The following is a 144,179-nucleotide window of genomic DNA, read 5'->3' as shown; positions in this document are numbered from 1 at the left end:
CAGACCCTATCTGCTCAGGAGACTGAGGTCTTTGGAGTGCAGGGGGCTCTATAAGAAAGGTCAGAGCAGACCCTATCTGCTCAGGAGACTGAGGTCTTTGCAGTGCAGGGGGCTCTATAAGAAAGGTCAGAGCAGACCCTATCTGCTCAGGAGACCGAGGTCTTTGGGGTGCAGGGGGCTCTATAAGAAAGGCCAGAGCAGACCCTATCTGCTCAGGAGACTGAGGTCTTTGGAGTGCAGGGGGCTCTATAAGAAAGGTCAGAGCAGACCCTATCTGCTCAGGAGACCGAGGTCTTTGGAGTGCAGGGGGCTCTATAAGAAAGGTCAGAGCAGACCCTATCTGCTAAGGAGACCGAGGTCTTTGCAGTGCAGGGGGCTCTATAAGAAAGGCCAGAGCAGACCCTATCTGCTCAGGAGACTGAGGTCTTTGCAGTGCAGGGGGCTATCTAAGAAAGGCCAGAGCAGACCCTATCTGCTCAGGAGACTGAGGTCTTTGGAGTGCAGGGGGCTCTATAAGAAAGGTCAGAGCAGACCCTATCTGCTCAGGAGACTGAGGTCTTTGCAGTGCAGGGGGCTCTATAAGAAAGGTCAGAGCAGACCCTATCTGCTCAGGAGACTGAGGTCTTTGGGGTGCAGGGGGCTCTATAAGAAAGGCCAGAGCAGACCCTATCTGCTCAGGAGACTGAGGTCTTTGCAGTGCAGGGGGCTATCTAAGAAAGGCCAGAGCAGACCCTATCTGCTCAGGAGACTGAGGTCTTTGGAGTGCAGGGGGCTCTATAAGAAAGGCCAGAGCAGACCCTATCTGCTCAGGAGACTGAGGTCTTTGCAGTGCAGGGGGCTCTATAAGAAAGGCCAGAGCAGACCCTATCTGCTAAGGAGACTGAGGTCTTTGGAGTGCAGGGGGCTCTATAAGAAAGGTCAGAGCAGACCCTATCTGCTCAGGAGACTGAGGTCTTTGGAGTGCAGGGGGCTCTATAAGAAAGGCCAGAGCAGACCCTATCTGCTCAGGAGACTGAGGTCTTTGCAGTGCAGGGGGCTCTATAAGAAAGGCCAGAGCAGACCCTATCTGCTAAGGAGACTGAGGTCTTTGCAGTGCAGGGGGCTCTATAAGAAAGGTCAGAGCAGACCCTATCTGCTCAGGAGACTGAGGTCTTTGCAGTGCAGGGGGCTCTATAAGAAAGGCCAGAGCAGACCCTATCTGCTAAGGAGACTGAGGTCTTTGGAGTGCAGGGGGCTCTATAAGAAAGGTCAGAGCAGACCCTATCTGCTCAGGAGACTGAGGTCTTTGCAGTGCAGGGGGCTCTATAAGAAAGGTCAGAGCAGACCCTATCTGCTCAGGAGACCGAGGTCTTTGGGGTGCAGGGGGCTCTATAAGAAAGGCCAGAGCAGACCCTATCTGCTAAGGAGACCGAGGTCTTTGCAGTGCAGGGGGCTCTATAAGAAAGGCCAGAGCAGACCCTATCTGCTCAGGAGACTGAGGTCTTTGCAGTGCAGGGGGCTCTATAAGAAAGGCCAGAGCAGACCCTATCTGCTCAGGAAACTGAGGTCTTTGCAGTGCAGGGGGCTCTATAAGAAAGGCCAGAGCAGACCCTATCTGCTCAGGAGACCGAGGTCTTTGCAGTGCAGGGGGCTCTATAAGAAAGGCCAGAGCAGACCCTATCTGCTCAGGAGACTGAGGTCTTTGGAGTGCAGGGGGCTCTATAAGAAAGGCCAGAGCAGACCCTATCTGCTCAGGAGACTGAGGTCTTTGCAGTGCAGGGGGCTCTATAAGAAAGGCCAGAGCAGACCCTATCTGCTCAGGAGACTGAGGTCTTTGGGGTGCAGGGGGCTCTATAAGAAAGGCCAGAGCAGACCCTATCTGCTCAGGAGACTGAGGTCTTTGCAGTGCAGGGGGCTATCTAAGAAAGGCCAGAGCAGACCCTATCTGCTCAGGAGACTGAGGTCTTTGGAGTGCAGGGGGCTCTATAAGAAAGGTCAGAGCAGACCCTATCTGCTCAGGAGACTGAGGTCTTTGGGGTGCAGGGGGCTCTATAAGAAAGGCCAGAGCAGACCCTATCTGCTAAGGAGACCGAGGTCTTTGCAGTGCAGGGGGCTCTATAAGAAAGGCCAGAGCAGACCCTATCTGCTAAGGAGACTGAGGTCTTTGCAGTGCAGGGGGCTATCTAAGAAAGGCCAGAGCAGACCCTATCTGCTCAGGAGACTGAGGTCTTTGGAGTGCAGGGGGCTCTATAAGAAAGGTCAGAGCAGACCCTATCTGCTCAGGAGACTGAGGTCTTTGGAGTGCAGGGGGCTCTATAAGAAAGGTCAGAGCAGACCCTATCTGCTCAGGAGACCGAGGTCTTTGGGGTGCAGGGGCCTCTATAAGAAAGGCCAGAGCAGACCCTATCTGCTAAGGAGACCGAGGTCTTTGCAGTGCAGGGGGCTCTATAAGAAAGGCCAGAGCAGACCCTATCTGCTCAGGAGACTGAGGTCTTTGCAGTGCAGGGGGCTCTATAAGAAAGGCCAGAGCAGACCCTATCTGCTCAGGAAACTGAGGTCTTTGCAGTGCAGGGGGCTCTATAAGAAAGGCCAGAGCAGACCCTATCTGCTCAGGAGACTGAGGTCTTTGGAGTGCAGGGGGCTCTATAAGAAAGGCCAGAGCAGACCCTATCTGCTCAGGAGACTGAGGTCTTTGGAGTGCAGGGGGCTCTATAAGAAAGGCCAGAGCAGACCCTATCTGCTCAGGAGACTGAGGTCTTTGCAGTGCAGGGGGCTATCTAAGAAAGGCCAGAGCAGACCCTATCTGCTCAGGAGACTGAGGTCTTTGCAGTGCAGGGGGCTATCTAAGAAAGGCCAGAGCAGACCCTATCTGCTCAGGAGACTGAGGTCTTTGGAGTGCAGGGGGCTCTATAAGAAAGGTCAGAGCAGACCCTATCTGCTCAGGAGACTGAGGTCTTTGCAGTGCAGGGGGCTCTATAAGAAAGGTCAGAGCAGACCCTATCTGCTCAGGAGACCGAGGTCTTTGGGGTGCAGGGGGCTCTATAAGAAAGGCCAGAGCAGACCCTATCTGCTAAGGAGACCGAGGTCTTTGCAGTGCAGGGGGCTCTATAAGAAAGGCCAGAGCAGACCCTATCTGCTCAGGAGACTGAGGTCTTTGCAGTGCAGGGGGCTCTATAAGAAAGGCCAGAGCAGACCCTATCTGCTCAGGAGACCGAGGTCTTTGCAGTGCAGGGGGCTCTATAAGAAAGGCCAGAGCAGACCCTATCTGCTCAGGAGACTGAGGTCTTTGGAGTGCAGGGGGCTCTATAAGAAAGGTCAGAGCAGACCCTATCTGCTCAGGAGACTGAGGTCTTTGCAGTGCAGGGGGCTATCTAAGAAAGGCCAGAGCAGACCCTATCTGCTCAGGAGACCGAGGTCTTTGGGGTGCAGGGGGCTATCTAAGAAAGGCCAGAGCAGACCCTATCTGCTCAGGAGACTGAGGTCTTTGGAGTGCAGGGGGCTATCTAAGAAAGGCCAGAGCAGACCCTATCTGCTTAGGAGACTGAGGTCTTTGCAGTGCAGGGGGCTATCTAAGAAAGGCCAGAGCAGACCCTATCTGCTCAGGAGACTGAGGTCTTTGGAGTGCAGGGGGCTCTATAAGAAAGGTCAGAGCAGACCCTATCTGCTCAGGAGACTGAGGTCTTTGCAGTGCAGGGGGCTATCTAAGAAAGGCCAGAGCAGACCCTATCTGCTCAGGAGACTGAGGTCTTTGGAGTGCAGGGGGCTCTATAAGAAAGGCCAGAGCAGACCCTATCTGCTCAGGAGACTGAGGTCTTTGGAGTGCAGGGGGCTCTATAAGAAAGGTCAGAGCAGACCCTATCTGCTCAGGAGACTGAGGTCTTTGGAGTGCAGGGGGCTCTATAAGAAAGGTCAGAGCAGACCCTATCTGCTCAGGAGACTGAGGTCTTTGCAGTGCAGGGGGCTATCTAAGAAAGGCCAGAGCAGACCCTATCTGCTCAGGAGACTGAGGTCTTTGGAGTGCAGGGGGCTCTATAAGAAAGGCCAGAGCAGACCCTATCTGCTCAGGAGACTGAGGTCTTTGGAGTGCAGGGGGCTCTATAAGAAAGGCCAGAGCAGACCCTATCTGCTCAGGAAACTGAGGTCTTTGGAGTGCAGGGGGCTCTATAAGAAAGGCCAGAGCAGACCCTATCTGCTCAGGAGACTGAGGTCTTTGGAGTGCAGGGGGCTCTATAAGAAAGGCCAGAGCAGACCCTATCTGCTCAGGAGACTGAGGTCTTTGCAATGCAGGGGGCTATCTAAGAAAGGCCAGAGCAGACCCTATCTGCTCAGGAGACTGAGGTCTTTGCAATGCAGGGGGCTATCTAAGAAAGGCCAGAGCAGACCCTATCTGCTCAGGAGACCGAGGTCTTTGCAGTGCAGGGGGCTATCTAAGAAAGGCCAGAGCAGACCCTATCTGCTCAGGAGACCGAGGTCTTTGGGGTGCAGGGGGCTCTCCTGAAGACCTTCTACACTGTGGTGGCTTCAGCCATCTTTTATGGAGCGGTCTGCTGGGGCAGCAGAATCTCGACGGCTGACTGGAAGAAACTCGATAAACTGATCAAGAAGGCCAGCTCTGTCCTGGGATGCCCCCTCGACATAAAGTATATATGTCCCATATTGTTTATTGTTTATAGTGTTTATACTGTTATTTTAATTCCTTTACTGTTTTGGTATTCTTTATTTTTCTTTATTTTTCTTCATCTGCTGCTGCAGCATCAAAGTGTCCCACTGTGGGACCAGTAAAGGTATTCGTTGAGATCAATAACTGAGGACAGAATTATTTGCCAGTGCAGCACACATCCGTTTAACTGACTGATGAGTAATACTTTTTAACTGATCAATAATCAATACTCTCCGGGGCCCGGCTGACCTGAGGCTGCGGTTCAGGTGTGAACTCCTGAGCAGCTGTGAGCATTTGACCAGCCTGCGTTCTTGTTGACGTCCAGCCGGCTCGGTACTGTTGGTCGGTAACCGAAGCAGCGGCCTGCTGCCTTAGCTCCGCCTCTACAGCCTCCACCTCCTGCTCCTCAGCTCGACCGCCCTCCACATGCACGGGCTTACGGACGCGAGCGAGGTCGACAGCGGCCACCACCGTGGCCACCGCCCCAGCTCTTTTCCCGCCCTCAGCCTGGAGACATAACCAGCGGCACATAGAACTCAGGACATCCAGACACGGTGAGCCAGAGGCGGCGGGGAGCGAGGGGGAATCACCCAGCTGTTAGCAGCTGTCTTTATCCACAAGCTGACTGATTTAGATGTGTTAGCCTGACTCAGCATAAAGACCCGAATCAGGGGGAAATATCTCAAATGAAGCTCTGACACAAACAAATGTCTCTTCTCAGAGCTCAAACTCCTCCACAACCTGGAAGCCCTCATTGTGTTCCTCTAACTTCTTGTTTTGGGGAACATTCAGGTTCATCATGTTACCTACAGAGCTCCACATCTGGACTGTTGGTGGTTGCAAGCTCCCTGGTTCTGCTTCTAGTCTTTATGCTGAGCTGACAGGATTAAACCAAATCAATAGTGAAGTCACTTTATAGATGTTTAAGCGTCTGCACCGACCGCCTCTGTCAAAGACAAAAATACACCACAGATCACCAAGAAATGTGCACAAACTCCAGCATCATGGGCACAACTGATAACATCCATCATTGAGAGTTGCTAAAAGGACTGCCGTGGGTCAGGACGAGTCCTGGACTATCATTGACTGCCCTAGGTCAGGAGGAGTCCTGGACTATCATGGACTGCCCTGGATCAAGAGGAGTCCTGGACTATCATGGACTGCCCTGGGTCAGGAGGAGTCCTGGACTATCATAGACTGCCCTGAGTCAAAAGGAGTCCTGGACTATCATGGACTGCCCTGGGTCAGGACGTGTCCTGGACTATCATGGACTGCCCTGAGTCAGGAGGAGTCCTGGACTATCATGGACTGCCCTGGGTCAGGAGGATTCCTGGACTATCATGGACTGCCCTGGGTCAGGACGAGTCCTGGACTATCATGGACTGCCCTGGGTCAGGAGGAGTCCTGGACTATCATGGACTGCCCTGGGTCAGGAGGATTCCTGGACTATCATAGACTGCCCTGGGTCAAAAGGAGTCCTGGACTATCATGGACTGCCCTGGGTCAGGACGAGTCCTGGACTATCATGGACTGCCCTGGGTCAGGAGGAGTCCTGGACTATCATGGACTGCCCTGGGTCAGGAGGATTCCTGGACTATCATGGACTGCCCTGGGTCAGGACGAGTCCTGGACTATCATGGACTGCCCTGGGTCAAGAGGAGTCCTGGATTATCATGGACTGCCCTGGGTCAGGACGAGTCCTGGACTATCATGGACTGCCCTGGGTCAGGAGGAGTCCTGGACTATCATGGACTGCCCTGGGTCAGGAGGAGTCCTGGACTATCATGGACTGCCCTGGGTCAGGAGGAGTCCTGGACTATCATGGACTGCCCTGGATCAAGAGGAGTCCTGGACTATCATGGACTGCCCTGGGTCAGGAGGAGTCCTGGACTATCATGGACTGCCCTGGGTCAGGAGCATTCCTGGACTATCATGGACTGCCCTGGGTAAGGAAGAGTCCTGAACTATCATGGACTGCCCTGGGTCAGGAGGAGTCCTGGACTATCATGGACTGCCCTGGGTCAGGAGGAGTCCTGGACTATCATAGACTGCCCTGAGTCAAAAGGAGTCCTGGACTATCATGGACTGCCCTGGGTCAGGACGTGTCCTGGACTATCATGGACTGCCCTGGGTCAAGAGGAGTCCTGGATTATCATGGACTGCCCTGGGTCAGGACGAGTCCTGGACTATCATGGACTGCCCTGGGTCAGGAGGAGTCCTGGACTATCATGGACTGCCCTGGGTCAGGAGGAGTCCTGGACTATCATGGACTGCCCTGGGTCAGGAGGAGTCCTGGACTATCATGGACTGCCCTGGATCAAGAGGAGTCCTGGACTATCATGGACTGCCCTGGGTCAGGAGGAGTCCTGGACTATCATGGACTGCCCTGGGTCAGGAGGAGTCCTGGACTATCATGGACTGCCCTGGGTCAGGAGGATTCCTGGACTATCATGGACTGCCCTGGGTAAGGAAGAGTCCTGAACTATCATGGACTGCCCTGGGTCAGGAGGAGTCCTGGACTATCATGGACTGCCCTGGGTCAGGAGGAGTCCTGGACTATCATGGACTGCCCTGGGTCAGGACGAGTCCTGGACTATCATGGGACTGCCCTGGGTCAGGACGACTCCTGAACTATCATGGACTGCCCTGGGTCAGGACGAGTCCTGGACTATCATGGACTGCCCTGGGTCAGGAGGAGTCCTGGACTATCATGGACTGCCCTGGGTCAGGAGGAGTCCTGGACTATCATGGACTGCCCTGGGTCAGGAGGATTCCTGGACTATCATGGACTGCCCTGGGTCAAGAGGAGTCCTGGACTATCATGGACTGCCCTGGGTCAGGAGGAGTCCTGGACTCTCATGGACTGCCCTGGGTAAGGAAGAGTCCTGGACTGTCATGGACTGCCCTGGGTCAGGAGGAGTCCTGGACTATCATGGACTGCCCTGGGCCAGGAGGAGTCCTGGACTATCATGGACTGCCCTGGGTCAGGAGGACTCCTGGACTATCATGGACTGCCCTGGGTCAGGAGGAGTCCTGGACTATCATAGACTGCCCTGAGTCAAAAGGAGTCCTGGACTATCATGGACTGCCCTGGGTCAGGACGTGTCCTGGACTATCATGGACTGCCCTGAGTCAGGAGGAGTCCTGGACTATCATGGACTGCCCTGGGTCAGGAGGATTCCTGGACTATCATGGACTGCCCTGGGTCAGGACGAGTCCTGGACTATCATGGACTGCCCTGGGCCAGGACGAGTCCTGGACTATCATGGACTGCCCTGGGTCAGGAGGAGTCCTGGATTATCATGGACTGCCCTGGGTCAGGAGGAGTCCTGGACTATCATGGACTGCCCTGGGTCAAGAGGAGTCCTGGACTATCATGGACTGCCCTGGGTCAGGAGGAGTCCTGGACTATCATAGACTGCCCTGGGTCAGGACGAGTCCTGGACTATCATGGACTGCCCTGGTTCAGGAGGAGTCCTGGACTATCATGGACTGCCCTGGATCAGGAGGAGTCCTGGACTATCATGGACTGCCCTGGGTCAGGAGGATTCCTGGACTATCATGGACTGCCCTGGATCAGGAGGAGTCCTGGACTATCATGGTCTTATCGGTTGAAGACCATAAAAAGCTCTGGATAAATCATTTTGTGCTCATCGTATGGCTTCATATCTGTGATGGTCCCGCATTACTCTCTCACAACTCGTGATGTCATCGCCTCCCTCGCCACCCACAGGAGGTCAGGTGGTCACACGGTCTCCAGATGTAAAGAGGCCATCTGTGTTCTACAGATGTGTTCTACAGATGTGTATGGGTTCTACAGATGTGTTCTACAGATGTGTTCTACAGATGTGTTCTACAGATGGGTTCTACAGATGGGTTCTACAGATGCAAGTAAGAGTGGCCCAAAGCGGTCCCGGTGTGAGACCAGGGTTCTGGTTCTTCTGATCAGACTGGTAATCCGACACCCCCATCCTCCCACACAGTGAATACGAACCCCCCACCCAAAGCGGTCCCAGTGTGGGACCAGGGTTCTGGTTCTTCTGATCAGACTGGTAACTCGACACCCCCCATACTACCCCCCCACCCAGTGCGGCCCCACCCTGACCTCTTTGATCTCTGTGATCTGCTGCTGGACCATCACCCGGACCGTCTCGCTGCCCTGCTTCCAGGGGGGGAGGACCTCGGCGCCGGCGGCCACCATCTTGCGGGTTGTGACGGGGGACTTGACCGGCCTGATGGGGGAGACAGAGAGTGTTGGAGGGGGGAGATACTCAGGCGGCTGCAGGGATTAGTTTATTGATCGACTCAAAATCAACAGCTGTGACTCCACCCACCTGACAGGCGTGGGCGTGGGCGCCTTCACGTGTCTGACGGGCGACGGCGACTGTTGGCGTCCTCCGGCCACCTTGGCGACCAGTGACGGCTGGGTGGGCGACTTGGACATGGGTTTGGGTGGAACTCTGGGCGGAGTCTTGTGACCCAGCAGAGTCAACTGGGCACCCTCCACCTGCATCTCCATCATGGTGGTGGCCTGGAAACTGGCCTCCATCCTCTGAGGAACACAGAGGAGATGTTGGAGTTCAGAAGGAGGTAAATAATGAGGTAATTCAAATTATTTGGTTAAATTAGAAATTTAGATGAGATGTAAGATGAAGCGACTGATGATGAAACTATTATTTAAATCTGAATTATTAGAGACAAAGGTTTAAATGTTGAAAAGCTTCAGTCAAATAAGTTTTAATTGTGACACTAAGTTGAAATGTTTTTGTTTATGTTTATGTTTCTGCATTCAGCAGACGCTTTTATCCAAAGCGATTTACAGGATATAACATTACAGCTAACATCAAAGCTAACAACAAGCTAACATCACAGCTAACATCACAGCCAACATCAAAGCTAACAACAAAGCTAACATCAAAGCTAACATCAAGCTACATAGAAGGAAATCTGACTGTCAGAGGTCAAAGGGTAGAGATAGAGGGAAGTGCAGGATAGGAGATGCTCTCTGAAAAGCTGGGTCTTCAGGAGTTTCTTGGAGATATTCAGGGATGCCCCTGTTCTGCTAGCGCTCGGTAGGTCATTCTCAAAATGAGTCCAAACTCTTTGAATTCTCAGGTTTGACATTAAAAATCCGACATGATGTCAGATGTACCTTTTCCACTCTGGTCTGTCTGGTCTGTCGGGTCTGTGAAATCTGAGAGGTTGAAATGACCGTCTTGGTTTTCTTTGCTGGAACAGCTTCTTCACCTGGAGACAGATGGAGGTTAGTGATCAGATCGAGCAGCAGTTACAGAGTTAGAGGCCGGCGGGTCCTCACTTTGAACCAGCAGCTCGGCGGTGGACGTGGCCCGGCCGCTGCTGTTGGTGGCCGTCACCGAGTACGTCCCAGAATCCTCTGGGAAGGCCTCGGCGATCAGCAGACTGTAGAGGTCTCCGTCCTGCAGGATCCTGAAGTCGGCAGAGCTCTGGATCTCGGCTCCCTCCCTGTAGAACTGCACCACAGGTGTGGGGATCCCCGTCACTCTGACGCTCAGCTTCACCTGGCTGCCCTGCCTCACGGTGGAGCTCTGAAGTCTCTGAAGGAAGCTGGGGGGCGCCGTCTCCGCTGGAGGAAGGAAACAAGTTGATGGTGAGTGTCTGTGAGACCACCTGTGAGAGGTCTACCTGTGAGAGGTCTACCTGTGAGACCGTCTACCTGTGAGAAGTCTACCTGTGAGAGGTCTACCTGTGAGAAGTCTACCTGTGAGAAGTCTACCTGTGAGACCGTCTACCTGTGAGACCGTCTACCTGTGAGACCGTCTACCTGTGAGAGGTCTACCTGTGTGAGGTCTACCTGTGAGACCGTCTACCTGTGAGAGGTCTACCTGTGTTAGGTCTACCTGTGAGAAGTCTACCTGTGAGAGGTCTACCTGTGTGAGGTCTACCTGTGAGAAGTCTACCTGTGAGAGGTCTACCTGTGAGACCGTCTACCTGTGAGAGGTCTACCTGTGAGAGGTCTACCTGTGAGAAGTCTACCTGTGAGAGGTCTACCTGTGAGAGGTCTACCTGTGTGAGGTCTACCTGTGAGAGGTCTACCTGTGAGAGGTCTACCTGTGAGAAGTCTACCTGTGAGAGGTCTACCTGTGAGACCACCTGTGAGAGGTCTACCTGTGAGAGGTCTACCTGTGAGAGGTCTACCTGTGAGAAGTCTACCTGTGTGAGGTCTACCTGTGAGAGGTCTACCTGTGAGAAGTCTACCTGTGAGAGGTCTACCTGTGAGAGGTCTACCTGTGAGAGCTCTACCTGTGAGAGGTCTACCTGTGAGAGGTCTACCTGTGAGAGCTCTACCTGTGAGAGGTCTACCTGTGTGAGGTCTACCTGTGAGAGGTCTACCTGTGAGAGGTCTACCTGTGAGAGCTCTACCTGTGAGAAGTCTACCTGTGAGAGGTCTACCTGTGAGAGGTCTACCTGTGAGACCACCTGTGAGAGGTCTACCTGTGTGAGGTCTACCTGTGAGGCCGTCTACCTGTGAGAGGTCTACCTGTGAGAGGTCTACCTGTGAGAGGTCTACCTGTGAGAAGTCTACCTGTGAGAGGTCTACCTGTGAGAGGTCTACCTGTGAGAGGTCTACCTGTGAGAGGTCTACCTGTGAGAGGTCTACCTGTGAGAGGTCTACCTGTGAGAAGTCTACCTGTGAGAGGTCTACCTGTGAGACCACCTGTGAGAGGTCTACCTGTGAGAGGTCTACCTGAGGGAGGTCTACCTGTGTGAGGTCTACCTGTGAGAGGTCTACCTGTGAGAGGTCTACCTGTGTGAGGTCTACCTGTGAGAGGTCTACCTGTGAGAAGTCTACCTGTGAGAGGTCTACCTGTGAGAGGTCTACCTGTGAGAAGTCTACCTGTGAGAGGTCTACCTGTGAGACCACCTGTGAGAGGTCTACCTGTGAGAGGTCTACCTGAGGGAGGTCTACCTGTGAGAGGTCTACCTGTGAGAGCTCTACCTGTGAGAAGTCTACCTGTGAGAGGTCTACCTGTGAGAGGTCTACCTGTGAGAGGTCTACCTGTGAGACCACCTGTGAGAGGTCTACCTGTGTGAGGTCTACCTGTGAGGCCGTCTACCTGTGAGAGGTCTACCTGTGAGAGGTCTACCTGTGAGAGGTCTACCTGTGAGACCACCTGTGAGAGGTCTACCTGTGAGAGGTCTACCTGTGAGAGGTCTACCTGTGTGAGGTCTACCTGTGTGAGGTCTACCTGTGAGACCGTCTACCTGTGAGAGGTCTACCTGTGAGAGGTCTACCTGTGTGAGGTCTACCTGTGTGAGGTCTACCTGTGAGACCGTCTACCTGTGAGAGGTCTACCTGTGAGAGGTCTACCTGTGTGAGGTCTACCTGTGTGAGGTCTACCTGTGAGAGGTCTACCTGTGAGAGGTCTACCTGTGAGAGGTCTACCTGTGTGAGGTCTACCTGTGAGAGGTCTACCTGTGAGAGGTCTACCTGTGTGAGGTCTACCTGTGTGAGGTCTACCTGTGTGAGGTCTACCTGTGAGAGGTCTACCTGTGTGAGGTCTACCTGTGAGACCGTCTACCTGTGAGAGGTCTACCTGTGAGAGGTCTACCTGTGAGAAGTCTACCTGTGAGAGGTCTACCTGTGAGAGGTCTACCTGTGTGAGATCTACCTGTGAGAGCTCTACCTGTGTGAGATCTACCTGTGAGAGGTCTACCTGTGTGAGATCTACCTGTGAGAGGTCTACCTGTGAGAGGTCTACCTGTGAGAGGTCTACCTGTGAGAGGTCTACCTGTGTGAGGTCTACCTGTGAGAGGTCTACCTGTGAGAGGTCTACCTGTGAGAGGTCTACCTGTGAGAGGTCTACCTGTGTGAGGTCTACCTGTGAGAGGTCTACCTGTGAGAGGTCTACCTGTGTGAGGTCTACCTGTGAGAGGTCTACCTGTGTGAGGTCTACCTGTGAGAGGTCTACCTGTGAGAGGTCTACCTGTGAGAGCTCTACCTGTGTGAGGTCTACCTGTGAGAGCTCTACCTGTGTGAGGTCTACCTGTGAGAGGTCTACCTGTGTGAGGTCTACCTGTGAGAGGTCTACCTGTGAGAGGTCTACCTGTGAGAGCTCTACCTGTGTGAGGTCTACCTGTGAGAGATCTACCTGTGAGAGGTCTACCTGTGTGAGGTCTACCTGTGTGAGATCTACCTGTGAGAGATCTACCTGTGAGAGGTCTACCTGTGTGAGGTCTACCTGTGTGAGATCTACCTGTGAGAGATCTACCTGTGAGAGGTCTACCTGTGTGAGGTCTACCTGTGTGAGATCTACCTGTGAGAGGTCTACCTGAGGGAGGTCTACCTGTGAGAGGTCTACCTGTGAGAGGTCTACCTGTGAGAGGTCTACCTGAGGTCTCACCTGTAACCAGGAGTTCAGCGGTGCTCGTGGCTTGCCCGGCGCCGTTGGTGGCTCTGACGGAGAAGCGCCCGCTGTGTGCGGCGGTCACAGCGGGGATACTCAGAACAGCGCGGCCTTCGCTGAACGAGATCTGAACGCCGGGCAGAGCGGCGGCGGAAAGAACCTGGCCATCACGAAACCAGCTCACCTCAGGAACCGGAGAACCTGCAGACAGAAGAACCAGAGCCGTCAGAACAGAACCCGAACCTGCTTCAGCTTATCAGAACAACTCTGATCCTCCAAATCAGAAAAATGACAGAAAAACCAAACATCCATGAAGAAAAGCTTTGAACTAAAAAGTGAACGTGAGATTCAACAGAAATCTGTAATCAGTAATCAGGGACAGAAATCAGATGGAAGTTAGAATAAACATTTCAGACTAAAGTCAAACATCTAAAGTGATTTCAGTTGCTGGGTAACCACAGTCTGAGTGCAGCTTCTTACCACTAACTTGAGCCTGGAACGTCGCGGCACTACCCTCTAGTGCCACGACGCTCTGCAGCGGCTGCGTGAACGTTGGTGCTTGTGTTGCCATGGTGATCGGCACCCTGAAACACAGAAGAAGAGATTCAGCTTCAGCTGATCTCCAGCAGGGTGAACACATCAGGAGCTGATCCTCCATCAGAGGTGGAGCTGATCCCCAGAAGCCCCACAGAAGCCTCCAACATCCAACATACATCACATTTATTTACAGATTTCATTTATAACTGCTTGAACATTAAAACCAGACATCAGTTCAGTTCAGGGGCCCTGAAACTGGTCCCGGGGCCCGTCCAAACGTGTGAAACTTCCAGGGTTTGTTTCAGCTGCTGCAGCAGGAATTATTCCACTTTTATTCAAATCTTTAGTTTTATTGAGCACTTTATTACTCGTTTCTCTTTTTGAAGTCACATTTATTTTCATTATTTAGTGTTAATGTTTAACGTGTTTTATTATCATTGATCAGATATTCGTCTTCCTGATCTGCAGCCACATTCAGTGTTTAATGTAAAATCTGACACCTCATTTTTACTGCAAATAAATCTACAGGAGGTGAATCTATTGTTTCACATTCAAAATGAACATAAAACTCAGTAAAAATGTGATTAAACAGTTTCAGTGATGATGACGCAGCAGGTGCTTCTGTTACTGCTGTGAGAAAAAGACTCTTTAAAACATTCAGAGCGTTAAAAAACACCAATGCATCATCTTTACCTACAGTTATTCTGTTAATAATAAGCATACATGAACAAACAGCATTAATTACCTTGTTATAAATAAATGATCATGTGATCATAAAGTGTTTTATTATTTCAAAGTTTCCTGAGATGGATCTTTCAGAAATAATCTGAACTAAGTTGAAATATTTCCCAACATAAGATGTGACAGCATCTTTAGAAAAGACAACAGGAGTCAGAGTGGTTTTAATCCTAAATGTGCTGTCCAACGTCCCGTGTAACACGAAGCTCGATTACAGCAGCAGGAACGTGACTGAAGTCTTTTTAAAGGAACTTCACATGGAAATAAGTCTGACTGCATGTTGATATTCAGGGAAGTGGCACATCTATCCTGGGAGATAAAAACCTTCAAAGGGAGATAAAAACCTTCAAAGGGAGATAAAAACCTTCAAACGGAGATAAAAACCTTCAAAGGGACACGTTGTCTTAAAGCGAGTCGTCTTTTATCCACAGAAACTTCCACATCTCACCAGGATCATTTCCAAACAGTTTAAAGGTCAGAGAACTGCTCACTGCTGCTCTCTGACTGTGAGTTTCTGTTCAACACAGAGCTGATCACAACCCGATCAACGATCAATACGCACAGCTCCACCTCAGAGACGCTCCTCTGAGGATCAAACTGGATCAACCCAGCTGATATTTTCAGATCGCCATCTGAGCGACAGATATGGCCGTGACCAAAATAGCTCCGCCCCCCCCCTGCTGGCGGTTTGATTGACAGCCACCATGTGGCACATAGCTGGAGCTGCATCTGATATCCCTGCTGCTGATTCCCTTAAAAAGCCATCAGCTGCCCGGCTGACGGGCCACTCCGGTGCTCTCAGCGGCTATTCTTGGCTTTCCACAGATCACTGTACACTTTGCTGCCCGCGGCCTCCTTCTGCAGCCAAAAATACACCCAACAACACAAAAACACCAAAAACCCAACAGACCGCACCAAAAGCCCGAGCCCGGGGTCCGAACCCGACCCCACAGACCACGGCCGGCTCACCAGTGGAACTACTCACTTGTATCCACAAGAGTGCCTGCGACTGATGGGACGGACCCCGGCTGACTGAGAGCAATGGCCCCCTTATCCAGAGATGTGTGTGCTGCAAAATCCAAGGTGAGAACGGTCGAGCCTCGAAATATCCCCTGATAAAAACAAAACTACACAGAGAAAGGCCGTGTAGTTTTGCTTTCCCTCCTCGCAATCCCTCCACCTGAGGCGAGGCTGGGAATGCTCCAACTGCTCAGGAGGGCCCACACCGCGGTTTAGGGTTTTATACTGAGGGGCCAGCCCCCGTCACCACCGAACCCGGCCCTCCCATTGGCTGCCGGGACACCCAGGGGGCATGATGGGACACGGCAGCCATTTATGCAACTTCCAGCCCGTCATCGTGTGTCCACCGATCGAGCTTTGATCGGAATCGATCTGCGAATGTGCGACCGAACGCTGATCAACTCTCACATGGAGCTTCTGTCGAGTGTTGGAGAGAAAAACGGTTTCTGCATTAAAGTCTCAGCAGCCTGAGTCATTAAATAACTGCTGACAAAAAAAGAGTTAGAGGCTGTCCCTGTCAGTCAACCAGCCCCCTCCCCACCGACACCACCACCACCACCTCCGGCTGACGGGCTGTTACAACAAACCAACAAACTCTGTTTATCTTTCTGACAGTTCACTCTGAGCTTTACTGATCATTCATGCTGAACACCGTCAGCTCTGAACACCGTCAGCTCTGAACACCGTCAGCTCTGAACACCGTCAGCTCTGAACACCGTCAGCTCTGATCACCGTCAGCTCTGAACACCGTCAGCTCTGAACACCGTCAGCTCTGATCACCGTCAGCTCTGAACACCGTCAGCTCTGATCACCGTCAGCTCTGATCACCGTCAGCTCTGAACACCGTCAGCTCTGATCACCGTCAGCTCTGAACACCGTCAGCTCTGAACACCGTCAGCTCTGATCACCGTCAGCTCTGAACACCGTCAGCTCTGATCACCGTCAGCTCTGAACACCGTCAGCTCTGAACACCGTCAGCTCTGAACACCGTCAGCTCTGATCACCGTCAGCTCTGAACACCGTCAGCTCTGATCACCGTCAGCTCTGAACACCGTCAGCTCTGAACACCGTCAGCTCTGATCACCGTCAGCTCTGAACACCGTCAGCTCTGAACACCGTCAGCTCTGAACACCGTCAGCTCCGTCATGCTTTGGTAACACTGTTTGGTAACTCAGCTGTCAATCACCCATCATCTGTGTGGAGAAAACATGGCCCCAGCTGCTGAGTCATGCTTTGACCCAAATCATTCAGAAAGATTTGATTTCATCGATGAAGATCCCGTTTCCCGTCTGAGGAACTTGGAACTCAGGTTTTCCCTCTCCTGCTATGGAAGCTGCTTTTTTTTTTGTTCATTTGAATAAGAAAAGCTGTAGATGAAGTTGACATTTCTTAGCTTTGACTTCTTCTTCTTCTTTTTGAGACATGAGAGGAGTTGTTAGTGTGCTGAGGATATCCATCCCAGTTAAAAATCCATTCTATTTCAGCTTCAACCTTCTCCGTGGGGCTGATAGCCATGGTCCAATCCAATGGTTTTCAGGAAGGATTTTAAAAACAGACAGAGAGGCCCGTCTCATGTTCAGCAGCAGATTATTCCTCAGGTGGTCAGCTGAGACAGCTGGAGGGCATATAAAGGTGCAGTAGCTCAGACAGGTAGGGCAGGGAAAGACCATTTAGGGATTTAAAAGCAAAAAAATGCATTTTTAAATGGATCCTAAAATTTCTGGGCAGCGGAGTGAAGCTTAAAAGTGGAAATGTGCATAGAGCACATTATGTGACCCAGCCAAGTAATGACAAAAGCTTGATTCAACAACTGCCCTGATTTGGTTGTCAAGATTAAGATCAGGGTCCACTTTTACCCCAAGATTTGTGATGGTTGGTCTGATATATTGGGCCAAAGGACCCTGTAGTGGCAATTGTTTGTCAAATCAAACATCCTTTGAAACGTGCCACTACTGGACTGGGGTTGGGTTTCGTACACAGGCAAAGAAAAGAAGTCCAATGTCCAATACCTGAAACTGCGTTTTGAAGGTTTATTTTCCAGTTGGCAAGCAAATGATATAGGTACAACATTCCTTTGTTCTCTGCTGCTTCTCCTACTCTGGTAAAAAACCATAGCTCCATCCCAATCCATCCTGGTCCAATATCAGTCCCTATATTTATAGGGACTGGACCCACAGTTATTCTGCCCCACTTAAAACAAAGAAACAAAAAACAAACAATTAGTAATCTTCAAATAAATTTGTAAATAACCCCCCAAAATATAAAGTAACCCAAGAATAAATTTAAACAAAATTCAAAGTAAAGAAAGATAGGAATAAATAGCTCCAACAGACCCAGATCTACAGGTACCAGCTCTGTGTCAACAGGGTCCACTTTAACCCCAAGATATGTGATGGTTGGTCTGACATATTGGGCCAAAGGACCCAGATCTACAGCTCGGTGTCAACAGGGTCCACTTTAACCCAAAGATATGTGATGGTTGGTCTGACATATTGGGCCAAAGGACCCAGATCTACAGCTCGGTGTCAACAGGGTCCACTTTAACCCAAAGATATGTGATGGTTGGTCTGACATATTGGGCCAAAGGACCCAGATCTACAGCTCGGTGTCAACAGGGTCCAGCAAGCGGCGAGAAATTAGAAGGCGAGATATCGTTCTATACTGCATGAGTAAAACTGTAAAAAAGCAAGCCAAATTAATTCCCAGTAGGTGTTTGGGTTTTATATCCACCATAATCCAGCTTCACCAAGTCTTTAGCAGAAAGTCGAATATTACGGGGTGTTTGGGGATCGTACCCCAGTAGAGAGTTGACATCAAGGATGCCAAGTGGCATTAACAGTACAAACAAACATCATGTTGGCAATGGTAGACAGCAGGTCACATACACTGGCACCACCATGGAATTATCAGTCAAAAGTAGAAAATAAGCCTGATTATTTCAGCAAGTTGTGATTAAAAGTACAGCACAAACTCCCATGACCCCCACAGTTACTCCATGAAGGTGAAGATCTGTTTAACCTGGGCAAAAACTACACTTCTCCTCCTGAACCAAGGTTCCCGTTTTTATAAAAAGGGAATCAGAGAAAGTTCCTGAAACTGAAAACACCCAAAGCATTGAAGTCAGCTATGATTCTATTCAGTTTTATTCATATAGCACCAAAAGGACAGCAAATGTCATCTCAAGGTACTTCAAAGATACTATCAAATGTCAACAAATCATAATCCATTTCATTGTAATACAATCATAATATAGTATTTTTATTAGAATTGGTATTATTATTGTTGTTGTTAATATACAATCATTGTAAATATTAATAATTTTTTGAGCTACTTGACTAATTTGAATTTCCCCCATTGGGAGATGAATAAAGTATTTTTCTATTTCTATTCTAATATAATCAAATCAGATTCATTCAGAGCACAGATCAGGGGTGTGATTAAGGCAGTCTGTGAACAACAGTCTAATATAGAATTAAAGTTCATATTCAGGCTGTCATTTTCAACATCTACATGAATATTAAAGTCACCCACTACAATGACTTTATCTGTACTCAGCACTAACTGGGATAAAAACTCTGAGAATTCAGACAGAAACTCAGAATAAGGGCCAGGTGGACGATACACAACAACAAACACAAGAGGTTTCTGGGATTTCCACTTTGCGTGGGAAAAACTGAGAATCAGAGATTCAAAAGAGCTCAAACTAATCTTGGGTCTGGGACTGATGAGTAACCCTGATCTGAAGATAGCTGCCACTCCTCCTCCTCTGCCTGTGGTTCCAGGAACGTGAACATTTAAACAGTCAGAGGGAGTTGCTTCATTAATGCTAACATGATGCTAACATGATGCTAACATGATCCTCCTGCTACAGACCGATTTGGACAGGAGATATTCAATTCAATTTTATTTATTCAGCGCCAAATTACACCAAATGTCATCTCGAGTCACTTCAAAGATACAAGCCATTTCAAGTCAATTAGATTCCAATTCATTGTAATACAATCAAATCCAATTAATTAAATTCCAAATTAGTCCAATTCATACAGAGACTATTTTTAAAAAGCTGCCTCGCTAAGGAAACCAACAGAGGCTGCTTCACCCAAACACAAACTGAGTGGTGTGTATGCAGTGAAGTATAACTTCTATAGGAGAGACCAAGCTCCACCAGAACCAGAACCTCAGGTCCAGACTCAGCAGTGCACCTACATCTGAAGGAAAAGGGACCCTCTGAGGACAGTAATGTCCACGTTCTGGACAGAGAAGACAGAAGGTTTGTCTCTCCTCCCCAGGGTAGGGTTAGGGCAACAGTTACACAACCATTCACACCTTGGATCCTTTGACCAAAACTCACAGGTAGGCTGTGTTCCAAACCGCATACTTCTCCTACTTCTCCTACTACTCATACTAACTCTCTGAGTTAGTATGCGAGTTTGAGTAAGCGAGAAGTTCCCGGATGCATACTAGATTCTCCTAAATGTTGGGTATGCATCATGAGGTCACTACTCATACTCAAACTACCCAAGATGCAACGTAACGTGACGTCGCCGATCGTCATTTCCTGTCAAAACGGCAGTTTCAAGCTAGCTACAACGAGGGTAGGTTCACTTCCTGTTTTCAAAACAAAAGCACCAATTGTATGGTAATGGCTTTCCCTATGATAAAAGGCAACGGGTATTTTATTTTGTGAAAATAACAGGAAGTGCGTTAGCTCACTGCGGCTAGCTTTAGTAGCGCCGAATTCGTGGGAACAAAATGGTAAATAGCCGGTATTTTGTCAGGTTTTCAACACGTTGGGGATCTAAACGACTACTTTCTCACCTGAAAATGTTTCAAATGTTGCTAAAGTTTACAGAGTTTAGAGCTTAAGAGAAATCAGCTTCAGGCCGGCTGATTTCGGCTCGGGCAGGAGCGAAATGCATTGTGGGTAAACACTCTCCATACTGTCTGATCGATGAGTATGTAGTATGTAGTATGCAGTATGCAGTATGTAGTATGTAGTATGTAGTATGCAGTATGTAGTATGTAGTATGGAAGTATGTAGTATGTAGCATGTAGTATGCAGTATGTAGTATGGAAGTATGTAGTATGCAGTATGTAGTATAGAAGTATGTAGTATGCAGTATGTAGTATGCAGTATGTAGTATGTAGTATGGAAGTATGTAGTATGTAGCATGTAGTATGCAGTATGTAGTATGGAAGTATGTAGTATGTAGTATGTAGTATGGAAGTATGTAGTATGGAAGTATGTAGTATGCAGTATGTACAAAACAAAATGTACATGTAGTATGGAAGTATGTAGTATGGAAGTATGTAGTGTGCAGTATGCAGTATGTAGTATGGAAGTATGTAGTATGTAGTATGCAGTAAGTAGTATGTAGTATGTAGTATGCAGTATGTAGTATGAAGTATGCAGTATGTAGTATGCAGTATGTAGTATGCAGTATGTAGTATGTAGTATGGAAGTATGTAGTATGTAGTATGCAGTATGTAGTATATAGTATGTAGTATGCAGTATGTAGTATGTAGTATGGAAGTATGTAGTGTGTAGTATGTAGTATGCAGTATGCAGTATGTAGTATGGAAGTATGTAGTATGTAGTATGGAAGTATGTAGTATGCAGTATGTAGTATGTAGTATGCAGTATGTAGTATATAGTATGCAGTATGTAGTATGTAGTATGTAGTATGCAGTATGTAGTATGCAGTATGCAGTATGTAGTATGGAGTATGTAGTATGGAGTATGCAGTATGCAGTATGTAGTATGTAGTATGCAGTATGTAGTATGCAGTATGTAGTATGCAGTATGTAGTATGTAGTATGCAGTATGTAGTATGCAGTAGGCAGTATGCAGTTTGCAAGTATGTAGTATGTAGTATGTAGTATGCAGTATGTATAATGTAGTATATAGTATGTAATATGTAGTATGCAGTATGTAGTATGTAGTATGCAGTTTGCAAGTATGTAGTATGTAGTATGTAGTATGCAGTTTGCAAGTATGTAGTATGCAGTATGTAGTATGCAGTATGTAGTATGCAGTATGTAGTGTGTAGTATGCAGTATGCAGTATGTAGTATGCAGTATGTAGTATGTAGTATGCAGTATGTAGTATGTAGTATGTAGTATGTAGTATGCAGTATGCAGTATGTAGTATGTAGTATGCAGTATGTAGTTTGTAGTATGCAGTATGTAGTATGTAGTATGTAGTTTGTAGTATGCAGTATGTAGTATGCAGTATGCAGTATGTAGTATGTAGTATGCAGTATGTAGTATGCAGTATGCAGTATGTAGTATGTAGTATGTAGTATGCAGTATGTAGTTTGTAGTATGCAGTATGTAGTATGCAGTATGTAGTATGCAGAATGTAGTATGTAGTATGTAGTATGCAGTATGCAGTATGTAGTATGTAGTTTGTAGTATGCAGTATGTAGTATGCAGTATGTAGTATGCAGTATGCAGTATGTAGTATGCAGTATGCAGTATGCAGTATGTAGTATGTAGTATGCAGTATGTAGTATGTAGAATGCAGTATGTAGTATGTAGTTTGTAGTATGCAGTATGTAGTATGCAGTATGCAGTATGTAGTATGTAGTTTGTAGTATGTAGTATGCAGTATGTAGTATGTAGTTTGTAGTTTGTAGTATGCAGTATGTAGTATGTAGTATGCAGTATGTAGTATGTAGTATGTAGTATGCAGTATGTAGTATGTAGTTTGTAGTATGTAGTATGCAGTATGTAGTATGTAGTTTGTAGTATGCAGTATGTAGTATGCAGTATGCAGTATGTAGTATGTAGTTTGTAGTATGTAGTTTGTAGTATGCAGTATGTAGTATGTAGTATGCAGTATGTAGTATGTAGTATGTAGTATGTAGTATGCAGTATGTAGTATGTAGTTTGTAGTATGTAGTATGCAGTATGTAGTATGTAGTTTGTAGTATGTAGTATGCAGTATGCAGTATGTAGTATGTAGTTTGTAGTATGTAGTATGCAGTATGCAGTATGTAGTATGTAGTATGCAGTATGTAGTATGCAGTTTGTAGTATGTAGTATGTAGTATGCAGTATGCAGTATGTAGTATGTAGTTTTAGTATGCAGTATGTAGTATGTAGTATGCACTATGTAGTATGCAGTATGTAGTATTGTAGTATGCAGTATGTAGTATGTAGTATGCAGTATGTAGTATGTAGTTTGTAGTATGCAGTATGTAGTATGCAGTATGCAGTATGTAGTTTGCAGTATGCAGTATGTAGTTTGTAGTATGCAGTATGTAGTATGCAGTATGCAGTATGTAGTATGTAGTATGCAGTATGTAGTATGCAGTATGTAGTATGTAGAATGCAGTATGTAGTATGTAGTTTGTAGTATGCAGTATGTAGTATGCAGTATGTAGTATGTAGTTTGTAGTATGTAGTATGCAGTATGTAGTATGTAGTTTGTAGTATGTAGTTTGTAGTATGCAGTATGTAGTATGTAGTATGCAGTATGTAGTATGTAGATACAGTATGTAGTTTGTAGTATGTAGTATGCAGTATGTAGTATGTAGTTTGTAGTATGCAGTATGCAGTATGTAGTATGCAGTATGTAGTATGTAGTTTGTAGTATGTAGTATGCAGTATGCAGTATGTAGTATGTAGTATGCAGTATGTAGTTTGTAGTATGTAGTATGTAGTTTGTAGTATGTAGTTTGTAGTATGCAGTATGTAGTATGTAGTATGCAGTATGTAGTATGTAGTATGTAGTATGCAGTATGTAGTATGTAGTTTGTAGTATGTAGTATGCAGTATGTAGTATGTAGTTTGTAGTATGTAGTATGTAGTATGCAGTATGCAGTATGTAGTATGTAGTATGTAGTTTGTAGTATGTAGTTTGTAGTATGCAGTATGTAGTATGTAGTATGCAGTATGTAGTATGTAGTATGCAGTATTTAGTATGTAGTTTGTAGTATGTAGTATGCAGTATGCAGTATGTAGTATGTAGTATGCAGTATGTAGTATGCAGTATGTAGTATGCGGTTTAGAAACACCGCCGTAGAGAATTTATCGGTGATAATAGCCGCTTTCGGACAGAGTAGTTCTAAGAACGCAGTTATCAGAACTTTCCTACTCGAATTTCGTTCTGATAACTGTCCTTCTTTTTCAGTCTGCATTCGCACATGAGTCGGGACCTGATAGGGACTGATGCGGCGCGCACAGCCGTCTGCTTCAGTGACGTGTTAGCCGTTAGCCGTTTAGTGCTACATTCAAACACAAAACAAAACGGTAAAAGTAATTAGAGAAAAAAAAACACCACCAAGAAGCTAATATGGAGAGCGGGGAGGCCACCGTGTTCATGGTCTGCATGATGGTGATATTAATCATGGACGATCACATCAGGCGTCTAATATCGAGGCTGGAAGAGCTCACAGAGAGAGTCAAGAGACGATACTTTTTCATTTCATGAAGGAAGAAAGGAGAGCAGAGCGCCGCAGACAAATGAGACCAGTGTAAGTTTAACTTATTAAACACCCGCAGGTTCTGTCTGTGTCTATGAGGAAACATTTCAGCCGTGATAGCATGACATGGGGCGTAGCTACCGACCACCACACACCTCCCTCAGATCGCTCTATAGAACCATGAAAAGACCCGACCTCGGAGAAGGAGCTAAATAGTTATAGGAACTAAGGGAGAAAGCCCCGAGTTCCTGTATGTCCGAACACGGGAGAAAACGGCCCCGCGGATTAAAAGGTTATTAGAACTGCCAAAGGTTCCTACAGTCCGAAAGCGGCTAATGACTCTAACAACCTGCACATTGGGCAGGGGGTTCGGTGACACATGCGACTGTAAAGACCCTCTCTGCTTATAAGCTGACACTCCCCACCATCTGGTTTAGAACTGAAGAAGGTTCTGGTGATAATGGGCCTGGCCTGGGGAGAAAAAACTCCCTTTGAACAGGAAGAAACTTCCATCAGAACCAGAACCAGGAAGAAACCGCCATCAGAACCAGAACCAGGAAGAAACCTCCATCAGAACCAGAACCAGGAAGAAACCTCCATCAGAACCAGAACCAGGAAGAAACCGCCATCAGAACCAGAACCAGGAAGAAACCTCCATCAGAACCAGAACCAGGAAGAAACCGCCATCAGAACCAGAACCAGGAAGAAACCTCCATCAGAACCAGAACCAGGAAGAAACCGCCATCAGAACCAGAACCAGGAAGAAACCTCCATCAGAACCAGAACCAGGAAGAAACCTCCATCAGAACCAGAACCAGGAAGAAACCGCCATCAGAACCAGAACCAGGAAGGGCGGCCATCTGCCTGGACCAGCTGGGGGGGTAAGGGTTTGAATATGATTATTTATATTATTTATATTATTTATATTATTTATAAAAAATGCCTGAAATTCACATGAGAAAGAAAACACCATCAGTATGAGGAGTGCTGCCATGCTGCACCCTTAGATTATTATTATTTATTTATTTATTCATTTTTTTAAATATTTTTTGGGGCATTTTTTGCCTTTAATGAGAGGACAGTTGGAGAGAGACAGGAAGCAGAGGGCAGAGAGAGGGGGCAGACATGCAGCACAGGGCCGCTCGGTGCGGGACTGGAACCTCTGTACATGGGGCGGCTGCTCAACCCACTACGCCACCGACCGCCCCATCTATTATTTTTCACGTGCACATCAGTGAACCCCAGTGTGCACATCACCTGTGGAATGCTCCGGTTGCTATAGGAACCCCAGTGTGCACATCACCTGTGGAATGCCCCGGTTGCTATAGGAACCCCAGTGTGCACATCACCTGTGGAATGCCCCGGTTGCTATAGGAACCCCAGTGTGCACATCACCTGTGGAATGCTCCGGTTGCTATAGGAACCCCAGTGTGCACATCACCTGTGGAATGCCCCGGTTGCTATAGGAACCCCAGTGTGCACATCACCTGTGGAATGCCCCGGTTGCTATAGGAACCCCAGTGTGCACATCACCTGTGGAATGCCCCGGTTGCTATAGGAACCCCAGTGTGCACATCACCTGTGGAATGCTCCGGTTGCTATAGGAACCCCAGTGTGCACATCACCTGTGAAATGCTCCAGTTGCTATAGGAACCCCAGTGTGCACATCACCTGTGGAATGCTCCAGTTGCTATAGGAACCCCAGTGTGCACATCACCTGTGGAATGCTCCGGTTGCTATAGGAACCCCAGTGTGCACAGTTCCAGGAGGATTTCCCTCAAAACGGCTAATGAGTCGCCATCTTGTGCCAGCAGATCCTCTCTGTCTCTGAACACCGCTCTCTGTCTCTGAACACACGCTCTCTGTCTCTGAACACACGCTCTCTGTCTCTGAACACACGCTCTCTGTCTCTGAACACACGCTCTCTGTCTCTGAACACACGCTCTCTGTCTCTGAACACACGCTCTCTGTCTCTGAACACACGCTCTCTGTCTCTGAACACACGCTCTCTCCTTATTGCACCATTTGCAAAGTCTTGTAATCCTGCTAAAGCAGCCATTGTTTTTAATGGTGTGCTGCACCACTTTGTGCTGCTTTTATATCCACTGGTGTAACTGCAGACACATGGAGGGGTTAACTGTTCATGTGTCTCAGATGTGCACATCACAGCCTGAGGACTAACTCTTTTCACATTTATTTATTATAACAGTTTCCCAACATCACCTTAGGTGTCGCCAAAGAATCAACAGCTGTAGAAAAGTGCGTACGCCAGCCCTGAAGCTGGCGTGAGGCATCGCACATTTCCACGGTCATTTTGCTCTTGATACATCTGATCGTTGACGTGAAAAGGTGCGTACGCACGCTTCGTACATGAGGCCCCAGAACTGTTTCAGAAGGCTGGATTCACAGCCATCGCATGGCACAACATGACCAGAGTATCTGGATGCTGTCTAATAATATTACCCAAAGGAAGCACGTATGAAGTGAAGAGAATGGGTCCAAGCACAGAATAAATATAAATATAACTCCATGACTGACTTTCATTGTGTCAGAACTGCAGTTATAAATTTATTTTATATTTACTTCACCTTTATTTATACAGGTTATACGGGTTAGCCTCATTTAGACCCGTAGGATCATTTTCAAGGGGAACATGTTCTCAGAAACAAAGCTAAAACACAACTGGTAAAACAACACAAATGGAACAAAACACCAAAAGCAACAACAAATGTTCGTAGAGTTTCTGAGTGTCTTTAAAAGCTGTTGGAAAGCTCTGGGAGTGACCAAGTTTCAGGTCTTACTGTGAGGAGTTCCCAGCATATGAGGAGGCTTTCTAAAGAAAGATACATCCAGTGTGTGCAGGAATGTAACTTAGTAATAAGTGAATTAATCTATTAATTTCTAATTAGTCTGAATGATGTCTGATGGCGGTTTAAGCAGAGAGCGGTGTTGTTTATAGTGGCTGATGTGCTCTGCTGATCCATTTCTGTCTCTGCATGTCGGGGGTTTTGCAACAGTCCCAGCTGGTCAGCTCAGGTGTCATCAGGGAACAGCTGCAGGACACTAAATCTGCTCCCGGAGCCTCTAAACTTAGAGATGGGCCGTCCTTTACTCTGGGAGGAGACTTGCTTAGGTCACCAGCGCCCTCTACAGTCACTCACTGGTACTCCCAGAAACTTTGCAATCAAACCTGCTGTTATATCATCAATAGAAATAGAAATAGAAAATAGAAATAGAAAAATACTTTATTCATCCCCCAATGGAGGAAATTCAAATTAGTCAAGTAGGTCAACATTTTTTTTAAATATTTTAAAAATATATCAATTTTAAATATCAATGATTGTATTCACAACAACAACAACAATAATAATAATACCAATTGAATACTATGTAATAATAATAATAATAATAATAATAATAATAATAATACCAATAAATTGTATAATTTCAAATTAGGCAGATTTATTATGTTTCTTTGTTGTGACGGCTATGGAAATATGTCCAAAATAGTTATATATTGAATATAGGCTCAAACATTAGCTGTAGAGGTCACAACTAAATTGGTGGAAACTTCGTCTCCTTCATACTTAAAGTCCTCTTTGTTTTATTGTGGGTATATTATGGCTGATAACCTTGATTTGTTTTATATCTTTATTTTATTTATTTTAATGTATTTTATTTGAACTTATTTTATTCTATTTTATTGCACTGTGTTTTAGTATTTATTGATTTTAACTGCTTGGAACGGTAGCATTATCTGAGTCACTTTTACCTTTAATGCAGCTTTTAATCACTTCGGTTGTTTTTTAAATGTGCTCTATTAATAAAGTTTGAGTTGAGTAAATATCTGTATAAGCTCTCCCACAACTTCTGCAGACCAGACTGGTTCAGGTTGATGTGGGTTTTACAAAAATAATCATTTTCAAGAACCTTCCTTAACATGTTTTAAGCAAAGCGTGATTTTTACCACAGTTAGCTACACAACGATCTGGCACCATGTGGGAGGAAGCCCGGTCCTTAACCCTCATGCCTGATTTAAAACAACTTAATTTCTGAAAAGGGACGTTTTTGTCCCCTTTTAAAACGACCTAAAAACATCATATATTAATTTTTTTTCCCCCTTTTTTTCCGTAGATCTTTTATTCCACTTCAGTTCTGATCATAACTACCAAGTTTTCAATTATTTTCTAAAATTTAACCCTTTAAATACTGGTTTATATGATGTAAACGCCAATTTCTGTAAAAAAAAAAACTCACAAAAACTGCTATATTTTCAATATATAGAATGCAAAGTGGAATTGTTGAGGGGGGATAATTATGGTCTGGGATATGTCAATGATCAGCAACAACATTGATTTTTAGGGATTTTTATTTTTTTTGCTATATCTGTTTAAAAAAAAACTCCTTAATTTCTAAAAAGGCCCCTTCTAAAATGATCCCCAAAATACTATATGTTAATATTTTTTTCCACTTTCCCAGACCATAATGATCCCTACTCAATAATTCCACTTTGCATTCCGTATTTTGAAAATACTGGCACCTAAAGACTTCAAATATGGGCTAAAAGGTTCAAATTGGCATCTAAAGGGTTAATTTTTTTGAAAATAATTGAAAACTTGGTAGTTATGATCAGAACTGAAGTGGAATAAAAGATTTATGAAAAAAAAAGTGGAAAAAAATATTAATATATGAGGTTTTTAGGTCGTTTTAAAAGGGAACAAAACTGTCCCCTTCTCAGAAATTAAGGAGTTTTTTTTCTACACAATGAAAAATTGCATTGTATATGATGTGTGTTTGAAATTCGAAAAAATAGTCAAAAATGCACAACTGGACCAAATATGATGAGTATCACTATCAGTGTGAAATTAGAGGAGAAAGTACACCCCAAGTGGAGAAAAATGTCCCCTATCAGGGATTAGGGTTAAGAAGCAGCAGCTGGGAATCCAGCTGATGAGGATCAGGTGTGCAGGTGTGCTCAGCCGGCTGGGACAGTCTGGGTGGGATTGGGTCTAAAACATGATGGTTCAGAAGAGACTATTGCTGTTGTTAGTTCAGAGAGATGAACTGGACAGAAGCCGTCTGAATACAAATCAGGTTCTAAAGATACTTCTAAAGCTGCTGTACCTGATGATACATCACTGATAATAGTGGGAAGGACTCCATCAATCTTCTCTCTGATAGAAACAATTTTATTAATAAAGAAGCTCATGAATATTGAAATCACCCTCTGCAATGACTTTAAGCACTAAGTGGGATAAAAACTGAGAATTCAGACAGAAACTCAGGATGACTCAGAACTTTCTGCTTCTAAACTCAAACTGAAGTCGTTATCTTTGGACCTGAAACTGTCTGGCTCTATAGTTACTCTGGATCAGGGGCGTCAAACCGGTCCATGAAGGGGCCGTGGGGGTGCAGGTTTTTGTTCTAACCCTGCAGCAGCACAGCTGACTTGTTTCATTCAATCAACTGAACTGTCTGCACTGAAGGTCTTACCAGTTCAGTTGATTGAGCACCCCCCACAGGACTCCCCGAGGGACACGGTCGAACGCCTTCTCCAAGTCCACAAAACACATGTAGACCGGTTGGGCGAACTCCCATGCACCCTCCAGGATCCTGCTGAGGGTGTAGAGCTGGTCTGCTGTTCCACGGCCAGGACGAGAACCACACTGCACCTCCTGAATCCCCCTGTAGGTGGAACACACCCTCCGGACCACCACCCCGATCTGCCAGTCCAGAGGCACTGCCCCCGATGTCCACGCGATGCTGCAGAGGCGTGTCAACCAAGACAGCCCCACAACATCCAGAGCCTCGAGGAACTCAGGACGGACCTCATCCACCCCGGGGCCTTTTTTGACCACCTCGGCAACCTCAGCCCCAGAAATGGGAGGCCCCACATCCGAGCTCCCCAACTCCCCAACGGTGCACCGGTGCACCGCTCCCCCCCCCCGAGCCGCCGAATGGTGGACCAGAATCTCATCGAGGCCGTCCTGAAGTCGTTCTCCATGGAGGTGGGAGTTGAAGCTCCTTCTGACAGGATGTCAGGTTCAAACACCTAAACAATTACAAAACAACACAAAAATAAGAGAGAGAGAGAGAGACGTCAAGTTTTTTTACTCATGAGGAGAGCTTGAGAGATGCTCAGTTACATGTCCCAAACCGCTCTGAAGCATCTCCTCACGCCTCATTCACTTTATTAGAAATTGGGCGTGCCACAAAGTCGATCATCGAGCTGCGGCCCAGGGTGCCCCGGTGCCAAGTGCACATATGGACCCCCTTATGCCTGAACATGGTGTTCGTTATGGACAGTCCGTGACGAGCACAGAAGTCCAATAACAAAACACCACTCTGATTCAGATCGGGGGGGCCTGGCCCCACCCCTGGGCCTGGCCCCACCCCTGGGCCTGGCCCCACCCCCGGGCCTGGCTCCACCCCTGGGCCTGGCCCCACCCCTGGGCCTGGCTCCACCCCTGGGCCTGGCCCCACCCCTGGGCCGGGCTCCACCCCCGGCCTGGGCCCACCCCTGGGCCTGGCTCCAACCCCGAGCCTGGCTCCACCCCTGGGCCCTGCTCCACCCCCGGGCCTGGCCCCACCCCTGGGCCGGGCTCCACCCCTGGGCCGGGCCCAGCCCTGGGCCTGGCTCCACCCCCGGGCCGGGCTCCACCCCCGGGCCGGGCTCCACCCCTAGGCCGGGCTCCACCCCTAGGCCGGGCTCCACCCCCGGGCCTGGCCCCACCCCTGGGCCTGGCCCCACCCCTGGGCCGGGCCCACCCGTGGGCCGGGCCCACCCCTGGGCCGGGCTCCACCCCCGGGCCTGGCTCCACCCCTGGGCCTGGATCCACCCCCGGGCTGGGCCCACCCCTGGGCCGGGCTCCACCCCTGGGCCTGGCTCCACCCCTGGGCCTGGCCCCACCCCTGGGCCTGGCCCCACCCCTGGGCCTGGCTCCACCCCCGGGCTGGGCCCACCCCCGGGCCTGGCTCCACCCCTGGGCCTGGCCCCACCCCTGGGCCTGGCTCCACCCCTGGGCCTGGCCCCACCCCTGGGCCGGGCTCCACCCCCGGCCTGGGCCCACCCCTGGGCCTGGCTCCAACCCCGAGCCTGGCTCCACCCCTGGGCCCTGCTCCACCCCCGGGCCTGGCCCCACCCCTGGGCCGGGCTCCACCCCTGGGCCGGGCTCCACCCCTGGGCCGGGCCCAGCCCTGGGCCGGGCTCCACCCCTGGGCCGGGCCCAGCCCTGGGCCGGGCCCAGCCCTGGGCCGGGCTCCACCCCTGGGCCGGGCCCAGCCCTGGGCCGGGCTCCACCCCCGGGCCTGGCTCCACCCCTGGGCCGGGCCCAGCCCTGGGCCTGGCTCCACCCCCGGGCCGGGCTCCACCCCCGGGCCGGGCTCCACCCCTAGGCCGGGCTCCACCCCCGGGCCTGGCCCCACCCCTGGGCCTGGCCCCACCCCTGGGCCGGGCCCACCCGTGGGCCGGGCCCACCCCTGGGCCGGGCTCCACCCCCGGGCCTGGCTCCAGGGGGAGGCCCCGGTGACCCGCATCCGGGCAAAGGAACGTGTCGTCCAACAATTTTATTCTTCATAGGGGGTTTATGAGCTTCTTTGTCTGGTCCCTCATCTAGGATCTGTTTGCCTTGGGTGACCCGACCAGGGGCTTAAAGCCCCGGGCAACATAGCTCCCAGACTCATTGGGACACGCAACCCCCCCCACCACGGTAAGGTGACAGCTCATGACTGAGAAAAGTCAGAAACAAAATTCTGTCATTCTGGGACAGATATGAAGTGGTGACTCTTCACCACCAACAGCTATCACAGTAAACAAAAAACAAAATGTCCACAAACAATTTCTCCTTTAAAGTAGTACAACAGAGTTTATTAAACTTAACGCAAAGATTAAACCAATGATACTCTCATCAAACAGTCTTCTCCACTAAGCTACCGAAAGACAGCAATGAAAGACAGAACATCGGTTTATATGCGTTAGTATGCGTACATGAGAGAAGAAAATGGCCGCCTTAACCAAGTGATGATGAATAAACGAGAAAAAAGGGACTGTGGCTACTGGCAGACTGTTCCACTCCTAAAGGCTTTGAGGGGATCTTTGTTCTCATGGAGAGAAGCACGGAGGAGCTGTGTTAAGCTTAAAGTACAGTTGAACGTGTGTATTAAATTCAATCACTCAGTGCAATAATAAGTCAAACAATTCCTTTGAAAATTAAAAAACGTCTTTAAGATAAACACAAAAAATACGAGATAAAAGACCTGAGATAATATTTCCAAAACAAATCCACCATAAAGTCCAGAATAATTCTTAAATTTAAATCCACAGAGGAACTCTGTGGTGTGCTGGGGAGGCAGCATGATGCGTCCAATGTAAACTGTGCAGAGCGAGCAGCAAACAGCGTAACAGGCGCGGCTGTCAGCAGGCGGCAGCAGGCAGTGATACGAAGGGAGAGAAAATAGGGCCAAGAGATTGTGAGGTCTGACTTTTTCCTGGAGAACCATTTTGTGATGCAAATGTATTACTCTGTTGAACGCATATTGTTCTGAGAAGCAAAAGGCTTTATTTTTTAAACCCCAGCCAACTAGCCGGACTACCTTCATCAACACCAAAACGAGGCTGGAACTCTGCTCACAGGACGCAGCAGGGGGTAAGAAGATGTTCAGAAGTGATGCTGCTGATATGGGATGTTACACAGCTTCATGTCAGAAGAGGCGAACTGTCCCTTTAAAGAGGAGAACTGTCCCTTTAAAGCGGCGAACTGTCCCTTTAAAGAGGCGAACTGTCCCTTTAAGTCATGGGTCCTTTTTAAACTTGACTCACGACAGAGCTCTGCCTCCCTGTTCTGGCTGCTGAAGGAGCCACTGGTGCCCGGGCTCCGTCTGGATGTGTCCAGCGGAGCTCCGCCTGGACTGAGAACAGCTCTGCACAGGAGGAAGGTTCTGGTGTTCCAGCAGCTGGTGGACTCTGTGGGCTCTCTCCTCCTGGAGCTCTGGAGGCGGAGGCTCTCTGGCAAGGAGAGAGGCCTCCTCTGGGACTACAGCAGAGAGGTGGAGCAGCTGCCACACCTTGGCTCCAGGGGAAAATAAATGTTCGTTTTTCTTTTTTTCTTTTTTTTTTTAAATGAATTTATGGAATTACTCTGTGTCAATTTGTATTGATTATTCTATTATTTAATACATATAAATAAACTACAAATGAAATTCTGAACAACACAATCGATTGATCTAAGTATCATCTTCCCTTTTGAAATGTGGTATCTCCCAGCCCCCCCCTCCCTCCCACGAGATGACGGAGCCTGGAGGTCAAAGCTGATGTTATTAGCGGGATTTGTTGGGATTTGTTGTGAAAAGGAAACAGAAAACTTTAGATTTATTTATCACCAAAACAAGGGCAGGTGATGATGGGTCCAATGTTGCCCCAGCGGCAGAGGAAGGAGGACCAGGTAGTGAAGGTGGGATTCAGGCTGTTAACGAGGCTGTCCACTTCAGCACCTCCGCTGCTAATGCTAATACTAATGCTAATGCTAATACTAATGCTAATGCTAACAGGGAGACGGAGACGAGTCCATTCATGTTAGCGGCTATGTGAGTGAGACTACATTTCCACACAGATAAGCTACATAGCAGACTTTTGTGGTGATTATTCTATATTTATTGATTTATTGATACTGTAGTCACGTGACTATAGTGACCTTGCCATACCTTAGCTTTGGCTGAACTGACGCCGCTGCTGGAGCCGGACCCTGAGGACCCTTTTCCTGAGGTCCATGTGAGTCCCCAGCTTAGGGACCCCGGGAGCCTCGGCTTCTGTTCGGCTGGGAGGAGGACTCTCTACCACCTCTGTGTGAAAGTGCTCAGCAGGAGGGGGCTCTGCGACAGGGAGCCCACTGTGTGGACCGGCAGGTTGGGGGCCGATGGAGCCGGTCCACAGTGGCGAGTTCTCTACAAGCCTCCCATTAAAAAAACAACTGCCGACCTCCAGTGGAGGATTTTACGTGGTGCCATCGCCTCCAATGCTTTTGTCTCTGTTTTAAACCGGCTGTGTCGGACCTGTGCCCTTTCTGTCTCCTTTGGGAGACGGTTTATCACAGCGCTCTTCACTCTTTTAAGTACCGTGTTTAACCTGTTTAACGAGTCTTTTAGCATCACACGTTTTATCTATGGCGCAGGATATGAAAAAACAGACCAACGGAAGTTTCTGCTTTTAAATTTTATCTTGGGTGAAGCTAAGCCGGCTATTTATGTTTCAAGAAAGAACAAAGTAACGGACAGAGCGGGTCAGGAGGCGGCCTCTGTGGGGTGCTGCAGCCTCAGGTGCAGACTGAGGCTGGAGTTTAGCTTCTACAGGCTCAGAACATCTCCAACGTTTTAAGAGCATCTGGTGTTATAATGATGGTCTTTGTTCCGTTGATGATGATGATGATGATGAACTGCAGTTTGCACATTTTCTTGAACACTAGTTTATCCTGTTTTACAGATTGACACAGTGTGATGTATTCTGTTAATATGTTTTTGTAAAAATCAAAAATCTTCTTATTATTGTTAATATTTCTTTGAAAGAAAAAAAGATCAAGTTCCCGCAAATGTATTTTTTTCCATTTAATGTTCAATAAAGCACAAACAAAAGGATGAGAACAGGAGAAATTAGAAGTAAAACAGCTGATCAACAGCCTGCTCTGGCCCTTCCTCAGACCCTCCTCACTCCGTCTGCTCTGCCTGCTTCGGCCTGCAGGGGGCGCCAGCGGCTCCCTGTCCATGCGCAGACTGCAGCTCCCGCAGGTCGCCGGCAGAGGGCGCGCTGCCACAGGAAGAGGAGTTCACTGCGTTCAGTTCTTCCTTCAGGTTTACAGACTAAAGGTTTTCAGACCGGTGCTTTTAAAAGAATGATGGGGAAATATCAGGGTTTTATTCTGGGTTTTATCCTGGGTTTTATCCTGGGTTTTATCAGGGTTTTATTCTGGGTTTTATTCTGGGTTTTATCCTGGGTTTTATCCTGGGTTTTATCCTGGGTTTTATTCTGGGTTTTATTCTGGGTTTTATCCTGGGTTTTATCCTGGGTTTTATCAGGGTTTTATTCTGGGTTTTATTCTGGGTTTTATCCTGGGTTTTATCCTGGGTTTTATCCTGGGTTTTATCAGGGTTTTATTCTGGGTTTTATCCTGGGTTTTATCCTGGGTTTTATCCTGGGTTTTATCCTGGGTTTTATCAGGGTTTTATTCTGGGTTTTATCCTGGGTTTTATCAGGGTTTTATCAGGGTTTTATCCTGGGTTTTATCCTGGGTTTCATCAGGGTTTTATCCTGGGTTTTATCAGGGTTTTATCAGGGTTTTATCAGGGTTTTATCAGGGTTTTATCAGGGTTTTATCAGGGTTTTATCAGGGTTTTATCCTGGGTTTTATCCTGGGTTTTATCCTGGGTTTTATTCTGGGTTTTATCCTGGGTTTTATCCTGGGTTTTATTCTGGGTTTTATCCTGGGTTTTATTCTGGGTTTTATCCTGGGTTTTATCCTGGGTTTTATCCTGGGTTTTATCCTGGGTTTTATTCTGGGTTTTATCCTGGGTTTTATCCTGGGTTTTATTCTGGGTTTTATCCTGGGTTTTATCCTGGGTTTCATCAGGGTTTTATTCTGGGTTTTATCCTGGGTTTTATCAGGGTTTTATCCTGGGTTTTATCCTGGGTTTTATCCTGGGTTTTATCAGGGTTTTATTCTGGGTTTTATCCTGGGTTTTATCAGGGTTTTATCAGGGTTTTATTCTGGGTTTTATCCTGGGTTTTATCAGGGTTTTATCCTGGGTTTTATCCTGGGTTTTATCCTGGGTTTTATCCTGGGTTTTATTCTGGGTTTTATCCTGGGTTTTATCCTGGGTTTTATCCTGGGTTTTATTCTGGGTTTTATCCTGGGTTTTATTCTGGGTTTTATCCTGGGTTTTATCCTGGGTTTTATCAGGGTTTTATCCTGGGTTTTATCTGGGTTTTATCAGGGTTTTATCAGGGTTTTATTCTGGGTTTTATCCTGGGTTTTATCCTGGGTTTTATCCTGGGTTTTATCCTGGGTTTTATTCTGGGTTTTATCCTGGGTTTTATCAGGGTTTTATCCTGGGTTTTATCCTGGGTTTTATCCTGGGTTTTATCAGGGTTTTATTCTGGGTTTTATCCTGGGTTTTATCAGGGTTTTATCCTGGGTTTTATCCTGGGTTTTATCCTGGGTTTTATCAGGGTTTTATTCTGGGTTTTATCCTGGGTTTTATCCTGGGTTTTATCAGGGTTTTATCCTGGGTTTTATCCTGGGTTTTATCCTGGGTTTTATCCTGGGTTTTATTCTGGGTTTTATCCTGGGTTTTATCCTGGGTTTTATTCTGGGTTTTATCCTGGGTTTTATTCTGGGTTTTATCCTGGGTTTTATCAGGGTTTTTTCAGGGTTTTATCCTGGGTTTTATCCTGGGTTTTATCCTGGGTTTTATCTGGGTTTTATCAGGGTTTTATCAGGGTTTTATTCTGGGTTTTATCCTGGGTTTTATCCTGGGTTTTATCCTGGGTTTTATCCTGGGTTTTATCCTGGGTTTTTTTCTGGGTTTTATCCTGGGTTTTATCAGGGTTTTATCCTGGGTTTTATCCTGGGTTTTATCCTGGGTTTTATCAGGGTTTTATTCTGGGTTTTATCCTGGGTTTTATCAGGGTTTTATCCTGGGTTTTATCCTGGGTTTTATCCTGGGTTTTATCAGGGTTTTATTCTGGGTTTTATCCTGGGTTTTATCCTGGGTTTTATCAGGGTTTTATCCTGGGTTTTATCCTGGGTTTTATCCTGGGTTTTATCCTGGGTTTTATTCTGGGTTTTATCCTGGGTTTTATCCTGGGTTTTATTCTGGGTTTTATCCTGGGTTTTATTCTGGGTTTTATCCTGGGTTTTATCAGGGTTTTTTCAGGGTTTTATCCTGGGTTTTATCCTGGGTTTTATCCTGGGTTTTATCTGGGTTTTATCAGGGTTTTATCAGGGTTTTATCCTGGGTTTTATCCTGGGTTTTATCCTGGGTTTTATCAGGGTTTTATTCTGGGTTTTATCCTGGGTTTTATCTGGGTTTTATCAGGGTTTTATCCTGGGTTTTTTCAGGGTTTTATCCTGGGTTTTATTCTGGGTTTTATCAGGGTTTTATTCTGGGTTTTATCCTGGGTTTTATCAGGGTTTTATCCTGGGTTTTATCTGGGTTTTATCAGGGTTTTATCCTGGGTTTTATCCTGGGTTTTATTCTGGGTTTTATCCTGGGTTTTATTCTGGGTTTTATCAGGGTTTTATCCTGGGTTTTATCCTGGGTTTTATCCTGGGTTTTATCCTGGGTTTTATCAGGGTTTTATCCTGGGTTTTATCCTGGGTTTTATCAGGGTTTTATCCTGGGTTTTATCCTGGGTTTTATCCTGGGTTTTATCAGGGTTTTATCCTGGGTTTTATCAGGGTTTTATCCTGGGTTTTATCCTGGGTTTTATCCTGGGTTTTATCCTGGGTTTTATTCTGGGTTTTATCCTGGGTTTTATCCTGGGTTTTATCAGGGTTTTTTCAGGGTTTTATCCTGGGTTTTATCCTGGGTTTTATCCTGGGTTTTATCAGAGTTTTATCTGGGTTTTATCCTGGGTTTTATCCTGGGTTTTATCAGGGTTTTATCTGGGTTTTATCAGGGTTTTATTCTGGGTTTTATCCTGGGTTTTATCAGGGTTTTTTCAGGGTTTTATCCTGGGTTTTATCCTGGGTTTTATCCTGGGTTTTATCCTGGGTTTTATCCTGGGTTTTATCAGGGTTTTATCTGGGTTTTATCTGGGTTTTATCAGGGTTTTATCCTGGGTTTTATCCTGGGTTTTATCCTGGGTTTTATCCTGGGTTTTATCAGGGTTTTATTCTGGGTTTTATCCTGGGTTTTATCAGGGTTTTATCCTGGGTTTTTTCAGGGTTTTATCCTGGGTTTTATCAGGGTTTTATTCTGGGTTTTATCAGGGTTTTATCAGGGTTTTATCCTGGGTTTTATCCTGGGTTTTATCCTGGGTTTTATCCTGGGTTTTATCCTGGGTTTTATCAGGGTTTTATCCTGGGTTTTATTCTGGGTTTTATCCTGGGTTTTATCAGGGTTTTATCCTGGGTTTTATCCTGGGTTTTATCAGGGTTTTATCCTGGGTTTTATCCTGGGTTTTATCAGGGTTTTATCCTGGGTTTTATCCTGGGTTTTATCCTGGGTTTTATCCTGGGTTTTATTCTGGGTTTTATCCTGGGTTTTATCCTGGGTTTTATCCTGGGTTTTATCCTGGGTTTCATCAGGGTTTTATCCTGGGTTTTATCAGGGTTTTATCCTGGGTTTCATCAGGGTTTTATCCTGGGTTTTATCAGGGTTTTATCAGGGTTTTATCCTGGGTTTTATCCTTGGTTTCATCAGGGTTTTATCCTGGGTTTTATCCTGGGTTTTATCCTGGGTTTTATCAGGGTTTTATTCTGGGTTTTATCCTGGGTTTTATCAGGGTTTTATCAGGGTTTTATTCTGGGTTTTATCCTGGGTTTTATCCTGGGTTTTATCCTGGGTTTTATTCTGGGTTTTATCCTGGGTTTTATCCTGGGTTTTATCCTGGGTTTTATTCTGGGTTTTATCCTGGGTTTTATCCTGGGTTTTATCCTGGGTTTTATCCTGGGTTTTTTCAGGGTTTTATCCTGGGTTTTATCCTGGGTTTTATCAGGGTTTTATCCTGGGTTTTATTCTGGGTTTTATCAGGGTTTTATCCTGGGTTTTATCCTGGGTTTTATCCTGGGTTTTATCAGGGTTTTATCCTGGGTTTTATCCTGGGTTTTATCCTGGGTTTTATTCTGGGTTTTATCCTGGGTTTTATCCTGGGTTTTATCCTGGGTTTTTTCAGGGTTTTATCCTGGGTTTTATCCTGGGTTTTATCCTGGGTTTTATCAGGGTTTTATCCTGGGTTTTATCCTGGGTTTTATCAGGGTTTTATCCTGGGTTTTATCAGGGTTTTATCCTGGGTTTTATCCTGGGTTTTATCAGGGTTTTATTCTGGGTTTTATCCTGGGTTTTATCAGGGTTTTATCCTGGGTTTTATCAGGGTTTTATCAGGGTTTTATCCTGGGTTTTATCCTGGGTTTTATTCTGGGTTTTATCCTGGGTTTTATCCTGGGTTTTTTCAGGGTTTTATCCTGGGTTTTATTCTGGGTTTTATCAGGGTTTTATCCTTAGTTTTATCCTGGGTTTTATCCTGGGTTTTATCCTGGGTTTTATCAGGGTTTTATCCTGGGTTTTATTCTGGGTTTTATCCTGGGTTTTATCAGGGTTTTATCCTGGGTTTTATCCTGGGTTTTATCAGGGTTTTATCCTGGGTTTTATCCTGGGTTTTATCCTGGGTTTTATCCTGGGTTTTATCCTGGGTTTTATCCTGGGTTTTATTCTGGGTTTTATCCTGGGTTTTATCCTGGGTTTTATCCTGGGTTTTATTCTGGGTTTTATCCTGGGTTTCATCAGGGTTTTATCCTGGGTTTTATCAGGGTTTTATCCTGGGTTTTATCCTGGGTTTCATCAGGGTTTTATCCTGGGTTTTATCAGGGTTTTATCAGGGTTTTATCAGGGTTTTATCCTGGGTTTTATCCTGGGTTTCATCAGGGTTTTATCCTGGGTTTTATCCTGGGTTTTATCCTGGGTTTTATCAGGGTTTTATTCTGGGTTTTATCCTGGGTTTTATCAGGGTTTTATCAGGGTTTTATTCTGGGTTTTATCCTGGGTTTCATCAGGGTTTTATCCTGGGTTTTATCAGGGTTTTATCCTGGGTTTTATCCTGGGTTTCATCAGGGTTTTATCCTGGGTTTTATCAGGGTTTTATCAGGGTTTTATCAGGGTTTTATCCTGGGTTTTATCCTGGGTTTCATCAGGGTTTTATCCTGGGTTTTATCCTGGGTTTTATCCTGGGTTTTATCAGGGTTTTATTCTGGGTTTTATCCTGGGTTTTATCAGGGTTTTATCAGGGTTTTATCCTGGGTTTTATCCTGGGTTTTATCCTGGGTTTTATCCTGGGTTTTATTCTGGGTTTTATCCTGGGTTTTATTCTGGGTTTTATCCTGGGTTTTATCAGGGTTTTTTCAGGGTTTTATCCTGGGTTTTATCCTGGGTTTTATTCTGGGTTTTATCCTGGGTTTTATCAGGGTTTTTTCAGGGTTTTATCCTGGGTTTTATCCTGGGTTTTATCCTGGGTTTTATCAGGGTTTTATCTGGGTTTTATCAGGGTTTTATCCTGGGTTTTATCCTGGGTTTTATCCTGGGTTTTATCCTGGGTTTTATCAGGGTTTTACTCTGGGTTTTACCCTGGGTTTTATCCTGGGTTTTATCCTGGGTTTTTTCAGGGTTTTATCCTGGGTTTTATTCTGGATTTTATCAGGGTTTTATTCTGGGTTTTATCCTGGGTTTTATCAGGGTTTTATCCTGGGTTTTATCTGGGTTTTATCAGGGTTTTATCCTGGGTTTTATCCTGGGTTTTATTCTGGGTTTTATCCTGGGTTTTATTCTGGGTTTTATCAGGGTTTTATCCTGGGTTTTATCCTGGGTTTTATCCTGGGTTTTATCCTGGGTTTTATCCTGGGTTTTATCAGGGTTTTATCCTGGGTTTTATTCTGGGTTTTATCCTGGGTTTTATCAGGGTTTTATCCTGGGTTTTATCCTGGGTTTTATCCTGGGTTTTATCAGGGTTTTATCCTGGGTTTTATCCTGGGTTTTATCAGGGTTTTATCCTGGGTTTTATCCTGGGTTTTATCCTGGGTTTTATTCTGGGTTTTATCCTGGGTTTTATCCTGGGTTTTATCCTGGGTTTCATCAGGGTTTTATCCTGGGTTTTATCAGGGTTTTATCCTGGGTTTCATCAGGGTTTTATCCTGGGTTTTATCCTGGGTTTCATCAGGGTTTTATCCTGGGTTTTATCCTGGGTTTCATCAGGGTTTTATCCTGGGTTTTATCAGGGTTTTATCAGGGTTTTATCAGGGTTTTATCCTGGGTTTTATCCTGGGTTTCATCAGGGTTTTATCCTGGGTTTTATCCTGGGTTTTATCCTGGGTTTTATCAGGGTTTTATTCTGGGTTTTATCCTGGGTTTTATCAGGGTTTTATCAGGGTTTTATTCTGGGTTTTATCCTGGGTTTTATCCTGGGTTTTTTTCCTGGGTTTTATTCTGGGTTTTATCAGGGTTTTATCCTGGGTTTTATCCTGGGTTTTTTTCCTGGGTTTTATTCTGGGTTTTATCCTGGGTTTTATCCTGGGTTTTATCCTGGGTTTTATCCTGGGTTTTTTCAGGGTTTTATCCTGGGTTTTATCAGGGTTTTATCCTGGGTTTTATCCTGGGTTTTATCCTGGGTTTTTTCAGGGTTTTATCCTGGGTTTTATTCTGGGTTTTATCAGGGTTTTATCCTGGGTTTTATCCTGGGTTTTATCCTGGGTTTTATCAGGGTTTTATCCTGGGTTTTATCCTGGGTTTTATCCTGGGTTTTATTCTGGGTTTTATCCTGGGTTTTATCCTGGGTTTTATCCTGGGTTTTATTCTGGGTTTTATCCTGGGTTTTATCCTGGGTTTTTTCAGGGTTTTATCCTGGGTTTTATCCTGGGTTTTATCAGGGTTTTATCCTGGGTTTTATCAGGGTTTTATCCTGGGTTTTATCTTGGGTTTTATCAGGGTTTTATTCTGGGTTTTATCCTGGGTTTTATCAGGGTTTTATCCTGGGTTTTATCTGGGTTTTATCAGGGTTTTATCCTGGGTTTTATCCTGGGTTTTATTCTGGGTTTTATCCTGGGTTTTATCCTGGGTTTTTTCAGGGTTTTATCCTGGGTTTTATTCTGGGTTTTATCAGGGTTTTATCCTTGGTTTTATCCTGGGTTTTATCCTGGGTTTTATCCTGGGTTTTATCAGGGTTTTATCCTGGGTTTTATCCTGGGTTTTATCCTGGGTTTTATCAGGGTTTTATCCTGGGTTTTATCCTGGGTTTTATCCTGGGTTTTATCAGGGTTTTATCCTGGGTTTTATCCTGGGTTTTATCAGGGTTTTATTCTGGGTTTTATCCTGGGTTTTTTCAGGGTTTTATCCTGGGTTTTATTCTGGGTTTTATCAGGGTTTTATTCTGGGTTTTATCCTGGGTTTTATCAGGGTTTTATCCTGGGTTTTATCCTGGGTTTTATCCTGGGTTTTATTCTGGGTTTTATCCTGGGTTTTATTCTGGGTTTTATCCTGGGTTTTATCAGGGTTTTGTCCTGGGTTTTATCCTGGGTTTTATCCTGGGTTTTATCAGGGTTTTATCCTGGGTTTTATCCTGGGTTTTATCAGGGTTTTATCCTGGGTTTTATCCTGGGTTTTATCCTGGGTTTTATTCTGGGTTTTATCCTGGGTTTTATCCTGGGTTTTATCCTGGGTTTCATCAGGGTTTTATCCTGGGTTTTATCAGGGTTTTATCCTGGGTTTCATCAGGGTTTTATCCTGGGTTTTATCAGGGTTTTATCAGGGTTTTATCCTGGGTTTTATCCTGGGTTTCATCAGGGTTTTATCCTGGGTTTTATCCTGGGTTTTATCCTGGGTTTTATCCTGGGTTTTATCAGGGTTTTATTCTGGGTTTTATCCTGGGTTTTATCCTGGGTTTTATCCTGGGTTTTATCCTGGGTTTTATTCTGGGTTTTATCCTGGGTTTTATCCTGGGTTTTATCCTGGGTTTTATTCTGGGTTTTATCCTGGGTTTTATCCTGGGTTTTATCCTGGGTTTTTTCAGGGTTTTATCCTGGGTTTTATCCTGGGTTTTATCCTGGGTTTTATCCTGGGTTTTATCAGGGTTTTATCCTGGGTTTTATCCTGGGTTTTATCCTGGGTTTTATCAGGGTTTTATTCTGGGTTTTATCCTGGGTTTTATCAGGGTTTTATCCTGGGTTTTATCTGGGTTTTATCAGGGTTTTATCCTGGGTTTTATCCTGGGTTTTATCAGGGTTTTATCCTGGGTTTTATCCTGGGTTTTATCCTGGGTTTTATCAGGGTTTTATCCTGGGTTTTATTCTGGGTTTTATCCTGGGTTTTATCAGGGTTTTATCCTGGGTTTTATCCTGGGTTTTATCAGGGTTTTATCCTGGGTTTTATCCTGGGTTTTATCAGGGTTTTATTCTGGGTTTTATCCTGGGTTTTATCCTGGGTTTTATCCTGGGTTTTATCCTGGGTTTTATCAGGGTTTTATTCTGGGTTTTATCAGGGTTTTATCCTGGGTTTTATCCTGGGTTTTATCCTGGGTTTTATCAGGGTTTTATTCTGGGTTTTATCAGGGTTTTATCCTGGGTTTTATCAGGGTTTTATCCTGGGTTTTATCAGGGTTTTATCCTGGGTTTTATCCTGGGTTTTATCCTGGGTTTTATCCTGGGTTTCATCAGGGTTTTATCCTGGGTTTTATCAGGGTTTTATCCTGGGTTTTATCCTGGGTTTTATCAGGGTTTTATCCTGGGTTTTATCCTGGGTTTTATCCTGGGTTTTATCAGGGTTTTATCCTGGGTTTTATCAGGGTTTTATTCTGGGTTTTATCCTGGGTTTTATCCTGGGTTTTATCCTGGGTTTCATCAGGGTTTTATCCTGGGTTTTATCAGGGTTTTATCCTGGGTTTTATCCTGGGTTTCATCAGGGTTTTATCCTGGGTTTTATCAGGGTTTTATCAGGGTTTTATCAGGGTTTTATCCTGGGTTTTATCCTGGGTTTCATCAGGGTTTTATCCTGGGTTTTATCCTGGGTTTTATCCTGGGTTTTATTCTGTGTTTTATCCTGGGTTAGTTTTCCTCTAACTGAACTCAGGTTCCCCTGAATTATTCCAGAGTCTGATAAAGAAAACAACAAAAGATGTGAAAGACTGAACCTTTATTTATTAAAGCCTGGCTGGTTGGACTTCTGTTTCTGCAGATGAAGCAGGAATGTTTACATTGGTATGACGTCACAGGGAGAAGCTTTTATTTTGGCAGCTCGGACCGGAAGTGCCTCCGCAGCCTGACAGCCTGTGTGCGGCAGCAGAGACGCGCAGCGCGGCTCCATCTCTGCGCATTTTCTGGTTCTTCCGATCCTCATCTGGGATCTGGGTTAGTACCGAAGAGGAGAGTCCGGACCGGACAGGACCGGGCCGAACTGAGCCGAACCGAGCCGAGCTGAGCCGAGCTGAGCCGAGCTAAACCGGGGCGGAATAAAGAGAAGCGGCTTCATCCTCCCGCAGCAGAGTCTTCCTCACCGGTATGAACCTTTTCTGTCTGGCCGACCGGTGTCTGTGCGCGTGTCTGTGCGTGTGTGTCTGTCTCTGCGCGCGCTTTGTTGTGTGCGTGTGTGCGCGCGCCCCTCCCTTCCATCACGCTGATCAGCTGCTGTTTGCTCCACCTGCAGAGAATCAGCTCAGGTGATCCGAGCTGAAACACACACCTGCGTGTGTCACAGATAAGGAGAACTGGTGTGTGCGCTGTGGTGCATGTGTGTGCGTGTACAGTGCGGTGTGGTGTGTGTGCGTGCGTGTGCGTGTACAGTGCGGTGTGGTGTGTGTGCGTGCGTGTGCCGTGCGTGCGCGCGCTGTGGTGCGTGTGTGTGGTCACTCAGCTGGTTCTAAATGTTGGTTTTTCAGCTGCTGATTTTCGGTGAATTTAACAGGAAGGACTTTCTGTTTGATGTGAATCTGAGTGTCTGATGATCTTAACTCTGTCAGAAAGAGATGAAGGTCCCATCCCACCGTGAGTCTGATCAGGAGCGGGTTCTGGGTCCTGGGTCCTGAACTGCCCACATTTAGATTTGTGTGTTTGGGTCAATTTACAAACATCTGTCTGAAGTTCGGGTTGGAATGAAAGGTTCTGTAACAAAGGTTCTGTTCACCAGAGGTTCTGTAACAAAGGTTCTGTAACAAAGGTTCTGATCAAAGCAGCAAAAGCATTCAGAACAACAAACTGAACCAGAACCAGGAAGAACCAAACGGCTGAAGGTGCAGCCAGAGATCTGACAGCAGACAGAAGCTGACTCACTAACAGAAGCTGACTCACTAACAGAAGCTGACTCACTAACAGAAGCTGACTCACTAACAGAAGCTGACTCACTAACAGAAGCTGACTCACTAACAGAAGCTGACTCACTAACAGAAGCTGACTTACTAACAGAAGCTGACTCACTCACAGAAGCTGACTCACTAACAGAAGCTGACTCACTAACAGAAGCTGACTCACTAACAGAAGCTGACTCACTAACAGAAGCTGACTCACTAACAGAAGCTGACTCACTAACAGAAGCTGACTCACTAACAGAAGCTGACTCACTAACAGAAGCTGACTCACTAACAGAAGCTGACTCACTAACAGAAGCTGACTCACTAACAGAAGCTGACTCACTAACAGAAGCTGACTCACTAACAGAAGCTGACTCACTAACAGAAGCTGACTTACTAACAGAAGCTGACTTACTAACAGAAGCTGACTCACTAACAGAAGCTGACTTACTAACAGAAGCTGACTCACTAACAGAAGCTGACTCACTAACAGAAGCTGACTCACTAACAGAAGCTGACTTACTAACAGAAGCTGACTCACTCACAGAAGCTGACTCACTAACAGAAGCTGACTCACTAACAGAAGCTGACTCACTAACAGAAGCTGACTCACTAACAGAAGCTGACTCACTAACAGAAGCTGACTCACTAACAGAAGCTGACTCACTAACAGAAGCTGACTCACTAACAGAAGCTGACTCACTAACAGAAGCTGACTCACTAACAGACAGAAGCTGACTCACTAACAGAAGCTGACTTACTAACAGAAGCTGACTCACTAACAGAAGCTGACTTACTCACAGAAGCTGACTTACTAACAGAAGCTGACTCACTAACAGAAGCTGACTTACTAACAGAAGCTGACTCACTAACAGAAGCTGACTCACTAACAGAAGCTGACTCACTAACAGAAGCTGACTCACTAACAGACAGAAGCTGACTCACTAACAGAAGCTGACTCACTAACAGAAGCTGACTTACTCACAGAAGCTGACTTACTAACAGAAGCTGACTCACTAACAGAAGCTGACTCACTAACAGAAGCTGACTCACTAACAGAAGCTGACTCACTAACAGAAGCTGACTCACTAACAGAAGCTGACTTACTAACAGAAGCTGACTCACTAACAGAAGCTGACTCACTAACAGAAGCTGACTCACTAACAGAAGCTGACTTACTAACAGAAGCTGACTCACTAACAGAAGCTGACTCACTAACAGAAGCTGACTCACTAACAGAAGCTGACTCACTAACAGAAGCTGACTCACTAACAGACAGAAGCTGACTCACTAACAGAAGCTGACTTACTAACAGAAGCTGACTCACTAACAGAAGCTGACTTACTCACAGAAGCTGACTTACTAACAGAAGCTGACTCACTAACAGAAGCTGACTTACTAACAGAAGCTGACTCACTAACAGAAGCTGACTTACTAACAGAAGCTGACTCACTAACAGAAGCTGACTTACTCACAGAAGCTGACTTACTAACAGAAGCTGACTCACTAACAGAAGCTGACTTACTAACAGAAGCTGACTTACTAACAGAAGCTGACTCACTAACAGAAGCTGACTTACTAACAGAAGCTGACTCACTAACAGAAGCTGACTCACTAACAGAAGCTGACTCACTAACAGAAGCTGACTTACTAACAGAAGCTGACTCACTAACAGAAGCTGACTCACTAACAGAAGCTGACTCACTAACAGAAGCTGACTCACTAACAGAAGCTGACTCACTAACAGACAGAAGCTGACTCACTAACAGAAGCTGACTCACTAACAGAAGCTGACTTACTCACAGAAGCTGACTTACTAACAGAAGCTGACTCACTAACAGAAGCTGACTCACTAACAGAAGCTGACTTACTAACAGAAGCTGACTCACTAACAGAAGCTGACTCACTAACAGAAGCTGACTTACTCACAGAAGCTGACTTACTAACAGAAGCTGACTCACTAACAGAAGCTGACTCACTAACAGAAGCTGACTTACTAACAGAAGCTGACTCACTAACAGAAGCTGACTCACTAACAGAAGCTGACTCACTAACAGAAGCTGACTCACTAACAGAAGCTGACTTACTCACAGAAGCTGACTTACTAACAGAAGCTGACTCACTAACAGAAGCTGACTCACTAACAGAAGCTGACTCACTAACAGAAGCTGACTTACTAACAGAAGCTGACTCACTAACAGAAGCTGACTTACTAACAGAAGCTGACTCACTAACAGAAGCTGACTTACTAACAGAAGCTGACTCACTAACAGAAGCTGACTCACTAACAGAAGCTGACTCACTAACAGAAGCTGACTCACTAACAGAAGCTGACTTACTAACAGAAGCTGACTCACTAACAGAAGCTGACTCACTAACAGAAGCTGACTCACTAACAGAAGCTGACTCACTAACAGAAGCTGACTCACTAACAGAAGCTGACTCACTAACAGAAGCTGACTCACTAACAGAAGCTGACTCACTAACAGAAGCTGACTTACTAACAGAAGCTGACTCACTAACAGAAGCTGACTTACTAACAGAAGCTGAGGGTCACCACAGGTCGTCCTTTAGTCTCAGACGGCTGAATGTTCCAATAGAGATGCAGAGATTTTTGTGTCTGCTGTTATGAACTGTCACTGTTCCACCTGCTCAGGTTCGCCTGTTTGACGCTCGCCTTCCTCAGTGGCTAACGAACTGGATCTCTGTGTTTGTGTTTCAGGGGAGATGCAGCGTGTTGTTTCCCAGCAGGAGAACCCGACCCAGGGTCAGTGATGCCGGTTCTGCTGGTTCTGTGACATCTGCAGGGTCCAACATGGCTTCATCAGCTCTGACCATGTGTGTGTTCGTCCTGCTGCTGCCTGCTGTCAGCGGTGAGTCTGAAACAGATGATCCACCTGAGGGCCCAGTGGAGCCACGGGCCCCTCGGGTACAGTGGAGCTCTGAGGGCACTTTGGGGGCTCAGCCTGTTTGCAGATGATGTGGTTATGTTCATTAGACAGCAGCTGGGGAATCCTTAAAATGTCTCCTGGGGCGGTCGGTGGCGTAGTGGATTAAGCAGCCGCCCCATGTACAGAGGCTATAGTCCTCGCTGCAGCTGGCCCCGGTTCGAGTCCCGCACCGAGCGGCCCTGTGCTGCATGTCTCCCCCCTCTCTCTGCCCCCTGCTTCCTGTCTCTCTCCAACTGTCTTATAATAAAAGGCATAAAAAGCCCAAAAAAACATTTGAGGAAAAAAAAAAAGTGTCCTCAAAGAAAGCTCGTCGGGCAGATAAATAAATCAGTGCAGTGCGGCCAGCAGGTGGCGCCATATCAACCAGAGCTGAGGTGGCTAACAGGAAGCTAAAGCTGACGCGAACAGAACCAGAGGAAGGGGGTTGGACATGTTTATTCTGTGGAAGCTGAAACAGCTGATTGATCATGTGATCGGTCATGTGAGGAACCATTCAGAACCGATTGGCTGTGTGTCCACAGAGGACTGTTCTGGGATGGCTCCAGATGGGTTTCTTTGTTCATTTTAACTGCAGTTTTATGAGAAACCCCAGCTAGAGAACCGGGCCTAACCAGAACTGTGTTAAAACAGAAAGCTGCTCCAACTGTTCAGACATTCAGATTCATGCTAAAGACCCATCTTTGTTTCTCAGCCTTCATTTGAGTTGAGCAGTTTTATGATGTTTTTATGGTCAGAAGCATGGCTGCTTTTAAATGATAAGTGACCCATCTGTTGGAGCGCCACCACCACGTTCTGAATATTCAGAACACCAACATTCAGAACGCCAACATTCAGAACACCAACGTTCAGAACACCAACATTCAGAACACCAACGTTCAGAACACCAATATTCAGAACACCAACATTCAGAACGCCAACATTCAGAACACCAACGTTCAGAACACCAACATTCAGAACACCAACGTTCAGAACACCAATATTCAGAACACCAACATTCAGAACGCCAACATTCAGAACACCAACGTTCAGAACACCAACGTTCAGAACACCAACGTTCAGAACACCAACATTCAGAACGCCAACATTCAGAACACCAACATTCAGAACACCAACGTTCAGAACACCAACGTTCAGAACACCAACGTTCAGAACGCCAACATTCAGGACACCAACGTTCAGAACACCAACGTTCAGGACACCAACGTTCAGAACACCAACGTTCAGAACACCAACGTTCAGAACACCAACATTCAGAACACCAACGTTCAGAACACCAACGTTCAGGACACCAACGTTCAGAACACCAACGTTCAGGACACCAACGTTCAGGACACCAACGTTCAGGACACCAACATTCAGAACGCCAACATTCAGAACACCAACATTCAGAACGCCAACATTCAGAACACCAACATTCAGAACACCAACGTTCAGAACACCAACATTCAGAACGCCAACATTCAGAACACCAACATTCAGAACGCCAACATTCAGAACGCCAACATTCAGAACACCAACATTCAGAACGCCAACATTCAGAACACCAACGTTCAGAACACCAACGTTCAGAACACCAACGTTCGGAACGCCAACGTTCAGGATACCAACGTTCAGAACACCAACGTTCGGAACGCCAACGTTCGGAACGCCAACGTTCAGAACACCAACGTTCAGAACACCAACGTTCAGGACACCAACGTTCAGAACACCAACATTCAGAACACCAACGTTCAGAACACCAACGTTCAGAACGCCAACGTTCAGAACGCCAACGTTCAGAACACCAACATTCAGAACACCAACATTCAGAACACCAACATTCAGAACGCCAACGTTCAGAACACCAACGTTCAGAACACCAACATTCAGAACACCAACATTCAGAACACCAACATTCAGAACACCAACATTCAGAACACCAACATTCAGAACGCCAACGTTCAGAACACCAACGTTCAGGACACCAACGTTCAGAACACCAACATTCAGAACACCAACGTTCAGAACGCCAACGTTCAGAACGCCAACATTCAGAACACCAACATTCAGAACACCAACATTCAGAACACCAACATTCAGAACACCAACATTCAGAACGCCAACGTTCAGAACACCAACGTTCAGAACACCAACGTTCAGGACACCAACATTCAGAACACCAACGTTCAGAACACCAACGTTCAGAACACCAACGTTCAGGACACCAACATTCAGAACACCAACATTCAGAACACCAACGTTCAGAACGCCAACGTTCAGGACACCAACATTCAGAACACCAACGTTCATGTTGTGTCCAATTACATGTCACTAATGCTGTTCTCATTCCAGTTTGATTAATTATCCCGTATGACGCACATTTCCAAATACGGACCTACCTGCTGAAGTGGGCGTGGCCCAATTGGGATTCCCCAGGATAAAGAAGCCGTGGACGTGCAGCGCAGGAGCGCGCGCACATCAGAGACTCTTTCTTTGCCATTGTTCCCGAAGCCCTTCCCCTGCGCATTTTGAAATTGTAAAGTTTAATAATAAATAAAACAAAGAAGATAAGAAAAAGACTCTTCTCCTGGAAAACTTATTTTGCACTCTACAAACTGGTGCCGAAACCCGGGAGGAAAGGATCCAATCCATGAAGGAAAGTGGATTGAAGAATTGTTTGCGAGAAGCTGCTGTAAAAGTTTGAAGTCATGGATCCGGAGAAGATGAAACGATTGAAACGGAAGCGTGGAGTGATTCGAACAGCGACACCCAAACTGAATCAGAAAATTGATGCAGAGTTGAGAGATGAAGAATTGGACTTTGGAAGATTGGAAGAACTGCTCGAACAGGTGAGGGATAAAGAACAACTCCTAAAAGATTGTGACAAAGATGTTGAAGCCGAAGCAAGCGAAGACGATCTGGTACAAGAAATGACTACGGCAATGGAGTATATGGAGGCAATTAGTGTGCGTAAAACAAGATTGAACCGCGCCTTACGCGCTGAAGAGGAAAGTAGACAGTCCAGGCAAAATGCACAGCGAAATGCAAATGGTGCTGAAAATGCAAATAGGCCAAGAGTGAACACGGTCAAACTTCCTAAATTAGTCATGCAGAAGTTTTCTGGGGAGATTTGTGAGTGGCAAAGCTTTTGGAGTCAGTACGGTGACATCACCTGCTCCGTCCTAGTTCCTTACGCACTTATTGTTTCCTCCACCTCTGGCACCCTCTATATTTTCATTACCCCCTACCCGAACCAGGGTTTGAATCCCAGTCCTGCTTTTCTTACCTCTTTTATTTCTTCCCCTACCCGAACCAGGGTTTGCATCCCATTCCTGCTTATCTTACCTCTTTTATTTCTTCCCCTACCCGAACCAGGGTTTGCATCCCCACCCCGCTGTGACTGGTGTGCAGTTGGTGAGAGGCTGAGGTAGATTATGGTGGTTGTGGTGTGAGGGGCAGTGTTGGCTGGCATTAGGGGGTGACTCTGGGACGCCAGTGGTCATTGTCTAGCCTCCTGGAGGTGTCGTGGGCCCAACTAGATGAAACACTGATGGAAGGAGGTTCCCACCTGATGACCCCAATGATATGTTGGTCAGCACTGCTCACTGGTCTATATAATACGGAGTGTAGGGAATTATTCAATGAGTCTGGTCCTTTATTTTATTTAAATTTTTTATTTTCTTTAGCACAAGTTTCTTGTGTTTTTGTTGAATCCTAAAGTGTCTTTGTTTTCTAAATTGTCTTCCCATCTGTCTAGGTACCTGACTTATCGCACTTACTCTAGCACTAGTTTTGCTCTTAGCTGTTTGGTTTTGGAAGGAAATGCACTTATGATTTCTTGTGACCTGAAGTTCTTTTGCCTACCGATGTTGAACGCACTTATTGTAAGTCGCTTTGGTTAAAAGCGTCTGCAAAATGACCGTAATGTGATGTAATGTAATGTACAAAACAACAATTCATACAACAGAACATTTGAGCAAGACTGACAAATTTAGTTCTTTAAAATCCTTTTTGTCTGGCACCGCAGCGAGGGCAGTAAAAGGCCTCGCTTTGTCTGATGCAAATTATGACACTGCCATTGATCTGCTTAAAAAACGATTTGGTCGTAAAGATTTAGTAATTAATGCCCACATGAACAAATTGCTAAATATGACTCCCGTAAAACGAGCCAATGATGTAATCGCTTTGCGCAAACTATATGATGACTGTGAGATACAGGTGCGAAGCCTTGACGCACTTGGCGTGGCATCCGACACTTATGGCAGTTTACTATGTCCAATCTTGTTAAAAATAATCCCAGAAGAAATTGCGCTGGAATTGACCAGATCTGAAGCGGACAATGTTCTAAAAGCAAAAGAACTGATGGAATTTCTGAAATTGGAAGTGGAGAGTAGAGAAAGAACAGTGAATCTCACTCAGATGAAGGACGTGTCTCAGAATGATTGGAGGAATGTAGGCAGTACGTCAGAGCGGAGAACAAAGAAGCCCAACTCAGGAAATATGGCCTCGTCAGCCGCAGCATTCCACACTAGTCTCAATGATAGTGACTGTTTGTTTTGTGGCAAGCCTGACCACAGATCTTCTGACTGTAATGAATCCACAGTGGATGTCAGAAGAGACAAATTGAAACGATTAGGCAGGTGTTTTGTATGTCTTGGGCCCAGACACATTGCGCGTAACTGCAGAGCGCAGGGAACTGAATGTGCACAGTGTGGCAGACGACATCATAAAACAGTTTGTAATGCCCAACAGTCAAACCCGACACGAGACACGACAAATGCAGACACCGCTCAAGCGCAGTGCTCAGTTGCGCCAGGTGAAGGAAAAGCGATACTGTTACAAACGGCAACAATTTGGGTAGATGCGCTACGACAAAGCCAAATTACCAAATGTTTGTTAGATGGAGGTAGCCAGCGTAGCTTCATACGAGAAGAGATCTCCAAAGCATTGAATCTGCAAGTAGTGGGAACAGAAGTAATCAAATTACACGTATTTGGATCCACAAATGCCAAAAGAATAACAGCCAGAAAAGTAAAAGCCAGTCTGAGAAATCTTAAAACCAACATGTCTGTGGAAGTGGAATCATTAGAAACCCCAAGCGTATGTTAATCTCCTATCAGAAGGGCCCGCGAGGAAATTATGCGCTCTCTCGAAGCCGATGGATTACAAGTCGCGGACCATCCTGTGAGAGGTATGGAACAGGAAAGCCTTGGACTTCTGATCGGAGGAGACTACTATTGGGACATTGTGACAGGACATACAAAGAGACTGGAAAACGGACTAGTGGCAGTAGAAAGCAAATTCGGATGGCTAATACAAGGAACTGTCTCAATTCCTGCAATGAGTGTGACAACTGAAACAGTGGACGTGAACACACTACATCTCAGCGTAGATGAGGGACAAGCGCTGAGTGACCAACTACGCAGTTTCTGGGAAACAGAATCGTTGGGAATTACGGACATCAAACAGAACCCAGAGAGCGACGCACTGTGGAAGTTCGAACAGTCTGTAAAACAACAATAAGGTAGATATGAAGTCAGTTTACCTTGGCGTAATGAAAACTTTAATTTACAAAATAATTATTGCATTGTTCTAGCAAAACGTTCGGAACGCCAACGTTCGGAACGCCAACGTTCGGAACGCCAACGTTCAGGATACCAACGTTCGGAACGCCAACGTTCAGAACGCCAACGTTCAGGACACCAACGTTCGGAACGCCAACGTTCGGAACGCCAACGTTCAGGATACCAACGTTCAGAACGCCAACGTTCAGGACGCCAACGTTCAGAACGCCAACGTTCAGAACGCCAACGTTCAGAACGCCAACGTTCAGAACGCCAACGTTCAGGATACCAACGTTCAGGACGCCAACGTTCAGGATACCAACGTTCAGGATACCAACGTTCAGAACGCCAACGTTCAGGATACCAACGTTCAGGATACCAACGTTCGGAACACCAACATTCAGAACACCAACGTTCAGAACACCAACGTTCGGAACGCCAACGTTCGGAACGCCAACGTTCGGAACGCCAACGTTCGGAACGCCAACGTTCGGAACGCCAACGTTCGGAACGCCAACGTTCAGAACGCAGTCTGATGAACACTGTAAGTGCTGAAGCTTGTTTTCGTGACTTCAGACTCACATTCCTGCTGCTGGACTTAATGAAGTTCTTCAGTTCCTGCAGGTCATAACGCACGCTCTCAGCCTCACATCCTGACGTTCACATAACTAGTGAAACGCTCGCCCTCCCACGGCGGCGGCGGGCAGTCTGAGTGGGCTGTGCGGTGTTGTGATGGTGGAGATAAGACTCCACCCTGCTCTCATTGTGAGCTCTCAGCAGACTAAACACAAGGACTCTGCTGGCTCCAGCAGCTCGGGGGGGGGGCAGATTCCTGAGAGATGACGCCAACGCCCCCCACGTGCACACACTGAGGCTGCTGCTCTGACCCTAACGCCCCCCCCCCCACACTGAGGCTGCTGCTCTGACCCTAACACCCCCCCCCCCACGTGCACACACTGAGGCTGCTGCTCTGACCCTAACACCCCCCCCCACACTGAGGCTGCTGCTCTGACCCTAACACCCCCCCCCACGTGCACACACTGAGGCTGCTGCTCTGACCCTAACGCCCCCCCCCACGTGCACACACTGAGGCTGCTGCTCTGACCCTAACGCCCCCCCCCACGTGCACACACTGAGGCTGCTGCTCTGACCCTAACGCCCCCCCCCACGTGCACACACTGAGCCTGCTGCTCTGACCCTAACACCCCCCCCACGTGCACACACTGAGGCTGCTGCTCTGACCCTAACGCCCCCCCCCCACACTGAGGCTGCTGCTCTGACCCTAACGCCCCCCCCCCACGTGCACACACTGAGGCTGCTGCTCTGACCCTAACACCGACCCTAACACCCCCCCCCACACTGAGGCTGCTGCTCTGACCCTAACACCCCCCCCCCCCACGTGCACACACTGAGGCTGCTGCTCTGACCCTAACGCCCCCCCCCCACACTGAGGCTGCTGCTCTGACCCTAACACCCCCCCCCCACACTGAGGCTGCTGCTCTGACCCTAACACCCCCCCCCCACACTGAGGCTGTTGCTCTGACCCTAACGCCCCCCCCCCCCACACTGAGGCTGCTGCTCTGACCCTAACACCCCCCCCCCACACTGAGGCTGTTGCTCTGACCCTAACGCCCCCCCCCCCACACTGAGGCTGCTGCTCTGACCCTAACACCCCCCCCCCCACGTGCACACACTGAGCCTGCTGCTCTGACCCTAACACCCCCCCCCCACACTGAGGCTGCTGCTCTGACCCTAACACCCCCCCCCCCACGTGCACACACTGAGGCTGCTGCTCTGACCCTAACACCCCCCCCCCCAAGTGCACACACTGAGGCTGCTGCTCTGACCCTAACACCCCCCCCCACACTGAGCCTGCTGCTCTGACCCTAACACCCCCCCCCCACACTGAGGCTGCTGCTCTGACCCTAACACCCCCCCCCCACGTGCACACACTGAGGCTGCTGCTCTGACCCTAACACCCCCCCCACGTGCACACACTGAGGCTGCTGCTCTGACCCTAACACCGACCCTAACACCCCCCCCCACACTGAGGCTGCTGCTCTGACCCTAACACCCCCCCCCCCCACGTGCACACACTGAGGCTGCTGCTCTGACCCTAACGCCCCCCCCCCCCAAGTGCACACACTGAGGCTGCTGCTCTGACCCTAACACGCCCCCCCCCACGTGCACACACTGAGGCTGCTGCTCTGACCCTAACGCCCCCCCCCCACACTGAGGCTGCTGCTCTGACCCTAACACCCCCCCCCCACACTGAGCCTGCTGCTCTGACCCTAACACCCCCCCCCCCACACTGAGGCTGTTGCTCTGACCCTAACGCCCCCCCCCCCACACTGAGCCTGCTGCTCTGACCCTAACACCCCCCCCCCACACTGAGGCTGCTGCTCTGACCCTAACACCCCCCCCCCACACTGAGGCTGTTGCTCTGACCCTAACGCCCCCCCCCACACTGAGGCTGTTGCTCTGACCCTAACGCCCCCCCCCCCCCACACTGAGGCTGCTGCTCTGACCCTAACACCCCCCCCCCCACACTGAGGCTGTTGCTCTGACCCTAACGCCCCCCCCCACACTGAGGCTGCTGCTCTGACCCTAACACCCCCCCCCCCACGTGCACACACTGAGGCTGCTGCTCTGACCCTAACACCCCCCCCCCCCAAGTGCACACACTGAGGCTGCTGCTCTGACCCTAACACCCCCCCCCCACACTGAGGCTGCTGCTCTGACCCTAACACGCCCCCCCCCCACGTGCACACACTGAGGCTGCTGCTCTGACCCTAACACCCCCCCCCACACTGAGCCTGCTGCTCTGACCCTAACACCCCCCCCCCCACACTGAGGCTGTTGCTCTGACCCTAACGCCCCCCCCCCCCCCACACTGAGCCTGCTGCTCTGACCCTAACACCCCCCCCCCACACTGAGGCTGTTGCTCTGACCCTAACCTTCCCCCCCCCCACACTGAGGCTGTTGCTCTGACCCTAACGCCCCCCCCCCCCACACTGAGGCTGCTGCTCTGACCCTAACACCCCCCCCCACACTGAGGCTGTTGCTCTGACCCTAACGCCCCCCCCCCCCACACTGAGGCTGCTGCTCTGACCCTAACACCCCCCCCCCCCCACGTGCACACACTGAGGCTGCTGCTCTGACCCTAACGCCCCCCCCCCCCACACTGAGGCTGTTGCTCTGACCCTAACGCCCCCCCCCCCCACACTGAGCCTGCTGCTCTGACCCTAACGCCCCCCCACACTGAGGCTGCTGCTCTGACCCTAACGCCCCCCCCCACACTGAGGCTGTTGCTCTGACCCTAACGCCCCCCCCCACACTGAGGCTGCTGCTCTGACCCTAACACCCCCCCCCCCACGTGCACACACTGAGGCTGCTGCTCTGACCCTAACACCCCCCCCCCCAAGTGCACACACTGAGGCTGCTGCTCTGACCCTAACACCCCCCCCCACACTGAGCCTGCTGCTCTGACCCTAACACCCCCCCCCACACTGAGGCTGCTGCTCTGACCCTAACGCCCCCCCCCCCACACTGAGCCTGCTGCTCTGACCCTAACACCCCCCCCCCACACTGAGGCTGCTGCTCTGACCCTAACGCCCCCCCCCCCACACTGAGGCTGCTGCTCTGACCCTAACACGCCCCCCCCCCACGTGCACACACTGAGGCTGCTGCTCTGACCCTAACACCCCCCCCCACACTGAGCCTGCTGCTCTGACCCTAACACCCCCCCCCCACACTGAGGCTGTTGCTATGACCCTAACGCCCCCCCCCCCACACTGAGGCTGCTGCTCTGACCCTAACGCCCCCCCCCACACTGAGGCTGTTGCTCTGACCCTAACGCCCCCCCCCCCCCACACTGAGGCTGCTGCTCTGACCCTAACACCCCCCCCCCCCACGTGCACACACTGAGGCTGCTGCTCTGACCCTAACACCCCCCCCCCACACTGAGCCTGCTGCTCTGACCCTAACACCCCCCCCCCCCACACTGAGGCTGTTGCTCTGACCCTAACGCCCCCCCCCCCCCCCCACACTGAGCCTGCTGCTCTGACCCTAACACCCCCCCCCCCCACACTGAGGCTGTTGCTCTGACCCTAACGCCCCCCCCCCCCACACTGAGGCTGCTGCTCTGACCCTAACACCCCCCCCCCACACTGAGGCTGTTGCTCTGACCCTAACGCCCCCCCCCACACTGAGGCTGCTGCTCTGACCCTAACACCCCCCCCCCCCACGTGCACACACTGAGGCTGCTGCTCTGACCCTAACACCCCCCCCCACACTGAGGCTGCTGCTCTGACCCTAACACCCCCCCCCCCCACGTGCACACACTGAGGCTGCTGCTCTGACCCTAACGCCCCCCCCCCCCACACTGAGCCTGCTGCTCTGACCCTAACACCCCCCCCCCACACTGAGCCTGCTGCTCTGACCCTAACACCCCCCCCCCCACACTGAGGCTGCTGCTCTGACCCTAACACCCCCCCCCCACACTGAGGCTGTTGCTCTGACCCTAACGCCCCCCCCCCCCACACTGAGGCTGCTGCTCTGACCCTAACACCCCCCCCCCCCCACGTGCACACACTGAGGCTGCTGCTCTGACCCTAACGCCCCCCCCCCCACACTGAGGCTGCTGCTCTGACCCTAACGCCCCCCCCCCCCACACTGAGCCTGCTGCCCCCCCCCCCCACACTGAGGCTGCTGCTCTGACCCTAACGCCCCCCCCCCCACACTGAGCCTGCTGCCCCCCCCCCCCACACTGAGGCTGCTGCTCTGACCCTAACGCCCCCCCCCACACTGAGCCTGCTGCTCTGACCCTAACGCCCCCCCCCCCACACTGAGCCTGCTGCTCTGACCCTAACACCCCCCCCCACACTGAGCCTGCTGCTCTGACCCTAACACCCCCCCCCACACACTGAGCCTGCTGCCCCCCCCCACACTGAGGCTGCTGCTCTGACCCTCTGTGCAGCTGCGGCTCACCTCTGGGGAGCAGGAGCAGCTCCTCTGAACACCAAAACTTTCATGTTCAGCGTGTTTGTCTCCAGCTGCAGATTCTTGTTGTGACTCATCAAAGGAAAGTGTGATGTCACAGAGCATCAGAGAGAGCCGATTGGTTCAGACAGCATGTCAGAGGCGGTGCTGGGCATACAGCTGTACGGGGGCCCAGGCCCCCAGCCAGAACACTGTGGAGTAAAATAGCTGTCAAAATGTTCGTGTGCATAAACTAGAAATGCATACATAAATGAGTCCAAAAGTTTTGACATCAAGAATTACGAGTTACGAATTACGCATGCAAGTTTTTGTTTTTTTGTTTTTTTTTTAAACTTTATTAGTAATTCAACAAAATAACAGTTTACAAATGTGAGCATAACGCCAGGGGAAGCATAGGAATAATAATAAAAAGAAGAAGGCCCATATAGTTGTTTGTAATAAAAAAGCAAAAACAACTATATGGGCCTGTTCCCAACTTGGGATTTTGGACGAACTGTTGTCATAATTCTTAATTTTTTTTATTTTTTATTTTATTTTTATTTTTATTTTTTTGTTACAAGAGATTCCTTGGCACACACGTCTTTGTGTTCATTAGCTTTTATGTTGTAAGTGCATCATGAAGGTCATCTTCTTCTTTTTATTATTATTCCTATGCTCCCCCTGGCTGTCTTCTTTTTGGCGTTATGCATTTGTAAACTGTTATTTTGTTGAAAAGTTTAAAAAAAAAAAACTTGCATGCGTAACTCGTAATTCTTGATGTCAAAACTTTTGGACTCATTTATGCATGCATTTCTAGTTTATGCACACGAACATTTTGACAGCTATTTTACTCCATAGAACACCACCACCAACTGCCTTACTGTATACAGAAAATCAGCCTGTACTGGCTGTATCAGAACATTTATTCAAATGTGCACGAACCTCAACAGGTTTAACAGCTATAGGCTAAAGTTCAGCCATTTAGCTTTTCAATTCCTCCTTCTGGAGCTCATCAAACATAATCAAGTCAGCCTTTTACAAGAGGCAATATTACTGAAAAGCACAGTATGCACAGTATTATAATTTTCCACAGATACTAAATCATGAACAATATTTCAGTCAATAAATACTTCTACAAGAGGGAATATTGTAAAATAAAAAGTCAGAATCTTAAATTAAGAGTAGGTGGGAATATGGTCTGATAAGTTATTCCCCTGATTGAGTAGCCTTTTAAACTAGCCTACCCACATTTTACCCATTTATAATGCCTAAGATAGTTTAGTAAATATGCTATAATAGGCAGAATAGGATACTGTCTCCCGTTTTTCATCTGCCATGGAACCAGACGCTGTTTAAGCCTAAATGCAAACGTTGTGTATTTGGGGTAAGAAATGACAGTGGCCTGTAGGTAGGCCTCTCACCTGCTTCAACTTCATGCTCAGTTCTCCTTGCTGCTCTCTGTCCCTGACTCTCCTCTGTAAGAATGTCCTGATGTCCATGACCACGATGACGGCATTCCATCACTGTGCAGAGCTTCATACAGCCTACTACGCTTCCGTTGGCAGAGTGTGTGGCTACTATTCTCTGATAAAAGACCTGCGGGCCGTAGTATCTCACCTTCCAACTCTGATTTGGCGCTACGCGTCACACGCGGTCCATTTGCTGAACATGCAGAGACGCACCCAAAGCCTGCGAATACAACCTCTTCACTCTTTGGTAGGCCTGTGCAGCATCGGCTAAAGTAAGTCACATGGTTGAAATAATGAAAATCGTGCCTGTGTTATTCTTCCTTGGCACATCGGTCTTAGTCTGAAGGATGGATGTGGGAATGTTTACAGAGGTGTACAGTAAAAAGTGTCTGGTGACGGGCCTGATGCAGCTGGGCTGAATCTCTCCTGCACGGAAACACTCAGCTGTACACGTGAAGAGCGCCATCGCAGCGTGATGTTTGGCAGGAAGCAGGCGAACGCGAGCTCGGCCTCTGCTTTGTTCCTGCTCTGAAGTGGACGTACGAACAGATGAAGCCTGAGGACCCCTACTGGAGGTGGTACTTTCATGCAGGGGGGGCAGGATTCGAACCGACCCTCACCACACTGTCCTAACTGAACCCGTTAGATTCTGGAGCGGATCGGGATCACTGAGAATTATAAAACCACAGCTTTGGCCTTATTATTCTGTTATTCACTCAGAGGTTTCATTCTGTTTCTCAGCTACACATAAACGAACCACAAGCTGCTCCTCCATTTTCCTTGTTACCATGGCGACAGGTCGCTCTGACAGTGACATCACACTCTACTGATCCCTTTAATCAATCAGCTGGTTCCACTGCACAGGTTAGCTAGTTAGTTAGTTAACCAAGTTAACCTGGTTAGCTCCACAGGTTAGTTAGTTAACCAAGTTAACCTGGTTAGTTAATTAACCACGTTAACCTGGTTAGCTCCACAGGTTAGTTAGTTAACCAAGTTAACCTGGTTAGTTAGTTAACCACGTTAACCTGGTTAGCTGCACAGGTTAGTTAGTTAACCAAGTTAACCTGGTTAGCTCCACAGGTTAGTTAGTTAACCAAGTTAACCTGGTTAGTTAATTAACCACGTTAACCTGGTTAGCTCCACAGGTTAGTTAGTTAACCAAGTTAACCTGGTTAGTTAGTTAACCACGTTAACCTGGTTAGCTGCACAGGTTAGTTAGTTAACCAAGTTAACCTGGTTAGTTAGTTAACCACGTTAACCTGGTTAGCTGCACTGGTTAGTTAGTTAACCACGTTAACCTGGTTAGCTGCACTGGTTACAGACCGCTCAGACATGTGGAACTCTGGACCTTTACAGAGAGTTAGCTCAGTGTGGGCTCAGCTGCTCAGCTCTGAAGGTTCTGGTTCTGATCTCAGTGTTTGGACCTTATGATGATGACTCACTGATGTTCGTGGCCTGTTCATGGTTCCGTCAGCGTGCACGTTGGTGTGCACGTTGGTGTGCACGTTGGTGTGCCTGAGCACGGCTGAGCTGTGGGGCTGAACTCTGGATCGACCTCAGCCCGTCACCTGCCTCAGTTACCCGAGTATCCAGCTGATAAAAACTTTTCTTTTTGTTAGTTCCGGTTCACTTCTGATGGTTTTTCTGCTTTTATCGTCTCATCAGAGTGTGTTTGTGCTGCTTTCCCTTCAGATCTGAAGGCCTCCAGGCCACAGATCAGGAAGAACTTTGTTTCCCAGAGAGGCCGGTGGCAGCGCCGACCGCAGTGGACGTGCGCGGCGTCCTGTGAGACGTGCCGCTGAATCATTGGATTAATGGTGTTGATGCTTCGAAGGGCTCAACGGCCCGAGGCGTCCCGCTCTGAGCGGCGCTCTGTGGGTCCCACACAGCTCCAACGCTAAAATGCATCTTTATTTGTCAGCCTGTGAGGACGCTCTGTGTCCCTGCTGAGCCTCGGAGAAACTCCATCAAGTCCCAGTTCGGCTGCAGACTCAGAGTTTCATGAGAATTCAAACTGAGAGATCTGGTCCTGATTTTAACCCTCCTGTTGTCCTGTTTAACCCTCCTGTTGTCCTGTTTAACCCTCCTGTTGTCCTGTTTAACCCTCCTGTTGTCCTGTTTAACCCCCCTGTTGTCCTGTTTAACCCTCCTGTTGTCCTGTTTAACCCTCTTGTTGTCCTGTTTAACCCTCCTGTTGTCCTGTTTAACCCTCCTGTTGTCCTGCGGGTCCAAAGTGAGCCACCACCATGTTTAGCTGTAGAAAAAACACCTTAAACTATCTTTTTCCAACTTGAAATGTTATGACTTTTCCTAAAGGGACCCATCATTAGAAAAAGTCACACTTTATTTTTGTTTATGTTTCCATGTGGGCTGTACACCACTAGGGTGCAAAGATTGTCTTCGATAAATAACAGGTGGTTTCATCATACAAAATAGATTTTGGATTTAAAATTCAGTTAAGTTGCTTTATTTTGGGGCTTTGGTAGGGCGGCTCATTTCTGACCCGTAGGACAAAGGGAGGAAACACAATGTTAAGAGTGCACAAAGGGTTAAAGACCTTTCAACCTGTCGGGGGGGCCTCACCTGCCGCCTCTTTATTCTGGACAGATTTGGATCATTTGCACGACTTTCTGAGAAGTTTAACTGTAGATATCTCCAAATAAGACATTTTGTGCAGGACATTGGGCCTCATGTAACAACCGTTCGTACGCACGGATTTGTTCTTAAGTCGTCCGTACGAGTGATTTAAGAGAACATTCACCAATCTTTTCATATTTTACGTTTTCTTTCAGGTACGAACAGAATTTACAGTGATCCAGAGCTGTCGTAGGAGTTTCCTAAAATAGTCCGCTGTTATTCCAATCAAGTTTGCTTGACTAATGGATTGTATATTTAATTACTTTGAAGCAAACATAAATAAATATAAACATTATACCCCATAATTATGCTGACATTATTCTGTTTGACTTAAATTGTGCACTAATTGAAGGTTAATTTGAATCTGTATATAACAAGGTCAATGGGAAGTGTAACCAGCGGCTGACTTTCTACTTTCGGATGCCTTAGCGCGTCAGGCACCTGGAAGAGACCGTGTGGAGACAGACGAATGGCTGACATCCTGATTTAGATCACCAAACACTGTGCTGCTGCACATATGCAGCTTGCTGGAGCCACAACTCCAGAGAGAAACACGCCGATCAAACCCAGTTCCCCCACACGTCCAGGTCCTCAGCACCCTTGGATTTTTGGCCACTGGAACCTTTCAGAGGGAGATTGGAGACAGATCGGGGGTGTCCCAGTACTCTGTGAGTCGTGCGCTCCCCTTGGTCATCAAAGCTCTCATCAGTTTATCACCCATGGTGCATCAGATTCCCATACACCGCTGTCCAACAAGTACAGATTAAGAGGGACTTTCATGCCGTGGCTAGACTGCCAAACATAATCGGAGCACGAGACACATATACGCATCAAAACACCTAGAGCTGTCGTGGAGCGCACTGAGCTGAAGGCCAGGTGGGGGTGTCTCCATTCAGCAGGGGGGCAAACTGCTCTATAGCCCAGAGAAGGCATGCCAGATCTGCACAATATTGCCATGAACGAGGGTCTCCACCTGAACCAGCCCAGGCAGACCAGAAGGTGCCAGAAGACCGCCCTCATGGACCGCCCCATCAAAGAGCCATCATGATGAGGCAACAGCTGATTGCACGCCTGGCCATGGCGAGACGTTTTTTTTTTTTAGCCATTTTCATATCAAACCATTTCTTCTTTATTTCGGTGACATTACGAACTACAGGTGACATGGTATTAACGGCACTCGTATTAACTTCCCAAAATGACAGATTTTCCTTTTTGGATCTCTGAAAGCAGAACTTCAGTCTCAGAGCTCCTAAAGTTGTTCTTTCTGGATCTCTGAAAGCAGAACTTCAGTCTCAGAGCCCCTAAAGTTGTTCTTTCTGGATCTCTGAAAGCAGAACTTCAGTCTCAGAGCCCCTAAAGTTGTTCTTTCTGGATCTCTGAAAGCAGAACTTCAGTCTCAGAGCTCTTAAAGTTGTTCTTTCTGGATCTCTGAAAGCAGAACTTCAGTCTCAGAGCTCTTAAAGTTGTTCTTTCTGGATCTCTGAAAGCAGAACTTCAGTCTCAGAGCTCCTAAAGTTGTTCTTTCTGGATCTCTGAAAGCAGAACTTCAGTCTCAGAGCCCCTAAAGTTGTTCTTTCTGGATCTCTGAAAGCAGAACTTCAGTCTCAGAGCCCCTAAAGTTGTTCTTTCTGGATCTCTGAAAGCAGAACTTCAGTCTCAGAGCTCCTAAAGTTGTTCTTTCTGGATCTCTGAAAGCAGAACTTCAGTCTCAGAGCTCTTAAAGTTGTTCTTTCTGGATCTCTGAAAGCAGAACTTCAGTCTCAGAGCCCCTAAAGTTGTTCTTTCTACACCTTGATGCCATTCTCATGACTCAACACTTCCTGGCACAGCAGAGAGGAAGCACAGCCTTACATGGTATCATTTAGGACGTGGAGTCTGCAAAGCTACTATCCTCGTGCACGTGCACTGAAACACGCAAGGGTGGCATTCATCATTTACGCAGGTCGTTTACACACTTTTTCTGAAGTTAAGAGCGTTTGTTGAATCTGACGTGGCGTGTTCGTACGAGACCTTCGTACGGAAAAAGTGAGAAATTTAGAATAAAAATACGGAAATGTTGGTCAGTGTTGGTGTTTCTAAAGGTGTGTCTGAGGCGGATCTGCAGCCCCTGATCCTCTCGGGTCTCCTCAGGTTTCCAGGACGGAGAGGAGAGACTGTGCGCCTTCAGCAGCAGCCTGCAGGGGGCGGAGCCTGAGCCCACCAATGAGCTGCGAGGAGTGGTGCAGGAGAACGGCACGATTCGCTGCAGCCGTGGCTCCCGCTGCTATGGATTGTGGGAAAGAAGAGCGGACGGGGAGATGCAGCTGTTAAACCAAGGTGAGAAAGGTTCAGCCGGTCTGTGGCTGCTGGGGTTGATGTTCTAACGTCGATGGGCTCAGGGTCCAAACTTTAGATCCTGAAGCTTTGGGTCCTGAAGCTTTGGCCCTGAAGCTTTGGCCCTGAAGCTTTGGTTCTGAAGCTTTAGATCCTGAAGCTTTGGCCCTGAAGCTTTGGCCCTGAAGCTTTGGTCCTGAAGCTTTGGTTCTGAAGCTTTGGTCCTGAAGCTTTGGTCCTGAAGCTTTAGATCCTGAAGCTTTGGTTCTGAAGCTTTGGTCCTGAAGCTTTGGTCCTGAAGCTTTGGCCCTGAAGCTTTGGCCCTGAAGCTTTGGTCCTGAAGCTTTAGATCCTGAAGCTTTGGTTCTGAAGCTTTGGTTCTGAAGCTTTGGTCCTGAAGCTTTGGTCCTGAAGCTTTGGCCCTGAAGCTTTGGCCCTGAAGCTTTAGATCCTGAAGCTTTGGTCCTGAAGCTTTGGTCCTGAAGCTTTGGCCCTGAAGCTTTGGTCCTGAAGCTTTAGATCCTGAAGCTTTGGGCCCTGAAGCTTTGGGTCCTGAAGCTTTGGTCCTGAAGCTTTGGGTCCTGAAGCTTTGGTTCTGAAGCTTTGGCCCTGAAGCTTTGGTTCTGAAGCTTTAGATCCTGAAGCTTTGGCCCTGAAGCTTTGGTCCTGAAGCTTTGGTTCTGAAGCTTTGGTCCTGAAGCTTTGGTCCTGAAGCTTTAGATCCTGAAGCTTTGGTTCTGAAGCTTTGGTCCTGAAGCTTTGGTCCTGAAGCTTTGGCCCTGAAGCTTTGGCCCTGAAGCTTTGGTCCTGAAGCTTTAGATCCTGAAGCTTTGGTTCTGAAGCTTTGGTTCTGAAGCTTTGGTCCTGAAGCTTTGGTCCTGAAGCTTTGGCCCTGAAGCTTTGGCCCTGAAGCTTTAGATCCTGAAGCTTTGGTCCTGAAGCTTTGGTCCTGAAGCTTTGGCCCTGAAGCTTTGGTCCTGAAGCTTTAGATCCTGAAGCTTTGGGCCCTGAAGCTTTGGGTCCTGAAGCTTTGGTCCTGAAGCTTTGGGTCCTGAAGCTTTGGTTCTGAAGCTTTGGCCCTGAAGCTTTGGTTCTGAAGCTTTAGATCCTGAAGCTTTGGCCCTGAAGCTTTGGCCCTGAAGCTTTGGTCCTGAAGCTTTGGCCCTGAAGCTTTGGTCCTGAAGCTTTGGTCCTGAAGCTTTGGTTCTGAAGCTTTGGTCCTGAAGCTTTGGTCCTGAAGCTTTGGCCCTGAAGCTTTAGATCCTGAAGCTTTAGATCCTGAAGCTTTGCTCCTGAAGCTTTGGTCCTGAAGCTTTGGTCCTGAAGCTTTGGTCCTGAAGCTTTGGTTCTGAAGCTTTGGTCCTGAAGCTTTAGATCCTGAAGCTTTGGTTCTGAAGCTTTGGTCCTGAAGCTTTAGATCCTGAAGCTTTGGTCCTGAAGCTTTGGTCCTGAAGCTTTGGCCCTGAAGCTTTGGTCCTGAAGCTTTAGATCCTGAAGCTTTGGGCCCTGAAGCTTTGGGTCCTGAAGCTTTGGTCCTGAAGCTTTGGGTCCTGAAGCTTTGGTTCTGAAGCTTTGGTCCTGAAGCTTTGGTCCTGAAGCTTTGGCCCTGAAGCTTTGGTCCTGAAGCTTTGGCCCTGAAGCTTTAGATCCTGAAGCTTTGGTCCTGAAGCTTTGGCCCTGAAGCTTTGGTCCTGAAGCTTTGGCCCTGAAGCTTTAGATCCTGAAGCTTTGGTCCTGAAGCTTTGGGTCCTGAAGCTTTGGTTCTGAAGCTTTGGTCCTGAAGCTTTGGTCCTGAAGCTTTGGTCCTGAAGCTTTGGTCCTGAAGCTTTAGATCCTGAAGCTTTGGTCCTGAAGCTTTAGATCCTGAAGCTTTAGATCCTGAAGCTTTGGTCCTGAAGCTTTTGGTCCTGAAGCTTTTGGCCCTGAAGCTTTGGTCCTGAAGCTTTGGCCCTGAAGCTTTTGGTCCTGAAGCTTTGGCCCTGAAGCTTTGGCCCTGAAGCTTTGGCCCTGAAGCTTTGGCCCTGAAGCTTTGGTCCTGAAGCTTTGGTTCTGAAGCTTTGGTCCTGAAGCTTTAGATCCTGAAGCTTTGGTCCTGAAGCTTTAGATCCTGAAGCTTTGGTCCTGAAGCTTTGGCCCTGAAGCTTTGGTCCTGAAGCTTTAGATCCTGAAGCTTTGGTCCTGAAGCTTTGGCCCTGAAGCTTTGGTCCTGAAGCTTTGGTCCTGAAGCTTTGGTTCTGAAGCTTTGGTCCTGAAGCTTTGGTCCTGAAGCTTTGGCCCTGAAGCTTTAGATCCTGAAGCTTTAGATCCTGAAGCTTTGGTCCTGAAGCTTTGGTCCTGAAGCTTTGGTCCTGAAGCTTTGGTCCTGAAGCTTTGGTTCTGAAGCTTTGGTCCTGAAGCTTTAGATCCTGAAGCTTTGGTTCTGAAGCTTTGGTCCTGAAGCTTTGGCCCTGAAGCTTTGGTCCTGAAGCTTTAGATCCTGAAGCTTTGGGCCCTGAAGCTTTGGTCCTGAAGCTTTAGATCCTGAAGCTTTGGGCCCTGAAGCTTTGGGTCCTGAAGCTTTGGTCCTGAAGCTTTGGGTCCTGAAGCTTTGGTCCTGAAGCTTTGGTCCTGAAGCTTTGGCCCTGAAGCTTTGGTCCTGAAGCTTTGGCCCTGAAGCTTTAGATCCTGAAGCTTTGGTCCTGAAGCTTTGGCCCTGAAGCTTTGGTCCTGAAGCTTTGGCCCTGAAGCTTTAGATCCTGAAGCTTTGATCCTGAAGCTTTGGGTCCTGAAGCTTTGGTTCTGAAGCTTTGGTCCTGAAGCTTTGGTCCTGAAGCTTTGGTCCTGAAGCTTTAGATCCTGAAGCTTTGGTCCTGAAGCTTTAGATCCTGAAGCTTTGGTCCTGAAGCTTTAGATCCTGAAGCTTTAGATCCTGAAGCTTTGGTCCTGAAGCTTTTGGTCCTGAAGCTTTTGGCCCTGAAGCTTTGGTCCTGAAGCTTTGGCCCTGAAGCTTTTGGTCCTGAAGCTTTGGCCCTGAAGCTTTGGCCCTGAAGCTTTGGCCCTGAAGCTTTGGCCCTGAAGCTTTGGCCCTGAAGCTTTGGTCCTGAAGCTTTGGTTCTGAAGCTTTGGTCCTGAAGCTTTAGATCCTGAAGCTTTGGTCCTGAAGCTTTAGATCCTGAAGCTTTGGTCCTGAAGCTTTGGCCCTGAAGCTTTGGTCCTGAAGCTTTAGATCCTGAAGCTTTGGTCCTGAAGCTTTGGCCCTGAAGCTTTGGTCCTGAAGCTTTGGTCCTGAAGCTTTGGTTCTGAAGCTTTGGTCCTGAAGCTTTGGTCCTGAAGCTTTGGTCCTGAAGCTTTAGATCCTGAAGCTTTGGTCCTGAAGCTTTAGATCCTGAAGCTTTGGTCCTGAAGCTTTAGATCCTGAAGCTTTAGATCCTGAAGCTTTGGTCCTGAAGCTTTGGTCCTGAAGCTTTGGTTCTGAAGCTTTGGCCCTGAAGCTTTGGTCCTGAAGCTTTGGTCCTGAAGCTTTGGCCCTGAAGCTTTGGTCCTGAAGCTTTGGTCCTGAAGCTTTAGATCCTGAAGCTTTGGTCCTGAAGCTTTTGGTCCTGAAGCTTTGGCCCTGAAGCTTTGGCCCTGAAGCTTTGGCCCTGAAGCTTTAGCCCTGAAGCTTTGGCCCTGAAGCTTTAGCCCTGAAGCTTTAGCCCTGAAGCTTTGGGCCCTGAAGCTTTGGCCCTGAAGCTTTGGCCCTGAAGCTTTGGCCCTGAAGCTTTGGGCCCTGAAGCTTTGGGCCCTGAAGCTTTGGCCCTGAAGCTTTGGCCCTGAAGCTTTGGTCCTGAAGCTTTAGCCCTGAAGCTTTGGCCCTGAAGCTTTGGTCCTGAAGCTTTGGGTCCTGAAGCTTTGGGTCCTGAAGCTTTGGGTCCTGAAGCTTTTGGTCCTGAAGCTTTTGGTCCTGAAGCTTTTGGTCCTGAAGCTTTGGTCCTGAAGCTTTGGCCCTGAAGCTTTGGTCCTGAAGCTTTGGCCCTGAAGCTTTGGCCCTGAAGCTTTAGATCCTGAAGCTTTGGTCCTGAAGCTTTGGTCCTGAAGCTTTGGGTCCTGAAGCTTTGGTCCTGAAGCTTTGGGTCCTGAAGCTTTGGGTCCTGAAGCTTTGGTCCTGAAGCTTTGGGTCCTGAAGCTTTGGGTCCTGAAGCTTTGGGTCCTGAAGCTTTGGCCCTGAAGCTTTGGGCCCTGAAGCTTTGGCCCTGAAGCTTTGGCCCTGAAGCTTTGGGCCCTGAAGCTTTGGCCCTGAAGCTTTGGGTCCTGAAGCTTTGGCCCTGAAGCTTTGGTCCTTAAGCTTTAGCCCTGAAGCTTTGGCCCTGAAGCTTTGGTCCTGAAGCTTTGGTCCTGAAGCTTTGGGTCCTGAAGCTTTGGGTCCTGAAGCTTTGGTTCTGAAGCTTTAGATCCTGAAGCTTTGGGCCCTGAAGTTTTGGGTCCTGAAGCTTTGGTCCTGAAGCTTTGGTCCTGAAGCTTTAGCCCTGAAGCTTTGGTCCTGAAGCTTTGGTCCTGAAGCTTTGGGTCCTGAAGCTTTGGGTCCTGAAGCTTTGGGTCCTGAAGCTTTGGTTCTGAAGCTTTAGATCCTGAAGCTTTGGGCCCTGAAGTTTTGGGTCCTGAAGCTTTGGTCCTGAAGCTTTGGGCCCTGAAGCTTTGGGTCCTGAAGTTTTGGGTCCTGAAGCTTTGGTCGGGAAGCTTTGGGTCCTGAAGCTTTGGGTCCTGAAGCTTTGGGTCCTGAAGTTTTGGGTCCTGAAGCTTTGGTCGGGAAGCTTTGGGTCCTGAAGCTTTGGGTCCTGAAGCTTTGGGCCCTGAAGCTTTGGGTCCTGAAGCTTTAGATCCTGAAGTTTTGGGTCCTGAAGCTTTGGTCCTGAAGCTTTGGTCCTAAAGCTTTGGGTCCTGAAGCTTTGGGTCCTGAAGCTTTGGTTCTGAAACTTTAGATCCTGAAGCTTTGGGCCCTGAAGCTTTGGGTCCTGAAGCTTTAGATCCTGAAGTTTTGGGTCCTGAAGCTTTGGTCCTGAAGCTTTGGTCCTGAAGCTTTGGTCCTGAAGCTTTGGTTCTGAAGCTTTGGGTCCTGAAGCTTTAGATCCTGAAGCTTTGGTCCTGAAGCTTTGGGTCCTGAAGCTTTGACCCTGAAGCTTTTGGCCCTGAAGCTTTGGTTCTGAAGCTTTGGGTCCTGAAGCTTTAGATCCTGAAGCTTTTGTCCTGAAGCTTTGGGTCCTGAAGCTTTGACCCTGAAGCTTTTGGTCCTGAAGCTTTGGCCCTGAAGCTTTTGGTCCTGAAGCTTTGGCCCTGAAGCTTTTGGTCCTGAAGCTTTGGGTCCTGAAGCTTTGGGTCCTGAAGCTTTTGGTCCTGAAGCTTTGGGTCCTGAAGCTTTGACCCTGAAGCTTTTGGTCCTGAAGCTTTGGGCCCTGAAGCTTTTGGCCCTGAAGCTTTTGGTCCTGAAGCTTTTGGTCCTGAAGCTTTGGTCCTGAAGCTTTGGCCCTGAAGCTTTGGGTCCTGAAGCTTTGGCCCTGAAGCTTTGGGTCCTGAAGCTTTGACCCTGAAGCTTTGGGTCCTGAAGCTTTGGTCCTGAAGCTTTGGGTCCTGAAGCTTTGGCCCTGAAGCTTTGGGTCCTGAAGCTTTGGGCCCTGAAGCTTTGGTCCTGAAGCTTTGGCCCTGAAGCTTTGGCCCTGAAGCTTTGGGTCCTGAAGCTTTGGGTCCTGAAGCTTTGGGTCCTGAAGCTTTGGTCCTGAAGCTTTGGGTCCTGAAGCTTTGGCCCTGAAGCTTTTGGTCCTGAAGCTTTGGCCCTGAAGCTTTGGGCCCTGAAGCTTTTGGCCCTGAAGCTTTGGGTCCTGAAGCTTTGGTCCTGAAGCTTTGGTCCTGAAGCTTTGGCCCTGAAGCTTTGGCCCTGAAGCTTTAGATCCTGAAGCTTTGACCCTGAAGCTTTTGGTCCTGAAGCTTTGGGCCCTGAAGCTTTGGCCCTGAAGCTTTGGGTCCTGAAGCTTTGGCCCTGAAGCTTTGGGACAACAAAGACAATACTAAAATGCTAAAAGTGTAAAGTGACTGTATTATTATTTACATGAGGTGCAGTAGTGCATCAGACAAGTACCAAAAAGTGGCTCAGGACAGTATACAACAGAGGTGATCAGATCAGTCTCTGAGCGTTGAGGAGTCGTATGGCCTGGGGGAAGAAGCTGTTTTGTAGTCTGGTGGTGACAGACCGCATGCTGCGGTACCTTCTGCCAGATGGGAGGGGTGAGAAAAGTCCATGTGAGGGGTGGGTGGGGTCTTTAACAATCAGCATCATGTGACAGTTTTCATGTCTTTGATGCACAACTGGGACCCGTGGCGAGCAGAAAAAGGTGCCGCAGCACGGCGCTGACTGACGTCCTCCTTTGGCTTTCACCTTTATTCTGTTTTAAAACGCTGATGTTTCCCCTTCTCGATGCTTCAGGAGGTCAAACTTGTGTTTGTGTTGAAGGTTGCTGGATGTACCAGCCGCAGTGTCACGGCGAGCGCTGCGTCCTCGCAGCGGCGGCGCCGTCGCAGATCCAGAAAGCCAACTACCGATTCTGCTGCTGCAGCCGCCACCTCTGCAACACCAACTACACCGAGGCCCCGCCCCCCGCCGACGACCCGGCGCTCAGTCCGGTTAAGAGGGAGGACCTCGACAACGGCCAGACAGGTGAGCAGGGGACAGGTGTCACTCTGTCCCGAGCATCGACCAATCAGTGTCCTCCTTACTGAGCGCACCTGTCAACAGGTGCCGACCTGGATGGGTTGTGACCAATAAACCTGACCTTAATCTGACCTTAATCTGACCTTAACCTGACCTTAACCTGACCTTAACCTGACCTTAACCTTGACATCACATCTCCACAGATCACAGGCTGATGCCGAAGGAGACAGCGCTGGTTGCCCTAGTAACCGTTGCGATCGTGGCCATCCTCATCATGGCGCTGTTCCTGGGATACCGCATGATGAAACGTAAACACACACACACACTGTCACACCTTTACCTGAGGATCCAGATCCAGATCCAGATCTTGATCCAGAGTCCTGATCATCAGGATCTGGATCTGGACTCAGGATGTTCCTGATTTTAACAATATTACGAAGATGAAAGAAGGCAGTCCTAGAAACCTGTTTTATATGCGAGTCAAATGAAAAGTTCTGGTCAAAAATAACTCCAAGGTTCCTCACTGTAGAACTAGAAGCCAAGGAAATACCATCTAGAGTAACTATATAGCTAGACAATTTCTCCCTGAAACGTTCAGGTCCAAAGATAACGACTTCAGTTTTGTCTGAATTTAGCAGCAGACAGTTCTGAGTCATCCAGGTCTTTATGTCTTTAAGACATGCTTGTAGTCTGACCAACCTATTGGGTTCATCTGGTTTTATATATAAGTACAGCTGAGTATCATCAGCATAGCAATGGAAATTTATGCCATGCTGTCTAATAATGTTACCTAATGGAAGCATGTATAAAGTGAAAAGAATCGGTCCAAGCACAGAACCCTGGGGAACTCCATGACTTACTCTGGTGTGTGAGGAAGATTCTTCATTTACAAGAACAAACTGAAATCTATCAGATAAATATGATTTAAACCAGCCTAATGCAGTTCCTTTAATCCCAATAACATGTTCAAGTCTGTGTAATAAGATACTGTGATCGACCGTATCAAATGCAGCACTGAGATCCAACAGGACAAGCACAGACACAAGTCCGCTATCAGAGGCTAAGAGGAGATCATTGGTAACTTTCAGCAGTGCAGTTTCTGTGCTATGATGCACTCTGAATCCTGACTGAAACTCTTCAAACAGATTATTTCTGTGTAAGTGATCACAAAGCTGAGCTGCAACTATTTTTTCAAGAACTTTAGACATAAAAGGGAGATTGGATATAGGTCTATAATGAGCCAACACTTCTGAATCAAGAGTAGGTTTTTTAAGTAAAGGTTTAATTACAGCAACCTTAAAAGTCTGAGGTACATATCCTGTCAACAAAGACAGATTGATCAAATCCAATATGGAAGTGTCAATTAATGGGAAAACCTCCTTGAACAGTCTGGTTGGGATTGGGTCTAAAACACAAGTTGATGGTTTAGAAGAGACTATTGCTGTTGTTAGTTCAGAGAGATCAACTGGACAGAAGCCGTCTAAATACAAATCAGGTTCTAAAGATACTTCTAAAGCTGCTGTACTTGATGATACATCACTGATAATAGTGGGAAGGACTCCATCAATCTTCTCTCTGATAGAAACAATTTTATTAATAAAGAAGCTCATGAAATCATCACTGCTGAGAGTTAAAGGAATAACTGGCTCAGCAGAGCTCGGACTCTTAGTCAGCCTGGCTACAGTGCTGAAAAGAAACCTGGGATTATTCTTATTCTCTTCTATCAATGATGAATAATAAGCAGTTCTAGTTTTACGAAGGGCTTTCTTATACATTGTTAAACTATCTTTCCAGACTAACTGAGACTCTTCTAAATTAGAGGAACGCCACTGTCTCTCCAGCTTTCTTGCAGTCTGCTTTAAAGCACGCAGCTGTGAATTATACCAAGGAGCCAGCCTCTTCTGACTGATTACCTTCCTTTTCAGAGGGGCAACATTGTCCAGTGCTGTACGCATTGAAACTATAGTGCTGTCAACAAGAGAGTCAAGTGCTGCTGGAGTAAAGTTTAGGTAGTCGTCCTCTGTCATATCTGCACATGGCAGTGAAGAAAAGGATGATGGAATTAATTCTTTAAATCTGGTTACAGCATCCTCTGATAGACACCTTCTATATGTAAATTTCTTCTCAGAAACTGTATAGTCAAGTAATGTAAACTCAAAGGTTATCAGAAAATGGTCAGATAAGACAGAGTTATGAGGGAACACTGTTAACTGTTCACTCTCAACGCCATAAGTCAGCACAAGATCAAGGGTGTGATTAAGGCAGTGAGTCGCTCTGTGAACACTCTGAGAAAATCCAATAGAGTCAATATAGAATTAAAGTTCATATTCAGGCTGTCATTTTCAACATCTACATGAATATTAAAGTCACCCACTACAATGACTTTATCTGTACTCAGCACTAACTGGGATAAAAACTCTGAGAATTCAGACAGAAACTCAGAATAAGGGCCAGGTGGACGATACACAACAACAAACACAAGAGGTTTCTGGGATTTCCACTTTGCGTGGGAAAAACTGAGAATCAGAGATTCAAAAGAGCTCAAACTAATCTTGGGTCTGGGACTGATGAGTAACCCTGATCTGAAAATAGCTGCCACTCCTCCTCCTCTGCCTGTGGTTCCAGGAACGTGAACATTTAAACAGTCAGAGGGAGTTGCTTCATTAATGCTAACATGATGCTAACATGATGCTAACATGATCCTCCTGCTGCAGCCAGGTTTCTGTAAGACAAAATATATCAATATGATGATCACAAATCAACTCATTCACTAACAGAGACTTGGAAAGGAGAGATCTGATATTCAGCAAACCACATTTAATAGTTAGTTCACAGTTATGTGAAGACTCATGCATCCAGTAATAATTAGATAATCAATCATTTGTTATCAGCTGTGTCTTTGTGTGCGCAGGGAAGCAGAAACACAGTCTGTCTGCTGTGGATGTGATGGAGGCAGCAAACACAGAGTCTGCCGTGGACCTGGAGAACCTGAAACTGCTAGAGGTACACCCACATAGAATAAAATGTGTGGACTTGCCCTTTAAAGGACAGCATATGGGAGGTACACCCACATAGAATAAAATGTGTGGACTTGCCCTTTAAGGGACAGCGTATGGGAGGTACACCCACATATGTGCAGAATAAAATGTGTGGACTGGTCCTTTAAAGGACAGCGTATGAACACTGTTTAAATGTTCCATCGTGTTTTACACGGTCTGAGCAGATTGAGTTTGAATATGTATGAATATCAGAGGCTCTAAACCTGAACTCTGAGGAACACCACATCTTCATTTTCCCGTTTCTGTCTAACGGAAATCTCTGTCCTCTTCTCTGGCAGCTGATTGGTCGAGGCCGATATGGCGCTGTGTTTCGCGGCTCTCTGAATGAGCACTGTGTGGCCGTTAAAGTTTTCAGCTCCGCTAACCGGCAGAACTTCACCAACGAATGCTCCATCTATCACCTTCCGCTGTTGCAGCAACACGACAACATCGCCCGATTCCTCAGATCTCTGACCGTCGACGAGAAGACGGCAGCTGACGGACGCTCAGAATTCATGATCCTCATGGAGTACTACCCTCATGTAAGTTAGCTAAGTCAACAACCAGGCTACATGGAATACTACCCTCATGTAAGTTAGCTAAGTCAACAACCAGGCTACATGGAATACTACCCTCATGTAAGTTAGCTAAGTCAACAACCAGGCTACATGGAATACTACCCACATGTAAGTTAGCTAAGTCAACAACCAGGCTACATGGAATACTACCCACATGTAAGTTAGCTAAGTCAACAACCAGGCTACATGGAATACTACTCACCTGTAAGTTAGCTAAGTCAACAACCAGGCTACATGGAATACTGCCCACATGTAAGTTAGCTAAGTCAACAACCAGGCTACATGGAATACTACTCACCTGTAAGTTAGCTAAGTCAACAACCAGGCTACATGGAATACTGCCCACATGTAAGTTAGCTAAGTCAACAACCAGGCTACATGGAATACTGCCCACATGTAAGTTAGCTAAGTCAACAACCAGTTTAAATGGAATACTGCCCACATGTAAGTTAGCTAAGTCAACAACCAGTCTAAATGGAATACTGCCCACATGTAAGTTAGCTAAGTCAACAACCAGGCTACATGGAATACTACCCACCTGGCAAGGCAAGGCAAGGCAAGGCAAGGCAAGGCAAGGCAATTTTATTTATAGAGCACAATTCATACACAGGGCAATTCAAAGTGCTTCACAGCTACATAAAATCACAAGAAGGCAATAAAATCATTAAAAAGAAATAGAAAATAAAATAAAGAAATTTAAAAAAAAATTAAAATAATCATTAATTAATTAAATTAAAAGCGAAGAGTGCAGATAAAATACTTTCAGGTGTCATATGCACAGCTAAATAGAACTGTTTTCAGCCTGGATTTAAACATTGTCAGAGTTGAGGCCTGTCTCACATCTTCTGGAAGACTGTTCCAGATTTTAGGAGCATAAAACTGAAACGCAGCCTCACCTTGTTTAGTCCTGACTCTGGGCCCCAGCAGGAGACCCCTCCCTGAGGCAGCAGACCCCTCCCTGGGGCAGGAGACCCCTTCCTGAGGTTCTCAGAGCCCGAGCTGGTTCATATGGCTCTAACATGTCAGAGATGTACTTTGGCGCTTGACCATGAAGAGACTTGTACACAAGCAGAGCTGTTTTAAAGTCTATTCTCTGAGCGACAGGAAGCCAGTGCAGAGACCTGAGCACTGGACTAATATGGTGGTATTTCCTGGTTCTAGTCAGGACTCGAGCAGCAGCGTTCTGGATGTACTGCAGCTGTCTTACAGCCCGTTTAGAGAGCCCAGTGAGCAGGCCGTTACAGCAGTCTAACCTGCTGAGACAAACGCATGGATCAGTCTCTCTAAGTCTGCTTTAGACACTATTCCTTTGATTCTGGCAATGTTTTTTAGATGGTAAAAAGCTGCTGATGTTACTGATTTAATGTGGCTGTTAAAGTTCAGGTCTGAGTCCAATATTACCCCGAGATTTCTAACTTGATAGTTAGGTTTTAGAGAGAGAGGCTCAAGGTGACTGATAACACTTTCTCTTTGTTTCTGTGGGCCACAGACAATGATTTCAGTTTTGTCTGAGTTTAGCTGGAGGAAATTGTTTTGCATCCACACACTGATCTGTTCGATGCAGCGACACAATGTATCTACAGGCCCGTGTTCTCCTGCCGTCAGTGACACGTAGATCTGAGTGTCATCTGCATAGCTGTGGTAGGACACATTATAGCTGCGTATTAGCTGGCCTACTGGAAGCATGTACAGATTGAACAATACGGGTCCCAGTATTGACCCCTGGGGAACCCCACAGGTCATAGCCATTTGGTCTGAGACACAGTTACCAATTTCAACAAAATATTTCCTGTCCTCCAGATAGGACTTGAACCAGTTTAAAGCACGACCAGAGATTCCTACCTGTAAGTTAGCTAAGTCAACAACCAGTCGAAATGGAATACTGCCCACATGTAAGTTAGCTAAGTCAACAACCAGGCTAAATGGAATACTACCCACATGTATGTTAGCTAAGTCAACAACCAGGCTACATGGAATACTACCCACATGTAAGTTAGCTAAGTCAACAACCAGTCTAAATGGAATACTGCCCACATGTAAGTTAGCTAAGTCAACAACCAGGCTAAATGGAATACTACCCACATGTAAGTTAGCTAAGTCAACAACCAGGCTAAATGGAATACTACCCACATGTATGTTAGCTAAGTCAACAACCAGGCTAAATGGAATACTACTCACATGTAAGTTAGCTAAGTCAACAACCAGGCTACATGGAATACTACTCACCTGTAAGTTAGCTAAGTCAACAACCAGGCTAAATGGAATACTACCCACATGTATGTTAGCTAAGTCAACAACCAGGCTAAATGGAATACTACTCACATGTAAGTTAGCTAAGTCAACAACCAGGCTACATGGAATACTACCCACATGTATGTTAGCTAAGTCAACAACCAGGCTACATGGAATACTACCCACATGTAAGTTAGCTAAGTCAACAACCAGGCTACATGGAATACTACCCACATGTATGTTAGCTAAGTCAACAACCAGGCTAAATGGAATACTACCCACATGTAAGTTAGCTAAGTCAACAACCAGGCTAAATGGAATACTACCCACATGTAAGTTAGCTAAGTCAACAACCAGGCTAAATGGAATACTACCCACATGTATGTTAGCTAAGTCAACAACCAGGCTAAATGGAATACTACTCACATGTAAGTTAGCTAAGTCAACAACCAGGCTACATGGAATACTACCCACATGTATGTTAGCTAAGTCAACAACCAGGCTACATGGAATACTACCCACATGTAAGTTAGCTAAGTCAACAACCAGGCTACATGGAATACTACCCACATGTATGTTAGCTAAGTCAACAACCAGGCTAAATGGAGTACTACTCACATGTAAGTTAGCTAAGTCAACAACCAGGCTAAATGGAGTACTACCCACATGTAAGTTAGCTAAGTCAACAACCAGGCTACATGGAATACTACCCACATGTAAGTTAGCTAAGTCAACAACCAGGCTAAATGGAGTACTACCCACATGTAAGTTAGCTAAGTCAACAACCAGGCTACATGGAATACTACCCACATGTAAGTTAGCTAAGTCAACAACCAGGCTACATGGAATACTACCCACATGTAAGTTAGCTAAGTCAACAACCAGGCTACATGGAATACTACCCACCTGGCAAGGCAAGGCAAGGCAAGGCAAGGCAAGGCAATTTTATTTATAGAGCACAATTCATACACAGGGCAATTCAAAGTGCTTCACAGCTACATAAAATCACAAGAAGGCAATAAAATCATTAAAAAGAAATAGAAAATAAAATAAAGAAATTAAAAAAACATTAAAATAATCATTAATTAATTAAATTAAAAGCGAAGAGTGCAGATAAAATACTTTCAGGTGTCATATGCACAGCTAAATAGAACTGTTTTCAGCCTGGATTTAAACATTGTCAGAGTTGAGGCCTGTCTCACATCTTCTGGAAGACTGTTCCAGATTTTAGGGGCATAAAACTGAAACGCAGCCTCACCTTGTTTAGTCCTGACTCTGGGCACCAGCAGGAGACCCCTCCCTGAGGCAGGAGACCCCTCCCGGAGGCAGGAGACCCCTCCCTGAGGTTCTCAGAGCCCGAGTTGGTTCATATGGCTCTAACATGTCAGAGATGTACTTTGGCGCTTGACCATGAAGAGACTTGTACACAAGCAGAGCTGTTTTAAAGTCTATTCTCTGAGCGACAGGAAGCCAGTGCAGAGACCTGAGCACTGGACTAATATGGTGGTATTTCCTGGTTCTAGTCAGGACTCGAGCAGCAGCGTTCTGGATGTACTGCAGCTGTCTTACAGCCCGTTTAGAGAGCCCAGTGAGCAGGCCGTTACAGTAGTCTAACCTGCTGGAGACAAACGCATGGATCAGCCTCTCTAAGTCTGCTTTAGACACTATTCCTTTGATTCTGGCAATGTTTTTTAGATGGTAAAAAGCTGCTGATGTTACTGATTTAATGTGGCTGTTAAAGTTCAGGTCTGAGTCCAATATTACCCCGAGATTTCTAACTTGATAGTTAGGTTTTAGAGAGAGAGTCTCAAGGTGACTGATAACACTTTCTCTTTGTTTCTGTGGGCCACAGACAATGATTTCAGTTTTGTCTGAGTTTAGCTGGAGGAAATTGTTTTGGATCCACACACTGATCTGTTCGATGCAGCGACACAGTGTATCTACAGGCCCGTGTTCTCCTGCCGTCAGTGACACGTAGATCTGAGTGTCATCTGCATAGTTGTGGTAGGACACATTATAGCTGCGTATTAGCTGGCCTACTGGAAGCATGTACAGATTGAACAATACGGGTCCCAGTATTGACCCCTGGGGAACCCCACAGGTCATAGCCATTTGGTCTGAGACACAGTTACCAATTTCAACAAAATATTTCCTGTCCTCCAGATAGGACTTGAACCAGTTTAAAGCACGACCAGAGATTCCTACCTGTAAGTTAGCTAAGTCAACAACCAGGCTAAATGGAATACTACCCACATGTAAGTTAGCTAAGTCAACAACCAGGCTAAATGGAATACTACCCACATGTAAGTTAGCTAAGTCAACAACCAGGCTAAATGGAATACTACCCACATGTAAGTTAGCTAAGTCAACAACCAGGCTAAATGGAATACTACCCACATGTATGTTAGCTAAGTCAACAACCAGGCTACATGGAATACTACCCACATGTAAGTTAGCTAAGTCAACAACCAGGCTACATGGAATACTACCCACATGTATGTTAGCTAAGTGAACAACCAGGCTAAATGGAATACTACTCACATGTAAGTTAGCTAAGTCAACAACCAGGCTACATGGAATACTACCCACATGTATGTTAGCTAAGTCAACAACCAGGCTACATGGAATACTACCCACATGTAAGTTAGCTAAGTCAACAACCAGGCTACATGGAATACTACCCACATGTATGTTAGCTAAGTCAACAACCAGGCTACATGGAATACTACCCACATGTAAGTTAGCTAAGTCAACAACCAGGCTACATGGAATACTACCCACCTGTAAGTTAGCTAAGTCAACAACCAGTCTAAATGGAATACTGCCCACATGTCAGTTAGCTAAGTCAACAACCAGGCTAAATGGAATACTACCCACATGTATGTTAGCTAAGTCAACAACCAGGCTACATGGAATACTACCCACATGTAAGTTAGCTAAGTCAACAACCAGGCTACATGGAATACTACCCACCTGTAAGTTAGCTAAGTCAACAACCAGTCTAAATGGAATACTGCCCACATGTAAGTTAGCTAAGTCAACAACCAGGCTAAATGGAATACTACCCACATGTATGTTAGCTAAGTCAACAACCAAGCTACATGGAATACTACCCACATGTAAGTTAGCTAAGTCAACAACCAGGCTAAATGGAATACTACCCACATGTATGTTAGCTAAGTCAACAACCAAGCTACATGGAATACTACCCACATGTAAGTTAGCTAAGTCAACAACCTGTCTACATGGAATACTACTCACATGTAAGTTAGCTAAGTCAACAACCAGGCTAAATGGAATACTACCCACATGTAAGTTAGCTAAGTCAACAACCAGGCTACATGCATTTTAACAAGCTAACTATCTGTTGTAGGAGTTTGGAAACAAAGGATATTTTGCCCTAAACAGTCAGCCTGGACTAGGGAATCGTACTCCCTATGTTCCTCTACTGATGCCAACTCTCAACTCTGCCTTGAATGTGCGACTAACACTTTTACACCAGGTCACGCCACTGATTCATCAGAGTGAGATCTGTGGCTCAGAGCTGAAACTCCTGCTGATCTGTGACGGGTGGCTGTACCTGTTGTGATGGTGGTCATGAGGCTGTGAGCTGCGGGAGACATTCTGTCATACATCTAAATGCAGATTTAGAGGTTTAGAGGTTAGAGTAGATGTGTTTCAGGGCTGTTATCAGGGCTGAACAGCAGTTTGGAAGTGCTAAAAACTGAGAAATGTATGAATAAGAGCATCTTTATTGGGAACTCTTCATTATTTCTCAGTAAATGTTTGTAATTTCCCGTCATCGTCCGAACTTTTGTCTTCAGGTGTTCCCCAGGGTTCTGTTCTGAGCCTGGTGCCGTTTGCGCTGTACTTGTTTCCTTTGATTTATATAATTAGTCCATTTGTTTCCTGCCTTTGTTACACAGATGATGTTCAGCCTGATGACATTTCTTAGAACTCTGAGTCTATAAAGACTGGATGGCAGACACTTTTCTTCAGATAAAACTGGTTTGGGATGTTCTGTCTTCTTCAGTCTGACCCACTTTACGTATTCTTGGTGTTGTTCTGATCCAGGATCTGAGTCTGATCCAGGATCTGAGCCTGGATCAACATGTAAACAGCTCAGTTCCTGGATCAGCTTGTTGGATCCCAGCACAGATGGAAATGATTGATTATCTCATCCCGTCCTGAAGCAGAACTTCTCTGAACCGCTCACAGGTCCAGAATGCAGCTGTCAGAACCTTCCAGAAGCTCTCATATTCCACCAGTTCTGCTTTCTTTCCATGAGCTCCGGGTCAGAATCCAGTTCAGAGTTCTTGTGCTTTCATTCAGAACCTTGCATGTGTTACAGTTCAGGAAACATGCAAATGAAAACAGTCTGAAACAGAATCACTGCCAACATCAGAGATAAAATCATTTTATTGTTTGAAAAATCAGATCATGGACGTCAGACTGTTGCTTCAGAGCTCTGGAGTCAGGATACTGTTTGAGTCATCATCATCAGAGGTGGTTCCACCCTGTTGTGTCAGCAGAGAGGATGTAAGAAGTCTGATTCAGATCGGAGCTTTAAACAGTGAACTCATGATATTTAGTACAGAGTGTTCAGGACTCACTGCAGAGTGTTCAGGAGGGGCAGAATGAATAAAGGAGTGATAACAAAAGAGTTAAAGGCATGTTTATCTGCTCCTGTTTTAAAGGGTGGTTATATAACCTTTATAATATCATTTGGACTCTATAACAAACCCTCAGAGGTTTATCCCTGCAGCGCCTCCATGAGGATCACAGGGTGTAATACGCTCAGCAGCCTGCGGGGGCGCTGTTACAGTCCTCTGTCAGTCCTGTTGTTGTTCTGGAAGATGGTGCCGTCAGGTCTGCTTCCTGTCTGGAGCTGCTGATGCCTCACACACACACACACACACAGTGTAACAGTGTGTGAGGATACAAACAGGAAGCTCCATTTGTTTATGTGTGTTTGGTAAGTGATAACATGGATAATATGTGTGACTGAATTCCTGCAGTTAGTCATTACCGGCTTTACAGTCTGCAAACACATTACATCACATCACATTACGGTCATTCTGCAGACGCTTTTATCCAAAGCCACATCGGTAGGCAAAAGAACTGGGTACAAGAAATCATAAGTGCATTTCCTTCCAAAACCAAACAGCTAAGAGCATAACTAGTGCAGAGTAAGTGCAGTAAGTTAGGGACCTAGACACATGGGAAGACAGTTTAGGAAACAAAGAAAAGGAGGGAGCTGCAGTAGTCCAGGCGGGAGATGCCCAGAGCCTGGATGAGCACCTGCTGGCTTAGTGAGGAAGGGGCGAATCCTCCGGATGTTGGAGAGGAGGAATCAGCAGTAACGGGTCACTGATGCCATGTTGGTCGTCCAGGGTCACACCCAGATTCCTCGCGGTCCGAGTTGACGTCACCACGGAGTCTCCATGGTGATGGCCAGGTCGCTAACAGCAGTGTCTGTAACTCTGTTTCAGGGCTGCCTGTCTCGGTATCTGTCCCTGCACTCGGTGGACTGGCTGACCTGCTGCAGGATGACCCGCGGGGTGACCAGAGGACTCGCCTTCCTGCACACTGAGCTCCGCAGAGGAGGTGAGAAGCCTTTTCTTACCTGGAAGGTTGAGCTCCTCCACCCTGAACGCAGGTTCTGTGATTAAACCAGCAGAGATCTGAATCAAGCTCCAACAACTCAATAAGACCTCAGAAAACTGTGTCCAGTAGTTAAAAAAGGACAGAATATGTCACCTTTAAGCCCTGGTGAGGACCAGGTGATGTTTATTATGTCCTGATACATGAAACCTTATGAATGAGCGAGTTTGGACTGAATCTGCTCTGATGGAACACGTTAGGCCTTCAGTGGTAAACAGCCTGTTTGTCTCCTCTTAGACCAGTACAAGCCGGCGGTGGCCCACAGAGACCTGACCAGCAGGAACGTGTTGGTCCGAGCTGACCTGTCCTGCGTCCTGGCCGACTTCGGTCTGTCCATGAAGCTGACGGGAACCCGGCCCGGTCGCCCCGGAGACGACGACACCATGGCCGTCTCTGAGGTCTGTGTGAGGAGATCTTTGGAGCTGAATGCCTCCTGCAGCTCAGGAAGGTGGAGGTAAAGTGAGCTGGGTGGAGCTGATGGTGTCTGTGTGCAGGTGGGGACGGTGCGCTACATGTCTCCGGAGGTTCTGGGCGGAGCTCTGAACCTCAGAGACTGCGAGTCGGCCCTGAAGCAGGTGGACGTGTACGCGCTGGGTCTGCTGTTCTGGGAGAGCTTCAGGAGGTGCTCGGACCTCTTCCCAGGTAACCTAGCACCTCACAGTGTGGGGCATTAATGCTGTTGTTGTTTACCTTCACACTGTTTACCTTCATAATGTTGTTGTTTATCTTCAGAATGTTGTTGTTTATCTTCAGAATGTTGTTGTTTCCCTTCGGGCTGTTGCTGTTTACCTCCAGGCTGTTGTTGTTTACCTTCAGACTGTTGTTGTTTACCTCCAGGCTGTTGTTGTTTACCTTCAGACTGTTGTTGTTTACCTCCAGGGTGTTGTTGTTTACCTTCAGACTGTTGTTGTTTACCTCCAGGCTGTTGTTGTTTACCTTCAGACTGTTGTTGTTTACCTCCAGGCTGTTGTTGTTTACCTTCAGACTGTTGTTGTTTACCTCCAGGCTGTTGCTGTTTACCTCCAGGCTGTTGTTGTTTACCTTCAGACTGTTGTTGTTTACCTCCAGGCTGTTGTTGTTTACCTTCAGACTGTTGTTGTTTACCTTCAGGCTGTTGTTGTTTACCTTCAGATTGTTGTTTACCTTCAGGCTGTTACTGTTTATTTTCAGGCTGTTGTTTACCTTCAGGCTGTTGTTGTTTACCTTCAGACTGTTGTTGTTTACCTTTAGGCTGTTGTTGTTTACCTTCAGGCTGTTGTTGTTTACCTTTAGGCTGTTGTTGTTTACCTTTAGACTGTAGTTGTTTACCTTCAGGCTGTAGTTGTTTACCTTCAGGCTGTTATTGTTTACCTTTAGACTGTAGTTGTTTACCTTCAGGCTGTAGTTTGTTTACCTTCAGACTGTTGTTGTTTACCTTTAGGCTGTAGTTGTTTATCTTTAGGCTGTAGATGTTTACCTTCAGGCTGTTGTTGTTTACCTTTAGGCTGTCACTGTTTACCTTCAGGCTGTAGCTGTTTACCTTCAGGCTGTGTTTGTTTACCTTCAGACTGTTGTTGTTTACCTTTAGGCTGTAGTTGTTTATCGTTAGGCGTTAGTTGTTTACCTTCAGGCTGTAGTTGTTTACCTTTAGGCTGTCACTGTTTATCTTTAGGCTGTAGTTGTTTACCTTCAGGCTGTAGTTGTTTACCTTCAGACTGTAGTTGTTTACCTTCAGGCTGTGTTTGTTTACCTTCAGACTGTTGTTGTTTACCGTTAGGCTGTTGTTGTTTACCTTCAGGCTGTTGTTGTTTACCTTTAGGCTGTAGTTGTTTACCTTCAGGCTGTGTTTGTTTACCTTCAGACTGTTGTTGTTTACCTTCAGGCTGTAGTTGTTTACCTTCAGGCTGTGTTTGTTTACCTTCAGACTGTTGTTGTTTACCTTTAGGCTGTTGTTGTTTACCTTCAGGCTGCTGTTGTTTACCTTTAGGCTGTAGTTGTTTACCTTCAGGCTGTTACTGTTTACCTGTCTGACAGAAGGCAGTACAGCCCTGTAACAGAGCAGCTCTCATAGTAACTTAGGTTAATTAGGTTAATATTAACTTTACACAGGTGAGTGTGTGTGTCTGTCATGTGTTCAGATGAAGCTGTTCCAGAATATCAGCTGGCCTTCCAGGAAGAACTGGGGAATCATCCGGGCTTCGAGGACATGCAGAACCTGGTGGTCAGAGAGAAACACCGACCTTTGTTCCCCGAAGCCTGGAAGGAGAACAGCCTGGTCAGTGATTCTGTTGTTGTCTCGTTTGGTTTGGTTTATAAAACCTAAACCTCTCAGAAAAGGTGGTGAAACTGTGTGCAGTAACATCAGCAGCTGCCTTCCACTTTGGGTTTTCAGGTGCTGCGTTCCCTGAAGGAAACGATGGAGGACTGCTGGGATCAAGATGCTGAAGCTCGACTCACAGCTCAGTGTGCAGAGGAAAGACTGGCAGAGCTCACATTGCTGAGCACACACACCGCATTACACAACCACAGGTACACAACCACAGGTACACACTGCACAACCTCAGGTACACACTGCACAACCTCAGGTACACACTGCACAACCACAGGTACACACTGCACAACCTCAGGTACACACTGCACAACCACAGGTACACACTGCACAACCTCAGGTACACACTGCACAACCACAGGTACACACTGCACAACCACAGGTACACACTGCATTACACAACCACAGGTACACACTGCACAACCTCAGGTACACACTGCACAACCACAGGTACACACTGCACAACCTCAGGTACACACTGCACAACCTCAGGTACACACTGCACAACCTCAGGTACACACTGCACAACCACAGGTACACACTGCACAACCTCAGGTACACAACCACAGGTACACACTGCACAAATACAGGTACACACTGCACAACCTCAGGTACACACTGCACAACCTCAGGTACACAATGCACAACCTCAGGTACACAACCACAGGTCACAACCACAGGTACACACTGCACAACCACAGGTACACACTGCACAACCTCAGGTACACAACCACAGGTACACACTGCACAACCTCAGGTACACAACCACAGGTACACACTGCACAACCTCAGGTACACAACCACAGGTACACACTGCACAACCACAGGTACACACTGCACAACCTCAGGTACACAACCACAGGTACACACTGCACAACCCCAGGTACACAACCCCAGGTACACAACCTCAGGTACACACTGCACAACCACAGGTACACACTGCACAACCTCAGGTACACAACCACAGGTACACACTGCACAACCGCAGGTACACAACCACAGGTACACACTACACAACCACAGGTACACAACCACAGGTACGCACCTCATTACACAACCACAGGTACACACTGTACAACCACAGGTACACAACCACAGGTACACACTGCACAACCTCAGGTACACAACCACAAGTACACACTGCACAACCACAGGTACACACTGCACAACCTCAGGTACACAACCACAGGTACACACTGCACAACCCCAGGTACACAACCTCAGGTACACACTGCACAACCACAGGTACAATACCACAGGTACACAACCACAGGTACACACTGCATAACCACAGATACACAACCTCAGGTACACAACCTCAGGTACACACTGCACAACCCCAGGTACACAACCTCAGGTACACACTGCACAACCCCAGGTACAATAACACAGGTACACACTACACAACCACAGGTACACAACCACAAGTACACACTGCACAACCACAGGTACACACTGCACAACCTCAGGTACACAACCACAGGTACACACTGCACAACCCCAGGTACACAACCTCAGGTACACACTGCACAACCACAGGTACAATACCACAGGTACACAACCACAGGTACACACTGCATAACCACAGATACACAACCTCAGGTACACAACCTCAGGTACACACTGCACAACCCCAGGTACACAACCTCAGGTACACACTGCACAACCCCAGGTACAATAACACAGGTACACACTGCACAACCACAGGTACACACTGCAAAACCACAGGTACACAACAACAGGTACACACTGCACAACCTCAGGTACACAACCACAGGTACACACTGCACAACCACAGGTACACACTGCACAACCTCAGGTACACAACCACAGGTACACACTGCACAACCCCAGGTACACAACCTCAGGTACACAACCTCAGGTACACACTGCACAACCTCAGGTACACAACCACAGGTACACACTGCACAACCTCAGGTACACAACCACAGGTACACAACAACAGGTACACACTGCACAACCTCAGGTACACAACCACAGGTACACACTGCAAAACCTCAGGTACACAACCACATGTACACACTGGACAACCTCAGGTACACACTACACAACCTCAGGTACACACTGCACAACCTCAGGTACACAACCACAGGTACACACTGCACAACCTCAGGTACACAACCACAGGTACACACTGCACAACCCCAGGTACACAACCCCAGGTACACACTACACAACCACAGGTACACACCTCATTACACAACCACAGGTACACAACCCCAGGTACACAACCTCAGGTACACACTGCACAACCACAGGTACAATACAACCACAGGTACAATACCACAGGTACACACTGCAAAACCACAGGTACACAACCTCAGGTACACACTGCACAACCACAGTTACACAACCCCAGGTACACAACCACAGGTACACACTGCACAACCACAGGTACACAACCACAGGTACACACTGCACAACCACAGTTACACACTGCACAACCCCAGGTACACAACCACAGGTACACACCTCATTACACAACCGCAGGTACACAACCACAGGTACACACTGCACAACCGCAGGTACACAACCACAGGTACATACTGCACAACCGCAGGTACACAACCACAGGTACACACTGCACAATCCCAGGTACACAACCACAGGTACACACCTCATTACACAACCGCAGGTACACAACCACAGGTACACACTGCACAACCGCAGGTACACAACCACAGGTACACACTGCACAACCGCAGGTACACAACCACAGGTACACAACCACAGGTACACACTGCACAACCGCAGGTACACAACCACAGGTACACACTGCACAATCACAGGTACACAACCACAGGTACACACTGCACAACCTCAGGTACAGTACCACAGGTACACACTGCACAACCTCAGGTACACAACTACAGGTACACACTGCACAACCTCAGGTACACAACCACAGGTACATGTTGTGAATCTCTGCTGGCCTCTTGACCAGGCTTACAGTTACTAATACAAGCTTAAAGCAACACTTTATGCCGACCTTTGCAGATCAAACTCTGTCGGCCATGTTCTAATAACTTTAATGTTCTCTGTCCCTCAGGAATCTGTCTCACAGCCGGTGGGCCTCTCCGGTTGGCTCTGGCTCCTCCTACATCGAGGATCTCCAGGTGGGCGTGGTCAAAAATCTCCAGGGCGATGGGCACGCTGCCTCGGTTGTCAGGATGAGCACCGGCGGAGCAGAAGGAGCTGAGAAGAACCGGAACTCCATCAACTATAAGCGGCAGCAGGCGCAGGTAAAATACCATCAAATGTGAGAAGAACTGAAGCTGAAGCTGAATCCATCCCTCACTCCCTCTCTGTCTGTGTGAGTCAGGCTCGCTCGTCCACCTCAGACTGCAACATGCTGACCTCCTCCACCCTGACGCCAGCCTCCGTCCTCTGCACCATCCCTGAGTCTCAGCACACCGGTATGAACCAGATGAACCTGAGCATGTTCACGTCCCTGGTGGTACAGTTCTGGATCCATGTGTTCTAACTGTCCCTTCCTGCAGGTGGCGCTGTGCCTGGTGTCGCTGTTTGCCTGCAGCTGACAGAAGAAGACCTGGAAGCCACCAAGCTGGACCCAAAAGAGGTTTCAACTTTTGATCCAGTCTGGTTTGCTTCTCTGAACCATCTGTTCACATTAACGTCATCAACCAACGTCTGTGTCTACAGGTCGACAAGAACCTGAGGGAAACGTCTGATGAAAACCTGATGGAGCACTCACAGAAGCAGTTCAGTTCCGAGCCCCAAACCGACAGCCGGCTTTACCATCAGCTGCTGCGCAGCACCGAGGTATCACAGCCCAGCAGGGATGGGAATTGATAAGATTTTTACGATTCCAATTCCATTTTCGATTCTGCTTAACGATTCGGTTCTTTGTCGGTTCCCTTATCGATTCTCATTTGGAGAAAAAGGACAACAAACCGGTCGATCAGCATCAACTTTGTTTAGTTTAGAAGTAACACGAGTCGTGACCTTACAAACCCAACAACGGTGAGGTCCACATTGGTCTATCCTGGCCTGGGTAATTGAACTCTTCCTGCTCTGGTGAAAGGAGAAGCTGGAGGTAGAGGTGAACTGGGGGTAGTACCACCAGCCTCTGGCTCTGAGCCAGTCAGGCTCTGTCTCTCATGATTTCATCTAAATGTAATGCCTGAGAAGGCCTTCATTTAACCTTAACCGTTACTAACAGCAGCTTTTACAATCAGGCAAATGGTGCTAACATGATAGGCAGTGTTTGTTAGTTAGTTACCTGCAGTGTTAGCCGAGGACATGCTAACGTTGCTAACGTTGCTAACGTTGCTGGGTTCAGATTCACCAACGTTAGTCCGGAGCAAATCGAAAACGCGACATTCATTCATAGTTATTGCATGTTGGTAGTATTTCCTCCCTTTGGTAAAATATTCACTTTGCAAGTTGCCCTGTTGTCGTCTTTTTTAGGGATGTGTAACCAAACTTTCGAGCGTTTGTACCACTTGGGCGCCATGTTTACTGTTGACTGCTGGCTGCACTGGACTCGCCACGCAACGTTGCGTGGTGACGTCATTTGCGCCCACTGGAATCGATAAGGGAATCGTTTGCAAAATCGCCAAACGATTCCAAGGAATTGAAACACTGGGAACCGGTTCTCGATTCCCATCCCTACACAGGATCATCTGTTCTGTTGTTCTTCCAGGTGAACAACATGCTGCTGACTGCTCAGAGGGAGCTGGGAGTTGTTGGAGGGGTAGATACCCCTCCCTCCTCCATCCACCCTCTGCCCAAACAACAGAACCTGCCCCAGAGGCCCACCAGCCTCCACCTGCTGCCCAAAACCAAGGAGACCGGCTCAGTGTGTTCTCGACTTAAGTTGGGGAAGCTCAAGTCAAACCACCGACAGGTATGAGAGGATTTAATCAGGTTCTCTGTCACTTAAACAGTATTCACACATAGGTACCCCATGCCTGAGGCCCAGGAACCATCCATCCCCTGGGCCCAGGAACCACTCATCCCCTGGGCCCAGGAACCACTCATCCCCTGGGCCCAGGCTCCATCCATCCCCTGGGCCCAGGCACCATCCATCCCCTGGGCCCAGGAACCACTCATCCCCTGGGCCCAGGCACCATCCATCCCCTGGGCCCAGGCTCCATCCATCCCCTGGGTCCAGGCACCATCCATCCCCTGGGCCCAGGAACCATCCATCCCCTGGGCCCAGGAACCATCCATCCCCAGGGCCCAGGAACCATCCATCCCCTGGGCCCAGGGGTTTTAAACCATCTTTCAGGTCGTAAGTTGTGTGTTAGTTTGCTGAGGTTCAGGGTTAGGACCTTCAGGTTTAGGACCTACAGGGTTAGGACCTTCAGGTTTAGGACCTACAGGGTTAGGACCTTCAGGGTTAGGACCTTCAGGTTTAGGACCTTCAGGGTTAGGACCTTCAGGTTTAGGACCTTCAGGGTTAGGACCTTCAGGTTTAGGACCTTCAGGTTTAGGACCTACAGGGTTGGGACCTTCAGGTTTAGGACCTTCAGGTTTAGGACCTACAGGGTTGGGACCTTCAGGGTTAGGACCTTCAGGGTTAGGACCTTCAGGTTTAGGACCTACAGGGTTAGGACCTTCAGGTTTAGGACCTTCAGGTTTAGGACCTTCAGGGTTGGGACCTTCAGGTTTAGGACCTTCAGGGTTAGGACCTACAGGGTTAGGACCTTCAGGTTTAGGACCTTCAGGTTTAGGACCTTCAGGGTTGGGACCTTCAGGTTTAGGACCTACAGGGTTAGGACCTTCAGGTTTAGGACCTACAGGTTTAGGACCTTCAGGTTTAGGACCTTCAGGTTTAGGACCTTCAGGGTTAGGACCTTCAGGTTTAGGACCTACAGGGTTGGGACCTTCAGGGTTGGGACCTTCAGGGTTAGGACCTTCAGGTTTAGGACCTACAGGGTTAGGACCTTCAGGTTTAGTACCTTCAGGTTTAGGACCTACAGGTTTAGGACCTACAGGGTTGGGACCTTCAGGTTTAGGACCTTCAGGGTTAGAACCTTCAGGGTTAGGACCTTCAGGTTTAGGACCTACAGGGTTGGGACCTTCAGGTTTAGGACCTTCAGGGTTAGAACCTTCAGGGTTAGGACCTTCAGGGTTAGAACCTTCAGGGTTAGGACCTTCAGGTTTAGGACCTTCAGGGTTAGGACCTTCAGGGTTAGGACCTTCAGGTTTAGGACCTTCAGGGTTAGGACCTTCTGGGTTGGGACCTTCAGGTTTAGGACCTTCAGGGTTAGGACCTACAGGGTTAGGACCTACAGGTTTAGGACCTTCAGGGTTAGGACCTACAGGGTTAGGACCTTCAGGTTTAGGACCTACAGGGTTAGGACCTTCAGGTTTAGGACCTTCAGGGTTAGGACCTTCAGGTTTAGGACCTACAGGGTTGGGACCTTCAGGGTTGGGACCTTCAGGTTTAGGACCTTCAGGTTTAGGACCTACAGGGTTAGGACCTTCAGGTTTAGGACCTTCAGGTTTAGGACCTACAGGTTTAGGACCTACAGGGTTGGGACCTTCAGGTTTAGGACCTTCAGGGTTAGAACCTTCAGGGTTAGGACCTTCAGGTTTAGGACCTACAGGGTTGGGACCTTCAGGTTTAGGATCTTCAGGGTTAGAACCTTCAGGGTTAGGACCTTCAGGATTAGAACCTTCAGGGTTAGGACCTTCAGGTTTAGGACCTTCAGGGTTAGAACCTTCAGGGTTAGGACCTACAGGGTTAGGACCTTCAGGGTTAGGACCTTCAGGTTTAGGACCTTCAGAGTTAGGACTTTCAGGTTTAGGACCTTCAGGTTTAGGACCTTCAGGGTTAGGACCTTCAGGGTTAGGACCTTCAGGGTTAGGACCTTCTGGGTTAGGACCTTCAGGGTTAGGACCTTCAGGTTTAGCACCTTCAGGGTTGGGACCTTCAGGTTTAGGACCTTCAGTGTTAGGACCTTCAGGGTTGGGACCTTCAGGTTTAGGACCTTCAGGGTTAGGACCTTCAGGGTTAGGACCTTCAGGTTTAGGACCTTCAGGTTTAGGACCTTCAGGGTTAGGAGCTTCAGGTTTAGGACCTTCAGGTTTAGGACCTTCAGGGTTAGGACCTTCAGGGTTAGGACCTTCAGGTTTAGGACCATCAGGGTTAGGACCTACAGGTTTAGGACCTTCAGGTTTAGGACCTTCAGGGTTAGAACCTTCAGGTTTAGGACCTTCAGGGTTAGAACCTTCAGGGTTAGGACCTTCAGGGTTAGGACCTTCAGGTTTAGGACCTTCAGGGTTAGGACCTTCAAGGTTTAGGACCTTCAGGGTTAGGACCTTCAGGTTTAGGACCTTCAGGGTTAGGACCTTCAGGGTTAGGACCTTCAGGTTTAGGACCTACAGGGTTAGAACCTTCAGGGTTAGGACCTTCAGGTTTAGGAGCTTCAGTGTTAGGACCTTCAGGGTAAGGACCTTCAGGGTTAGGACCTTCAGGTTTAGGACCTACAGGGTTAGGACCTTCAGGTTTAGGACCTTCAGGGTTAGGACCTGCTTTCTTTATGTTCTATGTAAACAATGTGGGCAGAAAATGACTGACGCATCATGACATCTTCATGCCAATGAGCCGACTGTTTGCAGGTTTGTTATTTTAACTGCTTCACTGATCCAGAATTCACCGTTTTTCAGGTGGAAACAGGCGTCGCAAAGATGAACACGGTGACAGCCGTGGCGACGGCAGAGCGGCACCTGGTTACCACGGTTACCAACAATGCAAACACGAGGAGCAGCAGCACAAATAGGACAGAAGTCCACTCTGTCTCCTCCGGGGTTCCCACGCTGGTGACAAACGCCATGATTGGAGGAGGAAGAACCAATCCTGCGGGACCACAGGTGGAGGAGGAGCAGGGAGGGACGGGTGGAGGAGCTCAGGCCCAAGGGAACCTGCTCAACTTCAGTCCAGATGAGCACGAACCTCTGCTGAGGAGGGAGCAGCTACCGGCTGAGAGCGAAGCCCCTCCTCCTCTTCATCATCATCATCACAGCCGAGCCGGGAACGCCTCGTCAGGGCGCTCCAACTCCAACAACAACAACAACCGGCTGGCGCTGGGCTCGCAGGTGGAGGTCCGTGGGCCTGAAAAGAACCCGTGTTCAGGTGCCAGTCAGGGCGGAAGAGTCGGTTGTCCTAAACCAGAACCAGAACCAGAACCTGCCCCTGTCTCAGATCTGGATTATAAGATCCTGGGTTCATCTGGCAAAGACCTCACCCTACTGGCCCCGCCCATCGCCGAGGCTCCTCTCTGGGTCGCTGCAGAAGTTCCACAGACAGAAGTTCCACCGACAGAAGTTCCACAGACAGAAGTTCCACCGACAGAAGTTCCACCGACAGAAGTTCCACCGACAGAAGTTCCACCGACAGAAGTTCCACAGACAGAAGTTCCACCGACAGAAGTTCCACAGACAGAAGTTCCACAGACAGAAGTTCCACCGACAGAAGTTCCACCGACAGAAGTTCCTTCAGCTCCAGTTCCCCAGAACTCCCAGGAATCTGACCCGGACCTTAAATGTTCCAGAGTTCAGACTTCAGAAACCCCGACCCTGGCTCAGAATCCTGCAGCTCCAGCAGCACCTCCAGGAGCCGCTGACCGTTCAGCATCAGAACCGGCAGGTCCACAGAATCCATGGGCCCAGCTGAGACCGACCAAAGCCAGGAGGCCCGAGCGACCCTGCTCCCTGGACCTGTCCTCGTCCTGCATCTCCTCAGGTGAGTCTTCATCAGATGAAGGACAGACTTTTGGTTTGTTGCTGCTGTTTGTGCCAAAAACCTTCAGCTAAAATCTGTTGTTCTGGAAGGAGAAATGTTCTGTGGTTCTGGAAGGAGAAATGTTCTGTAGTTCTGGAAGGAGAAATGTTCTGTGGTTCTGGAAGGAGAAATGTTCTGTGGTTCTGGAAGGAGAAATGTTCTGTGGTTCTGGAAGGAGAAATGTTCTGTGGTTCTGGAAAGAGAAATCTTCTGTAGTTCTGGAAGGAGAAATGTTCTGTAGTTCTGGAAGGAGAAATGTTCTGTAGTTCTGGAAGGAGAAATGTTCTGTAGTTCTGGAAAGAGAAATGTTCTGTAGTTCTGGAAGGAGAAATGTTCTGTAGTTCTTGAAGGAGAAATGTTCTGTGGTTCTGGAAGGAGAAATGTTCTGTAGTTCTGGAAGGAGAAATGTTCTGTAGTTCTGGAAGGAGAAATGTTCTGTGGTTCTGGAAGGAGAAATGTTCTGTAGTTCTGGAAGGAGAAATGTTCTGTAGTTCTTGAAGGAGAAATGTTCTGTAGTTCTGGAAGGAGAAATGTTCTGTAGTTCTTGAAGGAGAAATGTTCTGTAGTTCTGGAAGGAGAAATGTTCTGTAGTTCTGGAAGGAGAAATGTTCTGTAGTTCTGGAAGGAGAAATGTTCTGTAGTTCTGGAAAGAGAAATGTTCTGTGGTTCTGGAAGGAGAAATGTTCTGTGGTTCTGGAAGGAGAAATGTTCTGTAGTTCTGGAAGGAGAAATGTTCTGTGGTTCTGGAAGGAGAAATGTTCTGTAGTTCTGGAAGGAGAAATGTTCTGTAGTTCTTGAAGGAGAAATGTTCTGTAGTTCTGGAAGGAGAAATGTTCTGTAGTTCTTGAAGGAGAAATGTTCTGTAGTTCTGGAAGGAGAAATGTTCTGTAGTTCTGGAAAGAGAAATGTTCTGTGGTTCTGGAAGGAGAAATGTTCTGTGGTTCTGGAAGGAGAAATGTTCTGTAGTTCTGGAAGGAGAAATGTTCTGTGGTTCTGGAAGGAGAAATGTTCTGTGGTTCTGGAAAGAGAAATGTTCTGTAGTTCTTGAAGGAGAAATGTTCTGTAGTTCTTGAAGGAGAAATGTTCTGTAGTTCTTGAAGGAGAAATGTTCTGTAGTTCTGGAAGGAGAAATGTTCTGTAGTTCTTGAAAGAGAAATGTTCTGTAGTTCTGGAAGGAGAAATGTTCTGTAGTTCTGGAAGGAGAAATGTTCTGTAGTTCTGGAAGGAGAAATGTTCTGTAGTTCTGGAAGGAGAAATGTTCTGTGGTTCTGGAAAGAGAAATGTTCTGTAGTTCTTGAAGGAGAAATGTTCTGTAGTTCTTGAAGGAGAAATGTTCTGTAGTTCTTGAAGGAGAAATGTTCTGTAGTTCTGGAAGGAGAAATGTTCTGTGGTTCTGGAAGGAGAAATGTTCTGTGGTTCTGGAAAGAGAAATCTTCTGTAGTTCTGGAAGGAGAAATGTTCTGTAGTTCTGGAAGGAGAAATGTTCTGTAGTTCTGGAAGGAGAAATGTTCTGTAGTTCTGGAAAGAGAAATGTTCTGTAGTTCTGGAAGGAGAAATGTTCTGTGGTTCTGGAAGGAGAAATGTTCTGTAGTTCTGGAAGGAGAAATGTTCTGTAGTTCTGGAAGGAGAAATGTTCTGTGGTTCTGGAAGGAGAAATGTTCTGTAGTTCTGGAAGGAGAAATGTTCTGTAGTTCTTGAAGGAGAAATGTTCTGTAGTTCTGGAAGGAGAAATGTTCTGTAGTTCTTGAAGGAGAAATGTTCTGTAGTTCTGGAAGGAGAAATGTTCTGTAGTTCTGGAAGGAGAAATGTTCTGTAGTTCTGGAAAGAGAAATGTTCTGTAGTTCTGGAAGGAGAAATGTTCTGTGGTTCTGGAAGGAGAAATGTTCTGTGGTTCTGGAAGGAGAAATGTTCTGTAGTTCTGGAAGGAGAAATGTTCTGTGGTTCTGGAAGGAGAAATGTTCTGTAGTTCTGGAAGGAGAAATGTTCTGTAGTTCTTGAAGGAGAAATGTTCTGTAGTTCTGGAAGGAGAAATGTTCTGTAGTTCTTGAAGGAGAAATGTTCTGTAGTTCTGGAAGGAGAAATGTTCTGTAGTTCTGGAAGGAGAAATGTTCTGTAGTTCTGGAAGGAGAAATGTTCTGTGGTTCTGGAAGGAGAAATGTTCTGTGGTTCTGGAAGGAGAAATGTTCTGTAGTTCTGGAAGGAGAAATGTTCTGTAGTTCTGGAAGGAGAAATGTTCTGTAGTTCTTGAAGGAGAAATGTTCTGTAGTTCTTGAAGGAGAAATGTTCTGTAGTTCTTGAAGGAGAAATGTTCTGTAGTTCTTGAAGGAGAAATGTTCTGTAGTTCTTGAAGGAGAAATGTTCTGTAGTTCTTGAAGGAGAAATGTTCTGTAGTTCTTGAAGGAGAAATGTTCTGTAGTTCTGGAAGGAGAAATGTTCTGTAGTTCTTGAAAGAGAAATGTTCTGTAGTTCTGGAAGGAGAAATGTTCTGTAGTTCTGGAAGGAGAAATGTTCTGTAGTTCTGGAAGGAGAAATGTTCTGTAGTTCTGGAAGGAGAAATGTTCTGTGGTTCTGGAAAGAGAAATGTTCTGTAGTTCTTGAAGGAGAAATGTTCTGTAGTTCTTGAAGGAGAAATGTTCTGTAGTTCTTGAAGGAGAAATGTTCTGTAGTTCTGGAAGGAGAAATGTTCTGTAGTTCTTGAAAGAGAAATGTTCTGTAGTTCTGGAAGGAGAAATGTTCTGTAGTTCTGGAAGGAGAAATGTTCTGTAGTTCTTGAAGGAGAAATGTTCTGTAGTTCTTGAAAGAGAAATGTTCTGTAGTTCTGGAAGGAGAAATGTTCTGTAGTTCTGGAAGGAGAAATGTTCTGTAGTTCTTGAAGGAGAAATGTTCTGTGGTTCTGGAAGGAGAAATGTTCTGTAGTTCTTGAAGGAGAAATGTTCTGTAGTTCTTGAAGGAGAAATGTTCTGTAGTTCTGGAAGGAGAAATGTTCTGTAGTTCTGGAAGGAGAAATGTTCTGTAGTTCTTGAAAGAGAAATGTTCTGTAGTTCTTGAAGGAGAAATGTTCTGTAGTTCTGGAAGGAGAAATGTTCTGTAGTTCTGGAAGGAGAAATGTTCTGTAGTTCTTGAAGGAGAAATGTTCTGTAGTTCTTGAAGGAGAAATGTTCTGTAGTTCTGGAAGGAGAAATGTTCTGTGGTTCTGGAAGGAGAAATGTTCTGTAGTTCTTGAAGGAGAAATGTTCTGTAGTTCTGGAAGGAGAAATGTTCTGTAGTTCTGGAAAGAGAAATGTTCTGTGGTTCTGGAAGGAGAAATGTTCTGTAGTTCTTGAAAGAGAAATGTTCTGTAGTTCTGGAAGGAGAAATGTTCTGTAGTTCTTGAAGGAGAAATGTTCTGTAGTTCTGGAAGGAGAAATGTTCTGTAGTTCTTGAAAGAGAAATGTTCTGTAGTTCTGGAAGGAGAAATGTTCTGTAGTTCTGGAAGGAGAAATGTTCTGTAGTTCTTGAAGGAGAAATGTTCTGTAGTTCTTGAAAGAGAAATGTTCTGTAGTTCTGGAAGGAGAAATGTTCTGTAGTTCTTGAAGGAGAAATGTTCTGTGGTTCTGGAAAGAGAAATGTTCTGTAGTTCTTGAAGGAGAAATGTTCTGTAGTTCTGGAAGGAGAAATGTTCTGTAGTTCTGGAAGGAGAAATGTTCTGTAGTTCTGGAAAGAGAAATGTTCTGTAGTTCTTGAAAGAGAAATGTTCTGTAGTTCTTGAAGGAGAAATGTTCTGTAGTTCTGGAAGGAGAAATGTTCTGTAGTTCTGGAAGGAGAAATGTTCTGTAGTTCTTGAAGGAGAAATGTTCTGTAGTTCTGGAAGGAGAAATGTTCTGTAGTTCTTGAAAGAGAAATGTTCTGTAGTTCTTGAAGGAGAAATGTTCTGTAGTTCTGGAAAGAGAAATGTTCTGTAGTTCTGGAAGGAGAAATGTTCTGTAGTTCTTGAAGGAGAAATGTTCTGTGGTTCTGGAAGGAGAAATGTTCTGTAGTTCTTGAAGGAGAAATGTTCTGTGGTTCTGGAAGGAGAAATGTTCTGTAGTTCTTGAAGGAGAAATGTTCTGTAGTTCTTGAAGGAGAAATGTTCTGTAGTTCTGGAAGGAGAAATGTTCTGTAGTTCTGGAAGGAGAAATGTTCTGTAGTTCTGGAAGGAGAAATGTTCTGTAGTTCTGGAAAGAGAAATGTTCTGTAGTTCTGGAAGGAGAAATGTTCTGTAGTTCTTGAAAGAGAAATGTTCTGTGGTTCTGGAAGGAGAAATGTTCTGTAGTTCTTGAAAGAGAAATGTTCTGTGGTTCTGGAAGGAGAAATGTTCTGTAGTTCTGGAAAGAGAAATGTTCTGTGGTTCTGGAAGGAGAAATGTTCTGTAGTTCTGGAAAGAGAAATGTTCTGTAGTTCTGGAAAGAGAAATGTTCTGTAGTTCTTGAAGGAGAAATGTTCTGTAGTTCTGGAAGGAGAAATGTTCTGTAGTTCTGGAAGGAGAAATGTTCTGTAGTTCTTGAAGGAGAAATGTTCTGTAGTTCTGGAAGGAGAAATGTTCTGTAGTTCTTGAAAGAGAAATGTTCTGTAGTTCTTGAAGGAGAAATGTTCTGTAGTTCTGGAAAGAGAAATGTTCTGTAGTTCTGGAAGGAGAAATGTTCTGTAGTTCTTGAAGGAGAAATGTTCTGTGGTTCTGGAAGGAGAAATGTTCTGTAGTTCTTGAAGGAGAAATGTTCTGTAGTTCTTGAAGGAGAAATGTTCTGTAGTTCTGGAAGGAGAAATGTTCTGTAGTTCTGGAAGGAGAAATGTTCTGTAGTTCTGGAAGGAGAAATGTTCTGTAGTTCTGGAAAGAGAAATGTTCTGTAGTTCTGGAAGGAGAAATGTTCTGTAGTTCTTGAAAGAGAAATGTTCTGTGGTTCTGGAAGGAGAAATGTTCTGTAGTTCTTGAAAGAGAAATGTTCTGTAGTTCTGGAAAGAGAAATGTTCTGTAGTTCTTGAAGGAGAAATGTTCTGTAGTTCTTGAAAGAGAAATGTTCTGTAGTTCTGGAAAGAGAAATGTTCTGTAGTTCTTGAAGGAGAAATGTTCTGTAGTTCTTGAAGGAGAAATGTTCTGTGGTTCTGGAAGGAGAAATGTTCTGTAGTTCTGGAAAGAGAAATGTTCTGTGGTTCTGGAAGGAGAAATGTTCTGTAGTTCTGGAAAGAGAAATGTTCTGTAGTTCTGGAAGGAGAAATGTTCTGTAGTTCTTGAAAGAGAAATGTTCTGTGGTTCTGGAAGGAGAAATGTTCTGTAGTTCTGGAAAGAGAAATGTTCTGTGGTTCTGGAAGGTTTTCCTGGGTTTCGGGTTTATAGGTCAGTTCCTCCTTCATCTTTCTGGCTGTAGACGTCCTGATTGGAGGGTAAAGACCGCTGGGACCTCCTCACCTGAGGCTCACAGCTGGTTCTGCTCTGCATCAGCACCGCTGCAGACGGGTTCTGGTTCTGGTTCTGCATCAGCACCGCTGCAGACGGGTTCTGGTTCTGGTTCTGCATCAGCACCGCTGCAGACGGGTTCTGGTTCTGGTTCTGAGGCCCGTGTTTCTGATAACGTCTTCTTCTCCTTCTTCTTCTTCTTCTCAGACGATGTTTCCCTGACCGACGGCGGCAGTCTGAGCGCCACAGGAGAGAAAATAAAGCGCCGTGTGAAGACTCCCTACACCCTGAAGAAGTGGCGTCCAGCCTCCTGGGTGGTGTCCACGGACACGGCTCTGGACCCAGACTTCGAGTTCAACACCAGGAGCAGCGGTCAGACCCCCAAGATAAACCAGTCCAAATCCAGCATGGCGGTCTTTTTGGTTGGAGGAGGAGCCACGGCGACCACGACCTCCGACCCCGACGGGATGAGCTGCTTCTGAAGGAGGAGGAGCTGCTCCATCACTTCTCTGTCCTCCTTCTCTTTAGTTGCTGGGGGGCCGCATCATCCCGTGGCCCCCCAGCGTTAAATGGCCCCTCATAGAATCAGAATTCCTCTAAATTACCCAGAATGCAGCACTGGAGGACTGGGTTCTTATTGCATCTGCAGTCCTGAACCGGTGTACACAGGTGTGAACGGGTGTGAACAGGTGTGCACAGGTGTGAACATGTGTGAACAAGTGTGAACGGGTGTGAACATGTGTGAACATGTGTGAACGGGTGTGAACAAGTGTGAACAGGTGTGAACGGGTGTGAACATGTGTGAACATGTGTGAACAAGTGTGAACGGGTGTGAACGGGTGTGAACATGTGTGAACGGGTGTGAACAGGTGTGCACAGGTGTGAACAAGTGTGAACGGGTGTGAACGGGTGTGAACGGGTGTGAACGGGTGTGAACAAGTGTGAACAAGTGTGAACGGGTGTGAACAGGTGTGAACGGGTGTGCACAGGTGTGCACAGGTGTGAACATGTGTGAACAGGTGTGAACGGGTGTGAACGGGTGTGAACGGGTGTGAACAGGTGTGAACAGGTGTGCACAGGTGTGAACAGGTGTGAACGGGTGTGAACAGGTGTGCACAGGTGTGAACAGGTGTGCACAGGTGTGAACAGGTGTGCACAGGTGTGCACAGGTGTGAACAAGTGTGAACGGGTGTGAACATGTGTGAACGGGTGTGAACAGGTGTGAACAGGTGTGCACAGGTGTGAACAAGTGTGAACGGGTGTGAACGGGTGTGAACAAGTGTGAACAAGTGTGAACGGGTGTGAACAGGTGTGCACAGGTGTGCACAGGTGTGCACAGGTGTGAACGGGTGTGAACGGGTGTGAACGGGTGTGAACGGGTGTGAACAGGTGTGCACAGGTGTGCACAGGTGTGCACAGGTGTGAACAGGTGTGCACAGGTGTGCACAGGTGTGCACAGGTGTGCACGGGTGTGAACGGGTGTGAACAGGTGTGAACAGGTGTGCACGGGTGTGAACAGGTGTGAACAGGTGTGCACAGGTGTGCACAGGTGTGAACAGGTGTGCACAGGTGTGCACAGGTGTGAACATGTGTGAACAAGTGTGAACAAAAATGTAAATTAAGAAACATGAAACATCTCCACATCACACTGCCAATAATTATAGTTTTTATGAGTTTTAGTTTCTTCTTTGGACAGAATCTCAGGGTTCTGGACGGGATCAGAAAGCTCTTCAAACAAAGGATTCTTCTTTTAGAAAGCAGAAGCAGTCAGACGGTGGAGGTCAGATGGACCCGGCTAACATCTGCATGTTGTTAACAGTTCACTCATCAGCTGCTTTTACTCCCTTTATGTGAAAGTCTGAATGAATTTTCCATCTGATCCAGAACACATGACGGCGGGCCGTGACCCGACAGGCTCACCACAGACACCCGGCTCCGTTTGATTAGAGCAGAGGAGCCTTTTTATCTTAATGTTCATGAAGTAAAGCCACTCTTTAAAGCTCACGAACAGGAGCAGATACTTTGTCTTCTTTTGTTCAGTTTCTTTGGAACAAACCTTTCTGCTTTTATAGATGTTATCTTTTATAAATGTGACCTTTTCCCTTTATGTTCCACATCTGTAACAGCAGCTTTCAACACGAACTCACAGGGTCATGATCCGTTGGTTCAGCCTTTTAGACGCTTTGTAAGATCTCTTCAGTTATTTTCATCTTTTCTACAGTTTCTAATGTTTTTACATGTTTTAGTTTTGCATCATGAAAACATCAGAACCAGAACTCAGTGTGGTTCTGGTTCTGAGCAGACCAGAGGACGGAAACTGCTCTGTGGACCTAAACATCTGGACTGTTCAGCAGATCTGGTTTCCCTGGTTCTTCTGGAGCTTCTGACAGATCTAATCCCGCTGGAGCCTTTTTTTGTAACCATTTTTCTACTTCTTTTTGCTTCTGCAGGGACTTCTGCAGTTTACAAACTGATCTTTGATATTTTGATGCCTTGTTGTGTGTAATTTCCTCCTGTAGCAGTAAGATTTAAGAACGTTTGAAAAGAACCACACAGGTGTCCACAGGCCGTGGCAGAGCTGCTGGTTAAAAAGATGATCAAACACACATTAAATATTGTTCCTTCAGCTCGTTAAAATCGAGCTGAGCAATGTGTCTGTTAAATAATATTCTTATTAATATTAGAATCAAATGGAAAGTTTCTTTTACTGATGAAGTGCCAGAAGCACCTTTTGTTGGTGGATTTCCCTTTAAAGTCGCTGACTGTAGCTCATATGTTTCTCATGATGTTTCTCATGATGTTCAGTGAGTAGAGCATACATGTGTATACCTGCATTTAGATTAATATATTTATCACCTGCATGAAGCATTGCATCACTGAAGTGTTACAGATTTAAAGGGGACTGATTCTGCTCATTTCCAGCTTTACATGTTTTTATTCTGCGACTCCATCAGAGCAGTTTTTTTGTTAAAAATGACCCCATATGGGGGGTCCGTAGTGTAGTGGGTACAGCAGGGGCCCCATGTACAGAGGCTACAGTCCTCGCTGCAGCTGGCCCCGGTTCGACTCCCGCACCGAGCGGCCCTGTGCTGCGTGTCTTTCCCCTCTCTCTGCCCCCTGCTTCCTGTCTCTGAACTTTCCATTAAAGGCACAAAAGCCCCAAAAAATAATAAAAATAAATAAAAAATGACCCCTTATGAGAAGCCCCTATGTGAAACTAGTTGTTTTAGCTCCTGTCTCTTTAAGGCCCCCCCTCCTGAAAGCCCACTAGCCTCTGATTGGCCAGCTTCTGGAAGCCTGCTAGGGGCGGTGCTCCCTCTGATTGGCCAGCTTCTGGAATTCTGCTAGGGGCGGGGCTTCCTCTCATTGGCCAGCTTCTGGAATTCTGCTAGGGGCGGGGCTTCCTCTCATTGGCCAGCTTCTGGAAGCCTGCTAGGGGCGGGGCTTCCTCTTATTGGCCAGCTTCTGGAAGCCTGCTGGGGGTTAGTGCTGTGAGCTCTGCTGACGTTTAACGTTTAATAGAAACATTTACTTGATTGTTGATTTAAAGATGATCAGAGCTGATGAATCGCTGACATTGTGGCATTACGTATATGACTATAAAAAAAAGGAAAAGCTGCATCAGTCCCCCTTAAATCTGCGCGTTCATGTATAAAACTGTAGAAAGAAGTATTGCTTTGGGTTGAGTTCATGCCACAGTGTATAATGTAGATAAAAACATGATATTTAACTCTGGTTCTGATGATTCTGGGATGTTTGAAAGTCTCCATCTGTTGATGAATATGTCTTGTGTTTGTTTTAAGTATTTATGTGTACTTATGTATGATAGCTTTCCAGAAGTGTAAATACTTAGTGTACATTATTATCCATTGTATACTTTCACATGGGACCCTTACTGCATACTTCCTGTGAACATGTGGTATCATGTTAGCGCGGAACTTCCATTGCATGCCCAGCAGGTTAGAAACCAGCTTCCTGCTTCAGTCTCACCTCATGTTCTCGTGTTTCGTGTTCACGCTTCAGCTCATCGTTAAATAAAGTGCAGACACTCCAGCATGTCCGTGTGTTTCATTTACAATATCTCAACTTTCCTTTATATTCCAGAGTGGCGCCGCCCTAGTGGCAGTCTGCTGCGACAGCTCTGGTCATATCGTGTCTTTTATGGACTTTATTCTCTGTGAAAACAAATTTTTTTTCAACACATTTCTTTGTTGGTTTGGACGCCGTCCTGCTGGAAGGACACTTTTTAACATGGTAACCATGGCAACATGATAGTTGCTGTCCTCTGAGGAGACGTCTAGGACAGACAGCAAAGAGGAGGAAGTTTAATCTGCTGTCTTCCCTTGATCATCATGGGGAATGTGAGGACAGTGGCAGTGAGTTTGGGAATATTGGGAAAGCTTGGTTTTTGTTTGACACGGATTCAGATACATACACTGGTGTCCAATAGACAGAGACTGCAGACAGAATGGTAAGAGTAAGGACTAAATGCTGTTAAATCTATAAAATGAAATGAAAAAAACACTTGATTGATCCCAAAGGGAAAGCTAATGTATATAATAATATATTATTAAAATATTCAATCATTAATGTTATTATGTGCACAAACAAGGTTCGGACACAAAGGGTGAAATAGTTATCAGGAAAACATCCATCAGGACTCTGGATGGGGCTCTGATTTAGAATAAAAAAAAACAGAACCAGAGAAACTGGGCTTGAAAAGATCTTTTTCTCAGTTGTATCTTATTTTAATTTGTCCGACTGAAGGCTGATTAATGGTCGGAAACCAGGTCGTCTGCGTGTGTGTCGCAGTTAACGCAGACATGCCCCCCCCCTTACGCAGACACTCTGGTGCACCTCCTCAAAACTGTAACTCACCGCAGACAGTGCCGCAGGGAGGAGAGAAAGGAGGCCTCTGATTGGTCAACTCTACATCCGCTCTACACTATGCGTATTTCCGGTTTGCTAACCGGCTAATGGTGACGCTAACCGTGACGATTCTTTCGCCTCTCTGCCAGCTCCAGTAGTAGCAATATTTCTTCTATTTCTAGATCGATCAGCTGCATCTCAATCAAAGTGCGCATTCGTCCAGTCGCCATTGTTGTTGAATGACCTCCGTAACCGTAACACCCACAATCCTAGCTTGTTCGTGATTGTCCCTCTTGCGTTGTGGCGTGGGATTAACATAGCGCAGACAGCGCTTCAAGGCATAAATAAAAAATAACTGCGTCGTGTCTGCGACAAGCTCACTGCGACACACTGCTGCGAGAGTATACACGGCCCTTAAAGGGGAACTCCGGGGCATTTGAAGCGCATTTCCATTGCTAGAGGTTGTCAAATACTGATAGTAGGACACAGACAGGTGCAAATCTGCGCTCCCTGTGTGGAGATCGCGCTGTTCGCTCAGCCTGTCGTGCGAGGCTAATACGTGCTAAGGGGCAAGCGCTAACCCTTCCACGTAAAACAACAACTTGCACACTGCAGAAACGTCACACCACTTTATAAACCATCCGACAATAAAGTCACAAGCCTTACCATAAAAACCATATGCATGGTTCTGACATTACTGGCATGGGGACGTTACAAAACAACTTTATAAACAGCATGTAACTCACCGGCTGGTTGTAGGCTCGCGCATGTGAAAGCCCAAAAGAGTCGATGGACGATAATCCCATATACAAAACAATTATATTCTCTAGAAAAACTGCGTTCAAGTATTTAAAACATTACAACAATATTACTGGGCATGTATTGTTGTAATGTTTTAAATACTTCTCCTTTAAGACTGCAGCACAGATGAGTGGCAGTAACTCACCTGAAACGGTAGGTGTCGCAGTTTAACCAGAGAAGAAGCATGTGCTGGATCTGATGTTTGTCCACCAGATGGCGCCAAACTGACAGGAATCAGCACACTGAGATGGATAGATAAGTACTTTATTCATCCCAATTTGGGAAATTATTGTGTTGCAACAGTGTACAGTATAAAATATATGTAAAATTAAAGGAAAAACAAGCAAATATAATAGAATAAAAATAGAGAAATAAACATCAGCTATAAACAAATCTACAGTATGAAAAGTAGAGTAAATAATAATAATAGTAATAATAATAATAAACATCAGTAAACTAAATAAAAACAGATTTGTACGTTTAACAATAAAGGTAAAAATAAATTTAACTGAGCAGACTGAACCAATAAGAAATATAGGGTATATGGATAATTTGTAGGTCCAAACTGAACCCTCCTCCACCTCCTCCAGCTGTGACAGAGGATCGCTGAGGAGAAGTGTAGTTTGTTAGTTATTTGTTTATTTGTGACAGGACTCTGCATATTAATAAACATATAATGTAAATATGCCAGATTTAGCTCCAAGGCTAATTTCCATCTGCAGTCCTGCTGTTCACACTAAAATAAAGACAAAAACAGGAAACAAGAAAACAAAGCGTGCAACATTCCATATCACTCAACCACATCACAAGATATACAACAAATGAGCTGTTATGGTACGAATACCATATCAACACAGATAATGTTTTACCCTCCTATACAAGTATACATTTATTAAAGTGCATCTGGTACTATATTAAAGTGCATTTATCCTAAAGTGCTATTTTTAAAGTGCACTGAGCAGGAGTGTAGGTGGAGCAGCCGGAGGAAGAGGCGGAGTCCCGGGGCAGAATGCGCTGATTATTCAGGTGGAGAACAGAAGCCGCTCAGTCTGCTGCGGGTTCTTCTGCTGCTGCGGGTTCTTCTGCTGCTGCGGGTTCTTCTGCTGCTGCTTCATCAGGTCAGACACGCTTCTTCTTCTTCACACTTTGGTCTCTTTCTCCTTTTTTACCGGGCTCTCTGGTGGGCGGAGTCAGCGCCGCACGCGGCTCCCGCACGCGGCTCCCGCAGCTTCACCTTCTTCAGTCCGGACTGATGAGATGCTTCCAAAGTCCGGGGAACCGGTTTAAACTGTTCACCTGCAGTCTCTGTGAGTCCCAAACTGAAGGAAACAGCTGGCCAAACAGCAGCTTCTCCTTCAGCTCTTTGGTCTGAATGCATCCAGATGGAGTCCAGTGAAACTGTGGGTTCAGTTCTGTGCAGAAGGGAAAGTTTTGGGGACGTTTTATCTGAGCTGCGGATGTTATTCAGCTTCAGATTTACCTGTTTAAAGTCTTTTTTACCAATTTAATCCCGCTAATTCTTTACAATTCTTTATAATTATGGGTCCAGCTGCTGAAACGTTTCAGCACACAGTTTGAGGAATTCCATATTTAAGATTTAAAGGACAAATTAAATGTGCTTAAAGTTTAACAAACATCCGGTGATATGATTTTGGTAAAATATTGACTGAAAGTGAATGAAGACAGTCAGAACGTGAGTCCTGATTCTGACCATCAGTGCAGGTGTTGAAGCTGGAAATCATAAATCCTGCCACATGATTACCATTTATATATATTTATACTTTCAGCGGAGGCATCAGCCTGTCGTTCCAAAGGCTTCATGATAAATTAAATGTGCTGGAAAAACGTTCTTCAGACGGTAAATCAGATCAATTTCAACCAGAAGTCAGAGTTTAAATCTGGGTTTGGCTCTTCTGATGTAAATCCTGATTTATACGCTTCATTTGTGCATCTTACATATTTAATATAGTTTGTGATTTAGAAAGTAATAATTTTACAAATTAATTGATTTAAAATGTGTTAATGAGGACTAAAATGCTTGGGCTCAAAGTGGTCTAAATTCCTACTGTTTACTGTATTTAAGTAGCTCAGGCCAGTCCGTGTACCTGAGCATCTTCAGAGGAATGTGTTTTTTCTTCGTTAAGCCACTTAACTCTGACCTGTGAACCATTCAGGCAGGAAAAAGGCTCCTAACTCAAGGGATGAACCAGTGTTGTGTCCACATTTTAAACTGGATCTTTAGGCACTTTGTTCCCAGCAGCCTGTCACAGAGACACATCATTTGTTCCCATTTCTTTAGCTGCATCTGTGAAAAATGTTTTTTTAAAGGGAGGGTTGTTTGAAGTGAGAATTGAACAGGATTTCATTGTTGCATCTCCTTCATTCTAAACCTCCTTCTTTTAGTTCTGAATATCTCATTTTGGTCTTTACTACTTAATTTGAATATCGTATAAATGGCTGTTTAATATGTGAGATGCACAAATGAAATCTGTAAATCATGTAAAATCATTGAAAAGACTTCCTGGGATTCAAACACTGACCTTTTGCTTTGGCTGGACTCAGTAATGTCCAATAGCTCGATGCTCACTGTGGTTGCTCGTCTGGCTAAAGGCCTCGGTCTGCTTCTCCGTGGTCACACAGAGGCTGTTAAACCTTTCCAAGTTCTCCGTCGGGATGTCGGATACCCGAGGCGGTTCCCCTCCCGATCAGCAGGCGGCGCTACGTTAGACGACCCAATCTCTTACGTCTATGGTGAAAGTGTTTGATTGGTTGTTCACCTTCCGGCTCCGTTCCTCCTCACAGTGAACGATGGCGACCGACAGAGAAAGACTGTTGTTGGAGTCGGAGCTGGTTGACCAAATGTTGACCGGCACACAGTAAACTCTTTCAGAAATGGCGGTGTTGTTGTTCTGAGAGGAAGGAGCTAAACCGGAAAAGTGATTCAGGAAATGATGTCGTTAGCCGACCAATCACAGCCCTTGTGGTCTCCGCGAGTCTCCGCCTCCTCGACGGATAGATAGGAGAGCGTCTCCGGGAGGGTCTCCGTAGGCAACCATAAATCAGGCTTAAGCTGAAGGTCCTGAGATCAGGTTGAAAGTGAAGAGGTTCAGTTCAGTTCAATCGTCTATTCAGTTTTATATCGCAACAAATATAATCTCAAAGCACTTCAGAGATACAGTCCAATTCATTAAAACCAGGTTTTGGTCAGTTCACACGGCCCAGTTTACTATTTCAGGTAAAGTTGCTAAGGAAAACAACTGATTTCACTGGTTTCATACACTGGAAAAAATGCCCCTCCAAAAATAAGTAAAAAAACAACAAATAAAAGACGTTTTTGCTTGAAATAAGCAAAAAAATCTGCCAATGGAACTAGTGAAAATCGGCTTGTCAAGATTTCTGGAAATAAAATGTGATATTTAGGACTTTTGAGTGATCTTGAAATTAGCTTAAAAACCTCTTCAAATGTAAAGAAAAAAAGCTTGTTTCATATGACATGTGACTCAAAACAATTTGTTTTCAAGACTTTTTCATTTAACAAGATATTCCAGATGTATTGTATTAAAACAAGTCCCTATATCTGGCTGAAATGGTGCTTGTTAGGCAGTTGTGTCTGATATTAAGTGTAATGAGATATTTTGACTAGAAATGAGACAAATATATTTGGTAAGACTTAGATTTTTTCTAGTGTAGATAAGTACAGCTGAGTATCATCAGCATAGCAATGGAACTTTATGCCATGCTGTCTGATAATGTTACCTGATGGAAGCATGTATACAGTGAAGAGAAACGTCTGAGCCCCACCCCCCTCTGAAGTAAACCACAGGTGAGGGTTGCAGGGATGCAGATTGGTTCAAGGCCTTCGGGACCTTTGGGAGCCCTGTTTCCCTTTTCAGGTTAAGGAGATTTCCTGAAATGCTCTGAGGATCAGAGAGACCGGCACCTGAAACAGGATCAGAGAGACCGGCACCTGAAACAGGATCACAGAGACCGGCACCTGAAACAGGATCATAGAGACCGGCACCTGAAACGCTCTCAGGATCACAGAGACCGGCACCTGAAACGCTCTCAGGATCACAGAGACCGGCACCTGAAACGGCTCTCAGGATCATAGAGACCTGCACCTGAAACGCTCTCAGGATCATAGAGACCGGCACCTGAAACAGCTCTCAGGATCATAGAGACCGGCACCTGAAACGCTCTCAGGATCATAGAGACCGGCACCTGAAACAGGATCATAGAGACCGGCACCTGAAACGCTCTCAGGATCATAGAGACCGGCACCTGAAACAGGATCACAGAGACCGGCACCTGAAACGCTCTCAGGATCATAGAGACCGGCACCTGAAACGCTCTCAGGATCACAGAGACCGCCACCTGAAACGCTCTCAGGATCATAGAGACCGGCACCTGAAACGCTCTCAGGATCATAGAGACCGGCACCTGAAACGCTCTCAGGATCACAGAGACCGGCACCTGAAACGCTCTCAGGATCACAGAGACCGGCACCTGAAACGCTCTCAGGATCATAGAGACCGGCACCTGAAACGCTCTCAGGATCACAGAGACCGGCACCTGAAACGCTCTCAGGATCATAGAGACCGGCACCTGAAACGCTCTCAGGATCAGAGAGACCGGCACCTGAAACGCTCTCAGGATCAGAGAGACCGGCACCTGAAACGCTCTCAGGATCATAGAGACCGGCACCTGAAACGCTCTCAGGATCATAGAGACCGGCACCTGAAACGCTCTCAGGATCACAGAGACCGGCACCTGAAACGCTCTCAGGATCAGAGAGACCGGCACCTGAAACGCTCTCAGGATCATAGAGACCGGCACCTGAAACGCTCTCAGGATCAGAGAGACCGGCACCTGAAACGCTCTCAGGATCACAGAGACCGGCACCTGAAACGCTCTCAGGATCAGAGAGACCAGCACCTGAAACGCTCTCAAGATCATAGAGACCGGCACCTTAAACGCTCTCAAGATCACAGAGACCAGCACCTGAAACAGCTCTCAGGATCATAGAGACCGGCACCTGAAACGCTCTCAGGATCACAGAGACCGGCACCTGAAACGCTCTCAGGATCAGAGAGACCAGCACCTGAAACGCTCTCAAGATCATAGAGACCGGCACCTGAAACGCTCTCAGGATCACAGAGACCGGCACCTGAAACGCTCTCAGGATCACAGAGACCGGCACCTGAAACGCTCTCAGGATCACAGAGACCGGCACCTTAAACGCTCTCAAGATCACAGAGACCAGCACCTGAAACAGCTCTCAGGATCATAGAGACCGGCACCTGAAAGGCTCTCAGGATCACAGAAACCGGCACCTGAAACGCTCTCAAGATCATAGAGACCGGCACCTGAAACGCTCTCAGGATCACAGAGACCGGCACCTGAAACGCTCTCAGGATCACAGAGACCGGCACCTGAAACGCTCTCAGGATCACAGAGACCGGCACCTGAAACGCTCTCAGGATCACAGAGACCGGCACCTGAAACGCTCTCAGGATCACAGAGACCGGCACCTGAAACAGGATCACAGAGACCGGCACCTGAAACGCTCTCAGGATCATAGAGACCGGCACCTGAAAGGATCACAGAGACCGGCACCTGAAACGCTCTCAAGATCATAGAGACCGGCACCTGAAACGCTCTCAGGATCACAGAGACCGGCACCTGAAACAGGATCACAGAGACCGGCACCTGAAACGCTCTCAGGATCACAGAGACCGGCACCTGAAACGGCTCTCAGGATCACAGAGACCGGCACCTGAAACGCTCTCAGGATCATAGAGACCGGCACCTGAAACAGGATCACAGAGACCGGCACCTGAAACGCTCTCAGGATCACAGAGACTGGCACCTGAAACGCTCTCAGGATCATAGAGACCGGCACCTGAAATAGGATCACAGAGACCGGCACCTGAAATAGGATCATAGAGACCGGCACCTGAAACAGGATCACAGAGACCGGCACCTGAAACAGGATCACAGAGACCGGCACCTGAAACGCTCTCAGGATCATAGAGACCGGCACCTGAAACGGCTCTCAGGATCATAGAGACCGGCACCTGAAACGCTCTCAGGATCATAGAGACCGGCACCTGAAACAGGATCACAGAGACCGGCACCTGAAACGGCTCTCAGGATCATAGAGACCGGCACCTGAAACGCGCTCAGGATCACAGAGACCGGCACCTGAAACGGCTCTCAGGATCACAGAGACCGGCACCTGAAACGCTCTCAGGATCATAGAGATCGGCACCTGAAACAGGATCACAGAGACCGGCACCTGAAACGCTCTCAGGATCACAGAGACCGGCACCGGAAACGCTCTCAGGATCAGAGAGACCGGCACCTGAAACGCTCTCAGGATCACAGCGACCGGCACCTGAAACGCTCTCAGGATCACAGCGACCGGCACCTGAAACAGGATCACAGAGACCGGCACCTGAAACGCTCTCAGGATCATAGAGACCGGCACCTGAAACGCTCTCAGGATCACAGAGACCGGCACCTGAAACAGGATCACAGAGACCGGCACCTGAAACGGCTCTCAGGATCACAGAGACCGGCACCTGAAACGCTCTCAGGATCATAGAGACCGGCACCTGAAACGCTCTCAGGATCAGAGAGACCGGCACCTGAAACGCTCTCAGGATCACAGAGACCGGCACCTGAAACGCTCTCAGGATCATAGAGACCGGCACCTGAAACAGGATCACAGAGACCGGCACCTGAAACGCTCTCAGGATCACAGAGACCGGCACCTGAAACGCTCTCAGGATCACAGAGACCGGCACCTGAAACGCTCTCAGGATCACAGAGACCGGCACCTGAAACAGGATCACAGAGACCGGCACCTGAAACGCTCTCAGGATCACAGAGACCGGCACCTGAAACGGCTCTCAGGATCATAGAGACCGGCACCTGAAAGGCTCTCAGGATCACAGAAACCGGCACCTGAAACGCTCTCAAGATCACAGAGACCGGCACCTGAAACGCTCTCAGGATCACAGAGACCGGCACCTGAAACGCTCTCAGGATCACAGAGACCGGCACCTGAAACAGGATCACAGAGACCGGCACCTGAAACGCTCTCAGGATCACAGAGACCAGCACCTGAAACGCTCTCAGGATCATAGAGACCGGCACCTGAAACGCTCTCAGGATCATAGAGACCGGCACCTGAAATAGGATCATAGAGACCGGCACCTGAAACAGGATCACAGAGACCGGCACCTGAAACGCTCTCAGGATCATAGAGACCGGCACCTGAAAGGATCATAGAGACCGGCACCTGAAACGCTCTCAGGATCATAGAGACCGGCACCTGAAACGGCTCTCAGGATCATAGAGACCGGCACCTGAAACGCTCTCAGGATCATAGAGACCGGCACCTGAAACGGCTCTCAGGATCATAGAGACCGGCACCTGAAACGGCTCTCAGGATCATAGAGACCGGCACCTGAAACGCTCTCAGGATCACAGAGACCGGCACCTGAAATGCTCTCAGGATCAGAGAGACTGGCACCTGAAACGCTCTCAGGATCAGAGAGACTGGCACCTGAAACGCTCTCAGGATCACAGAGACCGGCACCTGAAACGCTCTCAGGATCAGAGAGACCGGCACCTGAAACGGCTCTCAGGATCATAGACCGGCACCTGAAACGCTCTCAGGATCACAGAGACCGGCACCTGAAACAGGATCACAGAGACCGGCACCTGAAACAGGATCACAGAGACCGGCACCTGAAACGCTCTCAGGATCACAGAGACCGGCACCGGAAACGCTCTCAGGATCAGAGAGACCGGCACCTGAAACGCTCTCAGGATCACAGAGACCGGCACCTGAAACGCTCTCAGGATCATAGAGACAGGCACCTGAAACGCTCTCAGGATCACAGCGACCGGCACCTGAAACAGGATCACAGAGACCGGCACCTGAAACGCTCTCAGGATCATAGAGACTGGCACCTGAAACGCTCTCAGGATCACAGAGACCGGCACCTGAAACGTTCTCAGGATCACAGAGACCGCCACCTGAAACGGCTCTCAGGATCAGAGAGACCGGCACCTGAAACGTTCTCAGGATCACAGCGACCGGCACCTGAAACAGGATCACAGAAACCGGCACCTGAAACGCTCTCAGGATCATAGAGACCGGCACCTGAAACGCTCTCAGGATCACAGAGACCGGTACCTGAAACGCTCTCAGGATCACAGAGACCGGCACCTGAAACGGCTCTCAGGATCATAGAGACCGGCACCTGAAAGGCTCTCAGGATCACAGAGACCGGCACCTGAAACGCTCTCAGGATCATAGAGACCGGCAACTGAAACGCTCTCAGGATCATAGAGACCGGCACCTGAAATAGGATCATAGAGACCGGCACCTGAAACGCTCTCAGGATCACAGAGACCGGCACCTGAAACGCTCTCAGAATCACAGAGACCGGCACCTGAAACGCTCTCAGGATCATAGAGACCGGCACCTGAAACAGGATCATAGAGACCGGCACCTGAAACAGGATCACAGAGACCGGCACCTGAAACGCTCTCAGGATCATAGAGACCGGCACCTGAAACGCTCTCAGGATCATAGAGACCGGCACCTGAAACGCTCTCAGGATCATAGGGACCGGCACCTGAAACGCTCTCAGGATCACAGAGACCGGCACCTGAAACGCTCTCAGGATCATAGAGACCGGCACCTGAAACGCTCTCAGGATCACAGAGACCGGCACCTGAAACAGGATCATAGAGACCGGCACCTGAAACGCTCTCAGGATCACAGAGACCGGCACCTGAAACGGCTCTCAGGATCATAGAGACCGGCACCTGAAACGCTCTCAGGATCAGAGAGACCGGCACCTGAAACGCTCTCAGGATCATAGAGACCGGCACCTGAAACGCTCTCAGGATCAGAGAGACCGGCACCTGAAACGCTCTCAGGATCATAGAGACCGGCACCTGAAACGCTCTCAGGATCACAGAGACCGGCACCTGAAACGGCTCTCAGGATCAGAGAGACCGGCACCTGAAACGTTCTCAGGATCACAGAGACCGGCACCTGAAACAGGATCACAGAGACCGGCACCTGAAACGCTCTCAGGATCATAGAGACCGGCACCTGAAACGCTCTCAGGATCATAGCGACCGGCACCTGAAACGGCTCTCAGGATCACAGAGACCGGCACCTGAAACGGCTCTCAGGATCATAGAGACCGGCACCTGAAACGGCTCTCAGGATCACAGAGACCGGCACCTGAAACAGGATCACAGAGACCGGCACCTGAAACGCTCTCAGGATCACAGACCGACACCTGAAACGCTCTCAGGATCATAGAGACCGGCACCTGAAACGCTCTCAGGATCACAGAGACCGGCACCTGAAACGCTCTCAGGATCAGAGAGACCGGCACCTGAAACGCTCTCAGGATCAGAGAGACCGGCACCTGAAACGCTCTCAGGATCACAGAGACCGGCACCTGAAACGCTCTCAGGATCACAGAGACCGGCACCTGAAACGCTCTCAGGATCACAGAGACCGGCACCTGAAACAGGATCACAGAGACCGGCACCTGAAACACTCTCAGGATCATAGAGACCGGAACCTGAAACGCCCTCAGGATCATAGACCGGCACCTGAAACGCTCTCAGGATCACAGAGACCGGCACCTGAAACAGGATCACAGAGACCGGCACCTGAAACACTCTCAGGATCATAGAGACCGGAACCTGAAACGCCCTCAGGATCAGAGAGACCGGCACCTGAAACACTCTCAGGATCAGAGAGACCGGCACCTGAAAGGCTCTCAGGATCAGAGAGAGCGGCACCTGAAACGCTCTCAGGATCATAGAGACCGGCACCTGAAACGCCATCAGGATCAGAGAGACCGGCACCTGAAACGCTCTCAGGATCAGAGATACCGGCACCTGAAACGCTCTCAGGATCATAGAGACCGGCACCTGAAACAGGATCACAGAGACCGGCACCTGAAACGCTCTCAGGATCACAGAGACCGGCACCTGAAACGCTCTCAGGATCATAGAGACCGACACCTGAAACGCTCTCAGGATCATAGAGACCGGCACCTGAAACGCTCTCAGGATCATAGAGACCGGCACCTGAAACGCTCTCAGGATCAGAGAGACCGGCACCTGAAACGCTCTCAGGATCACAGAGACCGGCACCTGAAACAGGATCACAGAGACCGGCACCTGAAACGCTCTCAGAATCACAGAGACCGGCACCTGAAACGCTCTCAGGATCACAGAGACCGGCACCTGAAACGCTCTCAGGATCATAGAGACCGGCACCTGAAACGGCTCTCAGGATCATAGAGACCGGCACCTGAAACGTTCTCAGGATCACAGAGACCGGCACCTGAAACGCTCTCAGGATCACAGAGACCGGCACCTGAAACAGGATCATAGAGACCGGCACCTGAAACAGGATCATAGAGACCGGCACCTGAAACGCTCTCAGGATCATAGAGACCGGCACCTGAAACGGCTCTCAGGATCATAGAGACCGGCACCTGAAACGCTCTCAGGATCATAGAGACCGGCACCTGAAACGCTCTCAGGATCATAGAGACCGGCACCTGAAACGCTCTCAGGATCATAGAGACCGGCACCTGAAACAGGATCACAGAGACCGGCACCTGAAACGCTCTCAGGATCATAGAGACCGGCACCTGAAACGCTCTTAGAATCATAGAGACCGGCACCTGAAACTCTCTCAGGATCACAGAGACCGGCACCTGAATCGCTCTCAGGATCACAGAGACCGGCACCTGAAACGCTCTCAGGATCACAGAGACCGGCACCTGAAACGCTCTCAGGATCATAGAGACCGGCACCTGAAACGCTCTCAGGATCATAGAGACCGGCACCTGAAACGCTCTCAGGATCATAGAGACCGGCACCTGAAACAGGATCACAGAGACCGGCACCTGAAACGCTCTCAGGATCACAGAGACCGGCACCTGAAACGGCTCTCAGGATCATAGAGACCGGCACCTGAAACGGCTCTCAGGATCACAGAGACCGGCACCTGAAACGGCTCTCAGGATCATAGACCGGCACCTGAAACGCTCTCAGGATCACAGAGACCGGCACCTGAAACGCTCTCAGGATCAGAGAGACCAGCACCTGAAACGCTCTCAGGATCATAGAGACAGGCACCTGAAACAGGATCACAGAGACCGGCACCTGAAACGGCTCTCAGGATCATAGAGACCGGCACCTGAAAGGCTCTCAGGATCATAGACCGGCACCTGAAATGCTCTCAGGATCATAGAGACAGGCACCTGAAACAGGATCACAGAGACCGGCACCTGAAACGCTCTCAGGATCATAGAGACAGGCACCTGAAACAGGATCACAGAGACCGGCACCTGAAACGCTCTCAGGATCATAGAGACCGGCACCTGAAACGCTCTCAGGATCATAGAGACCGGCACCTGAAACGCTCTCAGGATCACAGAGACCGGCACCTGAAACGCTCTCAGGATCACAGAGACCGGCACCTGAAACGCTCTCAGGATCACAGAGACCGGCACCTGAAACAGGATCACAGAGACTGGCACCTGAAACGGCTCTCAGGATCATAGAGACCGGCACCTGAAACGCTCTCAGGATCAGAGAGACCGGCACCTGAAACGCTCTCAGGATCAGAGAGACCGGCACCTGAAACGCTCTCAGGATCATAGAGACCGGCACCTGAAACAGGATCACAGAGACCAGCACCTGAAACGCTCTCAGGATCAGAGAGACCGGCACCTGAAACAGGATCATAGAGACCGGCACCTGAAACAGGATCATAGAGACCGGCACCTGAAACAGGATCACAGAGACCGGCACCTGAAACGCTCTCAGGATCATAGAGACCGGCACCTGAAACGCTCTCAGGATCACAGAGACCGGCACCTGAAACGCTCTCAGGATCATAGAGACCGGCACCTGAAATGCTCTCAGGATCATAGAGACCGGCACCTGAAACGGCTCTCAGGATCACAGAGACCGGCACCTGAAACAGGATCACAGAGACCGGCACCTGAAACGGCTCTCAGGATCACAGAGACCGGCACCTGAAACGCTCTCAGGATCACAGAGACCGGCACCTGAAACAGGATCACAGAGACCGGCACCTGAAATAGGATCACAGAGACCGGCACCTGAAATGCTCTCAGGATCACAGAGACCGGCACCTGAAACGGCTCTCAGGATCAGAGACCGGCACCTGAAACGCTCTCAGGATCATAGAGACCGGCACCTGAAACGCTCTCAGGATCATAGAGACCGGCACCTGAAACAGGATCACAGAGACCGGCACCTGAAACGCTCTCAGGATCACAGAGACCGGCACCTGAAACGCTCTCAGGATCATAGAGACCGGCACCTGAAACGCTCTCAGGATCATAGAGACCGGCACCTGAAACGCTCTCAGGATCACAGAGACCGGCACCTGAAACGCTCTCAGGATCACAGAGACCGGCACCTGAAACGCTCTCAGGATCATAGAGACCGACACCTGAAACGCTCTCAGGATCACAGAGACCGGCACCTGAAACAGGATCACAGAGACCGGCACCTGAAACGCTCTCAGGATCAGAGAGACCGGCACCTGAAACAGGATCACAGAGACCGGCACCTGAAACGCTCTCAGGATCACAGAGACCGGCACCTGAAACGCTCTCAGGATCACAGAGACCGGCACCTGAAACAGGATCACAGAGACCGGCACCTGAAACGCTCTCAGGATCATAGAGACCGGCACCTGAAACGCTCTCAGGATCACAGAGACCGGCACCTGAAACAGGATTATAGCGACCGGCACCTGAAACGCTCTCAGGATCATAGAGACCGGCACCTGAAACGCTCTCAGGATCATAGAGACCGGCACCTGAAACGCTCTCAGGATCACAGAGACCGGCACCTGAAACAGGATCATAGAGACCGGCACCTGAAACGCTCTCAGGATCATAGAGACCGGCACCTGAAACGCTCTCAGGATCATAGAGACCGGCACCTGAAACGCTCTCAGGATCACAGAGACCGGGTTTGTTTGGATGATCCGGGGTCCCTGAGCAGAGCAGTAAACCAGCTGATTAAACCTTTAAAGGAACATTCTGCTGTTTTTGCTGTCAGTAACTCACATGCGCTGGTTCAGAAAGCTGCTGCTCGTCTGGTGTTCAACCTCCCCAAGTTCTCCCACACCACTCCCCTTCTCCGCTCTCTACACTGGCTCCCTGTAGCTGCTCGCATCCAGTTTCAGACTCTGGTGCTGGCCTACAGGGCAGTGGAAGGAGCAGCTCCTTCATACCTCCAGGCTATGGTCAAGCCCTACACCCCCGCCCGACCACTTCGCTCTGCGGCCACCAGGCGCCTGGCTGCCCCGTCACTCAGGGGTCCCTGCGCACGATCGACACGGTCACGGCTTTTCTCTGTTCTGGCCCCCCGATGGTGGAACGATCTCCCGACTGATATCAGGACAGCTGAGTCGCTGCCCATCTTTCGCCGCAGGCTGAAACCCACCTCTTCAGGAAACACTACCCTGATCCGCCCTCTTAGAACAGCACCTGCTCCGTCCTAGTTCCTTACGCACTTATTGTTTCCTCCACCACTGGCACCCTCTATATTTTCATTACCCCCTACCCGAACCAGGGTTTGCATCCCATTCCTGCTTTTTCTACCTCTTTTATTTCTACCCCCTACCCGAACCAGGGTTTGCATCCCCACCCCGCTGTGACTGGTGTGCAGTTGGTGAGAGGCTGGTTGGTTATCGCACTTACTCTAGCACTAGTTTTGCTCTCAGCTGTTTGGTTTTGGAAGGAAATGCACTTATGATTTCTTGTGACCTGAAGTTCTTTTGCCTACCGATGTTGAACGCACTTATTGTAAGTCGCTTTGGTTAAAAGCGTCTGCAAAATGACCGTAATGTAATGTAATGACGGCTCAGTACTCATACAGGAGGTCCTGTAAATGTGTCCCTGTGGTTGTGTTCGGGCCGCCTGTATCAGCAGGAACTTCAGTTTGGAGTCGAACTGAACAGCTTTCAGACCGCAGAAGGTTTGTTAATGATGGCAGAAGCAGCGTCCTGAGGGTAAAAGCTGCTGCTTGGTGCCAACATGAGGAAGAAGAAGAGTGTCAGCGGGTGAATGTGGGGAACAGAAGAAGAAGAGTCTCAGCGGGTGAATGTGGGGAACAGAAGAAGAAGAGTGTCAGCGGGTGAATGTGGGGAACAGAAGAAGAAGAAGAGTGTCAGCGGGTGAATGTGGGGAACAGAAGAAGAAGAGTGTCAGCGGGTGAATGTGGGGAACAGAAGAAGAAGAAGAGTGTCAGCGGGTGAATGTGGGGAACAGAAGAAGAAGAGTGTCAGCGGGTGAATGTGGGGAACAGAAGAAGAAGAGTGTCAGCGGGTGAATGTGGGGAACAGAAGAAGAAGAGTGTCAGCGGGTGAATGTGGGGAACAGAAGAAGAAGAGTGTCAGCGGGTGAATGTGGGGAACAGAAGAAGAAGAAGAGTGTCAGCGGGTGAATGTGGGGAACAGAAGAAGAAGAAGAGTGTCAGCGGGTGAATGTGGGGAACAGAAGAAGAAGAGTGTCAGCGGGTGAATGTGGGGAACAGAAGAAGAAGAGAGTCAGCGGGTGAATGTGGGGAACAGAAGAAGAAGAAGAGTGTCAGCGGGTGAATGTGGGGAACAGAAGAAGAAGAGTGTCAGCGGGTGAATGTGGGGAACAGAAGAAGAAGAAGAGTGTCAGCGGGTGAATGTGGGGAACAGAAGAAGAAGAGTGTCAGCGGGTGAATGTGGGGAACAGAAGAAGAAGAGAGTCAGCGGGTGAATGTGGGGAACAGAAGAAGAAGAAGAGTGTCAGCGGGTGAATTTGGGGAACAGAAGAAGAAGAGTGTCAGCGGGTGAATGTGGGGAACAGAAGAAGAAGAGTGTCAGCGGGTGAATGTGGGGAACAGAAGAAGAAGAGTGTCAGCGGGTGAATGTGGGGAACAGAAGAAGAAGAAGAGTGTCAGCGGGTGAATGTGGGGAACAGAAGAAGAAGAGTGTCAGCGGTTGAATGTGGGGAACAGAAGAAGAAGAAGAGTGTCAGCGGGTGAATGTGGGGAACAGAAGAAGAAGAGTGTCAGCGGGTGAATGTGGGGAACAGAAGAAGAAGAAGAGTGTCAGCGGGTGAATGTGGGGAACAGAAGAAGAAGAGTGTCAGCGGGTGAATGTGGGGAACAGAAGAAGAAGAGTGTCAGCGGGTGAATGTGGGGAACAGAAGAAGAAGAGAGTCAGCGGGTGAATGTGGGGAACAGAAGAAGAAGAAGAGTGTCAGCGGGTGAATGTGGGGAACAGAAGAAGAAGAGTGTCAGCGGGTGAATGTGGGGAACAGAAGAAGAAGAGTGTCAGCGGGTGAATGTGGTGAACAGAAGAAGAAGAGTGTCAGCGGGTGAATGTGGGGAACAGAAGAAGAAGAAGAGTGTCAGCGGGTGAATGTGGGGAACAGAAGAAGAAGAGTGTCAGCGGGTGAATGTGGGAAACAGAAGAAGAAGAGTGTCAGCGGGTGAATGTGGGGAACAGAAGAAGAAGAAGAGTGTCAGCGGGTGAATGTGGGGAACAGAAGAAGAAGAGTGTCAGCGGGTGAATGTGGGGAACAGAAGAAGAAGAGTGTCAGCGGGTGAATGTGGGGAACAGAAGAAGAAGAGTGTCAGCGGGTGAATGTGGGGAACAGAAGAAGAAGAGTGTCAGCGGGTGAATGTGGGGAACAGAAGAAGAAGAGTGTCAGCGGGTGAATGTGGGGAACAGAAGAAGAAGAGTGTCAGCGGGTGAATGTGGGGAACAGAAGAAGAAGAGTGTCAGCGGGTGAATGTGGGGAACAGAAGAAGAAGAGTGTCAGCGGGTGAATGTGGGGAACAGAAGAAGAGTGTCAGCGGGTGAATGTGGGGAACAGAAGAAGAAGAGTGTCAGCGGGTGAATGTGGGGAACAGAAGAAGAAGAGTGTCAGCGGGTGAATGTGGGGAACAGAAGAAGAAGAGTGTCAGCGGGTGAATGTGGGGAACAGAAGAAGAAGAGTGTCAGCGGGTGAATGTGGGGAACAGAAGAAGAGTGTCAGCGGGTGAATGTGGGGAACAGAAGAAGAAGAGTGTCAGCGGGTGAATGTGGGGAACAGAAGAAGAAGAGTGTCAGCGGGTGAATGTGGGGAACAGAAGAAGAAGAAGAGTGTCAGCGGGTGAATGTGGGGAACAGAAGAAGAAGAAGAGTGTCAGCGGGTGAATGTGGGGAACAGAAGAAGAAGAAGAGTGTCAGCGGGTGAATGTGGGGAACAGAAGAAGAAGAGTGTCAGCGGGTGAATGTGGGGAACAGAAGAAGAAGAGTGTCAGCGGGTGAATGTGGGGAACAGAAGAAGAAGAAGAGTGTCAGCGGGTGAATGTGGGGAACAGAAGAAGAAGAGTGTCAGCGGGTGAATGTGGGGAACAGAAGAAGAAGAGTGTCAGCGGGTGAATGTGGTGAACAGAAGAAGAAGAGTGTCAGCGGGTGAATGTGGGGAACAGAAGAAGAAGAGTGTCAGCGGGTGAATGTGGGGAACAGAAGAAGAAGAGTGTCAGCGGGTGAATGTGGGGAACAGAAGAAGAAGAGTGTCAGCGGGTGAATGTGGGGAACAGAAGAAGAAGAGTGTCAGCGGGTGAATGTGGGGAACAGAAGAAGAAGAGTGTCAGCGGGTGAATGTGGGGAACAGAAGAAGAAGAAGAGTGTCAGCGGGTGAATGTGGGGAACAGAAGAAGAAGAGTGTCAGCGGGTGAATGTGGGGAACAGAAGAAGAAGAAGAGTGTCAGCGGGTGAATGTGGGGAACAGAAGAAGAAGAAGAGTGTCAGCGGGTGAATGTGGGGAACAGAAGAAGAAGAGTGTCAGCGGGTGAATGTGGGGAACAGAAGAAGAAGAGTGTCAGCGGGTGAATGTGGGGAACAGAAGAAGAAGAGTGTCAGCGGGTGAATGTGGGGAACAGAAGAAGAAGAGTGTCAGCGGGTGAATGTGGGGAACAGAAGAAGAAGAAGAGTGTCAGCGGGTGAATGTGGGGAACAGAAGAAGAAGAAGAGTGTCAGCGGGTGAATGTGGGGAACAGAAGAAGAAGAGTGTCAGCGGGTGAATGTGGGGAACAGAAGAAGAAGAAGAGTGTCAGCGGGTGAATGTGGGGAACAGAAGAAGAAGAAGAGTGTCAGCGGGTGAATGTGGGGAACAGAAGAAGAAGAGTGTCAGCGGGTGAATGTGGGGAACAGAAGAAGAAGAAGAGTGTCAGCGGGTGAATGTGGGGAACAGAAGAAGAAGAAGAGTGTCAGCGGGTGAATGTGGGGAACAGAAGAAGAAGAGTGTCAGCGGGTGAATGTGGGGAACAGAAGAAGAAGAGTGTCAGCGGGTGAATGTGGGGAACAGAAGAAGAAGAAGAGTGTCAGCGGGTGAATGTGGGGAACAGAAGAAGAAGAAGAGTGTCAGCGGGTGAATGTGGGGAACAGAAGAAGAAGAAGAGTGTCAGCGGTTGAATGTGGGGAACAGAAGAAGAAGAAGAGTGTCAGCGGGTGAATGTGGTGAACAGAAGAAGAAGAAGAGTGTCAGCGGGTGAATGTGGGGAACAGAAGAAGAGTGTCAGCGGGTGAATGTGGGGAACAGAAGAAGAAGAGTGTCAGCGAGTGAATGTGGGGAACAGAAGAAGAAGAGTGTCAGCGGGTGAATGTGGGGAACAGAAGAAGAAGAGTGTCAGCGGGTGAATGTGGGGAACAGAAGAAGAAGAAGAGTGTCAGCGGGTGAATGTGGGGAACAGAAGAAGAAGAAGAGTGTCAGCGGTTGAATGTGGGGAACAGAAGAAGAAGAGTGTCAGCGGGTGAATGTGGTGAACAGAAGAAGAAGAAGAGTGTCAGCGGGTGAATGTGGGGAACAGAAGAAGAGTGTCAGCGGGTGAATGTGGGGAACAGAAGAAGAAGAGTGTCAGCGGGTGAATGTGGGGAACAGAAGAAGAAGAAGAGTGTCAGCGGGTGAATGTGGGGAACAGAAGAAGAAGAAGAGTGTCAGCGGGTGAATGTGGGGAACAGAAGAAGAAGAAGAGTGTCAGCGGGTGAATGTGGGGAACAGAAGAAGAAGAGTGTCAGCGGGTGAATGTGGGGAACAGAAGAAGAAGAAGAGTGTCAGCGGGTGAATGTGGGGAACAGAAGAAGAAGAGTGTCAGCGGGTGAATGTGGGGAACAGAAGAAGAAGAAGAGTGTCAGCGGGTGAATGTGGGGAACAGAAGAAGAAGAAGAGTGTCAGCGGGTGAATGTGGGGAACAGAAGAAGAAGAAGAGTGTCAGCGGGTGAATGTGGGGAACAGAAGAAGAAGAGTGTCAGCGGGTGAATGTGGGGAACAGAAGAAGAAGAGTGTCAGCGGGTGAATGTGGGGAACAGAAGAAGAAGAAGAGTGTCAGCGGGTGAATGTGGGGAACAGAAGAAGAAGAAGAGTGTCAGCGGGTGAATGTGGGGAACAGAAGAAGAAGAAGAGTGTCAGCGGGTGAATGTGGGGAACAGAAGAAGAAGAGTGTCAGCGGGTGAATGTGGGGAACAGAAGAAGAAGAGTGTCAGCGGGTGAATGTGGGGAACAGAAGCTCAGCCGCCAGTGTTTAGCTCTGAAGGATGTTTGTGAAACGCTCGGCTGACATGAAGGAATCTGCTGCGATTGAAGCCGGCAGATGAACCCTGGAGCATGCTGGGAAGCCTTCCGAGCATGAAAAGCACCTTAAATGTACCTGATGTGTCTCTGAGCTCCTGGGCCGGTCTGTGGTGTTTGATAAGGTCTGTTCTCATCTTGTTTTCCCAGCTTTATTGACCTGTTTCCCACATTAAACCAGAGATTTCAGCTGATTTAGATAAGAAGGGTTAAGGTTAGGACACAACGCAGTCGTGTTAGAAAGGAAGTCCACCCGCTCCAACATGAGCAGACTGAGGGTGAGGGACGCCAACAGACCCAATGAGCTCATCTGAAAGCTTTGTGGGAGATGGACTCTGACGGTCAGAGAGAAGGATGTGGTGCAGAATCAGATCCTCAGATCCTCAGATTCTCTCCATGATGTGCTGACCAGCCACAGAAGCTCCTTCAGTGACAGACTGATGACATCACGCTGCCCCTCAGAGCGCCACGGGAACTCATTCCTGCCGGGGGCCATCACACTGTAGAACTCCTCACTGCATGGACAAGAATCCAAGAATCCTGCTCACCTGACATTTCATTTCACTTATTTTTATTCTTATATTTCATTTTATTTTGTACATTGGTTAATCTTTTAATTTGGTAAATAACAAGGGATAAATAAAGTATTTTCAGTTCAAAACATAGTACACTGTCATTATAAACTAAGTGAACCCCTCCAGCAGCTGGTAATTAAGTGAACTTAAAGGGACAGTTCGCCTCTTCTGACATGAAGCTGTGTAACATCCCATATCAGCAGCATCATTTCTGAACATCTTCTTACCCCCTGCTGCGTCCTGTGAGCAGAGTTCCAGCCTCGTTTTGGTGTTGATGAAGGTAGTCCGGCTAGTTGGCTGGGGTTTAAAAAATAAAGCGTTTTGCTTCTCAGAACAATATGTGTTCAACAGAGTAATACATTTGCATCACAAAATGGTTCTCCAGGAAAAAGTCAGACCTCACAATCTCTTGGCCCTATTTTCTTTCTCTTCGTATCACTGCCTGCTGCCGACAGCCGCGCCTGTTACGCTGTTTACTGCTCGGAAACAGGGGACTGCTCGCTCTGCACTTCGGTCTGCACAGCAGGCAGTGATACGAAGGGAGAGAAAATAGGGCCAAGAGATTGTGAGGTCTGACTTTTTCCTGGAGAACCATTTTGTGATGCAAATGTATTACTCTGTTGAACGCATATTGTTCTGAGAAGCAAGACGCTTTATTTTTTAAACCCCAGCCAACTAGCCGGCCTACCTTCATCAACACCAAAACGAGGCTGGAACTCTGCTCACAGGACGCAGCAGGGGGTAAGAAGATGTTCAGAAATGATGCTGCTGATATGGGATGTCATGCGGGTTAGTGAGTGGGTTACTGAGTGTGCATGTGAGCGTGCACACCAAGTGTTCCCAGTGTCTGTGGCTGTAACAGGACAGGTTGGCAGAGTTTATCATGAACAGCGTTTAAAGCATGCAGTCTGAGGCTCAGTGTGAGAACCTTCAGGAAAGCGCTTCCCTCCTGATAATGAACTCTGTTAATGACCAGCACAGATGGTGGCTCCCGGTGGGTTCAGGGTCAGCTCACACTGACTCACAGCAGACATTCCAGCAGCCGCCGGGTTATCTGCTGCTCAGAGTCTTATTGATCTGCTGTCAGCTCTGCTGTTAGCTGTCAGCTCTGCTGTTTGCTGTCAGCTCTGCTGTTTGCTGTTGGCTCTGCTGTTTGCTGTCGGCTCACATGGTCCCAGCAGCAGGTTGACATGGCTGACATACCTGAGCTGGGAAGTATGTCTCTAACCTTCGGTGTGGAGTTCTGACAGTTCTTCCTGTTTGACTCCGGCTCATACACTCACTGACCTCCTCTACGAGTTCTTGGTGTTCTTGAATCCAGTTTTGGTTCTATATCAGAGCGTTTTGCTTGTCTCTAACGCTGATCTCTGACTGTAACCCTGATCTCTGACTGTAACCCTGATCTCTGACTGTAACCCTGATCTCTGACTCTGACCCTGATCTCTGACTCTAACCCTGATCTCTGACCTTGATCTCTTACTCTAACTCTGATCTCTGACTCTAACCCTGATCTCTGACTCTGACCCTGATCTCTAACCCTGATCTCTGACTCTGACCCTGATCTCTAACCCTGATATCTGACTCTAACCCTGATCTCTGACTCAAACCCTGATCTCTGACTCTGACCCTGATCTCTGACTCTGATATCTGACTCTAACCCTGATCTCTGACTCTGATATCTGACTCTAACCCTGATATCTGACTCTAACCCTGATCTCTGACCCTGATCTCTGACTCTAACCCTGATATCTGACTCTAACCCTGATCTTTGACTCTAACACTGATATCTGACTCTAACCCTGATCTTTGACTCTAACACTGATCTCTGACTCTGATCTCTGACACTGATCTCTGACTCTAACACTGATCTCTGACTCTGACCCTGATCTCTAACCCTGATCTCTGACTCTAAAACTGATCTCTGACTCTGATCTCTGACACTGACCCTGACCTTGATCTCTGACTCTAACACTGATCTCTGACTCTGACCCTTATCTCTGACTCTGACCCTGATCTCTAACCCTGATGTCTGACTCTAACACTGATCTCTGACTCTGACCCTGATCTCTAACCCTGATCTCTGACTCTGACCCTGAACTCTGACCCTGATCTCTGACTCTGACCCTGATCTCTGACTCTGATCTCTGACTCTAACCCTGATATCTGACTCTAACCCTGATCTTTGACTCTAACACTGATATCTGACTCTAACCCTGATCTTTGACTCTAACCCTGATCTCTGACTCTGACCCTGATCTCTAACCCTGATGTCTGACTCTAACACTGATCTCTGACTCTAACCCTGATCTCTAACCCTGATCTCTGACTCTGACCCTGAACTCTGACCCTGATCTCTGACTCTGACCCTGATCTCTGACTCTGATCTCTGACTCTAACCCTGATCTCTGACTCTGAACCTGATCTCTGAGTCTGATCTCTGACTAACACTGATCTCTGACTCTAACCCTGGTCTCTGACTCTAACACTGATCTCTGACTCTGATCTCTGACTCTAAAACTGATCTCTGACTCTGATCTCTGATTCTAACACTGATCTCTGACTCTAACCCTGATCTCTGACTCTGAACCTGATCTCTGACTCTGATCTCTGACTCTAACACTGATCTCTGACTCTGAACCTGATCTCTGACTCTGATCTCTGACTCTAAAACTGATCTCTGACTCTAAAACTGATCTCTGACTCTGAACCTGATCTCTGACTCTGATCTCTGACTCTAAAACTGATCTCTGACTTTAACCCTGATCTCTGACTCTGAACCTGATCTCTGACTCTAACACTGATCTCTGACTCTGATATCTGACCCTGATCTCTGACTCTGACCCTGATCTCTGACCCTGATCTCTGACTCTAACCCTGATATCTGACTCTAACCCTGATCTTTGACTCTAACACTGATATCTGACTCTAACCCTGATCTTTGACTCTAACACTGATCTCTGACTCTGATCTCTGACACTGACCCTGACCTTGATCTCTGACTCTAACACTGATCTCTGACTCTGACCCTGATCTCTAACCCTGATCTCTGACTCTGACCCTTATCTCTAACCCTGATATCTGACTCTAAAACTGATCTCTGACTCTGATCTCTGACACTGACCCTGACCTTGATCTCTGACTCTAACACTGATCTCTGACTCTGACCCTTATCTCTGACTCTGACCCTGATCTCTAACCCTGATGTCTGACTCTAACACTGATCTCTGACTCTGACCCTGATCTCTAACCCTGATCTCTGACTCTGACCCTGAACTCTGACCCTGATCTCTGACTCTGACCCTGATCTCTGACTCTGATCTCTGACTCTAACCCTGATCTCTGACTCTGAACCTGATCTCTGAGTCTGATCTCTGACTCTAACACTGTTCTCTGACTCTAACCCTGATCTCTGACTCTGATCTCTGACTCTAACCCTGATCTCTGACTCTGAACCTGATCTCTGAGTCTGATCTTTGACTCTAACACTGATCTCTGACTCTAACCCTGATCTCTGAGTCTGATCTCTGACTCTAACACTGATCTCTGACTCTAACCCTGATCAGAGCTATAGAATAATACAGAGTTGCGACACGCTTTGAAGTCGCCGCTAGGGCTGTCACGTGGTTCATGTTAGCCTCCGGAGTTCCAAACATCACAGCGCTGTCAGTCAGTTTGAACGGGTTTTAGCGGGACGGAGCACAAAAACGATAACTTTAACATTTACGACGCAATTTTCGGTAAATATTGACCCATAATGTGCATTGATCACTTCACCGACGATGTATTTTATCAACGTTTTTCTTTTTTGGAGCGCAGAGACACATTTATCACCATTTTAAATCGTAGAGGGTACCCCTGCATGCTAGCAGGGGGCAGCTAATCATGCCAGTGGTCCAGCTTACCTTCAGATCTACATCCTTCAACAGAGCCTGATGTTACTGTCTGTTGCAGGATCTACTCCTGTTGTCCCAAACACTCCATCTGTAGAAGATGTCATTCAGTCTGTCTGTTCTCTCTGGTGTCGGATGGACAATGAGCCCCCCCACCCCCGCGACCCGATCGACGGATTCAGCGGCTATAATGGATGGATTAAAATATGAATTTAACTTTTTTTCTGGTTAAAACCATATTAACGACAAAATAAATGTGTCAGTTGTGAAAAAAAATAAACAAAACAGATTTAAACCAAACATTTTATTATAAAATGTCATCATGGAAAATGTAAAACAAGCCTTCATAAAGAAGTTATTTTACTGCTATTTATACTGTTGGGTAGATTAATCTGCAACAATGAACTGTATTTGATCAAATTCAAGGGTTTGGACATTGTAGAAAAGTTCTGAAGTCCTAATGAGGGTTGATCCATGACAGCAGCGAGCACCACATCTGCTGACCTCCCTGACAACAACAACAAAGAAATTGATAAATTCATTATCACAGCTGCAAAGTCATGCTGAAAAAAACTTACTTAATTAAAGACCAGTCAGCTAATGCCTCACTATGCCAAAAATGTTGTAATTTAATCAATTTACCGGAGAAAATACGTCAGAAATACCAAAAATGTATTAAATGTATTATTACTATAGGCCTATATAGTATTTTGGTAATGTTTTAAAACCTAACAATCAAAACAACTTTACACAATGTCACCTGACAATAAAAAGTTAACGGACTTTAGTGAAATGATCACGTTAATTACCTCACGTTAGCCTCCGTTACCAAGCTTTAAGCTAAATCCATTCCATTTTTAACATCAACATCGACATTTCATGCTAACCAAATGTAAAAATAACGATGTCTAAGAGTATACTTCTGATAGATAATGCTTAAAAATGTAAAAAACGTTTAAAATGCTGTTATTTTATTAACTTACCAGTAATTGTTCTTGACGAGCAATTGAGGTTAACGGAGCTGCGTCTCTTGTTTGGAACTGTGGCGTCTCCGTGACCCACGTGACTTCCGCATTCCTTTCTTTCTATAGAAGTCTATGGGAGTGTCGCCACTCTCTTTTTACACCACTCTGACCCTGATCTCTGACTCTAACACTGATCTCTGACTCTGATCTCTGACTCTGATCTCTGACTCTAACACTGATCTCTGACTCTGATCTCTGACTCTGATCTCTGACTCTAACACTGATCTCTGACTCTGAACCTGATCTCTGACTCTGATCTCTGACTCTAAAACTGATCTCTGACTCTAAAACTGATCTCTGACTCTAACCCTGATCTCTGACCCTGATCTCTGACTCAAACCCTGATCTCTGACTCTAACCCTGATCTCTGACCCTGATCTCTGACTCTAACCCTGATCTCTGACCCTGATCTCTGACTCAAACCCTGATCTCTGACTCTAACCCTGATCTCTGACCCTGATCTCTGACTCTAACCCTGATCTCTGACTCTATCACTGATCTCCGACTCAAACCCTGATCTCTGACTCTATCACTGATCTCTGACTCAAACCCTGATCTCTGACTCTGATCTCTGACTCTAACCCTGATCTCTGACTCTAGCACTGATCTCTGACTCTGAACCTGATCTCTGACTCTGATCTCTGACTCTAACACTGATCTCTGACTCTGATCTCTCACTCAAACCCTGATCTCTGACTCTAGCACTGATCTCTGACTCTAACCCTGAGTATCTCGGTGTGTTTGCTTTGTGTGTTCAGAACCGTTGGTACCAGACGGCAGAAATGCCAGAGGTTGGAGTCTCGGACTCGGTACTGGAGGGTCCTCAGCAGGGACTAAAGAAAGCAGCTGATGGTGTTTTTTCAGGTGGACGTTTGCTGTTATACGGCTGAGCTGTGTGTGGAGGCATCTGAGTTTTGAAGCCAGAAAGGAACTCTTAAAGGAAGCAGAGGTGGACTCTCAGATAAAAATGCTGTTTTAAGCACAGGGTCCGCTGGATTTAGTGAGTGTTAAAGGCTTTAAATCCTTTTAGGGCGGCAGCAGAGGGAACAGCTGCTGTTTGTTCAAAAAACATCCAGATTACCAACACCTTTCAAACTGTGACTCAGCTGCCGCTCCAGTTCACAGGCAGACAAATATCCTGCAGATATTCAGCAGCGTTAACGCTGACGGAGAACACCACCTCAGACATCAGGGGGAGGTGGTGTTCTCCGTCAGTCAGACATCAGGAGGCAGCAGGAGCTCAGTCTGTTGCTTTAGCTGATGAGCTGAACTGAGGCTGAAGGAAGCAGCTGATCACATGTTGCTGTGTTTACTGATCAGCTGATCTGCATTCTTCATGGCTCTGATGATGTTTTTCCCATATTTCTCTCTCTCTCTCAGCACGATGAGTGACGTTCGACTGTCGGCCCCCCCCTCCGTCTGCAAGGTGACGGCTTCATCAGCAGGATGCGGTTCCCATGGCAGCGAGCCTCCAGCCTTCATCCTGCCTCCCCGGAATGTCCGTGTCAGCCTGGGCGGAGACGCCCGCCTGGAGGGGAAGGTGAGACACCTGTTACCCACAGAGAGCTTCGTCTCACCGGGGTGACCCTCTGATGGGTCAGTACCAGGGATCACCGTGGTGGAGCCACAAATGAGTTCAGTCTGAACTGGGGCTGAAACGATTCCACAAGCAACTCCAAAAATAATGTTTCACACGACAGTTATTACCGTCACACAACCTGTTAAATGCCAGCATACTAAATACTGCATACTTCCATACTGCATACTGCATACTGCATACTACATACTGCATACTACATACTGCATACTTCCATACTGCATACTGCATACTGCATACTACATACTGCATACTACATACTGCATACTTCCATACTGCATACTGCATACTACATACTGCATACTGCATACTGCATACTACATACTACATACTACATACTACATACTGCATACTTCCATACTGCATACTGCATACTGCATACTACATACTACATACTGCATACTTCCATACTGCATACTACATACTGCATACTGCATACTACATACTGCATACTACATTCTACATACTACATACTTGCATACTACATACTACATACTGCATACTTCCATACTGCATACTGCAAACTACATACTACATACTGCATACTTAATACTGCATACTGCATACTGCATACTACATACTGCATACTGCATACTACATACTGCATACTACATACTACATACTGCATACTACATAGTGCATACTTCTATACTACATACTGCATACTGCATACTACATACTGCATACTGCATACTACATACTACATACTGCATACTGCATACTACATACTACATACTGTCATACTGCATACTACATACTGCATACTGCATACTACATACTACATACTGCATACTGCATACTACATACTGCATACTACATATTACATACTTTCATACTACATACTACATACTTGCATACTGCATACTACATACTGCATACTACATACTGCATACTACATACTACATACTACATACTTTCATACTGCATACTACATACTACATACTACATACTGCATACTGCATACTACATACTGCATACTACATACTGCATACTACATACTACATACTACATACTTTCATACTGCATACTACATACTGCATACTACATACTGCATACTACATACTACATACTGCATACTGCATACTACATACTACATACTGTCATACTGCATACTACATACTGCATACTGCATACTACATACTACATACTGCATACTGCATACTACATACTGCATACTACATATTACATACTTTCATACTACATACTACATACTTGCATACTGCATACTACATACTGCATACTACATACTGCATACTACATACTACATACTACATACTTTCATACTGCATACTACATACTACATACTGCATACTGCATACTACATACTGCATACTACATACTGCATACTACATACTACATACTACATACTTTCATACTGCATACTACATACTGTCATACTACATACTGCATACTGCATACTACATACTACATACTTGCATACTGCATACTACATACTGCATACTTGCATACTGCATACTACATACTTGCATACTGCATACTACATACTGCATACTGCATACTACATACTACATACTTGCATACTGCATACCGCATACTGCATACTACATACTGCATACTACATACTGCATACTACATACCGCATACTGCATACTACATACTACTTACTACATAGTGCATACTACATACTGCATACTGCATACTACATACTACTTACTACATAGTGCATACTACATACTGCATACTACATACTGCATACTGCATACTACTTACTACTTACTACATAGTGCATACTACATACTGCATACTACATACTGCATACTGCATACTACATACTACTTACTACATAGTGCATACTACATACTGCATACTACATATTACTTACTACATAGTGCATACTACATACTGCATACTGCATACTACTTACTACATAGTGCATACTACATACTGCATACTACATACTACTTACTACATAGTGCATACTACATACTGCATACTGCATACTACATACTGCATACTACATACTTACATACTACATACTGCATACTGCATACTACATACTGCATACTACATACTACATACTACATAGTGCATACTACATACTGCATACTGCATACTACATACTGCATACTACATACTACATACTTACATACTACATACTACATACTGCATACTGCATAATACATACTACATACTGCATACTGCATAGTACATACTGCAAACTGCATACTACATACTACATACTGCATACTTCCATACTACATACTGCATACTGCATACTACATACTGCATACTACATAGTGCATACTTTCATACTGCATACTACATACTGCATACTACATACTACATACTACATACTACATACTGCATACTACAAACTACATACTTTCATACTGCATACTGCATACTACATACTACATACTGCATACTACATACTACATACTGCATACTTCCATACTACATACTGCATACTGCATACTACATACTGCATACTACATAGTGCATACTACATACTGCATACTACATACTGCATACTGCATACTACATACTGCATACTACATACTGCATACTGCATACTGCATACTGCATACTACATACTGCATACTGCATACTACATACTGCATACTACATACTACATACTGCATACTGCATACTACATACTGCATAATTAATACTGTATAATACATACTACATACTTTCATACTGCATACTACATACCGCATACTACATACTACATACTTGCATACTGCATACTGCATACTACATACTACATACTGCATACTACATACTACATACTGCATACTTCCATACTACATACTGCATACTGCATACTACATACCGCATACTACATACTACATACTTTCATACTGCATACTGCATACTACATACTACATACTGCATACTACATACTGCATACTTCCATACTACATACTGCATACTGCATACTACATACTGCATACTACATAGTGCATACTACATACTGCATACTACATACTGCATACTGCATACTGCATACTGCATACTACATACTGCATACTGCATACTGCATACTACATACTGCATACTGCATACTACATACTGCATACTACATACTACATACTGCATACTGCATACTACATACTGCATAATTAATACTGTATAATACATACTACATACTTTCATACTGCATACTACATACCGCATACTACATACTACATACTGCATACTACATACCGCATACTACATACCGCATACTGCATACTACATACTGCATACTACATACCGCATACTACATACTACATACTGCATACTGCATACTACATACTACATACTGCATACTACATACTGCATACTACATACTACATACTACATACTTTCATACTGCATACTACATACTGTCATACTACATACTGCATACTGCATACTACATACTACATACTTGCATACTGCATACTACATACTGCATACTTGCATACTGCATACTACATACTTGCATACTGCATACTACATACTGCATACTGCATACTACATACTACATACTTGCATACTACATACTGCATACTACATACTGCATACCGCATACTGCATACTACATACTGCATACTACATACTGCATACTACATACCGCATACTGCATACTACATACTACTTACTACATAGTGCATACTACATACTGCATACTGCATACTACATACTACTTACTACATAGTGCATACTACATACTGCATACTACATACTGCATACTGCATACTACTTACTACTTACTACATAGTGCATACTACATACTGCATACTACATACTGCATACTGCATACTACATACTACTTACTACATAGTGCATACTACATACTGCATACTACATACTACTTACTACATAGTGCATACTACATACTGCATACTGCATACTGCATACTACTTACTACATAGTGCATACTACATACTGCATACTACATACTACTTACTACATAGTGCATACTACATACTGCATACTGCATACTACATACTGCATACTACATACTACATACTACATACTTACATACTACATACTGCATACTGCATACTACATACTGCATACTACATACTACATACTACATAGTGCATACTACATACTGCATACTGCATACTACATACTGCATACTACATACTACATACTTACATACTACATACTACATACTGCATACTGCATAATACATACTACATACTGCATACTGCATAGTACATACTGCAAACTGCATACTACATACTACATACTGCATACTGCATACTACATACTGCATACTACATAGTGCATACTTTCATACTGCATACTACATACTGCATACTACATACTACATACTACATACTGCATACTACAAACTACATACTTTCATACTGCATACTGCATACTACATACTACATACTGCATACTACATACTACATACTGCATACTTCCATACTACATACTGCATACTGCATACTACATACTGCATACTACATAGTGCATACTACATACTGCATACTGCATACTACATACTGCATACTACATACTGCATACTGCATACTGCATACTACATACTGCATACTGCATACTACATACTGCATACTACATACTACATACTGCATACTGCATACTACATACTGCATAATTAATACTGTATAATACATACTACATACTTTCATACTGCATACTACATACCGCATACTACATACTACATACTGCATACTACATACCGCATACTACATACCGCATACTGCATACTACATACTGCATACTACATACCGCATACTACATACTACATACTGCATACTGCATACTACATACTACATACTGCATACTACATACTACATACCGCATACTGCATACTACATACTGCATACTACATACTGCATACTACATACCGCATACTGCATACTACATACTGCATACTACATACTACATACCGCAAACTGCATACTGCATACTGCATACTACATACTTCCATACTACATACTTCCATACTACATACTACATACTCATCGATCACACAGTATGCAGAGCGTTTACCCACAATGCATTTTGCTCCTGCCCGAGCCGAAATCAGCCGGCCTGAAGCTGATTTCTCTTAAGCTCTAAACTCTGTAAACTTTAGCAACATTTGAAACATTTTCAGGTGAGAAAGTAGTCGTTTAGATCCCCAACGTGTTGAAAACCTGACTAAATACCGGCTGTTTACAATTTTGTTCCCACGAATTCGGTGCTTTAACAGACACAAATCAGCATTTCATCGGTCTTGTGACCTGCCTCCTCCTGATGTGGACCAGTCCAACGCTCCCAGTTCAAACCCAACATTTCCCTGGTCTGTTTTCATGTCTGCTTCAGAGCAGGCTCACTGCTGAGAGCATGTATAATCCCACAGCGCCTAAATGCACCTTCGGTCCACAAACATGATGGATGGCGCTGCAAGGCCTCCTGGGAGATGGAGTCATCAAACAGTCGCCACATCTGCCCGCCACATGCTGCACACTGGTGTGCTGTGTGACCGGGGAGCTCTGGGTCCTGGTCTACATACAGGGATCAGAGCCCTGCGGATCTGGTTCTGGACTTTACTGGTTCTGGACCTTACTGGTTCTGTGAAGCTGGTGTCAGATTTCTGACAGTTTGTGCAGAAACTGGAGCTGATGGGAGAAGAAGAAGAAGACTTAAAGTCAGTTTCCTGCTGAACGGGGACAGGGAGACACCTGGTGGTGGACTTTCAGACTGCAGCCATGAAACCTGCTGTTAGTTTAAACCAGGACAGCACTTGGTTTGTCCTTCTGGGGGGACCTGCAGCTATAAATGTGTTGTTGTGGGCTCATGAAAAACAGCTTTTAACAGAATAAATCAGAACTCTGGAGCCAGCCAACATGATCCCACACTGCTTCAGTAATGTTGAGCTCCGGGCTCTGGGGAGGATTCATCCCTCCATCAGACCTGCTGCCACTGATTTTCACTCCACTTCTTGTGTCCTTTGGCCCAGCTCAGCCTTTTCTCCCTGTTTCCCTTCCTTAAGAACGGCTTCTTGACAGCCACCCTTCCATGGAGCCCATTTCTGATCAGGCTTCTTGACAGCCACCCTTCCATGGAGCCCATTTCTGATCAGGCTTCTTGACAGCCACCCTTCCATGGAGCCCATTTCTGATGAGGCTTGGGCCAACAGCAGATGGATCAGCTGAAGGTCCAGATGCATCTCTCAGCTCCTGTGTCAGGTCTTTGCTGGATGTTTTCCTCTTTCTTAAGGACATCACTTTCAGATCCTGTTCATCTGCTGGAGATAGTTCTGGGAACAAAAACTAACGAAATAGCAACAAAGAGACACAAAATTACACAAAAGTGGGAATATGTTCTAGAATGCGCCGCTGAGGGTGGCAGCACGTTGGAGTAGCTCTGTACCTCACATTGAGAATTTTTTCTTTTTTCTAAATTTCATTCCTGTTTTTTCTTGGAAGAAATTGCATTTTTTGGACAACTGTTCCTTCCTGCCTTGGATGCTGTGCAGCTGGATTGATTTTTCCCAATACTTTTGTATATTTTGCTCTTTTGTTATGATGCATAACCATAGCAACAAGGTGGTTTACAACAGGGAGCAGCTGATTAACATTGGAAAAGCAGAAATAATTCGACAACTGAAGCCAGAAATCCCACTGGAATTGAAAAGGAGGCGTCGTGGATGCAGAGCAGGAGCAAAGAGGAGAGAGAGAAAGAAGAAGTTCAAACCATCTCTGCTATCCATCATCATGGGCAATGTAAGATCGTTAGCTAACAAGTTGGATGAACTTCTAGCCTTGACAAAGACTCAGCAAGAATATCAGGAATGTAGCATTATGTGTTTTACTGAGACATGGCTGCAGGATCATATACCCGTCTCCAGCGTCTCTCTGCCGGGCTTCCTGACTGTACGAGCAGATCGAGATTTAAAGAGTGGCAGGAAAAGGAAAGGGGGTGGATTGGCAGTGCTTGTCAACAACAGATGGTGTCACCCAGGACATGTTACTGTGAAGAGTCGTCTCTGCAGTCCTGACATTGAACTATTGGCAGTAAGTTTTCGTCCATATTATTTGCCAACAGAGTTCACCAGTGTTGTTTTGGTGGCTGTTTACATTCCACCCTCAGCTGTTGCCGACACTGCATGTGATGTCATCAGTTCCGTTGTTGCTAAGATACAGACTCAACACCCCAATTCTTTTGTGGCAATATCTGGTGATTTTAATCATGCCTCACTCTCTGCTACACTGCCAACTTTTCAACAGTTTGTCAGCTGCTCTACCAGAGAAAACAAGACATTGGATTTGTTTTACACAAATGTCAAGGATTCATACATTTCCAAATCAAGACCTTCCCTGGGTAAATCAGATCACAACCTTGTTTTTCTCTGTTCAGCATATAAACCCCTTGTCCAGAGACTACCTGTCACAAAAAAGACTGTTAGAAAGTGGTCACAGGAAGCCGAAGAAGCCTTACAGGGTTGTTTTGATGCAACCGATTGGATTTCTCTTTGTAAGCCACATGGAGAGGACATTAATGCCATGACTGAGTGTGTGACTGACTATATAAACTTCTGTGTGGACAACACCATCCCCACCAGAACAGTGAGATGCTTCCCTAATAACAAACCCTGGATCACCAGTGAGCTAAAGGAACTATTGAACAAGAAAAAAAGAGCCTTTAGGGAGCGAGACAGGGAGTTACTGAGGAGTATACAGAAGCAACTCAAAGTCAAGATCAGAGAGAGCAAGGAGGTGTATAGAAAGAAACTTGAGAGTAAACTGCAGAGGAACAATATCAGAGATGTGTGGTCAGGAATGAAGAAGATCACAGGCCTCAAGCAGAGGGAGGATCGGATGGATGGAAGTCTGGACAGAGCAAATGAGCTGAACACATTCTTCAACAGGTTCAGTTCAGGAACAAGCTCACCATCCTCCCCTCCTGTTCCCAGCCAAAGAGACATCCCACCCTCCTCTGACCCACAGCTTTCCTGTAACACCTCCACCTCCACCTCAGTCATGGATTCTTCTGCTTCCACTAGTTTGTCTTCAACCCAATCAGGAGATGCTGCGGTCCCCTTTGCCTCCCCCTCCCACTTTTCTGTTTCTAGAAGTCAGGTGAAGAGGCAGTTGGAGAGACTGAACCGGAACAAGGCTGCAGGTCCAGATGGTGTCAGCCCCCGAGTCCTGAAGGCCTGTGCAGAGCAGCTCTGTGGGATTCTGCAACACCTTTTCAACCTTAGCTTGACCCAAGAGAAGGTACCACTGTTGTGGAAGACATCCTGTCTGGTTCCGGTACCAAAGAAAACTCACCCTTCAGACATCAATGACTACAGACCTGTTGCACTGACATCCCACATCATGAAGGTCCTGGAGAGACTCCCGTTGACCCACCTGTGTAAGCAGACCAGCACATATCAGGACCCCCTGCAGTTTGCTTATCGCCATGGAGTTGGAGTTGAAGACGCTATCATACACCTGCTTCAACAAACCCACTGTCATCTGGACAAAGCAGGCAGCACTGTGAGGATCATGTTCTTTGATTTCTCCAGTGCATTTAACACAATCTAGCCTGATCTGCTTCGTCTGAAACTCCAGAAGACTCAGGTGGAGGCCTCAACAATCACCTGGATTAATGACTACCTGACAAACAGACCACAGTTTGTCAGACTGAAGAATTGTGTGTCTAACCAGGTGATCAGCAGCACAGGAGCACCACAGGGGACTGTACTCTCACCATTCCTTTTCACTCTGTACCCTTCAGACTTCCAGTACAAGTCAGACTCCTGTCATCTACAGAAATATTCAGATGACTCTGCAGTTGTCGGGTGTATCAGAGATGGACAAGAAGCTGAGTACAGAGAGCTGGTGGACCGCTTTGTGGCATGGTGTGGGAACAATCATCTCATCTTGAATGTTAACAAAACAAAGGAGATGATTGTAGATTTCAGGAGAAACAAGGTCAGATCAAACCCTGTTTCCATCATGGGAGAAGAAGTGGAGGTGGTTGAGGAATATAAATACCTTGGTGTTCATGTGGACAACAGACTGGACTGGAGACACAACAGTGAAGCCATCTACAAGAAAGGACAGAGCAGACTGTACTTCTTGAGGAAGCTAAGGTCCTTCAAGGTTTGCAGCAAGATGTTGCAGATCTTCTACAAGTCTGTTGTTGAGAGCGTCATTTCCTCTTGCGTCATCTGTTGGGGCAGCAGCATCAGAACCAGGGACCTAAAAACACTCAACAACCTGATAAGGAAGGCTGGTTCTGTTCTGGGGACGACTGTGGAACCTCTGGAGACAATAATGCAAAGAAGGATTTTGCATAAAATCAAGAGAATTATGGACAACCCTGAACATCCTCTCCATGAGACTGTTATCGGAAAACAGAGTCTCTTCAGTCAAAGGCTTCTTCAGTTTGGATGCAAAATGGACCGCTACAGAAAATCTTTCCTGCCCACAGCCATCAGCATCTATAATAACTCCCTGATTTAATTGAGCTACATCAACATTTAATTTCCCTCTGGGATAAATAAAGTATTTTTGAATTTTGAATTTGAATTGAACAAAAACTAAAGAAAAAGCTACAACGAGACACAAAATTACACAAAAGTGGGAACAAAAACTAACGAAATAGCAACAAAGAGACACAAAATTACACAAAAGTGGGAACAAAAACTAACGAAATAGCAACAAAGAGACACAAAATTACACAAACGTGGGAACAAAAACTAACGAAATAGCAACAAAGAGACACAAAATTACACAAAAGTGGGAACAAAAACTAACGAAATAGCAACAAAGAGACAAAATTACACAAGTGGGAAGAAAAACTAACGAAAAAAGCAACAAAGAGACACAAAATTACACAAGTGGGAACAAAAACTAAAGTAAAAGCAACAAAGAGACACAAAATTACACAAAAGTGGGAACAAAAACTAACGAAATAGCAACAAAGAGACACGAAATTACACAAGTGGGAACAAAAACTAACGAAATAGCAACAAAGAGACACGAAATTACACAAGTGGGAACAAAAACTAAAGTAAAAGCAACAAAGAGACACAAAATTACACAAAAGTGGGAACAAAAACTTTCAGATCCTGTTCATCTGCTGGAGATAGTTCTTTAGGCCTGACACTTCTTCTTCTGTCCTCCACTTGTCCAGTTTCCTCAAATGTTTTAAGGACACACTGCACACCATGCTGAGATATGCCAAGTTTTCAGCTAACAGCTCTTTGGGAATCACCTTGTTGCTGCAGAAATCCTGTTTTCTGTCTGTCAGACTGTGTTATCTTTGCTGTTTTTCACACATGCAGCTAAAGAAATGGGAACAAATCTTAATTCCAGTCTGAAACCCACAAAGAGCTTCTAGATTATTCATTTCTGGTGGCATAAAACACTTTAATCATTTCATTTATATTAACTGTTCCATAATTAGTCATTAGATTATATCTTATATTCTTTTTTAAGCTTTAAATTGATTCTTATTTACTTTTACTCTTGATGTTGAATAACATATAATTCTTATTATTGTCTGTTTTTTTTCCTACTTTTCTACTTTTAGACGTGATAACATTCATTATTTTGGGATTAGAATTTTTTTTTAAACTGAATTTCTTATATTAATTTGACTCTTTTGGTAACTGGAAGCAGTTTTAACGTAAATGTACAAAAAAGTTGAAACTATGAAGCTGTTTTTCACAGATGCAGCTAAAGAAATGGGAACAAATGATGTGTCTCTGTGACAGGCTGCTGGGAACAAAGTGCCTAAAGATCCAGTTTAAAATGTGGACACAACACTGGTTCATCCCTTGAGTTAGGAGCCTTTTTCTTGCCTGAATGGTTCACAGCTCAGAGTTAAGTGGCTTAACAAAGAAAAAACACATTCCTCTGAAGATGCTCAGGTACAAGGACTGAAGATGAGGGAAGAAGCAGAAAATGTCCAAAGAGAAACTCTGAGAGCTTCAGGAAGCTGCAGAACTGCTGATCAGAGACTGAATAAATGTATATTGTTTTAATTACTACATTAGAAAAAAGATTTTGTTTCTTTATGTCCTGGAGTTGTTTTCATTTAGACTGAAGCTTGATTATGAGAATTATAATATTGAGAAGAGAAAACTTGATATATTTTCTGTTCTCTGAGGCTTTTTCTTCAGTTCATGTGACATCCTGCTGTAATGAAAGAGGGAAAAACTGAATTGTGTTTGATGTGATTCAATATTCTTAATGAGCCAATTATTAAAACCAGAGTTTGATTATTGTCATGAAAACCCACAGCTGACAGATGTTCCCACAGCTGTGGGGACTCACGTGGTCACTCATTCGATCAGACAGTATGCAGAGCGTTTACCCACAATGCATTTGGCTCCTGCCCGAGCTGAAATCAGCCGGCCTGAAGCTGATTTCTCTTAAGCTCTAAACTCTGTAAACTTTAGCAACATTTGAAACATTTTCAGGTGAGAAAGTAGTTGTTTAGATCCCCAACGTGTTGAAAACCTGACAAAATACCGGCTGTTTACTATTTTGTTCCCACGAATTCGGCGCTACTAAAGCTAGCCGCAGTGAGCAACGCACTTCCTGTTATTTTCACAAAATAAAATTTTCATCGTTGCTTCTCAGCGTGTTCGACTCGTTCTTCATCTTTTACCAGTTTGAACATCCTGGACCTGCAGGCGCCGTTCTGAGGGATCTGGACCGGTCCAAACGCCGTTCATCCTGTTCTGTGACTTTCAGGTGCGAGGTCATCCTGAGCCGCAGGTCACATGGTACAGAGAGGGGAGGGCTGTGACTGGTGGAGAGCGCTGCCTGGTGGAGCGAGGCGGGCGGGGCACCTTCAGCCTGGTGGTGGGAGGAGTCACGCAGGAGGACCTGGGTCGGTACACCTGCCAGGCCACCAATCAGGCGGGGAGCCGGCAGGTTACCGTGGAGATCCTGCTGGAAGGTATGAACACCTGCTGACAGCTCTGATGAAACCAGGTTCACATGATTCAGTTCTACACTGTGGAACCGAGTCCAGTATCAGTTCCACAGTGTGGAACCGAGTCCAGCATCAGTTCCACAGTGTGGAACCGAGTCCAGTATCAGTTCCACAGTGTGGAACCGAGTCCAGCATCAGTTCCACAGTGTGGAACCGAGTCCAGCATCAGTTCCACAGTGTGGAACCGAGTCCAGCATCAGTTCCACACTGTGGAACCGAGTCCAGCATCAGTTCCACACTGTGGAACCGAGTCCAGCATCAGTTCCACAGTGTGGAACCGAGTCCAGCATCAGTTCCACAGTGTGGACCCGAGTCCAGCATCAGTTCCACAGTGTGGACCCGAGTCCAGCATCAGTTCCACACTATGGAACCGAGTCCAGCATCAGTTCCACAGTGTGGAACCGAGTCCAGCATCAGTTCCACACTATGGAACCGAGTCCAGCATCAGTTCCACACTATGGAACTGAACTCGTGCGTTTGGTTCCAGCAGAGTCTTTGTAAGTGAGGGACGCTTCAGTGCCATCTGTTGTTTTTTTAATTGGCCTGAATAAATTGAACTAATTTGGAATTTAATGAATTGGATTTCCAATTGCTCTCCCACCTCCCGGGGGAGGTGGGGGACATTGAGCCCGAATGGGCCATGTTCCGTGCCTCCATTGTTGAGGCGGTCGACCGGAGCTGTGGCCGTAAGGTGGTCGGTGCCTGCCGTGGCGGCAATCCCCGAACCCGCTGGTGGATACCAGTGGAAGAAGGAGTCCTATCGGGCCTTTTTGGCCAGTGGGACTCTGGAAGCAGCTGATGGGTACCGGCAGGCCAAGCGGAACGCAGCCTCGGCGGTTGCTGAGGCAAAAACTCGGGCTTGGGAGGAGTTCGGGGAGGCCATGGAGAACGACTTCAGGACGGCCTCGAAGAGATTCTGGTCCACCATCCGGCGGCTCTAGGGGGGGAGCGGTGCACCGTCTACACCGTGTATGGTGAGGGCGGGGCTCTGCTGACCTCAACTAGGGACGTCGTGAGTCGGTGGGGGGAATACTTCGAGGGCCTCCTCAATCCTACCGACACGCCTTCCGATGAGGAAGCAGAGTTGGGGAGCTCGGACGTGGGGCCTCCCATTTCTGGGGCTGAGGTTGCCGAGGTGGTTAAAAAACTCCTCGGTGGCAAGTCCCCTGGGGTGGATGAGGTCCGTCCCGAGTTCCTCAAGGCTCTGGATGTTGTGGGGCTGTCTTGGTTGACACGCCTCTGCAGCATCGCGTGGACATCGGGGGCAGTGCCTCTGGACTGGCAGATCGGGGTGGTGGTCCCCCTCTTTAAAAAGGGGGACCGGAGGGTGTGTTCCAACTATAGGGGGATCACACTCCTCAGCCTCCCTGGTAAGGTCTATTCGGGGGTACTGGAGAGGAGGATCCGCCGGATAGTCGAATCTCGGATTCAGGAGGTGCAGTGTGGTTTTCGTCCTGGCCGTGGAACAGTGGACCAGCTCTATACCCTC

At 47.1% G+C, this 144,179-nt stretch overlaps 3 protein-coding genes across 61 annotated transcripts in view; 2 read left to right on the top strand and 1 right to left on the bottom strand.

Annotated features, from left to right (window-relative positions):
* The window catches only part of ttn.1 (titin, tandem duplicate 1), a 210,403-nt gene extending 194,896 nt beyond the window's left edge, over nt 1-15,507 (bottom strand). For 32 of the 34 annotated variants that reach the window (XM_075480395.1, XM_075480400.1, XM_075480404.1 and 29 more), the window contains exons 1-8: nt 15,287-15,507; nt 13,507-13,610; nt 13,024-13,227; nt 9,957-10,244; nt 9,792-9,886; nt 8,974-9,191; nt 8,745-8,871; nt 4,889-5,146 (exon numbers count right to left, since the gene is read on the bottom strand). In XM_075480395.1, coding sequence (XP_075336510.1) covers nt 4,889-5,146; nt 8,745-8,871; nt 8,974-9,191; nt 9,792-9,886; nt 9,957-10,244; nt 13,024-13,227; nt 13,507-13,597 — 1,281 coding nt within the window. In that variant the 5' untranslated portion in view covers nt 13,598-13,610; nt 15,287-15,507. The remainder of the gene's footprint in view (nt 1-4,888; nt 5,147-8,744; nt 8,872-8,973; nt 9,192-9,791; nt 9,887-9,956; nt 10,245-13,023; nt 13,228-13,506; nt 13,611-15,286) is intronic. The other 2 variants (XM_075480401.1, XM_075480406.1) reach the window with 1 other exon arrangement.
* Nucleotides 15,508-43,742: 28,235 nt separating this feature from the next.
* On the top strand, nt 43,743-102,494 carry LOC142397002 (bone morphogenetic protein receptor type-2-like). Of its 25 annotated transcripts, none has more exons than XR_012772594.1 (21): nt 43,743-43,993; nt 47,503-47,653; nt 64,491-64,676; nt 71,134-71,337; nt 71,535-71,639; nt 74,243-74,334; nt 74,669-74,911; nt 82,672-82,786; nt 83,081-83,241; nt 83,338-83,485; nt 84,961-85,097; nt 85,215-85,351; nt 88,222-88,414; nt 88,495-88,588; nt 88,673-88,752; nt 88,836-88,955; nt 89,839-90,042; nt 92,814-93,888; nt 99,545-100,176; nt 100,217-100,256; nt 100,307-102,494. XR_012772594.1 is itself a non-coding variant. In XM_075480391.1 (19 exons), the coding sequence occupies exons 2-19, from the start codon at nt 47,596-47,598 to the stop codon at nt 99,817-99,819; spliced, it is 3,627 nt and encodes a 1,208-aa protein (XP_075336506.1). In that variant the 5' UTR covers nt 43,743-43,993; nt 47,503-47,595; the 3' UTR covers nt 99,820-102,494. The 25 variants fall into 25 exon arrangements, 1 of the variants encoding a protein (XP_075336506.1); XR_012772592.1 differs by having other exon boundaries at nt 99,545-100,256; nt 100,337-100,366; nt 100,577-102,494; XR_012772593.1 differs by having other exon boundaries at nt 99,545-100,386; nt 100,767-100,796; nt 100,867-102,494.
* Nucleotides 102,495-130,045: 27,551 nt separating this feature from the next.
* Nucleotides 130,046-144,179, top strand: part of LOC142397001 (myosin light chain kinase, smooth muscle-like) — a 124,058-nt gene continuing 109,924 nt past the window's right edge. For both annotated transcript variants that reach the window (XM_075480390.1, XM_075480389.1), the window contains exons 1-3: nt 130,046-130,062; nt 130,579-130,738; nt 142,447-142,654. In XM_075480390.1, coding sequence (XP_075336505.1) covers nt 130,583-130,738; nt 142,447-142,654 — 364 coding nt within the window. In that variant the 5' untranslated portion in view covers nt 130,046-130,062; nt 130,579-130,582. The remainder of the gene's footprint in view (nt 130,063-130,578; nt 130,739-142,446; nt 142,655-144,179) is intronic.

This window comes from Odontesthes bonariensis, chromosome 12 (assembly GCF_027942865.1).
Source record: "Odontesthes bonariensis isolate fOdoBon6 chromosome 12, fOdoBon6.hap1, whole genome shotgun sequence".
Classification (NCBI taxonomy): domain Eukaryota; kingdom Metazoa; phylum Chordata; class Actinopteri; order Atheriniformes; family Atherinopsidae; genus Odontesthes; species Odontesthes bonariensis.
The sequence above is the reverse complement of the archived record's forward strand: the minus strand, read 5'-3'. Positions and strand labels throughout refer to the sequence as shown.

Excerpts from the sequence above, each read along its gene's own strand:
- LOC142397002 (XM_075480391.1), top strand. The coding sequence starts at position 47,596 with ATGGCTTCATCAGCTCTGACCATGTGTGTGTTCGTCCTGCTGCTGCCT. Across the intron at positions 71,640-74,242 it reads GGGATACCGCATGATGAAAC|GGAAGCAGAAACACAGTCTG; the intron begins GTAAACACACAC and ends TTGTGTGCGCAG. Across the intron at positions 90,043-92,813 it reads TCAAGTCAAACCACCGACAG|GTGGAAACAGGCGTCGCAAA; the intron begins GTATGAGAGGAT and ends ACCGTTTTTCAG.